The 144,179-nt window shown below is 35.5% G+C and overlaps 2 protein-coding genes across 13 annotated transcripts in view; both read right to left on the minus strand.

Moving 5' to 3' along the window:
* Positions 1–32,890: 32,890 nt before the first annotated feature.
* On the minus strand, positions 32,891–100,170 carry LOC107039837 (multidrug resistance protein homolog 49). Of its 11 annotated transcripts, XM_015259666.1 has the most exons (18): positions 99,822–100,170; positions 92,772–92,873; positions 90,712–90,830; positions 90,394–90,568; positions 90,214–90,315; positions 90,011–90,110; positions 53,310–53,446; positions 49,968–50,037; positions 49,655–49,736; positions 48,042–48,235; positions 46,473–46,721; positions 42,015–42,852; positions 40,566–40,769; positions 39,973–40,324; positions 39,080–39,307; positions 37,655–39,006; positions 35,696–35,842; positions 32,891–35,039 (listed from the first exon to the last, which is right to left on the minus strand). In XM_015259666.1, exons 7-18 carry the CDS (start codon positions 53,422–53,424, stop codon positions 34,836–34,838), a joined length of 4,035 nt encoding a protein of 1,344 aa, XP_015115152.1. In that variant the 5' UTR covers positions 53,425–53,446; positions 90,011–90,110; positions 90,214–90,315; positions 90,394–90,568; positions 90,712–90,830; positions 92,772–92,873; positions 99,822–100,170; the 3' UTR covers positions 32,891–34,835. The 11 variants fall into 11 exon arrangements, with proteins under 11 accessions (XP_015115152.1, XP_015115150.1, XP_015115151.1 ...); XM_015259664.1 differs by having other exon boundaries at positions 90,011–90,315; XM_015259665.1 differs by lacking the exon at positions 99,822–100,170 and adding an exon at positions 94,080–94,096 and having other exon boundaries at positions 90,011–90,315.
* Positions 100,171–128,833: 28,663 nt separating this feature from the next.
* The window catches only part of LOC107039836, a 42,883-nt gene continuing 27,537 nt past the window's right edge, over positions 128,834–144,179 (minus strand). For both annotated transcript variants that reach the window (XM_029126220.1, XM_015259663.1), the window contains 5 exons: positions 141,508–141,801; positions 138,421–139,581; positions 137,549–137,645; positions 135,983–136,129; positions 128,834–129,022 (listed from right to left, as the gene is read on the minus strand). In XM_029126220.1, coding sequence (XP_028982053.1) covers positions 128,900–129,022; positions 135,983–136,129; positions 137,549–137,645; positions 138,421–139,581; positions 141,508–141,801 — 1,822 coding nt within the window. In that variant the 3' untranslated portion in view covers positions 128,834–128,899. The remainder of the gene's footprint in view (positions 129,023–135,982; positions 136,130–137,548; positions 137,646–138,420; positions 139,582–141,507; positions 141,802–144,179) is intronic.

Consider the following 144,179-nt stretch of genomic DNA (forward strand, 5'->3'; position numbering starts at 1 on the left):
TCCTAGACCCCATTGTCCTCCTAGACAATGATGTCACAACTCTGCTTTTCAATTGAAAACAGATATCATCTTTAGAGACATTTGTCATGTTTAGAGGCTCTAGCACGTCATTTCTCGACCCGCTCTTTCATTTGAGCCCAAAAAAACATTCATATCTGGTCTGACATCGCTGCTACAAACTCGGGTCTACAACTCGGTCGATTCACTTCATGTCAAAACCATTCATTTGGACATTTTTGTTTAAATTTGATTATTGAATTTAATCATTTTACTCAAAACCTGCCACATTCATCTTTTTGTGTAAAAATTTTGGCTGCAATGTTCATATTTTCAAACGAAGCAGGGAGTTATTCACCTATTTTTCCAAAAATTTTGATTACTTTTTGATTATTTTACGCAGGTTCTGATGACACATGAATATGTGTGCATCGAGTGTGGCTCATTTGAATTGACCACAATTTTGGCATTTTTGTTGTTACAACGATTCAGACGCGGAATTTCTGATTCGATAACAATCTGAATTCGGTAATGGTCATGTCTTTTCTATAAAATCCCAAGTGTTTCAAAATAATTTGTTAATTTCCATTACATGTTCGAGGATGTTTATTAAAAACTATATTCAGTAATAATTGAATAGGTTCCGTAGTTTTCGGTAATATCATTACCACGATCCCCGCACGTTGATGAACATCATGATAATCATCTTCATAATCATCATGCAATATACATAGTAATTTTCCTGTGCAGATGTAAATCATACATTTAAAAACGAAAAACGGCCTCACGATCCTTTGTCGACATTATCATTCTTTCAATTCACCCTTTCACACTCCTCTCATGTAATGAAATATACCAAAATAGAAGGATCAAAGTATCCACCTCTGTGAAAATGAGAATGGATCAAAAACGCAACGTGAGAAGCTGAGAGACCCGCAAGGACGAAAAAACATTGGCGCGAAAAAACGGCAAGTGTGAATGGAAAAAAAATAATAAGAGAAATGGGTGGGAAGAGAGACGAACCCAGGATGAGTCCCTCTTGAATTCACTGGAGCTCAACTAATGCCGCTTTTACCTCAAATACTTGGTGGAGTTGGAATGACTTTTTTCGACGTTATTAAGCACAAAACCCTCATTCCTCGGATGGGATCAATACTGGGGAATGCAGGTAGACAATCATTAATTATTCGCTAAATATATCGTGGCATATTCCATTAATTATCGGGGGTCCAACCGGCTAGCTGATTCACGTGTACCTCCACCTCCAGCCTTATTTCACATGCAAAAACTGTATTAACGATGACCAGAGTGTTTAATTCGTCTCAAACTGTTCGAAATTATTTCAAGAGGATGTAATGTCTGATTAAATTCCGCAATTAAGTAATTTGTAATCCAATACAGAATGCGGCCAAAAGAACTTCACATGAATTTCATATGACATAAAACTGGTGATGGAAACCACCAGTCCTCCCACTGGGAGAATTTTCCTTCCTTTTATTTCCAAAGTTTTACTTTCAATTTAATCTTTTTCCTGCCACCACATACGGAGGAGCAGTCTCCCACTCCCTAGATAGTCATTTATGCGGTTTTCATCCAACTACCTTCATAAATAATTCATCCTACAAATACTTTAATTACGTTCAGACTGTGGACACTGGGTGAAGCTCCTAAATAATGTTGAACTATGCATGGGTAGTTTGTTGTGTCGTCTTGGGGTGTATGTATGTATTACCCCCCGGTGCTCTCTCAGATACTCCACGTCTTTCTTCGTTATCGTTTATACTCCCTCTGGTGTTGGGAGTTTGTTTTTTTGAGTTTTAGTGCTTTATCTTGAGCCCCGCTCTGCCCACTTATTCTCGCGAAATTCTCAACTTCTCGTGAGGTTTTGGAGCATATTTCATTAAATGTCATGTCCCACTTGACTTTCTGAGACTCAAGAACAGATATTTATCACTGATAAATAGGTTATCACGGAGGGGCACATGGGGAGAGAGGACGGGAAGTTTTGCGAGGAAATTTCGGGAAATACACTATTTGTGGGAATTTGCGTTACACTTCTTGGAAATTTTTTATCATATTATTTATTCAGAGAATTGGAAAATGTGTGGAAAAATTGATGGGTACTGTAAATTTCAGCTCGATCGTTCTATGAAAATGAATAGATATTAAGAAAATTCAGGTAGTATACTCGAATTTTTTATTAATTGAAAATGCTGCGTAAGAATTTTTTTATTTCGGTTGAAAATTCAAGTAATTTTGGGAATTCTTGTCGTGTTGGGGCTAAAAAATTGGGAATTTCTTTGAACTCTGAGTGAAATCTGAAATTTCGTCAATTTTTTTCCCTGCCGTAGCAAAAATTATAATATTCAGTAACTATTTTTTTTTATTTTTTGGTTCCATATGCATACCCTCTCGGGTTTTTACATTTTGTTCCCTTCCCTATCTGCGTTACCATGGGCCGACTTACTTTATCCCCAACTGCACCCCATTCGGGATTGGACTGTCAGGGAAACCATGGAAAACCTCAGGGATTGCACTGTGTCCATTGGTCACACTGACTCAATGGGCATAGTGGTTCTCTACATTCGTGCCTAGCGACGGTAGTCCCACGTGGTTAGGTGTGCCTAAGCGGACACCCATCCAAATACTGGGCACACTGAATGCTGCTTAGCTTGGATGACTGCCGGAGCCACATACTCCCCGCGTGACCACTACAGCCACTAACATTCAGTAACTATTTTTTTTCTTTTTAATATCGATTAATAAAACGCGAAAAAATTTAATAGAAAAACCTAACGAATTCGTTACAAAATTGTATTGGATTTCTATTGAACTTCTTATTATTTTTTGGCCGATTCTATTGAAATATTTACTGTAAAATATTCAACAAAAAAAGTCAATAGAAATCGATTTTTCTATATAATTTATTCTTTTCAGATATGTTCTGTAGAATTTGATCGACTCAAGTTTTTTCATTTTACGTTTCTTTTCTTCTCATGAAGAAAATCGTCCAAACAAAGCAAGAAAAATTGAATCGGCCAAAAACTAATAGAAATTTCAATAGAAATCTAATAGAATTTGCTAATGGATTCGTTAGGTTTATACTGCCGAAGAACAGAATTTTCTCGGTCGTTTTCTCTCCCCGCAGTCACATTCGAATAAAGGATTACAATGCGTTTGTAAATTCTAGAAAGTCTCGTGAATTCATGCAATAAAGTTGTCCGTTTCCTTGACACTGGTAATTGCCGAAGGGAGTGAATCTAACAATTCGCAGTGTGCATCAGCAACAACAGTGAATGAAAATTTAAAATAACTTCCGTTTGAAAAAATGAACAAAGACCAAAACGTCCGGAGAAATTTTCTCAACTCCCCTGCAGTACTCAACTGGCAACCCCACGGAGATGCATTCCCTGCATCCACTGTAATTTATTGTACGAGTAACAGCGGGTGAAATTAGTCCTCCTTTTACCACTGCACGAGTGCTATTTATCCGCCTATCACCACCCCTGGATTCTCACGCGGTGGCTTCTAATGTCTTAGGTTACGCTCAGAAAACCACACAAATGACTTCATTACATTCGCTGAATCCTTAATGCTGGACTTCTTGCTTGCTATTCTCGAGTAAAACCATTGCATTCCGCCTTAACAAATGTTACATTAAAATATTTGAAGTGGGAAAAGTGTGTTGAAAGCTATTTTCGTTACTTTGTTTCCGAATTCGACAGCGAGAAAATGACGAAAAAACCCGTATGGAATAAATATGTTCCCGGTGATGAAACGAATCGAGCGGGCAAAACGGACCGCAGGGCAAAACGGACCACTGACAGAAAATTCATAATTTTTGCTTTACTTCCGAATGGAGCAAATTCGAAGTCATTTGTGGTTTGAGGTGATTAGCAAATCTGATCAAATTACGGTTCAACGAGACTTGTCTGTAAAATCCCTGTGACGGCTACGATCCAAGAAACTCACTTTCAATTCAAAACATTCAGTGTTTCTGATTTGAAGGAAAGAAAAAAAAACAAAAATTACCAATTTTCTGTCAGTGGTCCATTTTGGACTAGCGGTCCGTTTTGCCCTACCCTCCCCTATATATGAGGAGGCAGGTATTACAAAAAATTCCGATAAAAAACGTTTCAGTGAAAACAGTTGTTTATAGAATTTTGTCTACAAAATTCTGCTGATTTTTTCTATAAAATAGTTCCTGTCGGATATTTTCAAAAGAATCTCAATATAAAGCTGCGGAATTCTTCGATAGAATTGACCAAAAACTAATAGAATTTTCAATAAACGCTCAATACAAATCCAATAAAATGTCCCATCTACGCATTGAGGACAGCGAGGAGAAGAAGAAGAGACAACGAGGAATGTAGGCAAAACGAGCAGCACCGATGTTACCGGTGATAGATCTTAAAACGACAATGAAGGGTGCTATCAAATAGGAATCATAGAAACCATAGGGGGAGAGAAGCGAGTTATTATGGACGTTCGAAACATGTAAATATTATAACTATCTTTATAATGCAAAGTAAAACTCTCTTATTTATCTCTACATGAAATTATAAACTTAGGGGAGGGTGGGGCAAAACGGCCCCCCTTCAATTGTCAATAACTTGTGAATGACATTGTGAAAATTCCCAGTTTCAACTTCATTTTGAAGATAATTTTTCATTCTCCAAAATGAGCTCTAACTCATCCCAATCGGATTATTGAATCGGAAAATATTGACGGTTGAAGGGGGGCCGTTTTGCCCCATCCTCCCCTATTTTAAAGAAGAAGATGGGAGGTGAAAAGGCTGGTGAAGATGTAAAACAAAAAACTTTTGCAATATCAAAGAAATAAATGAACTGAATAAAATTCCCCATCTAATTCTCTAGGTTTTTCTACGAAATGTTTTCGCGTGTGATATTCCACTCGAATGTTCTGAAATGTTTAACGCAATTTCACTGGCATTCATGTAATGTTAATGCAATTATTGAATACACTCTTCGAAAGCACATAGACTACTTCCCCAGTGTAAACCTCTCCCAAAAGGACATGCTCGATTTGTCACAGGGGAAAACCACTGCCCCATGGCGAGTACTTAGTTCACTCTGCTCATGAAACTGTAGAAGAGGCACAAGTAAAACGCATATATCCCGATTGTGGGTAATTGACCGCAATGAGCGTAGACCATTAAGCGAGAATCGCCTCGCGACCACACGCACGGTAGACTCTACCCGTATATGTGCACGTTTAGCGGATTTCTGACAGGGAGCTAATGGTTTCCAACTTTTGGTGCACGTTATCTGCTGGTATGACTAGTCCAGTGCTCTCTGAGATAAAAGTATGACTGGAATGTCATATTGAGTGATCGGGGTGGATTAATCGTCAGATATCATGGGGACTTTGTTCGAATGTCGAGGATAACATTCAGGTTGGAGCAATGTGAAGCTTGTTCAGCTTCTCGACTCTCATACGTTCGTATCTCTTTGAACACAGTACAGATATTCGTACAAATGAAATCAGAGAAGACTACTGAGGAAGACTTCTACAAATTCGCACAAATATTTTCTGCGCGGAGAGAAATATTCAATAAAAATGACGTATCTTTTCTGTAATTACGGAGCGAAATGTGGTTCTAGGAAATTTTACAGAACTGCCACGGAATTTTTCCAGAGTGTTCCGTAATTTTTATTTGAATCTCCTGTGAAAAATTACGATACCGTCACTTAAATTTTCTGAGATGATTCCGTAATCGGTCAGCAAATTGTGAGTTCCGTAATTTTTACTGAATATTTCTCTCCGCGTGATTGATGAATTTTTAGGTGCAATTCCCAGGGCTTTCTCTCTGTATACGGACGCGGTCTAGAAATTGCATTTTCGGACTTTTCGGACCATACTGGGTCGATATAACCCAAAAAAATCCAAAACTTGAATTTGAACGATTACAAAGCTCCCATTTGGAAGCAAAAGCACCTCTTGTTGGCCTAAAAAAATTCAATTTCGGTAAAAATGGCCTATCCACCGAAAAATGATGACCCTAGACCCATAATCCTATTATCACCCAAATCCTCAATTCTCCTCTCACTCGAAAACGTGAACGGAATGCTGACAATATAGCCTTGAATATCACCCATATCGGAAAATGCAATATCTCCTAAAATACCAGATCTACAAGGGTGAAAAGTGTGTAGGTAAGGTTTCATCTATTATTACCAACTGGACTCAGAGACCCCGAGCACAATAGTAAAACATATTGGCGTTCAATCCCATCGGAATAACCAAAGGGTCAGCAGAGGTGTTCACAAATTCCTACGTGCCAGTGCTATACACACTGAAGTCTTAGATTCTCAGGCGCCCCCCAGTGGTCCCAGCTCGTTGCATCATCTCATTCTTGGTTATATCTGATGCAGCAGGCGGGTGTGGGTTTGTGTATGACTATAGATGCCTTCAAAGGAATCACCAGGACGAGGAGGGCTTAACGGCGACGTCTCGTGGCCCAACCTCCCACCCTCTTACTGGACAATAGCTGATAAATAGCCAGAGTTAAGCCGGATCGTAGAATCCTCGAGCCTATATCCAATGTCTCCTAAAACCCTTCCAACTGAACTCATCCCGATTATCTTGAATTTACGACATACCGACGTCACGGATTTTCTCGACGCCCGGTAGAATCGCCTCATACATATCTCTCTGTCTTGATTTTTTGTCATGGTGAATGATTATGGTCATTGTTATGGTTTCACGCAAAAAGGGGATTAATTACGTGGGCTTTGTGGGTTGATTAATCATCTTGGTGGATGTAAATTGTGATAATATCCGTGAATATAATGATTACTGGATTCTTTACAGAGAGGTCAGCCTCAAGTCGTTGATATTTCTTAAAGTCCGCTATTTCATTTTAGCACGTGAAGAAAGTTGCGTGGAAAATTTTGCATTTGCTGCTGCGAAAACTTCTGAATTCAGTTCAATATCATGCTTCTTAAAATTAATAGTCAACTGTCGATTTGAATTTTTTTCCAACAGTGTAGTGCATTCTATTGTTGCATGCACCTTGCTGCCTTAATAGTAGCTACACTGTTAAAAATATCTTGAAATTTCAAGTACTGCGTCATTTGAAGGTTCGATGTTGCGAGTTTGAAAACAATTTCAAATGAAAGTGTTTTCAATGAAAGCTTAAATTTCCAAACTCATGGTGAAAATTGGCCATCATATAGTTCAATTTTCAACAGATTGAGAATATAGAAAATTTGTTGCCTGAATTTTCAATATTTTCAATGTTTTTCCACGTTGTTCAAAATTTTAATCTTTTTCACTTGAAATTTCAAGAGTAATTTTCTAACAGTGTGCAGATATGAGTGATGAATGATAATGTCGACTAGAAATTATCATTGGTCTTCAATGCATCAAACAAAATGGAATTTCCCCTCCCTCCCCCCATAAATTCATAAATAAAATAGTTAGAAATACCTCCAGCACTCCTACATGCCCTTTCGCCAAACAATCAAGTGGTCCAGCTCTAGCTCCACGAAAACGCCACCCCGCCATGTTTATGCTTTTTAATTTAGTACTGAATATTCATGTTTGCCTTGGAAATTCAAGCACGTTGAAGAATATTTATCTTTCTGCTACCCGAAAATTCGCAATTTCAATGAATTTTCTTTGAAATTTGAAATTTAACCATTTTCTTCCCGCTAAATCCAATTCATTATCATTTTTGTGAACATTATTAGTTTACTGTCCACGAAATTACAATTTTGCATCAACAATGTCGTGCTGAAGCGAATTCTATTATTGTCTCCAACAGCCAATAACCTTCCTTCATTGGTAACAACTATGGAGATGAATAGTAACGTTAACTGGGAATTATTCTTCGTCACCTGTACTTCAATCAAAACAAAACATCTTCCCCTCCCCATAAACTCATAAACAAAATACGTCGAAATACCTCTATCATTCTTACACACCCTTTCGCCAAACAATCACGAGGTCCAGCCCTATTTCCCCGGAAAAGCCCTGTTTATGCTCCAGAAATAATATTCCGCGGGTCCCCTACCGTTTCATTATAGCAACAGAGAATAGTCAGCAACTGTATACCATCCCTAGGTTGAATACCAACCCCCCGACTGCCAGCTTCTGGGTCAAGAGTGAACACAGTACCAAATCTCCAGAAATACAAATAATTCTCGAACCTCCTTCAATCGCTCATCCCACCCGAATTTATTAAAATAACTCGAGCCATTGGTACACACCACACATAATACATACACCGAAGATTTATACTACAGTATACCATAGACAGGATGCTAATCTACATCTCAGCTGGGGGTTTGTGCAGCTGCTTTACGATTCACAGACACGTCCCTATCCGCCTACGGTATTCAGGCTTTTGTCTATATCCCCAGCATTGTCTTGAAGGACCTCAGCCTGTTCCATGGCTCCGTGAATGCAGGCACTTACTATCTACCTGCCGAGTGATTCTCCAACTGTTCTCAGTATCATGATGATATTTTTGTCGGCAACATGAATTCATTGAAATACCTTAATTCGTTGTTTTATGGGAATAATCATCAGTGAATTGTGCGGTGGAATTGTTGAAGAAACACTGTTAGCGCCACTTCAAAGCCAAATGTTGAACGGTTCGTTCGTCTACGAATCCAAGCCACGTTCTCACTCAGGCCAGCCGCGTCGAACGGCTTTCTCGGTGCATTATTAATGCTCTGGTCGATAGTTTCACGGCATTCGCCTGCAGCTGACACGTACAAATGTTCTCTGCTATGTCATTAGTCCACGTATAGTACAGCCGGAGAAAGTATTGTCCGGTTACACGTATATATGGTGCACCACGGTTAATGCTTGAAAATGCAGAACGTCTTATGGAAGCAGTCGAATACGACTCCCATGAGGTGTTCTCGTTGGAGATTTCAGGGCTTTCAGTTTCTTGAATTCTCCCGGAGCATACGGAGTGTGAAAAATTCATTCCCCTGCGGTATCACGTGCAACATTCTATTCAAATATCATTAATTGAATGCATAAAATAGGGTGTTTCGTACACCGTGGTCGGTGAATTTTTGGAAAAATTGTGCATGGAAAATTTAATTAAGTTCGAAGCGATCGGCGATGGTGTGAATGGGGGGAACGAAGGGCTGAGCGCTTTATTCTGGATGAGACGATGCAAAAATAGAGGTGGTAACTGCTCACACTGATTAAACTCTTTTGCCTCTCCCTTCGTTTCATTTTCACGTTGTTACCCTTTACCATACTCAATTTATTTGCACACGTTGTGAAAAAAATTCCGGCGAGATTGGGCTATTGAGGGAAATCGGGTATCTTCGAAGTTTTTATTAACTCTGACGCAATTTGTTCGGTATCGAGGCGTGGGTGATGGCTTTGAGAAGCTGTGGGAGAGAGTTTTATTCAAATTCATCGTGATAATTGATGAATTATCACGATGAATCCGTCGGGACGGGGTATTAAAAGCGCTTTTTTATCAGCGATTTTGGGATTTCAGTTGATGTCATTGGTGAAAATGAATTCTATGAGTCTGAAATAGTCAATTCTACTACACGGAGAGGGAAGTTGCGCGGAAAAAAGATATCCGCGAATTGGGTAGATAATATTCCGCAATCAGGAATATCTGTATTCCGAAATACGGAATTTCAAATTGATTCTCAGTCGATAGTGGAATAAATGCATTCTGCGGATGATAGTGTATAGCAAATTGGTGACTCGAAGAGAAGAGGAAAAGAGAAACATGGAAAAAAATATACTTGAATTGAGTATATTTTATAGCAGAATCAACTATATGTATAAATCTGATTGAACAAGAAAATATACTTGATTCAACTATATTTTATACTCAAATGGAGGATGGGTGTTTCAATTCGAAGACGATTATTTCGTACACGGAGAGAAATATTCAATAAAAATTACGTGTCTTTTCCATAATTCCGGAGCGAAATATGGTTGTAGGAAATTTTACGGAACCGTCACGCCATTTTTACCCAAAATCACGGAATTTTTCCAGTGCGTTCCGTCATTTTTATCTGAATCGCCTGTGAAAAATTACGATACCGTCACTTAAGTTTTCCGATTCGATTCCGTAATCCGGTGAGCGATCTGAGAGTTCCGTAATTTTTACTGAACATATCTCTCCGTGTATCAGGCCGGGTTGTACCAAGAGCTCTCAAGTGTAATATAAGGGCTAGATACTAAGTATGAGAATATAAGGGTCAAAAGGGGCAGGTTAAAAAATGAGGATCGAAATATTAGAGTCAAAAACTGAAGGCCTGAATGTAAAGTTGAAGGAATGAGAATCAGAATATGAGGGTTAAAAAAAGAGGGTCAGAATATTAGAATAAAACAATTAGGGTCGGAATATAAAAGTAAAACAAGTGGGTGTCAGGCAATGCGGGTCATATAAGGGCTAAAAACGGTGATCAAGCATAATATATGATTTATATTTAGACTCTCATTGTCTGACACTCACTGTTTTTACTTTAATATTCTGATCCTAATGTTTTGACCCTAATATTCTGACCCTCATTTTTTAACCTCCCCTTTTTGACCCTTGTATTGTGATACTTAGTGTCTGACCCTTATATTACACTTAAGAGGGCTTGCTATGACCCGGCCTGATAAAACATAATCATTTTCAAATTGAAATACCCATCCCCCAATTGAGTAAAATAAGTGAATATTAAAAAAAAACAGAATTACAACACCTTGTGTTATTTATTATTTATAAATAATAAATATGTGAATAAAATATACTTGAATCAAGTATATTATACTTAACTCACTTCAGATATATTTTTTCCGTGTGTATAAAAATTACCCAGAAAAACGTGGCAAATTTTACTGGATGAAAGGTAATCATGGAACGAAATGTAAGAAATAAAAATTTATTACTTGATAACAATTTTAAAAAATGTATCAAAAATTCTAGCCAAAAATTGTTAACAGTGAAGAGCTACTGCATTTTGCACTGAAGTTCTGTCAAAAATTCCTAGACAGCGACAATTTCAGGGATAATTTTCAATATGAATTCGCCTGCCCCAATGATACTCCCTCAAGATCATGCAAGAGCCTACAGGACGGTTTATAAAAGTCTCGCGCGGGACTCCGGCTGTCATTCCCAACATTACCATTATCATTGTTATATTCCAACCACATTCTCCCGGTTCTCCAGCCACAGTGGGATTCTGCCACGCATCACAGGGATAACTTGCGTGTGCCAGTCTTCCGTTTACTTTCTTCTTCAATACAGGCTGCCTCAGTGTGGGGAAATAGCCCTCTTGAGGTGATAAACTTTTATGAATTACACGCCCTGAGTCTGTAAGCTCTATCTCTCCGAGCGAATAACTCTGACTGCAGTCAGACGTGTTCCAGAGGTCGTTCTTTTTTCCTCCTCCCCTTCTCTCTTTCATCTCATCGTCAAGAATAGAGAAAAGAAACGCTGTCAAGATACGTGACTTCATTCACTAGTTTTCTTTGCCCAGCACTTTTGAAAGGCTTCAAGGAAAATACAAGTGCAAAGGAAATCTAATCACACTTTTCAACCCCGCTTGACGGGGTTATTACAGAAATAGGTATGATACTGGGAATACGTGACTGCATTGTTGAATTTTCACCACGAGTGAGGGATTATAATTTTTAATTAACTTGACATTACGTAATTAATTGTGAAATCCCCCCACCCCCCCATCCTCGGGGCCACAAGCGGCTGAGTGAAATTGCGGAGGCTTTATTTGGTATATTGGATAGTAAACAGTATCGAGTTGCGCAGGCAATAGTATGACACCACAATGGGGACTAACTGGATCACTCAGGTGGGCCACCTACCGTAACGTCGAGTAGTTTGGGGATGAGGTACGATCACCTCGGGAAATCTCACGATTAGCTCGCACCGTACAACACACGGCGTAGCTACAGGGATATATCCTGCAGTCTACGTCCCCCGTGGACTACCCTATGATCTCGGGCCTCGGGAAGCCACTGAACGGTTTAGTACGAGCCAACTTCGTCTCAGATTGCATTGGGGAGGCTTAGGAAAGTTTTTTTGAGTGAAAATCTTCAATTTGGGAGCGACGGGAGGACCATAGGGTGGCGCAGGTCGGCATTTGTGGCTCGCTGGAGTTCCGGGACGTACGTGAAATATGATGAAGTTGGGAATTCATGGAGAAAAAAGTTTTGATGTGAGGGATATGGTACTGATTTTCAGGTATTTAGCCATTAGGGATTCGCTTCTGAAGTCCTGTGATTTTGGCACCTTTTTTCAGCCTCGTCGTCTCTAATTTCCAAGGTAATTTCATTTGTGATGTAAAATTTTTTTAAGCAGAATAAACCAACAGGTTTGGATGCTAAACTTAAAAAAAAGTAATTTCACTGATTTTCGACTCAACTCTAATTTTTAGATATCTACACTGTTAGAGAATTACTCTTGAAATTTCAAGTGAAAATGCTTGAAATTTATCACAACGATACAATTATATGAAATTTCTGTATATTTCTTCATTGACCAATCAGTTAATTTCGTGAATTTTCAAATAATTCTCGATTTTCAAGTCTATACGGTACTGAAAAACGTTGAAAATTTTGAAAATTCAGGCAACAACTTTTCTGAATTCCCAATCTATTGAAAATTGAATTGTATGTGATGTTCAATTTTCGCAATGAGTTTTGAAATTCAAGCTTTTATTGAAAAATCAATAATTGTTTAACATGAAAAACTCAACTTCCTTGAATTTTCAAGATAAATGAGAAATTTAGTGATCGCTTTCATTTGAAATCGAATTCAGCCGCACAACATTGAAAATTCAGATGATGCTGTAACTGGAATTTCAAGAAATTTCCAACAGTGTATCAACAAATTTCAGTGTAAAGAAAAAAAATGTTTTGCTGAATTGAATATTTTGGATGGCAATTTGAGCTACAATTTAAATTGGAAACTATTTCAGATGTATTGTGCATTGAATGCCAGTTAATTGTCATTATTTTCATTCCTCAATCTCAAGGGAGAATAAAAATATGAATTTCTGATGGGAAAGTGATATTCCAGTGACTTATTCTTTGTCGATAAATAAATCATTTACATTTGAATTCATATGCAGTAACAATTCCAGCGAACTTTAAAGGATTTTCGTCATTAAAAAATATGAATTCTCTGAAAAACTGAAGTAACTTCACTCTTGTACCTGGAGGGAATACAAAAATATCAAAATTTCATTGATTTTATCTTCAGGCCAACATCTTGAAAAAGTAAGAAAAGATTCCCAGCGATGCAGCATACTCAGATATTTCTTCCATGAATTTTTCAATTTTCTTTCATTAGTCTTACTTTTCATATGAAACATTTTAACATCGCTCCTCTAAAACTCGTACTGAGCTCAAATTTCAATTCCATCAAATTTCACTTGTTTCCCGACAGTGAACGAAGACAATATTTCATCACGCTTTCCATCAGAAAATATTTTCCATAGCTTTGGAACATTCTGCATAAATTTTACGGCCAACACAAGTATGAAAAAATCATATAGAAATTTTCTATACGGATTGCGTAGAGAATTTCTGTAGGATTTTCGTATATAATATTCGGATATTTATATACGGATATTTTTTATACAAATTATTTCTATACGATTTCTATAGGTTTAATCCTATACGATCACTGCCACCTGTATAGAAACATTTCGTATGGAGTTGCGACATTTCTCTACGTTTTTCTCTGGAGCGTTTAGACATCTTTCGTATGAAAACAGAAATTTATGTATATAAATAATTCGTGTAGAAAATATTCGTATGGAAATATCCGAATATTTTATACGGAAATCCTATAGTATTTCTATACGCAATCCGTATGGGAAAATTCTATACGATTTGTTCGTACGTGCATGTTCCCAAATTCGATAGAATAACGAACAATCTGTGCTTTTAACATTCCTAAGACGAATACTAAACATCCCATACAGATGTAATACCAATTTTCTTAATGCCCACTCACCCGTAAAGTGAATTCCCATGCCAACGGAAAAGTTACACGAACCGATGATAGAAACGATGAAAGCTAAGCAAGCCTTCCCAGGATGGGCTAGAGTGCACTTTCACGCAGTTACGTCGAAAGCAATACACGTTCAGTGAGAGAGTTTTTATTTTTATTTTTGTATTTTCCATTTTCCGAGACGGTATTTGAGGTGGATGGAAAGGAGGTCAGTGGGAGAAGAATGAAAAATATTCAACGATGAAGAGTGGAGAAATGACTCGAAGGAGGAGAGAACACGTACGTTGAAATGAGACGAAATCGCAGACATCCAGCGGCACTTCTCCCATTTATGAGAACATAAAGAACAGGCGTAAGTATGGTTGTGCTGAAAATATTTATGGCTTAGGATGCGTTCACTGTGTTTCTTCCAACCTTGCGTACTCCAATATCGATGTGTCCTCAATTTCTTCGATGCACTATGGCATGTAACTATGCAACTCGCATGCAGCCTATTTTCCGCCCCCTAGATAAACTACGGAAAAAATGAGATATCCCATTCTAACGTTTCAGTGGAATCTTACCCTTGCTGAAAGCCACATCACGATTCCGATGTTTGTTCGATAAAATGGGAATGCGGTTTATTGCCGTCCAAATCGTTCGAACGATATTATTCGGAATTGCGGGGTAAAGGATATGATTGTAAATCGCAGATCATGAAGAGGAGGATTTTGCTGATAGGAGGTACCGCAATTATCGTGCTTATTCATTATCTTGATTATTTATTTTGATATTTTGGAAGAAAAGAAAATTTCGGGCGGAAATTATCTCGCTTTGCTCTCGTTTTTCAGATTTTAAGGAAATGTTCTTTTAAGTTGAACGTTTGCCATTCGTATTTGGAACATTACTGAGGAATACAGTGGCAGTTGTTTTATTTTCGACAAAATATTTATTTTGTTAATGACGCAATTGACAATCTAAAACTGATCGAGATCAGAATTGAGGAGGTAATCAGTGAAATTAAAAATTCTCTTGCGAAAATTATTACTACTGTTTGTGGGATTTCAATTTCGAGGAATTTCATCGTCATAAATTAACAATTTAATGGGAAATTTAATGAAAGTATGAATTTTAGTGCATTTATTCCACAGAAATTGATTATAATCAAGAATATTCAAGTAAATACACTTTTGGATTCTTAATGAATTCAAAAGCGTGTGAAGGTTGGTATTGAACATTCATGTTTTATTGAAAATTCAAGTAAATTTTGGCATTTTCACAAATTCATCGTTATTTGGTACTAAGTACTAAATAATCAGAAAAGTAGTCACAAAAATTATGAATTTCCTTATTTTTTCCACCACATTGAGAGAAAAGTTGAATAAGAATTACCTTAAAAAGCGTGGAAAATTTTACAGTACGAAAGATAATCATTGAGCGAAATTTAATGCAACGCAAAAATACCTGTTTCTGGAGGATATTTTACCCTTCGTCCTGTAAAAAAACACATTTATCGATGCAATAATTATCTTCCTGTACAGTAAAATTTGCTACACCGGTAGGGTATTTTTTAACGCGTTCGGTAAAAAATAATTCTCCGCCACAGAAAAATTATACGCAATATTGAGCAATCATTCACATTCACTGGAATAATTTTTTATGGAATGCAGAATAAATTTTACAGTTTCGGCACATATTAACCTCACGTTTAATAATTTTTGGCCCAATAGAGAAAAATTCACTATTGCACGCATGAAAAAGTTTAATAGAAAACCGTAGCGAATTCGTTAGAAAATTCTAGTGAAAATCTCTAGAAATTCTATGGGGATTCTATTCAAATCCCAGGGAATTCTCGTTCAAATTCTATTTGTCTCTTGCGCGGATTCTATTAGATATTCGATAGGAAAAAGTCAATAGATTTCAATTTTTCTGTTTCAACCAAAATTCAATTAAAATTATTGGGCACGGATTTTCCAAGTGTTTTCCGGTATATTTTGTTTTCTCTTGCATTACAGGATCCGAGTGAAAATAAACTTTAAACTGAAAATTCATGCCCAAGTATTTTTATAGAAAAAATTCCAAGAGAATATTCCTATAGAAAAATCGAAATCTATTGGCTTTTTCCTACGAAATATCTCATAGAATCAGGGCAAAAAAAATAGAATTTTAGTGAGATGTCCCTAGAATTTAATTAGAATTCCAATAGAATTTCTAGAGAATTCCAATAGAATTTTCTAGTGAATTCATTAAGTTTTTCTATTGAATTTTCCCATACGTGTCTTTATAGGGTGAAAAAAGACTGCAAATCGAGTTCGCTCCACGATTACTTGACTTAGGTAATTGTTCTCCAGCTTTTTTCCCTATGTTTATATTCAGAAATAGAGAGTGGTGTGGAGTGGGGAGAGTCTTTACGCTGACGAAAAAGCGACCAAGGGGAAATGCGACTATAACGAGAGCGACAATAACGGCAGTCTACAACGTAATTGTGAGTAATCCAAAAATTTTCTATCACTCTGATCCGATTGACACTAATTGTTTCCATAGATTTGTGATCCTATTCCATTATCTGGATGCCTGAGCTTAGACACACAGTGAAGAGAGGTCGAGTAATGAGGAAAGCCCGTGGGGCGCGTGCGACGTACACTGGATATTCGAATGAGGCAGATTAATTGGGTAGACCAACGCGGAGGTTTATCCTGTGTATACGTGATTCTCTGCGTAGTGGGTAATTTATTTTGTGGACTTGATACATGTTGATCCCGCATGTAAATAATCCACTGGATTTCGTGACTCCAATGTTATTTCCTCCGAATAAAATCGTATGGGATTGAAAAGTATTTTTTCATTGAAAAACAAAGACGGATTTATGGTTTGCAGTATTTTACGAACAAACGTTTCGATACTAGTATGAAAACTACATTCACCAATTTTCCCAGGTTTTATTTTCCACACAGTGTATTCGAAACTTCGAAAACTCGTGCGTACAAAGCCTCTTCTAAGCCGCGTAAGCTGCAAAACTCATTATTTCAGGTTTTAACCCTCTTTCCTAAACATGGAAATTAGTCGTACTCGTGGATGTCAGAGTTGGGGTAATTTAACTAAAAGTTGGTGCATGGGAGTGATGAAAAGCTTCTTTCGAAAACAATGGCAGAGCTGATTAACATTTTTCCGTTTTCATAGAGAGCATTTACGGTGACAAAGACTTATTTGCATATATCCTATGTGTTTCGACTAATTATTGTAGGAAACGGATTAGAGAAAGAAGTTTGTAACATTTAATTGACAAATGCCTTCGTGATTCATTAAGATGTATTATCTTTTGCATTCACACTCGAAACTCGTTACCGAGTTTGTTGGGGTTTTTTGTCAAGTTATTGGACATGGATGGCAGCTCTAGAGTACGAATGCATCGTTTTCAACCCTTAATTGGAGTAAAATGGCAATAATTTGGATGGAAGGTACAATATTTTTTTAGAAATTAATGAACTCATGTATTTGTTTCAATAAAAATGATTGAATTATGTGATATGAACGATTTATTTTATCAAAATATAGGATTACGACGCGTTTATAAATTCCAGGAAAATACTTGAATCAAAACGACATGAAATGTTTTGATTTTTCTGAATTTTCACGGAATAATTTAATTCGAAGAAAATACTCCAATCAAGAATAGTTGATTTAATGCTTTCAATTCAGGAATCCATATTTCCGATTCAGGATGACGGGCTTTGTCTAAATACTGAGCTTATTTTTAACTAATCAAGTCTTTTCAGGAATCTATCATCGGTTATTGGTGAGATACTGTTAGAAATTTTTTTTAATTTCATGGAAAATATGATAGTAATTTTCGTGAGTGACTTTGGATCGGATTTTTGAGAAAAATGGTTATGAGAATTCAAGGAAATTCATGAGCTTTCAGTGGAAGTAAGGTGGAAATTGCATAAGTCCATTGAATTTTCAGTGAAACATGAATATTCGGAATCAAAATGAGATAAATTTTCCAGATGTTTCTGAATTCTCACGGACTAATTCAACTGAAAAATCAAGTATTATATTGATTCTAAGATCATTTGAACCGAAAATTAATGGAATATCAGATTTTTCAATGACCATATTGCCTGAAATTTCGGTGGATATTAAACACGATAAAATTTTCCAGGATTTGGTACGGAAAATTTAGATTTTTATCACTGTACTGAGAGAAAAAATTAGCTCTGCTGAAAAACTATCATGTTTTGGTAGAAACTTTCTTTTTTGTCTACAAATAAATTCATTCATCACAACAAAAAATCTCTTGATAGGAACATACAATTTTTCGGCAGAACTAATTTGCCGATAGATTCCCAAAAATTCATGATGATGTCCCTGGAAATTGATAACAATATGATTATTGATGAATTTTACTCTCTCAAGTGACGATAAATTTTTGAAAATCAGTGACATATTCCTACAAATCAAAACTTTTTTTTGCTGTGGACGTCCATTACCAAATACTTAAACATGCAGCTGAAAATTACTGCAGCTGAGGAGAATGCAGACCATTGCAATCCATCCCGCCATAGCGAGTATATTCATTAAAATAAACATTAACGCCGGAAGCAGAATACAATAAGAGCAAGTTGGGAGATAAAGCGGGCGAATGTCCGGTGAACCACGAAATGAAAAATTTTATCGACGCAGTGAGCCGTTAGCCAAAATCTGCGCTCGATATTACTTAATAACGACGAGGCATACCCTTGGAAAATTCAGCCAGCAGTCCAACTCGTTGAATCCTGTAGAGATTGGACGGTCAGCGGACATTCTCTCGCTTCTATTCGCATTTCACTCTATTTTACCCTTTTATAGCAATTATTGGAAAGAGTCTATCTGCGATTTCCATCCGTTTAATTGAGAGAAGTATAAAAATATTGTATTCCTCCGTGACTAACAACGATAAAGTTCTGGGATTTAACGATGTATCGTTTATTTGGGATCGTTTATATGCTCATTTGAAGTATAAATTTTTTTATTTGAGAATGACCTGGTTTGCCCATTATTTATTCATATGGGAGGTACACACAAAAAACCTAAACGTAAATTACGTTTAAGAAGTCGTCTTTTACGCTTGACGTTGAAGCGTAAATTACGCTTAAAATCGCCGTAAATTACGATTAAATAAACGTAATTCGCTACGGTTATCAGCGTAATTTTTCAATTGCGAAATCGTAAATTACGATGATTATAAATCGTAAATTACGATGATTATAAATCGTAATTTACGACAATTATAAACGTAAATTACCTTTTAATAAACGTAAAATTCGGTTTGTTTAGGGGTAATTTACGTTTTTATTTTTACCGTAGAATACGCTTTTTTAAAGCCTAAATTCCGATTTTCATATTGACGTTAAATGTAAATTACGTTTATCAAAACGTAATTTACGTTTGGGTTTTTCTGTGTGTGCTTTTATACATCTCTGGATTTTTCAACAGGTGACATTTCCACTAAAATTAGTTAAACAAGTCAGTAGAAATTGTGATTTAAAATAATTTATTTAGTGAAAATAATTAGTAAAAATGAATAAAATCAGATGCGTACATTCTCCAATTTATAATTAAGAATGTTTAGCCAAACCCCACATTATTCACCATATTTTTAATATTGTCTCATATACCAGGTTCATATTTGAGCGACACGTTAGTAATAATCTTAATCCTTCCATCGGGGCATCCTAGTGAGAAATTAATTACTGAAAATCACTTCTTGTAACATTACGCTTAGGGAAGAACCGTGGCCATGTGAACTTTGATCGAGAAGTTGCACTCAAGATATTGAAAAAAACCACAAGCCATTTACTTTAGACTATGGGGAATCTATCGCCGGTGAGAACAAGTAGGGGACCGGGCCATAGAGGCGTGATATCTTCGATTGATTTTCGAATTCCTCTAAAAAAAATTTGACCGCCATTACGAGTCGAGCAACGCGACAACACCAGATAACAGCTGATCGAGGGCGGCAAAGTCGGTGACGATAATTCAATGCTGCAAGCATATGGACACGTATAACACACACAAACATTCATCTCACTGTTACAACCCCACTACTAGCCGAAGCCTGCGATGTTGCCCGATCAAAATTCGACTGTTACCACTGCAGTCACAAGTCCTCCATTATCTGCGAACATTTTCTTTAATTATTGTTTTTGAGACCGCAAAAGTGCGCCATAACACTTCTAATTTGATAAGAAATATTATTTGCTACCTAAATGATTTATGTAGTCAAATTTATTTTTATTTTCAACTGATTTATCCACTTGATAGGTTAAACATCCTTAATTGGAATTTAATACTGATTATTTTTTCTTGCAGAGTCTCGTGCAATAGAATCGTTAAACTTGACGTTATTTTGGATTGAATATAAATTACTGCGCATGAGAAGAATGCAGACCGTTGTAATCCATTCCCCCATAATGAGTATATTCATTAAAATAAACATTAACGCCGGAAGCAGAATGGAATAAGAGCAAGTCGGGAGATAAAGCGGGCGAATGTCCAGTGAACCACGAAATGAAAAATTTTATCGACGCAGTGAGCCGTTAGCTAAAATCTGGGCGCGATATTACTTGATAAACGAGGAGGCATGCTTTCTTATTCTTAAATTTGACTGATATTCCGCACATTTCAGTGGAACGTGTCTTGTAACTCTGAATAAAGTGGACTGATCGGCCAAAATCAGAACGGAGGGAATAATCCTTCGAGTACCCCTCGACCTTAAGAATTCATCGGATATTTTACTCAAGTTCTCCTGCATATCAACGATCAGGATAAGTTTTCCAATGAAATCTCAAAAAGTTTTAATTGCAAAACTCATCCATCTCATTGCAACGCAACAAAACTTTCGAGAAATATCCGATAATTTGTAAGATCTTGGAGTTTTTCAGCCGTGTTTTATTGCGTTTGTATATTGCAATGAAGAGCTTTCTGCAGATGATTTTTTTGCCGAAATTTTGAGAGAAAAAATAACCCTTCATTTCTACAGTACTTTTGTAAATCCATTAAAATAACTTCACTATTAGACATTTTTGTCTGAAATTTTCGGTGCACTCCTTGGAAATTTTTATCAAGTGACAGTTCCACTGGAATTTCAGCGAATTTTGTTCTCAAGAAACCATAATTTGATGGGAAAAATTGAAATTGAAATTTAAAACTGAAATTGTAAATTGCAGTTCAATTATTTCATGAAAATACCCACAAAAATGGAATCCCATTCCATTCTCCTGAAACATCCTAGTGAACTATCCATGAAATTTAAATTCTTTCCAACAAGGCATTTACGAAAAATTGTATACAATAACCGAGTAAATTTATGAGAAAATTATATTGAATTTCTATTAAACTTATGTCTTAAAAACATCTAACGTTGACCAAATAGCACGCACGAAAAAATTTAATGGAAAAACCTAGCAAATTCGCTTGACAATTTTATTGAATTTCTATTAAATTTCCTCTTAGCTTTTGCCTGATTTTACTAAAATGTTTTATAGAAAATATTCTACCGAAAAAGTCAATAGAATTAGAATGTTTGTATACAACTTATTCTATTCCAATATTTTCTATGCAATTTCCTCAGCTCAAATTTCCCAAGTTGTTTTCATTCTAATTGCCCTTTCTTTTCATTAAGAAAATCATACAAAAAACTTGGAAAATTTGACCGACGAAATTCTATAGAAAATATCTCAATAAGTTGCGTAGAAAAATCAAATCCTACTAATTTTTTCTGTAGAATATTTTCTATTGAACATTTCAATAGAATTGGCCAAAAAATAATCGATAAGTTTTTCCATGATTTTTTAATACGTGAATAACCCGGGGATAATATGGAGATTGAATGGATAGGTCAGTAAATTATCTTGAATTTAATTTGAAGCAAGAACGTTACTCTGGATTCCAGAATGAATACTTCAATTGGAAAATAATTTCTTCTCGATGCGCTTGAGATCCTCCTCCGATAAATGAAAAATCCCAACAGGAGGAAATTACTCGAGGCGAGTTGCCAGCCATCTGCATGAAATCGACTAGCACCACGTCCACGTTGTCCATCCTGATGGGAACCTGATGGGCCAATTAAAAGGAGATTGGATCCTCAATTACCCAGCGAGACGGGCTATCGTTCCTGCCACACATTAGTCAATATTACGTTTAGTTGTGACGTGACACTAATCACGTTTTCCAGGGGTTCCATACTAAACAACAGCATCAGGGCTGAAGAAGAGGACATGGGGAGAAATCGCATGGGTCTCAAGCAACTCGCCACGTCAACTTCAACATTGTCTGACGAGATATGTTCCAGAGATATAAAAATCGTTGAAAAGTTTTTCGGAAAAACATGGAACAAACTTTTATCCTCCCCCGGGCATTTCATTCTTTTCCCTTCAAGTTTGGACGATTGGTTCACCCGTTCGAAAACACTGTCTCTACTTTATATATGTATGCCTGACGGCAACGGTTTGTACACGAGACCGCACTTTGACCGGCGAGGAAAAATATTTGAGTATATAACACTTGGAAATTTTTCACATTTCACTCCCCATTCCACTTTGGTTTTCAATAAGTTTGGAGATTTTTTTTATGATCTTTTTATTTTATGTGGGAGTGCATAGCTCTGGTGTTTAGAGTGGAAACAGACTTCCTGTCGAATCTATAAGATGTAAATTATAGTGGAAAAATATAGTTCAACACCCACTTTTGGGGATTAATTTTATGGTGAACGTCTTTATGCGAACGTGACAAATGAGATGGAGCAAGTGACGAGTTGTCTGTGTTAAATAGTGGAAATTTCCAACACGTGATATTTTTCCTAACATTTTGAGAAAATTTTCTTAATCTCAGTTTATTGATTCAGTGAATAGGTTCTTATATGTATATTAAATAATTATAATATAATATATCATATATATTAAATAATTTGAAAATCTAAAAAGATTTTCGAGTTGACTCAAATCGAAAGACACTTAATTCATCTGAAAATATATTTTCTAGATGATTGAAATCAGGTACACTATAAAAAATTTGCTTCTGAATTTTCCGTGCCAAATTCCGGAAATTTTCATCGTGTTCAAGTTCCACTGAAATTTCAGGAAATATTGTCATTGAAAAGTCAAATGTTCCATTTATTTTCTCTTCAAATGATCTGGACATCAATAAAATACTTGATTTTTCAGTTCACTTCAGTAGCGAAGCGGTAAACCGGGTTAAGTCGTTTTTTACTATTGGCTAGTTTTTGACGAATATCTCGGAATCTAAAAGGGATAGAAAGATTTTTGTCATGACCTTTTTTGTAGAGCCAATAGAGCGTTATAAAAAAAGTCATGAGAAAAATTTTGCTATCTCTCTTAGATTCCGAGATATTCAGCAAAAACTGGCTAATAGTCAAAATCGACTTAACTCGGTTTACCGCTTCACTACTGAATTGTTCTATGAAAATTCAGAAAAATCAGAAAAATTCAGGGAAAATTTGAAAATTCATGTCATTTTTTTTCTGAATATTCATATTCCACAGAGAATCCAATCAAGTTGTGAAATTTCCATCTCACTCCCACTGAAGACGCATGAATTTGCGTGAATTCTACTTAAAACTTGAAATTTGATAACCGTTTTTTCCTAAATTCAATTCAGTGTAACTCTCATGATATCTAATATAATATCTTCCGTGTACTCCGTATTTCAACAAATTTCTACCAGTGTAGAATACAGATATTGGAATCAAGTCTCTTCCAGAATTGAACCAAGCATTGTCAGACTTGAATAAAGCCGTGATAGTGCCGCAAGCAAATAGATTCGTCGGTCTGAACCAATCTGTCTGTTTCTACTTAACCCTCGAGTGGTCGCACCTCTCCACCAAACGTATCTGGTCGCGTGGTGAACGCTGCGCCGTTCCGTGCATTTTACCATTTTGAGAAAAAAAAAGTTCAAAAAATGATGTATTCATGATTAAATGAGTAACTTTGAACTTCCAACTAACAACTAATATCAGTATAAAACGAGAAAAGTGAAAACATTATTCAAAAACTGATTTCCATTCGGTGCGAAAATTTGACATTTAGAGGTTAAACACCGAGATTTTAACCGAGTCGAATTTTTAAGGAATTTTAATTTTTGATCGGTGCAAAGATGTACAGAACAAAAATTGTTTAAATGTTTGACATGGTGGAAAATAGGAATTCAATTTTTTTCAGATTTTTTTTCAACAACGTTTCAGCGTAAAAAATAAAATTCGAGACAGAACGGCGCTCGTGCCATGACGCGACCGATCGAGGGTTAAATCAAATCGGTAATCTTCACTTATAGTCCCCCAGCGTAAAACAAGCAGAATCTATTGCAACGAAACTCTAATTTTTCCAATAGCAATCCTGCATGATTTTCTTCAACTTTTTAATCTCAAATTTTTGTCTTGAATGATTACACGGAGAGAAATATTCAATAAAAATGACATATCTTTTCGGTAATTCCGCAGCGAAATGTGATTGTAGGAAAGTGTACGGAACTGTCACGGAATTTTTCCGGATCCGTAATTTTTATCTGAATCTCCTGTGAAAAAATACGATACCGTCACTTAAATTTTCTGAGTCAATTCCGTAAACGGTGAGCGAATTGTGAGTTCCGTAATTTGTACTGAACATTTCTCTCCGTGTAATCCTTAATTTATAAACATTAGAAATATTGCTCGTTAATTAATAATTAATTGTCGAACGCCGAAGATTTCAAAAGCAATCAAAACGCTGATGATCAAGAGTCAAGAGTGTGATCGAACGCTGGACCAATCACACACACCTCTCGTTGTAATCCATCTTCCTTCGATTTAATTCAAGAAACTTTTATTAATTTAACCCCGCGTTCCCTTCCACATCCTAGAATCAACCCAAGAACTACTTGACTCATGTTCTTTTTGGTGTTCATAAATGGAGCTCTTCAAACCCACTTATCCAAACAATCCCATTGATTATTAATTCTCCCACCACTTAAAAACACCCGACAAATGAGCCATCTTCTCACCCCCAATAACTTTCACTTCAAATTGATATATTAACCACCTGTTCACAGCTAAACGAATGGCTTGATTTACTCACCATTTTTCACACTCCCTGATTATCAGTTAATAATTCACAACCGATCGCCTCCAACTTTTACGGCATCACTCAATTGTGCATGCCAGTGTCTAACGATGTTGACCGAAAAAAAAAGTCATCACCCGGCAATGAGCAATTTCTGAGTGTTGCTGGGAGCACAACGGGATGACTGAACACGTTGGAAACAGACGCAAAAGAAAGAATCGCCGGAATATTGCCATTGAGCGTAATGAGGCATATTAGATTTTCCAGGTGATTAAATGGAATTGGAGTAATTAGTTCGAAGATATTGGGAGGAGACAATGGAGCATTGGAAAAGTGAAAAGTGCCGGGTGGAGAGGGAGGGGTTAAATTTTGTACTACAGCATCATTTGCGCAGCAAGTACGCGTGCAACCGGGTGAAATAATCATTTTAACTGGTAGAATGAATTCAAGTAAAATCGATGGGAACAAGGGATCGTTAGTGGCGTGTGTGTGTGTGTGTGTACGTACACAAGTAGAGTGGGACAGTCCTATTACGAACAATTGTGGAGAGGAAAATTTATAGATTCCAGGGGAGAAGGAAAGATGAACGAAAAATGGGAAAGAAAAGGGGGAACCGAGTGCCTCGTATTCCTGTGCATGAAACAGCGGAATCAGCAGAATGAAAGCGTAAATCGCATGGCAGGAAGTGCTGATTTATTTGTTTACCGACGTGGGGAAATCCCTCCACCAGAGTGGAAAGGGTGCGGTTAATATGAAGCGACCAAGTAAGACACTAGTTTTCCATAGTTTGTAGCAATTCACTTACTAGAGCTCGGAGGGGATTGGTTTGCGTGAGGTGAGTGCACAGAGGAATTGGAGGTGAGGTGGAGGAAAAGCTCAGGATTTTTTTTGGTAGAGATCGATGAAAAACTGGATGATTTTTAATACACTGTTGGAATTTTTTTGAAATTTCATGGAAGATATTATAGGAAATCTCATGAGAGTGACATTGAATCGGATTTTGGGAAAAAAGTAGTAGCAGTAGTAGCTTTCAGTTAGAGTGAGATGGAAATTTCACAACTTGATTGATCTTTCAGTAAAACATGAATATTCAGAAACAAAATGACATGAATTTTCAATTTTTCCCTGAATTTTTCTGATTTTTCTGAATTTTCACAGAATAATTGAATTGAAAAATCGAGTATTTTATCGATTTTCAGATCATTTGAACTGAAAATGAATGGAATATTTGATTTTTCAATGAGGAGATGTCCTGAAATTTCACTGGAACTTAAACACGATAAAAAGTTCCGGAATTCAACACGGAAAATTCAGACGAAAATTGTTAACAGTGTAGGAGTCAGAATTAGATCCCTTAGCAAATGTTTGAAAATTTTTAGGTGACATTTCTGGAGTACTTTCTGGAATTTTCTACTAAGTGAAAGTTTCTCTTAAATATCAAGAAAATTTTGTGATTGAAAAATCACAATTTTTAGTAAAGACTGGAAACTGTAGATTTCAGTTCCATTATTCAGTGGTAATTAATGAAAAGTAGGAAAATTAAGGAGAATATATTCTTGATTGAGGTGAGGATACTCTGTGAGAAACAAATACAAATTTCATAGATGGTTGACTTATAATTTTGAGGCGACTGACATTGAATTTGATTTGGGGGGAGGGGGAAAGTCATGAAATTTCAGATTTCACTGACAATTCAGTGAAATTTGGAATCTGGAACACAAAAATTTCCCAACTTTGGTTAATTTTCAAGGAAAACATAAATATTCAGTATCAAATTACGCTAATTTTTCAATTGATTGAAAATTGAAGAATACTTGGACCCGTATTTTCCTGATTCCTATTAATTTCCATGGCATAACTAATATAAAACTGATTATTTTTGGTAATCGGATCTGGCCTTCCCTGGGCCAATCAGAGTTCAGTATTCAATAACATGAAGTACTTCCCAATTAAAATTACAGCGGTTATTTCCCCCTAGCTTTTGATAATTTCCCTGTAGCTTTTGATAATTTCCCTCTAGCTCTGCAATTGTTTCTCTAACCAAATAACTGTCCAATATTATCCTGTGGAGTGAAAAAAAGTCATGAAGAAAGTCAAAATGAGTCAGTCTGGGAAGGATCCGATTACCAAAAATAATCCGTCAAATACCACTCGACGTCCAAAATTAATCGGACATTTCCCTCATGTTTTCCTGCGTATCAACAGTCGGGATAAGTTTTGCACAAAAATCTGCAAAAGTTCTCCCTCTCGTTGCTACGCAACAAAACAATCAGGAAATATCCGATAATTTTGGAGGTCTCGTGATATTACTACTGATAGTTTCCCTCTTTTAGTGGTAACATTCCCTGTCACAAAACAGAAATGTTAAGACCGCCAAAAAATGAAATTAACAAAATTTTCCCATTTGTCCTCACCACCTTGAATTCCCCGAGTAAATTCTCCTGATATATAACATCAAACTTTAGACGAAAATCTCCTCACCCTTAGGAAATGTATTCATGCTGAGATAACAATGCATTCGATATCCACTTGGTAAACTGAATTTTAATATCATCAATATAGTTGGGCAGATAATATGTCCGTTAGAATTTCTCAAAGGCTAAAGTTTTGAACCGCTGAGGTACGAAACAATGCCCAAGGGCTTGAAGTTTAACAATGGTGTACAGTTTGAGCACAATTCAAAACAAGACACGATGTTACCACACGTATAACGGTCATACCCTTGTCTCTCCGTGGCCAGTGTAACCTTTAACAAGTTTGATAATAGTTAATAACTCGGTGCGATATAATCGTCAGCCACCTACACTTCGGGTCCAGCCCCACCCACTGAAGTCTCACGGATTCATGATTTCGCCAGAAATTTTGGGGGTCTGTACGTGTAATACTTGTAGAAAGGGGTTTACGGACTCCTAGAGTCCGCACTCACTCGACGTAGATAGTATTTGAGAATATTACCCGGAGGGGCTTGGCGGTTACACGCGAAACACCATATTGAAATTGGAATTCCTGTGCTTACCCCATCTGGCTGAAAGTTTGCACAGGGGAAAGTGGTACAGCGTTAAAAAGAATGGCATTACGACTATATATGCGCCCATTCGATGGCTGGGAAAAGCGTTTCGAAAGTTTTCTTTCTCTCTTCTCCCCATTCTTGGCTTTCATAGCACAACATAAATTGTTATTTCAATGACAATAGGAATTTACATATCACGTATTCGTTGCAACTGATATATGATGTATTGTATTTCCGGAGTTGATGTATTTATCCGGTGAATTGATATATTTATACATAAATATTGGAATCTCGATTGGAATGCTGGGGGAATTCGGGGGAGATGGAAATGGGGGGCTGTGAAGCATTGGTGTTATCTCATGATTTTATGGGCAAAATGGTGACAATGAACTTTCAAGGATCACTGGGAATTGGAATACAATATAAGAAAGAATGATGTTTTCTATATGAATAAACTGTCACGTACGTACAGGGGCAATTTCGTGTATTCCTTGAGAGATTTTGCGAAATTTAAGCAATCGTTATTACTGTTTTTGTTATTGTTAATTTGTTATCGTTGGTTCAAATCGTTGATAGTTTTTCTAGAAATTTGTCACAAAAATAGTGGTTTTCAGAATTTTTACCAGTTTAATTTAGAATTCACGGTTTATTAAATATTAGACGCTGACTGTGGGACACTAGGTCTTCAAGGCATCTTAATTTAAGACATTAGACGCTGAAATAGGTCTTATCGATTAACTTTGCGATGACTGAAATTTCAGATGTCATAATGTAAGTAAAGTCAAATTTTGAACAGTCGAAACAGCATTATTTCAACATCAGAATGGTGCAAATATCTGACATTATTCTAAGGACAAATACTTCTCATCGGTAATTTCTTCTTCGTATACACGTATGAAAACATTCAATAGAAAACCTTAGCGAATTTGCTAGAAAATTCTATTGGAATTTTCCCGAAATTCTATGGGAATTCTATTGAAATTCTCGGGAATTCTCGGTAAAATTCTATTTTTTTTTACACTGATTCTATTGGATATTTGATAGGAAAAAGTCAATAGATTTCGATTTTTCCGCTATATTTTGCTGTGCATTAGAGGATTCAAGTGAGAAAAAACTAGGAAAATTCATGCCCAAGTATTCTTATAGAAAAAAAACCAAGAGAATATGCATATAGAAAAATCGAAATCTATCGACTTTTTCCTACGAAATATTTCACAGAATCAGCGTTAAAAACAAATAGAATTTTAACAAGAGTTCTCTAAAATTTTAATAAAATCCCAATAGAATATAGAGAATTCCAATAGAATTTTCTAGCGAATCCGCTAAGTCTTTCTATTGATTGTTTTCATACCGTGTACCCTTTCGGATTTTTACGATTTGTTCCCTTCCCACCTCATACCTCCCTGTACCGAATATTTAAAAAAATTATAATTCTTCGCAAAATGTAATTTGAAAGCGGCTGAATATCCATGATTTTTTTCGAATTTTTCTCACGCAATTTATTTGGTAAATTTGATGATTGCCAAATGGTTGAACCTATAGTGCGATCTGTGCCAAACTGTAAAAGATGTTTGAATATCCTTAATTTTGAACACTACTTTTTCTAGTTCGTTCCCCTGAAACTTGAAACAGTTTTTTTCTCCGTGCAAATGTCCATATCACCCAGTTGCCTATCCCACCCCGCCTTGCCCTGTACGTTCCACTCAACTTGGTGGAATACTCTTTATCTCCAATGTTTTTCAACTCACCTGGGTTTTTTCAGACCCCAAAAGAGCGAGCAGGATTACATGAAATTAACTTTCTGGAGGAAAAAAACCACGCTTTCTCTGTCGAGAGCCTGCGATATTCAAATTTTAATCTCCATATATGATTTCCGACTTTACATTGGCCTCGGCCGTATCAAATGCAAACTTTCAAATGCGGTATTTCCGTTTTTTTTCATCATCGTTTGTGTTTCCCATGAAAAGCGTTCGATTACCGAGGATCGTTTTGAACCGAATACAAAGGCATACATATGGAGGTGGTAAACCCCAGCATTTAACCAACTATATTCATTAATTCGTTTTTACGCAATCGTACGACAGAATATGATGGAAAAATCGCGCAGAATAGGTCGTAAAACGAGTGAGTGAATGGAGATTAGGTTGATAGGAGACATGGCTCAGCCCGAGCGTTAACGCATGCTGCACGTGGAATTCACGATGGCATTTTATGCTGATTTATATGCATCTCGGTTTCTCTGTCGGGGGAGCGGTCCATCTATCCAGCGATCACTGCTTGCGAACCTCAACATTGCCCTGGCATCTACAGTCATTCTAATGGAGCTTGCAAGTGGGAAAAACTTGGGCTATCGACGTTCATGCTGATCTAATGTTTTTAGAATTGTTAACGGAAGTTAATGGGGCAATCAAATTAATTAATCAGAAATTGGCCTAATTTAATTGATTAATCAGAAATTGTTATTTCGAAATAACTCTTATTTTATATTTTGTATTGAATTTAAATTAAAAAATATTGAGAAATTTTGTGTTAACATTCGGATTAAAACTCATTGATCATAACACATTGTTTTTCCTCCCTAAAATGAAGTGAATATCGCTCTCCTAAAAATGACTGCTATACTGTCCATAAAATCTCAGTTTTTTTAGCAGTTGTATTGAATTACAGAGTGTTAACAATAACAAATATTAACATTTAAAATTATCAAAGTACTTGGAAACAAAAATTTCAATATAAACATTCCATTTTATCGAGCTATCACTCTGAATATTTATCCAACTCTCAAAGAAGAGTTCCCACAGTGTCTTTAATATTTTTCCATTCGCAATACAAGTTGCTAAATCGTCGATTAGCCCTGAATCTTGGAAAATCCCAACCAAACGTCTTCCCCAGATTCTCCCCAAAGAGTTTTCCGATAATCACTCAACGCCCATCTGGATTCAAATGACCATCGCCAGCAGAACTTTGCAACATTGAATTTCCATAAAATCTCACTTAATACCAGTCCGCAAACATGAAAATCACTCTGCTTTGAATGTTCCAACATGATTGAATTCCCCGAGGGTAAATACGTCACCAGTATCTCGGGAAACATCGTTTGGCTGTCAAGAGCTGCAGAATATTTCTCTAGTGGTAGTCATCCTCAGCAACTCCAGAAAGTTGTCATGGATCAAGCTGATACGTGAAAAATAAAAGTTTTTTCACCCTTTCCAGCCACCAGCGAACCCGGTCTAAGTTTTGCAAGCGAAAGTTACGTTGAAAAAAGCGAGAGAACAAAAGTGGAAAAAACACCCTCCAGCATTACTGTCTGTCCTTATTCTCGCGGTAACTTCGGAAATGCTGTACTTCAGTTCTGAGTCAACTTAGTTTTCTCTCAGTCCTCAAAGGCGACAATGGGGCGACGATGACGTATCCGCTCATAACTTATCTCTATTCCCCCACTACCACTTTCTTTTGCATTTCGACAGTGCTTGTTGAGGCAAACTCCAGAGATCGCAGACCGCAAAACAAAATTGAAATTACCTCGACAACGAGTACGACTGCTCTGCGTAGTTTTACATTCTAATACTTGTGTACAGATGATGGCACCGCAAGCCGCGGAAAAGTTGAATAAGCGAAATTGACTCGGTGGAAAAAAAAATCTGATTTTTTTCGGTTAAGGGACAAAATATTGTGGACAAAAATACTACACTGTTGGAAATTTTTCGAAATTCCATGGAAAATATGGTAATAATACTCGGACGGAGAGAAATTAAAAAAAAAATTCTAGGGCCAGCGCGGGGAAAGAGGCGGAAGGTGACGGCCAGGAAAAAATTCCAGTGCCGGCACTTGAAATTTTATTGGGGAAAACGTGAATTTTTCCCCGTATTTCTGTGAAAATTTCACAGAGATCCCCAGAAATTTTACCAGAAATACCAAGAAAGTTTACCTTAACAGCACTAGAATTTTTCACAGCCGGTGGATTGTGATTTTTCCAGTACTCGTACTAGAATGTTTCTAGAAAATTTCTCTCCGTGCACGAGAGTGACACTGAGCCCGGTTTAGGGGAACAATGGTTATGAAATTTCAAGGAAATTCATGAGTTTTTAGTGTGAGGGAGACGGAAATTTTACAACTTGATTGAATTTTCAAAGGAACATCAATATTCAGTAAGAAAATGACATAACTTTCCAATTTTTCCCTGAATTTTTCTGATTTTTCAGAATCTTTACGAAATAATTGAACAGCAAAATCAAGTATTTCATCGATTTTCAGATCTTCCAAACAGAAAATCAATGGAATATTCGATTGTTCAATGACAAGATTTCCTGAAATTTCCGTGGAAATTGAACATGATGAAAATTTCCGGGATTTGACTCGAAAATGTAGCCGAAAATTTTTAACAGTGTATTATGGAACAAAATATTATCAAACCCTCATATTACCATATTCAGAGACGTGATATCGAAATCAAAACATGATCTGCACGATGAAAGAAAAATTCAATGACGAAATTCCTTGAAATTTCCGTGGAACTATAATATGATAGAAATTTTTAAGAAGGGTACCGGAAATTTCGGCGTATAATTTTCAACAGTGCATACGAATTTGTAAATTTCGAGCAAAATATTGTTGAATTGAATCGAAAAGTTCCAACTAAATAGTCTTCTTTGATTCAAATACTCCATTTCTCACGGTTGTTTCGTAAACCTAGTCCGTACTTATTATGAATGCATTCAACTATTGATAAAATAAACTTACCTGGAGCGCTCTGGCCAGTTTTACATACTAATCACAACAAACAGAAGAAAATTTAAACAAGCCAAATTCCATCAATAAAAAAACTCGTCATTTTCGCATTAAAACGATTTATTTTCTCATGCTCATAAGTTGGTACATGGCGGATTACAATGCTTCCAATATTTGCTCGTCTCTCTCATCAACATTGAACAAAAAAAACAAAAAAAGTAATACTCGTTCATGTATATAGTAACATCTAGTATCACTGAACTGCTAAGTTAGACCACGCGTCAATGTCTGCATATTTTATTTACATCTTTTAAGTAACAGTTATATACCTACCCGTTCAATGATCGATTGCCTAGCGATCATTTCTCAGGCTTGCTCTTTAAGACTGGTCAGTATCGTTTAATATACGTATATCTACACAGATGTATTGTCATCGGCCGAAAACAAACTGCCAAAAGACAGTTTCTACTCTTATTCTATGACAATTCCCAAAATGAGAAGCGTTTTCTAAAAAATTTTATTGGAAATTTGTAGATTGTTTCATAGAAATCAGTGAACTCTTCAAGGATTCCCAGCAGAATCCCAATAAAATTTCTCAACGAATGCATGAAGTCATTCTCTCTGTGTCAACGGATTATAACAGGCTTCTTCCTAGTTTAAAAAGTAGACAGGCCATCAACGATTCTTATTAAGTTCGCTGCCACCATTTTGTCTGCATGTTCATGCATCGTTTGAACTTCATACTTTCACGGTACAAGATATCAAAACTCGCTTGACACAATATAGGCACAGAAGTACTTTCTACCACATATTCAATAAAAAAATTCAACTATGAGTATATCTCCTTTGAATTCCCACAGATACGGAGGATAAAAAGATTGTCGCAATTTAAAGAATTCTAAAAAAATATAACTAGCAAAGACACTTCTCCAGTTTTTTTTTCTTGCGGTGGCTCCACATGCCTCGTTTAACGAGAGCTAACAAGAAAGATTTCGCCTCGCTGGGCGTTTTTTCCATTCCCCCCGCGGTCCTTTTTTACGTCAGCGAATAAGTAGATTACCCTACCGTGATGAGCGGCCGAGTATCTAATTATCGTTGTGCATGCAATAAGTGAAGAAAAAAAAATACGTTAAAGATTATTCCATCGATAATGACGGCAACATGTGCAATTTTTTCTCAGGAAGTTAGTCTAGTTTGCACTGAGCATTACTAAGACGAAAATACGTTACGAAATTGACGATAATTCAGGGACAAAAATAAGAATTATTGAAACAATATGGAATAGAATGATTACAACTCTACGAAAATAATGACACTTCATTAGTAGAAAATTTGAGACTAACTGTGTTATTTGTGTATACAATAATAAAACATCGAAATTTACTTCGACAGTCTGCGACTTCAGACCAACCCTATTTTCCCTCTCTGGAGACATCTATTCAATCTTAAAAATAAACAAATTATAACTAACCGCATGGTACGCCATTAGATAATGGAGGACAGCACATGAAGGAAAAACACTGAATAATTTACTTACAAAAAAATTCTATACGAAAATAAATTCTCTCAAGATCAATCTTTGTGCGCTTGATATTTCCAACGACAGAAAGTATCCGCACAACCTACCACTCCACCTAAATAAAAATACCTAGTTATGATAATAATTGAGTAACCCAAGTCTACATTGGGTCAGACAAACTATCAATCCACCCGAAAATTCATATTTCCCCTACTTTTACATTAAAAAAGATCATAAAATCCTGGCGAGTGTGCCAAGGCCCTGTTGATTGAGGATAAAGTTGAAAGAGATGAGAAAAAATTATTATGATTACACCTTCAGCTTCTCAAATTCCCGGGCGTCGGTGGGATTTTCGGCCATGAAACTACACGTATAACTTAAATGCGTGATCTCGAGAACCTTCAGAAGAATATTCTACCTCCATTTCCATAGCATTGTCCCTCCCACTATTTGATAATACGAAAAAATAAAAATGTTAAAACGAGAAGAACAAAAATAAAAATTCCGGGACTCCGATAATTTTGTCATTTATTCCATGGCTGCTTCCTGGAGAGCGTGAAGGTGAGCGTAGAGACCATCAGCTGCAATGAGGTCATCGTGTGTACCCATCTCAGCTACTGTACCCTTTTCAAAAACGCAAATCACGTCTGCGTTTCTTATGGTGGCAAGACGATGAGCTATAGTGATGCAAGTTCTACCCTCCATGGCCTTATCTAGCGCCGCTTGCACGACCTGTTTACAACAACAGAATAATTCACAATGAAAGGGGGGGAAAAAGCCCTTTTAAACTTCACATAATCCCCCAACTTGGTGTCCCAAATTGTTCTTTCACTTATAAATGATGATGGGCGTCATAATTTTCTGGAAAAAAACACATCAGTTTCGACACGCCGGAGGTTCTCCGTCAAAACTCGCGAGGGGAGTGACTGTGGATTTCCCCGAGGGTCTCCCACAAAAGGAAAAAAAATCCTTACGCATCATCTTTGTTAGACAGTAGACAATTGAGCTTTGAGGTCGAAAAAAAATCTAAACTCAGCGAGGGAAAAAATCCTCCGCGTATTCCCGAGGTTTTATCCTCCTGACATTTACTCTTTTATAAAATTTATCCCACCACCAAGTTTTGAACGCTCCGCTATTATAAACGCCGTTAATTGGTAGCTCCGTCCCATTGTACAGTGGGCGAGGGTTCACATTGAAAAATAGTCTTTTGTCTTGTGTCTCCGTAGGGTTTTACCCCATTCGCACAACGCGTATGGATGGAAAAAAAAATTGTGTGGGTGGCCTTTTATGTCAGTCACTCATCCTCCAACGTCATACGGATCTCGTGGTGTTTGGTTTTCCTTCTTTCTTGACTGTGATTTTTGAAATATAATATGAGAAATACTCACCTTTTCACTCTGAGTATCGAGAGCTGATGTTGCCTCATCGAGGAGAAGTATACGTGGATTTCTGACGAGAGCACGTGCTATTGCTATACGCTGCTTCTGACCACCTGACAATTGAGTGCCCTTACTGCCAAGTCTCGTATCATAACCCTGAGAGCATAGAAAAGAAAATACGGCTGATGATTGATCTGCACGAAATTCCGGTGCACGTAGTGAGAAAAAAAACATTTCTTTGCGGCAGACAAATGTACATTCTTAGGAAAAAATTGAAATTTCATGGACAGTTTAGCAATAGTTAACGAATGGAGTTAATAGTTGAAAAGTCTCGTTAACAAAAACTAAATTTTTCTATCGGTGTAGAGAGGAAAAAAATCATGAAATCTTGAGTTTCAACGAAAGTTCAATGGAATCCAGAATTTTGCATGAAAATTGATTGGTTTTAATGAAATAATTGAATTAAAATGTACAGTTTCCATTGATTTTTTATAATCGTGAAACTTCAATGATGAAATTCTCAGAAATTTCATTGGAATTGTCACTCCACCAAAAAGATTTTTTTTTTGATTTGTCATCTTTAAATTTTAAAGATCTCTATCCCCTGAGTTTAAGGTATTCTTGACATTAACTAAAACTATGCTAAACTAGATATTCAATCATTGAAATTTAGAGCCAAAATTTCTGAGATTTAGCCGTCTGTGACTGGAAATAAATCACTTGTTTATGGATTTTCCACACGGTAAATTCTAAAATTCCGCAGATTTCTAAAAACTAAAACTTTTTTTCTGTGTCGATTAAATTTTCCAACAAGTGTCTCCGAAATTCCGATAAAATGCAACAGAAAAGAAATTACAAGGCTTTTCAGAAACCGCATTTTGTCAGACGTTAAACATTTTTGCAAATTTGGAATGCTTTTCGTTGAATTAAATGAAAAGAATTTCAATCCCAAGAGTATGAATCTGTTTAGGGGAGGCTATCACTGAGAAGTAGCACTCCGATGTTGGGTATTTTATCGTAGGTAACTGTAGCAATGAGAACGGAGTGCTAAACCCCCACAATAAATTATTGTCTCAAACGTATTCCAATAAACTTTTCAGCTACTGCAGATATTTGTGGTTAACTTTATAAATCCCGGTAAAATTGATCAAAATTGCAGCGAATGAATCCACTTGAACTATTCGATCAACTAATTGGAAATTCAATGTAACATTCACGAAGTTCTCTATATCCCAGTGTGAAATTTCAATCAACCTTTAGTATGCTGTTTTCAATCTCATTTTATACCAGTTGAATCGGTCTAGCGTATATCCGATTGACAAAAAGACCAATTCAATGTTCCAAATTGAACTAAAATGACCCGGTGGCGGTGATGGATCTTCAATAGTGGAGGAGGGGAGAGGTTAAAGTTACACATTGAGCAGAAAATTACTCGGTAACGGACATGAAACTTCTACGTCTTTCTCAGGACATTCGTAATATCCAGAGAATCGATACGCCCCCGGATATTTTCGCTCGAACCTCAATATAAATTAGCAGGATCATCCGACAAAGTTCAAAATTTCTGTAATTAAAACATACGAGACAGTAAAGTCATGACCTTCCCTACATTCTGCTATCCTGAGGGGATGCTGCTTCTGACGAACATACAGTTGATGATTGATATGCACGAATATGCAATGCACATACTGAGAACAAAGTTGCTTTTCGCCAAAAACCCGCTAGTATTCGTTAAGAAAGTAACGAAAAGTAACAAAAATGGTAGTCAATTCACGCCTTTCGCTTCATCCTCCTCTTCTTAGAGGATGTGATAAATGGAATTTGTTTCTGTACGGATCACCTTTAAAACGGGATTAATTTAATCTCTAAACGAAGAAGACTATAACTCTCAAGAAAATGTGAAATTTCTTAATCTGCGGTTCATCTACCTTTACAGTTATTCATATAAACTGTTGAAGTTGTACTCACCAAAGGTAGAGAGCTGACAAAACTATGTATATTAGATTTCTTAGCGGCTTCGATGATCTCCTCCATCCCAACAATACGATTATTGTCACCATAAGCAATATTTTCAGCGATAGTACGATCAAACAATACAGGCTCTTGTCCTACAACACCGAGTTGTGCTCTCAATGCAGAAAGCGATACCGATGAAATGTCACGTCTATCCATAGTAACAGTACCCGACACTGGATCATAAAGTCGTTGAAGTAGCTGGATACACGTTGATTTACCACATCCACTCTGGCCAACCAATGCAACCATTTGGCCAGGTTTAACAATCAAATTGAGACCACGAAGAATCTGACTCTCAACGCGCGTTGGATAATGAAATTCAACTTTGGAAAACTGTATGAGTCCATCAGCCTTCCAATCCTTATCCCTATTATCCAATTCCGGTGGTGTCATGATTTCTGGCACTCGATCCAACAGACGAAATATCCTGCCAGCAGATATCTTAGCTGTATTGAAATTGGGCGCAAAGGCAAGTGCCTGACCAAGCATCCACGAGCCGAAGATTAGTGCTTCAGATACCGTGATCACGTCTTTATACGGTAAGCCCTCTCTAGCCACAAGATAGCCACCGTAATAGAGACTAAGAGCATACCCAAAATACGGTATAGTCTGACCGCAGGAGAAGACCAAACCCCGTAGACGGTTTCGTGTTCTGGTAGCCGCAGCAACCTTTGCCATCTCCACGCAATAACGATCTAGAAAGGCCCCCTCTTTACCCAAACTGGCAACAGTACGTATATTTGATATTGCCTCAATGGCTATCCTAGTGGCGCATTCCATTTTTTTCTTCTCCTCCATCCCCTGACCCCCCATTATTCTCGCTTCCATAAATACAGCACCCAGCACTAGGGGTATCGTGACAATGGATACAAGTGTCATCTTCCAGGTGAAGTACAGTGACAGACCAACGCCTAGAACTAGTGTCGACATTGCTTGAAGAATCGATCCAATTCTGCTGCCAGTTGCACCTTGAACAGCGGAAGCATCTGACGATAATCTAGCACACAGTGCACCCACACTATTTGTATCCTCATCGAACCAGCCCATCTCTTGTTTCAACATTGCCGCAAACGTTATACTCCTCAATCTCGTGGTCATCCTCACACCCGCAAGACCGAACATGTACATTTGGAGGAAAGTACCAACTCCCGTTATGATGCCAACCACAATGAAGAGAATTGAGAAGTTTACGGTTTCAGCGCGTATCTCATCGTCGTCCGGTAGACCTAATACCTCGTAGACTTTGCCGAATAATACCGCAAAGGCTGGGAACGAGGCGCCCACCACAGCAGCTGCTAGACAACCTGATGGAAATCGATTGAGATTACACATTGTCATTCTTTTGTTACTCGATTTCAATGGAGAGACTTTACTCACCGATCACATTGTATGGCCACTCGGGCTTGTTCAGGCCAAATATTCTCATAGTAGGTGCATCATACGGCTTTTCATGCTCCTCAAGTTCCTCTTCAGATGTTGTCGATCCACCGGCCAAGGAGAGACGATGTGAGTGCATCGAGAGGGTGGAAAACTGCTTCTTCAAGGGGGGCTTCGGCTTCGGTTTTGTCGCTGTCACGGTTTTTGCCGCGGACGCAGTGGCTTTCGCTGTCGGAAAAAGTATGGGGGGACTATTAGTTGAGAGGATACTTGAATAACGCGTCGATGTGAAAAGGAATAGGGTCAGAATGCCGGATTTGATCTGTTAGCTTTAGCCCAGAATGGTACGTTTAAGATACAATTCGTCTGAAGAACAGAAAGTTCGCAGCGCTAAACATTTCGTTGGTTCAATACTTATTACAATTTCGAATAATAAATATCTAAACAGTAAACAAGCAAAACTTTTGGCTGAAATTTCCCGCAAACTCTTTGGAAATTTTTATCACATTATAGTTTCATTAGAAATTTAAAGAAATTTGTCATTGATAATTCCACATTTTACGTAAAAATCAGGAAAATCAGCCTCAGGAAAATTCAGGTATCTATATTATTGATAGTGAATATAATTATAAACAGAAACCTAATGAGAAAGATTTACTTGCTTTTTGAAAGATAGAATTATAAATGTAGGAATTGACATGAAATAAAATGAATCTCAATGAAGGATCAAGTTAAAAAAAACTCCTGCACTGTGAAATGAGTTGAGGTATTCGTTCCATAAAATTGCAGGAACGAATAAAATTCAAAGGGAATCAGTGGACAACTCTAAATTAGATCGAAATCGATTCTACGACCAACACTTGGACAAAAACTATGAGACCCTCTGAAATTACCTCTGGCAGTAGCACTGGCATCAGCTGATACCAAAGCATGATAATGATTTCCCAGTGCGAGGAGTTCCTCGTGAGTTCCCATTTCGGCGACTTGTCCATCCTTTATGAAGACAATCCTGTCGGCATTGGTGATTGTTGAGAGACGATGGGTTACAATGACCGTTGTTCTGCCTTTGGACGCGGCGTCGAGGGCGCGTTGGACAGTTGCCTCGCTGTGGAGATCTAAAGCAGATGTTGCCTCGTCAAGCAAGAGAATCGCTGGTCGTCTGACTAAGGCACGTGCTATAGCTATCCTCTGCTTCTGTCCGCCTGATAGTTGAGAGCCTCGTTCACCCACTGGACTGTCATAACCCTGCGGTCAAAAAGGATCATTACGTTTGAATGATGAATTGTATTTTCATTCATAATTCATAGGTGTTATTTCTGCACGAGATGAGCGAAACAAATTCTGGAACGTGCGCTGAGTTTATTGAATTACCCGATCACACAGAACAATAATACACGATGATAATTATGCGTGAAATGCCGTTTGAGGTGGAAATTAAATTTTTACCACATTGAATTGCTCATGAAATGCGAAATACCAGTCTCACCTCGGGCAGTTTACTGATGAAGTCATGTGCATTCGCTTCCTTTGCTGCTTTGATCATCTCCTCTTCTGTAACGTTGTCGTTACCGTACCGTATATTTTCACGGATTGTTGTGTCAAATAGAACTGGCTCCTGACCCACGAGGCCAATGTGTGATCTCATCCATGCGACATTCAATTTAGGTATCTCAATGCCGTCCAAAAGTACCTGCAATTGATCATCGGTACTTGTTACCCCAGAAATGCAATTCTCAACCGTATCCTATTCTCTGTACGCTGAGAGAAAAAATAACATGTTCTCAAACAAGTCTTGTTCGAACCAAAACAAAAATAGCAAGCTGAAAATTACCAAGATGGGAATTCTTTTATTTGAACACACGAAAGTTTCAAACATGAATAATCGATCTGCATTCAGCCATGAAATGTTCTCCGGAGACGGATCATTCACACAAATTGATGCCTTTTTAGAATGGAAATGTCTTCAATAGACAGCCGACTAGTAATTTTCAGAATAGTGATATTTAATTCGATTTAAGAGGAAAGAAATAATGAAATTTTGGATTTGATTGCACATTCAATAAAATTTCAAGTTTTTGCATTGATGAAAGTCGAGAATTCCCCTGTTTACTTGGATGTCCAGAGAAAAGAAGAATGTTCACTACTAAATTAAGCCGGCTTGTCCATTAATTGATAATTCAATAAAATAATAAAATAATTTTAATTGTATATTACAATTTTACCTCTCTAGATTTTCCCGTAAAATTTTGAATTCTAAATGAACAAATCCTTTGAAATTCTACTGAAACTATGTGATAAAATTGTCAACAGTGTAAAGTGAAGTTCATCACAAAATATTTGATTCCAAAGTTACAGGATTGCTATTACATCGTCATTCATCATCAAAACTTTTGGAAATATTCCTTTTTCTTTCAGCGTAGAGTAACACATCATATCCCTGGAGAACTTTCAGGGATGACTGTATTTCGTTGCTGCACCATAAAAAAAAATCCGTGAATAACATATATATCTTGAAAACCGACAGTTGAACATGCGGTGGGGCAATGGCCATAAACACCCTCTGAATACTCAGTGAATAAAACTCTCTAAAATCCATTTATCCCAGTATATGACGATAGCCATAAAATATCGGTATAAAGATAGAGCCCGTTAAGGATAACGTAAGAAAAACTTGGTGCGCTGTATGAGACCGTTGCGAAATGTTCGAAAGAACGCAAGATTCTCAACGTGTCGCATCGATCTGGCCACATTCTTCCCATGAAATTGCTTACCAAGAAGAGCAATTCCACAAAGGGAGAAGTATCCACATTTCCGTTATACATTTTCCCGTTTCAGTCCATAAAACATAACTCTCAAACTCATCCACTTTTATCGTTTTAATTGAATTCACCCCGCACTCAATGGAATACCTTAATAGACTTGGGGAGTACTGTACCTGTCCCTGCAGGGGATCGTAAAGCCGCTGAATCAGCTGCAAACAGGTCGATTTACCGCAACCAGAGCCACCTACCAATGCCACAGTTTCACCATGTTTGATCTTCAAATTCAATCCCTGGAGAACTTTGACGTCCTTCCTAGCTGGATAGCGAAAGTGCACATCCTTAAATTCTATGTCCCCATTAACACTTTTCAACTTGAGACCCTCACTGCTGAGGCTATCGATCGTGGGTACACGATCTAAAACTTGAAATACCGCTGCTGCTGAACCACGTGCCACCGCAAATGCCTCAAGATGGGGTGATGTAAGCCCCATGTTTTGTGCACCAGCCAGAACTCCAAAGAAAACAATGACAAGAACTGCTGGTGTATACTCTTTATCCTCTTTGGGCTTGTCCTCGAGAATCAATTGCACTCCATACCAGAATGCGAGGGCATAGCTCATGTAGATGATAAACCACATGACACCACCACCAACACCCGACCACAATCCACGCTTGATTCCCGTACTCTCTGCTGGTTCCAGTTTCTTCGTGTATCTAGCAACTTCAACTTTTTCACCACCAAATGCCACAACTGTTCTTATTGCTCCGAGCACCTCTTCAGCTACACTTCCGGCCTGACCGTAAGCACTCAATTCACGGGCAGTCAGGGAACTCTGAACTTTAGCCACAATTGCAGTGGCAATAACGATAATTGGGGCACAACTCAAAACCACGAGAGTGAGTTTCCAACCGTAGATAAACGATATGATGATGGACGATATGAAGGATACCATGAGGTAAGTGAAAATTCCGAGTTTCTCGGCAATTCCCTCCTTCATTTTGTCTAAATCCCTGAAAGAGAAGAAAATGACTAATACGGGTGGAATTTTTAATTTCAAGTTAAACATTTGGAAATTTTCAATAACGATAAAGTTGCATGAAATTTATGTATATTTCTTTGTTCAGGAATTAGTTAATTTTTTGAATTGTCAAGGGATTCACAATTTGTAGCTCCATGTGACCCTGGAAAATATTGAAAATTGGGAAAATTCAAGGAAGGATTTTTCTGGATTCTCAATCTATTGAAAATTCAGGCTTTTATTGAGATATCAATGATCGCTTAACACAAGAACCCCAATTTTCTTCAATTTTCCGCAGAGACCTTATCTTGTTCAGTATGAAATCGATTTTTGATCAAATTCGGAATACAAACAAGTTTATTAAAATTTCGAAAAAACTATTCTCACGATGGGAAACTGATTTATAAACTATTTACAAAGAAGATGGATAATCTCTAGCGATTGAAAATTTTCCACCATTTCATAAATCTTCATCACTAATTAAACCAAGATTTTTTCAATGTCTCCTAACATTTCAAAATAAGCTTAAATGATGATCTTCAATTTTTAAATGATGAAATCATCGCTAAATACTCTAGGGCCTAAGGTCGAATGGGACTTTAACGGACCCTGGACGCCCTGACTAATAACCACAAATATTGAGAAGAATAAGAAAAATGATCAAAGTACAAAAATAATAAGAATAATCCAAATGAATCAATAGGAGATTAACTAAAATCATAAAAATAATGAAAATTATTCATGAAAAATTCACCAAACAACAAAAGTTCCCAACATTGTTTCCCCAAGTACTTGTTCTCGAGATAACCGTACCCCAAAACAAAAATGTAAATTTTGAATAATTGAGTTTATCACTTCGCTACTGAATTCAATATGCCATTTGGTTATCTCTCGGTTAGTTACCTCAGGATGCATTATTTATCCAAGCGAATTGATAAGATATCTCGACTTACTAAATGAACCAGTTCGATGATAAAGTATTGCCACTACCAAGTTTGACGCTAACTATCTCGCGCAAGAAGGTAAGGGACGTTGAATGGTTTGACGTGGGTATAACTGCATTCTCATTATCATTGTAACAAGTTTCTGCAGTTCGACAGTTGGGACAAGTTTGTTGAACAATGAGTGACATTAGTTCTGGACCATACGAGACTTTAATGTCTTTTAGGGATGGGACTATTAGTATGGCACCCAGACGATTGAAACAACCTATTGATAGTTTAATCGATATCCGATGTTTGCATGTGCTTTTTTGTTATCGGCCAGGGGGGATGACCCGTCATATTAAGGACAGAAGGTGGGGGAAAGAAGAGGACAAGGGGAGCTCAAGGTGGTACATGGGTTTGGAGGTTTCACATTCAACCACCTGTTGCCGGGGGTGCCCTTACACGATTGCATGAACATGTTAACCTTTGACATGGGCTTGGTGCTATCTTCATCCTCAGTTTTTAACCGCAGATGACAATTTCGATACGTCAGACGTAATGTTAGGGGCATTAACTCTTGCTACAGCTTGGAAAATGACTCATTCGTGTCAAATAAAACTCTTTATTTGCAATTTTTTTCATGTCTCAACGGAGACATGAAATAGCGCGAGTGCAAAACACCAACAGTTGATATAATATTCGTGGCCAGATCAAAAACCTCTGAAGAAAATTACTGCATTGGATAAATGCCACGGGCATAGCAATAACAGTCAAGAGACGACGCAGTGGGGTGGTGAGTAACCCCGATGTACCCTTAGAGTATTGAAGCCGATTTCCCAACATAATCACGAGGAACGGAAGAAAATATAGTTCACTTGAGTAGATTTTATACCAGAATCAGGTGGATGCATAAAATTGATTCAAGAATGAAATGCTCTTGATTCAAATATATTATTGTGGAATCAGTGAATATGTGATGTAAAGAAAGAACCTATTTAACTGGTATGAAGGAATGAAAAGGCGCTGCGTCGCCGGGTATTGAGAGTACACTGTTAAAAAAATTTCACTGAAGTTTCCAGGCTCTAGTTTTGAAATATGAAACAAGTGACGGTTTCATTGAAATTCCAGGGAATTTGACCATTAAAAATTCGTGGCTTTCGTGGAAAATTAATGGAAATTAGGAAAATTCAAGCAAAAATGTCCTTGAGTTTTAAATTTTTTGAAATTTCAGAGCAATTTCGTATTGAATTATCATGTTTACATTGAAAATTCATGGGAATTTCGAAATCTTCATGGTTCTTCCACTGAAAAATCAGGAATTTCCTTGAATTTTCAGGGGAACTTGAAGTTTCATCGACTTTTTTCCGTTAAATTGAATTCAGTGTCATTTTCTGTAAAATTCAGTTAAATTTTTTTAACAGTGTACTCTGATAGAATGATTTATTTATTCCAAACGAGATTTGTTAACTATTACCGAATGAACATTTAGTGAGAAGAAATAGACCCTGCACGGAGAGAAATATTCAGTAAAAAATTACAGAACAATTCACGTAATCTGCAATGGGGAAAAGTTTTCGGGCATTTTTTATAGGAATTGAAGAACAGAAATCTGAAACATTCAGTGAATTTTCAGGTTCATCACCGAACAAAGTACGAAATTGTCACGTAATTTTTCCCGAAGAAGTAAAATCTTACAGAAACTTCCCGACTTATTATGCCTTCAAAATCAAAAATTCTTGAACGTTCATTAATTTTTATGAAGCTGGTGAATTACTTCTACGTTTCGTTCCGTAAAATTTCTCAATCGTTGGGAAAAAATTACGGAACAACTTGTCCCCACAGCGGTGAGTCATCAGACGGGTGGTTAATTTTTACGGAACAAATCGTAGAATTTACGTGGCGATTCGTACAATTTCAGGTCCGACTCACACTTTTTATTGAATTTTACTTCGCTCGCGGATTACGTTTCGAAACGTAATTGTTAAGTTTTTTGTTGGTAATTTTTATTGAACTTTTCTCTTCGTCTAGCTTTCAAGCACATCCAGTTGTTCACAATAACTAATCCTGTCTATCAGTGTAAGAATTGATTATGGCCTAAATATTAGAGACAATAAGTTCTTGGGGAAATATTGCGTTGGAAAAAAAAGTTGTTTTAAGGGTGTGTTCCACTGAAGTGTGAAATGAAAAGTATTTATGTTGTGTGACAGTTTTATTACGGTCGTGTTGGGTTTGCGAGAGTTTCTTGCGTAACTGAGGGTTGCCCGTGTGACGAACACTGAGGTAATTCTTTGGAACAAAGGGTGCCTTGGTTAAGAATAAGTGCGAGTGAGAGAATATTTTTGAAATAGAGAAGAAAAAGAGTGTTTGCCCGAATGAGGCAATGAAGAGAGAGTCAGTTCTGTAGAGTATCTTAGCTCCCATAACGAGGTATTTTTTTAATTCGATTTCAACTCAAATATACGTTCATTCATTCCATTAAATAAATATCCTGCGGCCTCATGATTATGATCCTACATTATTCTCTCTTCTTCGAATTGAAAAACCCCTCTCCCAATTGAGTATAAAATATAAAATATTTTATTCTTGAATCAGGATTATGCTTATACTCGATTCTGGTATAAAATATAGTCAACTCAGGTATCTTTTTTTCTGTGAATGTATTCAAGAAAAAAATTGATCTACTTACTCTGTTATCCTGCTGGCAAAGTTGGTTGATGTATTCGTATCGTACCAAGACATATCCTGTCGCAACACAGCTTTCAAGAACATTCTGCGGACTCTGGCAATTTGTCTGAAGGCCGCTACGTTGAGGAAGTCCACTGTAAATATAGCGAAGAAGAATTGCAGTGTTGATAGGGCTGCACATGACACGCCAAATGCTACAGAGTCGTCGTACAAAGCATCCATTCGCTCCTCCTCTGTTGCATTAGGTCCTCTGTAATTCAGTTACATCAGTAATTGCTTTGGGATCGATCACGACGATAATTAGTTATGAAATTTTGAATTGTATAATTCGATCTACATTCGTAGATGGATATCTCTAGGAATCGTTATCACTCATCATTTCCACTGACAATTAAGCATTCTTAATTCATAGTGACGATAATTTGTTGTGGATTTTTGAATTGCATCGTTTTATTTACGTTCACAGATGGATAGCTCTCATAATTTCCGCTGATAATCATTCTTAATTCATTAGTATATTTATGATAATTCCCACGTCAATATTTTTTCCACAATGAGCATCGTATAGATAGAATATCGATTTTCACTGATATAAGTCACTATTCTGAGAGTTGACAAGAATGTGATAAATTTAATACAAGGCCGGTATTTCAGCACTTGCTATAAAACGTGAATGCCCGTCGCTATCCGTTGTCCGTTTCTACCAGACTTTACCCCATAAATAATAAGTGCAGATCTTTTATCAGTGCCATAGAATTTTTTTTGAAAAGTCCAGAAAAAGGAAGTGGGCCACAGAACAGAATAGACTTCTTTTTTCATCGAGTGATAGGTAAAGGATTTTTTAGAATATCACCGATGGATGAAGTCCATAGAAAACGAAACGTACTATTGGCGTGGGATTTTTTTTACATTGATTTATATCTGAATCCTTCTGACCCTCATCACTATTTCGCGAGGTAAAATCATATTTTCAGAAATCAATTAGTTGTTGAAATTCACCAACTCGAACTCGATTTTTCTATCTTATGAGAAAACGCTTCTTACGATGTTCTGAAAGAACTAATCGGTGATAGATTAATAAATTTCGAATACGGTGAATTGTTTTTTAATTTTGTACCACAGTTTCTGTAAACTTCAACTCTAAAAAATGGAAATTTCGTGAAAGCATTCCTTATTTGATTCAAAAAATTAATTGACAAATAATTTCGTATTTCATTCAAACAATTATTGTTGCCTGCACCAACAACACATGAGAACACATGAGAATAGAAAAAATTAATAACTTATGAAAATGCAATAAATTAAATTATTTAAATTTTTTCCGGAAATCCATAGGGACTAACTTTTGGGTCCAATTGTCTTCCCAATATAGAGACATTTAGATTACATATTGGTTGTAATTTTTTTTTAATTTTCAACAAAATTTATGGTCAGAAAAAAAAAACAAAAAAATTAGTTTCTTACAATCGACCATCGCCCAAGAGCTTTGAGTTAATTATTAGGTGTATTTTCTATACATTTATTAATTTTAGAGAAAATGATATTCATTTTAAAGAGAATAATAACGTACAAGACCGCTCCACCGCCAAACCAAGCCATGATGAGAGTAGGTGTGCTCGTTTGGTTCGCCGTATTTCTATCCACCAAGAGTGTAGTGAATTCACCATACTGTATCGTTGATATCGGAATACAGAGGCCTGTCAAGGTCCCCATGAACAGGCCCGCAAGTACGTACATCAACTCACTGAGTGTCGCAAATCGGAACTGTATAACATCGAAAACAGTTTGATTATAGTAATTACAGTGTGACATTTGCTATGGTATTTGCTAATGGCATTTGCTATGATATTCCAAGCTTCCGAACCAATTGATATGTTTGATGTCCATTCGATGAGTATCATGTATCGTGTTACCGCAAAAGGGAACCAATGCGTTATATTAGGGGCAACGTGACACGGGTCTATGAAATGACTGTGATTTATGCTTTGATAATTAAACCCATTTCGTGGGGTTTTCGCGGGCATGAAATATTGACACCATTCGGCAATGGTAATGAAATATTGATATTAAATTCCATTTTTCTCTGAATATCACATGTTGGGTTTTGATTTCAGCTGTTAACAGTTTTTGGCTGAAATTTCCGATAAACTTCACGGAAATTTTCATCAAGTGACAATTTCACCAAAATTTTAAGGAATTTCGTAAATAAAAATTTACTATTTTGTGAAAACCGAATAAAAACGTTGAATTTCAGTTCTATTATTCCACAGGAATTTACAGAAATCAGAGAAAATCAGGTGGAAATATCCTGAAATAATCAATAAATTGGAAATTCTCGATAATTTGGTAGTGAATGTTCATGTTCTAGTTGAAAATTTGAATAAGTTGCGAATTTTATTTAACTCCATTTAATTTCCAGTAAATTTTTAACTTCAATTTTTTTTAAGGGACAGTTCAAGGAATTCAGTTATTGATAACTCACAATTTGATGAAAAAATTTATAGGAACTGCAAATTTCGGTTCAATCATTTCATTCTATGAAAATTAATAAAGATGAAAAACATTTAGGTAAATATATTTTTAAAATTACATTTGAGATTTCAGCGTAAATAGGTACGGAATATTGATTTTCACAACTATTACTAACTTGATATTTCAATTAAAAAAGCAAAGAATTTTCGAAATTCTCGTCGAAATTTTACCCAAAATTGATTTAATCCCTAAAAAAATGAGGTTTCCGAAAGTTAAAAAAATTTACATCATTCATTTATAAACAACGAATATTTAAAAAAGTAATAATTCTGTGCAAAATGTAATTTTACTGAGGCTGAATATTCACGATTGTTCTCAAATTTTTCTCACGCAATTTAATTGATAAATTTGATCATTAAAATGGTTGAATCTATAGTCTGGTCTGTATCAAACTGTAAAAGATACTTGAATATCCTCAGTTGAAAATTCTAAACAGTTGAGGATCCTTGGTTTCTGCTCTTAGAAAAATTAAAAATTCCATTAAATTTCCGGTGAAACTGTAAACGTCATGACGTTCTCCCCCTAAGTCGAACTCACTATCCCCCTCGTGAAAATTCCCCCTCAACTTCCCATGGAATTTCAATTTTTTCCGCAAACCTGCCGGTAGAGTCATAAATCATCGTCACAATTAACTTATTTTTGAAAACTCACGAGTTTGTAATAAGGCACGGGTGGAAGAGATGGTGTCGGTGCTGGTTTTTCCTCCTCCTTTGTTTGCGGTGGGACAAACTCACTGTGGACAAAGAATAAATAACAATTAGTAGAGGCCTTGCATCTTCTCCCATACATCAAATAAAATGTCACTGATCACGCTTTTTTCAAATTATTATCGACAATCATATTCAAGTCGTTCTCTAAACGCCATTCCCCTCTTCTATCCATTATTTCCTCGTCATAATCGTTCATGCTAAATATATCTGATTGTTCTGTACTGTGTGTAATAATACTGTCAATCATTTCGTACATGGGTTCTTCATTATCCTTTAGCATGTAATCAGCTTCCCATTCAGCCTTCTCCTTGTCTTGCTGTGTGTCTGTAAATGAAATTACATTTGGTACCTTACGAACGTCACTCGCCAACAATAGTCATTATATCGTTTATGTCCTATTAAACGGATATTTAGTTATATTGTGCAATGGTTTCTGAGATAACTGGCTGTCTGACATCATCCAACCTCTGATAAGAATTCCGTATTCCCCCCTGGGTTGTAGATAGGTAATGGAGGGGAGGGTTTCTGAAGGGTCTATTTCAATTTGTTTAATGTAAAAGGAGGAGATGAATACAAAACTTTTTTAATTTTCTTAATTTATTCATGATTTAATGCAGATAAGGCAATGAATATTTTTTTATTTATGAACCTGGGTGAAAAGAAGAAAACGTTTTTCTGTACTGTTACTCACGATTCCTCGTCTGGGAATTGGTATTGTTTATTTCCCAAACTAGGAAACTTGAAAATCACTACAAAAAAATCTTGTCCCGGGCTGTTGCGATGGGGTTTTTTGTATTCGTGTGGCATTGGCGTCCGAGCCGAGGGCGAATCCCCCTCGCAATAGCCCGGAGAAATACTATTTACGCCTCGGCGGGCGTAAAGTTAAATTTTCCTCCCGCGAAGGGAGACAAAAATGCGGTTCTAACCACAGGAGATCCTATTCTAAAAAGAACATACGCCGTAAGCTGTAGCGTAACGCTCATTCCTCGAATTTCATTGGTCGAACATTCGGATCCGCCCGCACGTGTTCGACTTCGGTCGGCTTTCGGTTTTCGTGTCACGATTTGTCTTTAAACACGCGCGCTCAAGCGCGCGATCGGCCTCGTGAAATAAAGTAGTCTTACTCACGTGCGGAATTATCACCCGAGCCGGAGGCGAAGGCTTACCCTCGTACTTACCACGAAGGCGAGGGTGGTAAGCAGGGACTCGAGGGTAAGTTCGCAGGTCTGAATTTGAATCTCAATATTGGACCAATAGAAAACATTTAAAAAATCGGAAAAAAATGAAATTTTACTTTTGGAGGATTGGTGACATAATTCGGTAGTGAAGTGGTAAATGGAGATAAATGGATTTATCTTCCAGTTGAGTTTTTGGGAAATATTTCCGAATCTAAGGGAGATAGCGAAATTTTCGTAAATACATTTGTTGTAGCACTCAATCGGCTCCACAAAAAAGGTTATTACAAAAATTTTGCTATCTCCCTTAGATTTTGAGATATTGCTTGAGAACTGGTCAATAGTCAAAATTGACTTATCTGCGTTTACCACTTCGTTACTGAATTAAAAAATTACCACCCTCGCCTTCGTGGTAAGCACGAAGGTAAGCCCTCGCCTTCGGCTCGGGTAATAATTCCGCACGTGAGCACGACTCGTTTATTTTATCTCGCTAGGTTAGGAATATACTATTTTCATGAAATTCAACAACTAGTTGGTAATTCATTTTTTGCAACAGTTCGTACTTTGTTCCCTGGCGAGCGGCAGGAAAGTGCAGGAAAAAAATTTAAAATTGTTTTTTTACTGTGGGAACATATTATAGTAATTCTTAATATGAGAAATAGAATGCAGAATCCGCCACACTCGAGAATTTACTATTTAAGGATATCCAAGTGCTTTGACTATTTTTTCATCAGTGAAATGCTATTCGAACTTCAAAGCTTTCATTTGAGCTTCATTTGACCCTAAGTTTCCGAACATTTTACAAAGATTTTATCATTTAAACATCGCAGGTTTGAATTTGAATCTCAATATTGAACCGATAGGAAACATTTTAAAAATCTGAAAAAAATAGAAATTTTACTTTTGGAGGATTGATGACATAATAAAAAAAATGCAATCTGCAAAAATTATGAGCATTATCTATCAATAATTTATAAACAATTAATTTTCCACCCGAATAGTATTTTTCGTCACTGTGGCGAAGAAAATTTTTCTGGCGAATATGTGGTTATAGGACGAGTCGAAGGCGAGTTCTGCATGCATATTCCTGGATTACTGTATTCACGTCGTCATTTTTCATTTTATATTCTCTCCGTGTGATCATTTCAAAAAATCGAAATTCATTTTTTCGTATTGTAAGCAGCGAAAAACGAAACAACAACTGGAAATTTTCCACAAGAATTCGCAAAGAAAAACTAAAATTTCCTCTGAATTTTGTCATACATGACCTAAAGCAGAGTTGAACAGTTCTGCTTTAAATGTCGTCGAGCAGTTTGAAATACGTAAATTCAGTCTTTTCGACGGGGGATTAAAAGAACAACAGGACAGAAATGTGAGTGTCAAGAGGATTGGTGGAACGAACTCAGACTTTGTAAGCTGGCTAACTTCCACTTGTTCCCTGGACCCTTGACATCCCTCCATCGCCTCTCTTGCACTCGTTCTTCCCCGAGACCCTCGTACAAAACTCCGTGGAACACACTCTGACGATTCCCCAGACGAGAAAAGGGAATGATCCATTAACCAGAATAATTGCTGTTTCGAAACTTTGCCCCCCGACAAATCTACGATAGACGGACAATCTCGAGATGGAGAGGACAGAGGTGATGGTATTATAGATATTTTTCCAGGTTTCCCGTTAAATTCCGAATGTCAGAACTGTATCATCTTCATTAAAGAGAAAAGAAGTTTCTAGGTTTCAGAAGAAAGTCGCTGATTTTACGGAACTTACGGGTCTAAAGGGAATTGTTCCTACACTAATAAACTGTTTATTGAATTAAAGTGAAAAACTTTTTAATTGAGTAACAAAATCTGAATCATTTTAAATGATGAGAAATGGTCTTGAGATGAAAAAATTTGCGTTCGGGTTTGCTATTCATTTTCAGAGAAAAATGGAAAGGAAATGAACAGTTCTGTTTGATTTTTCCACGAGATTCTGAATTTTCAATGACAAGATTTCTTGAAATTTCCGTGGGATTGGAACACGATAAAAATTTCCAATATTTGACACGGAAAATTCAGACAAAAATTTTCAACAGTGCATTTAGGTATAAAATATACTTGAATCAAGTCTATTTTTTTCCGTGAAAGATCTTTTTGTCTCATTTTAAATAAACGACTCATTATAAGTGAAAACTACGTATTTCCGTACAAGGAGAAAAAAGTTTTTCATTAACAATTGGGGAAAGATTTCTAAAAATCAATCATCAGTTATGTTCCTGGAAAGCACGGACATGTTCCCGAAAATCAAAAAATGAATTTTCTCTGTGCATCCAGTGTATTCCTCGTTAGATTCTACTACCTCTTCTTCTCCGCAACTAGCCTAGTAATTTTCAAGCCTACAAATAACATTTCAATTGTCCATAACCAATTGATGATACTTACACCTCGAGAGGATTTTTCCTCGGTGATTGGAGTTTATTCTCGGGGGCTCCATTTGGATACCCTGAGGTACGGCCTCGCGAGGGCTCGTTGACCACTGATAAATCCGCTGCGTCATCGCGCATTCTCAGTTAACAACTCTGAAAGAAAAATAGAACCAATTAATTCGAGTCAATAATTAATGAAACATCTGAGGGTGAAAAATATTGTCAATCGTGAGCAATCCGCAGTGGTCAAGGAATTTCAATTCAAAGAACTAGTTTCATTGTCGGTCACGTTTTCCTGGCTACAGACGCCATGAAAGGAGAGAGTTTGCTATTGCGATGAAAGCTCCTCAAACAAGACTTCGTTAAGCCAGTGGAAGGTAAAGACAGGGTGCAAGCCTTCAATTTTTTCCCCTCTTTTTTGATAACCACTGATGGCACAGTTGGTATCGGGCTTCAGATATTTTTACTTCCGAATGGAAGAATAAACGTAGAAATGTATTTGACTGGAGAAAAAATAGTCAAAGAACTTTGATATCCTTAAACTCGGACTGAAAACAAATTGAAGTTTCGACAGAACGAAATAATACGCAAAATTTTGACGACATTTTAATTATTATAGTACTATGACATGAAAAAATGGAAGAAAAAAATACTGCAATAAGAATTACAAAGAAGAAAACCCATTCGGCAACAGATTGCTAATTTATTATCAACAATTACTACACTCATTTACAAAAAAACGCCGTTGTCCCCTTGTTGTTTTTTTCTCATCGCAAAAACATACCAGTGAACTCGATCCAACGGATCCTCAGTGAGGATTCCATACAAGAAAGTAACAATGGCGCGAGTTTCTAGAACTGTCGTTCAATTTTCCAACGTACAAGGGTGCTCTAAACTGCCAGTGGTATACTAACCCTTACGTACTTTTGCAACTCTCAAAACTCCATCAGAAACTGTTAAAACAAACTTTAACCGGACATTATCCATGCCACACGCTAATCCTGGGTGGTGTACCCAAGTAACACAGGGTTATATTCGGAAAAGAAGAATGCCCAGTTGCCGTAGGCGGACATCATGTGGTTTTCACACCACGTTTCACAATCTCACAGGTACATGGGCTTCGATGAATCCGCCGAATCGGCATGATTCATACCCGCTGGTCACCCCACGATTTTTCTATTCAATCGAGAGTTGGAGAGGTTTTTTTAGATTAAAATTCAATTCATTCGGCTTTTTTTCCTTCACAATCTTCGACACTTCGTCATTAAATATGAAACTTCATTTGTTAAAAGTTTTGGAGTAATAGAGAGGAGTCGACACGTAACTGTGCAGAGTCACGAATCCCCTGAGCAATCTGCACTCTCATTACATAACAATTTTTCCCTAAATTCAACGTATATGAGATAAAATCACACGGGGAGATTATTTTTAGTGGAATTCTGGGTCACATACGCAACGGCCAACGTCCAACGCTCCACAATTCGACGAGAATGTTTGTCGATAAGGTGGAAGTTTCCGAAAATTTCAGGAAAGTATTTAAGAGAAAAAAAACGATGAAACTGTACGGAGAGAAAAGTCGGGGAAAATTACCTAGAAGGTCGTGGCGAATTTTATTGTGCGATAAGTAATCGTGGAGCGAAATGTAATTCAATGAAGAAATACCTGGTAAATTTTACAATTTCGGGACAAGTTACCCTCGCGTTCAGTAAATTTTCCTGGGCCAACGGAGGAAAAGTCACTATTCGTCGCGCGCTTTTTCCCCGATATAGGACTTTATTCTCCTATTTCGATGTAACCGTTGGCTGGCGGATTGGCGAATAAAAACCTTGTTAAGAAAAAAAGCTGGCGGAGGGCACGGAGAGAAAAGTTGGATAAAAATTACACAGAAAATCGCGGCAAATTTAACTGTATGGAAGGCAGTGGTGGAGCGAAATGTGTTATCCTGTTCAATGAAAAAATACCTGTTTGTGGAGAATATTTTACGATTCGTTCGGTAAAAAAAACACATCTATGGATGCAAAAATTATCCCTCTGTACAGTAATGTTTCTTACACCCGCAGGGTATTTTTTATTTACACCCATCTGAAGGTCATGGGGCCGAATGGGAATGAAATTCTACCGACTGCGGTCGGTAAAAAATCATTCACCGTTACAGAAAAATTAATATATTATCATAATATTGAGCAATTATTCACGTTCACTGGAATAATTTTTGATTGAATGCAGAATAAATTTGATTCTCAGAAATTATCTTCATGTTCAGTAAATTTTCCCGGCCCAGCGGAAAAAAATTCACTATTTGTGAATTCACTTTTTCCTGAATATTAGAGCCTTATTCTCCTATTTCGATGTACCCGTTGGCTGGCGGATTGGTGAATAAAAACCTTGTTAATCAAGAAAAAAACAGGCAGAGGGCACGGAGAGAGAAGTTGGATAAAAATTACCTAGGAAATCGCGGGAAATTTTACTGTACGGACGGCAGGGGTGGAGCGAAATGTAGTGCTATGTCATGATTTCGCAGTAAATATTTGAAAATATTTAATCAAAGAAATACTGAAAAATTATGAGTAATATTTTCTCCTATTTTTAGCCTACCTTCCGGAAATCGCTAGGGATCGGAGTCGGGTGAATTGTTGAAATAATAAAAAAAAAATATTATTTAATAAAACCAAAATTTATTTAAATTGATTAAATCAAAATTCGATCAAATTAAGAAGTTTTGTCATCAAACGAACATAAAATCAATCAATTTTCCGTGAAATACAAATCAAATTAAAACATTTAATTTTTGTTTCCACATTCAGCGCAAGAATCATTTCATTTTATAATAAAATCAAATTTCCCAATGATAAAAAAAAATTAATAATAAAATTTAAGCAACTCATCGTGATTCTCCGTAGTTTTCCTCGACGTTGTCCAATTCCGTGGTTCCACAGTTATTATCCAACAAGTCTAAGTACCAATTTGATTTTTCTCACATTTCACGAATTTCAAGAAATATTCCACAAATTACTAGTGCATAATCAAAATAATTCTATTTCACTAATTATTAAATTTTTTCTCTTTTTTTTTATCCACATAATCCAAATTATTGAGTAGACTTTATTTGAAAAATAACTATAAAATGGCGGAACTGGAGACGCGAAGAAAACCGCGGAGGACTACCGGAACTATTCTATCGGGAACTCGCGAGGAACTGTCGGAACCAAAGGAACTGTCCCAACTAACTTTGCGGGTGCATCGATGCGTTTGTCAAACGTCCTGATTTTAATCTTAATTCGTGTGTGTATATTAATTTTTTATGTTTTTGTCAAAGGAGGGGGCATCACATGATGTCAATGCAGCAGGTACGCCTCGGTACGAACACCAGGCATTACCACCTAACGATCACGTCATCGTTATGTAAAATGATTTAACTTCTTTTTCTTTAATTTTCTAGTTAATTTCAAACTCAATAGTTTTCTCATAATTTTTTTCTTTTATTATAAATTTTTCCCTATTTTCCCACTATTATTCCATTTTCCTACGAGGCCTATTTCTTGACTATCATTCGAGTGATGTCACTCAACCTGACCACCCAAGTAAAGGTGACTTGAATTCGCGTTTACAAAGAAAAAATTATCATTGTCTTTCTCAAATTCCCTTCTTATATTCCGTATGAGTAATATCGATCGAAATTTATCCCCGTTTCAAATACGGAATTTCGGTCGATTTTACTCACTGTTCTATTACTTTTCTTTTTTTTACTTAAATTCTTTATTTACCATTATTTTCTATTTTAAATATTTAAATTCCATTATTTATTATGCAAAACACGATACGTCTCCTGACGTAACAGTAGTTCAATGAAAAAATACCTGTTTGTGGAGGATATTTTACGATTCGTTCGGTAATAAAAACACATCTATGGATGCAAAAATTATCCCGCTGTACAGTAAAATTTCTTACACCCGCAGGGTATTTTTTATTTACACCCATCTGAAGGTCATGGGGCCGAATAGGAATGAAATTTTACCGATTGCATTCGGTGGAACATCATTCTCCGTTACAGAAAAATTAACGTAATATTGAGCAATTATTCACGTTCACTGGAATACGTTTTGATAGAATGCAGAGTAAATTTGATAATTTCGGCACAAATTACCCTCATGTTCAGTAAATTCGTCGCGAGCTCTTTCCCCGATATAGGATTTTATTCTCCTATTTCGATGTAGCCGTTGGCTGACGGATTGACGAATAAAAATCTTGTTAAACAAGAAAAAAAGCTGGCGGAGTATATACGGAGAGAAAAGTTGGATAAAAATTACCTAGAAAATCGCGGCAAATTTTACTGTACGGAAGGCAGTAGTGGAGCGAAATGTAGTTCAATGAAAGAATACCTGTTTGTGGAGCATATTTTACGATGCGTTCGGTAAAAAAACACATCTATGGGTGCAAAAATTATTCCCCTGCACAGTAAAATTTCTCACACCGGTAGGGTATGTTTCCTTATGCCCATCTCAAGGGCGGGATATAAACAGGAATATAAATCCAAAACGGAAATTTAAACTATCCCAAAGTGTCCATTCGAGAGCAAAATGCAACGTGAAACCCCAAACGAGGAAATTTTAGTTCACCAACATCACCTCGGGTATTGTCCCTCTCTCTCTGTGATGCTGAATATTTTTCCCAATTACCCACCAGTCGATCTTTCTCCATACGAAATACCGTAATTATGTGGCCAACAATGCTCACTCACCCGTTTTGTGCTTTTGATGCACTTTATGGGATTCATTATCTACATAGATGCAAAATTTCCCATCAGCTGATTATGAATGCTACCGCTTCATTTACATAAATGAAGGTGGTTATTTATTATCAACTTTATTGATTATGAATACTATCACTTGATTTACATTAATAAATCTGACGATTTACGAATACTCACTAGATTTGAGATTATACGCGGAGATAAAAGTTGGAGAAAAATTACCGAACACAGCAAAAACGAATCTCTGAATTTTACACACCTTTTGTAGACATTTTTCAGATACTAAAAAACACCCGGAGAGAACTTTTCTAGAAAAATTCTAGTACGAGTACTGAAAAAAATTGCAATCCACTGGCTGTGAAAAATTCTAGTGCTGTTAAGGTAAAATTTCTTGGTATTTCTGGTAAAATTTCTGGGAATTTCTTTGCGCCTCTTTTCCCGTGCTAGCACTAGAATTTTTCTAAAAAATTTCTCCGTGGATCTGAATAAAATGAAAATTTGTTTGAGTTTCAAACATCAACTAAGATTTTTGGGCACCTGTTCGTCTGAAATTCAGACACATTTTCATTTTATTCAGACGTTTTTTAGTGTCTGAAAAATGTCTACAAAAGGTGTGTGCAATTTAGACATTCGTTTTTGTTATGAAGTCAAGTAGTTTACCATTTTGTATTCGTTAATCACAGTTACATAAACGCAATTTACGATTTCATATTCGTATTTCTTAACTATTAACGATTGAACATTTCCAACCAAATGCATTTGTCAATAATAACTAATCCTTTCCAGCAGTGCAAGAGGATAATTTTTGCATCCATAGAAGTGTTTCTTTTACCAAACAATGTTTTTTTGACTGAATTACATTTCGCTCCACACTGTTAGAAATTTTTTGAAAGTTCAATAATAGTTGCACTTGATTTCTCAATGTTGTGATTTTTTTTTATACAATGTTGTGAATTTGAATTCAATTGAAGATGAAATCGTTCATGAAATCACTCATTCAGGTTGGAAATTCAGAATAATTGGGTTTTCCATGTTAGATTATGACTGATATTTCAAGAACATCTAGAACTTTCAAATTCATTGCGGGAATCGAACATCACATTCAACAGAATTTTCAGTGAATTGAAAATTCAGGTAGAAATCACACTCAAATTCAGGAAGCGTTCCACATTTTTATATTAAAGAAAGGAATTTATATAGCGTCCCACATCTTTGTGACGTCATAGGAAATGATTGAATGTGATTTGGATGAGATAGGAGGCGAACCGGGATTATTCTCAATATGAATAACCAGAAAATTTGCACTGAAAAAATGGATATTCCAGACCGGGGCTGAATTTTCAGTGGATTGAGAATTCATGGAAATTGTTGCTTGAATTTTCAAATTAGTTAATTATTTTCATCATCATGTGGACTTGAAAATTGTAATTCTATTGAATACTCCAGAATTCAATTGATTTTTCAATAACAAAATACATGAAAATTTCGTGTGAACCAGTCATTATCAAAAATTTACCGAAGATTTTTTACTCGAAATGTCAGAAGTAATTTTCTAACAGTGCATGATTACCTTTCGTACAGTAAAATTTTCCACGATTTTCTACGTAATTTTTATCCAACGTTTCTCTCCGTGTATCGAAAAAAGTTCTCACAACAGGGGACACGTCTGGGAAAATTGAAGGAGCCATCATCAACAGTGTGAATATCAATATTTCCTCGTCGAGTCGTCTCTTATGATTGCAAAACACGTCCGATGATGCTTGCCAGGTTTATTTCGAGAGAAGGCCTTGTGATGAGGTTTGTGCTTTGATGTGCCACTTTTGGCGACACCCATACGGACATTCACATAGACACAGAGTCTGCTACAATTTTAATTACCCAACTTATAAAGGCGAGTGGAGTTAACATGAAAATCCAATGAAAATTTTAGCCGGATGATGTAGGTATAGACCATCTAATTATAAATATCCTGCGGTGTATGAATCAATCCGAAGTAGTGTTAGAGCGAATGAAATCGCAAAATGCGAAAATTTCTTCGGTCAAATCTTATTCTTTTTTCTGAATGACAAACACGGAGAAATAATTAACTACAGCACGGAGAAGAAAGGGCTTGTCAAAACGTAATCGTGAGGTGACATCTTTTTTTTTGGGAATTTTTATTTGAATTGCAGAGAATTCACGTTAAAACATAGCAAAATTGGGGAGAGAAAAGTGAGTTTTGCCTTTCAATAGTAGAATTTATACTGATTGGAACGTAATTTTTATGTGACACTCAAAATTCACAACATGATTTTTATGAAAGCGTTACCGGGCATCAGGCATCAGGCATCTTACACTGTTAGAAAGAATAACATTTCATAAACAGTTTCATCATAAATGTCAGAGGTGCAACATCGAATTCAAATTGAGGCGGAAAAAATGATGAAAGTTCAAATTTCACTGAAAATTCAGTTCAGCAGCGAAGTGGTAACAGGAGATGAGTCAATTTTGACTATTGACCAGTTCTCAATCAATATCTCGGAATGGAAGAGAGATAGCAAAATTTTTGTTATAAACTTTTTTGTGGAGCCGATTGAGTGCTACAACAAATGTAATTACGAAAATTTCGCGATTTCCTTCAGATTCGGAAATGTTCCTGAAAAACTCAACTGGGAGATAAGTCGATTTATCTCCGTTTACCACTTCACTACTGAGTTGAATTCGACTACTTTCAGCAACAAGAAGACATGAATTCTCCAACTTGGTTGAATTTTCAGTCAAGATATGAATATTTAGGATCAAATTGTGCAAAAGGTTCAATTAATTGAAGACTCAAGAAAATATTTTCTTGAATTTTCCCAATTTTTACCAATTTTCGGAGACTAATCGAACTCAAATTTACAGTTTCCATTAATTTTTTCATAAAATTGGGGATTTCCCATTACGATACCTCTTGGAATATGAGTGGAGCTGTTCCCTTCCAAGAATAAAATTCAAAAATTCACTGAAAATTCCGGAAATCCCAAATTGTTAAGCAACGAAGGACGAGAATTCCCCAACATATTTGAATTTTCGATCAAATCATAAACATCCACTACCAAATTCTTACAATTTTTCAACTAATGAAAAATTTTATAATATGTTTACTCGAATCTTGGTAATTTCTATTTATTTTCATGGAATAATTGAACGGAAATTAACAAGTCCCATTCATTTTCTTATAAAACTAAATATTCAATGATTAAATTCCAGGAAATTTCCCTGTAACTATCATTTAATATAAATTTCCAAGACGTGTACCAAAAATTTATAACAGTGATAAGTTTTAAACAGCAATTTTTCACGTGATTTCCACAGTACTTTTTCTAGAAGTTCCCTCTCCGTAAGCTAATCGACTTTTAAGAGACGATTCTTTCATTATCATTTTGTCTGTCTTAATTTCATATAACCCCGCAATTATGCTGGCATTATTCACGGAATGCTGCAAATCACGAGGCAGTAAATTACCAGATTCCATTGCTCATCGATTACCCTGGGAATTTAGGCAATAAACCTTCAAGAAATCTCACAGGCATAGTTGGATGAGAATTAACGTTCATCCAGATTTCTCATCAACCGCCTCCACTGATCGATTTTATCCCATTAATTCGGATACCATTGCCACCGGGTGGATGAGTAAATATAGAGACGCATGGGAAAAATATGTTTTAGTGTGCTCGAAATATTGCTCACATGTATTGCACATTTCGGGTTTCCATTGTTTGAAATTTTCAATTGAAATTCAAAATCAATACGAAAATCACAATGAAATCAAATGGAATTGCTAGAGTTATTCAGTATTTATTCCGAATTGTTCATTGCAAACAAAAGTCTTTTGTAGTAAAAAAAAACATTATTTCACCTGGACAAATAAGAATTTTATTGATCGGGGCTACTACAAGTATCTAGATTGTGATTTCTTTTTTAAGTTCATTCTGCACTGTACGTTTGGAGGAAAATGTATTTCTTAGAAAATTTATTGTTCATGAATGATCAATGGAAAAAGGTTCCAAACATGAAAAAATTTCAAGCTTTCACTTATGTCATGGCTTCTTGTCATAAGGTGGGCTTTCCATTTTTTCTCAGATTTTTAACATGTTCCCTAAACAGTTCCAAAGAGACAAGAAAATTTAGATCTTCAAAGTTTAGATAATTAAATAAATACAAAAGATTAAAAAGAGAATTTTGAATTCGATTTAAGGAGAAAAGTCAATGGAATTTCAAGTTTCTCTGAAAAATCAAGTAAAGTCCCAATTTTTTAGCGACAGAAAGATGGAAATTTCACAATTTACATGCATTTTCCAGGAATTTTGAAGGAATTCCTTCAAAATTCCGAGGAATCTGAAATTGAATGAGAGATTCTTCCGAATTTTCCCCACGTTTCATCAATTTTTCCGAAATAATTAAACTGAAATTTACAATTTCCACGGATTTGCCTATGAAATTATAATTTTCAATTACAAAATTCCTTAAAATTTCAGTGATTATTTTTGGTCATCGAATCTGGTCTTCCCTGGGCCAATCAGAGTTCAGTATTCAGTAACATGAAGTACTTCCCAATTAAAATTACAGCGGTTATTTCCCCCTAGCTTTTGATAATTTCCCTGTAGCTTTTGATAATTTCCCTCTAGCTCTGCAATTGTTTCTCTAACCAAATAACTGTCAAATATCCTGTGGAGTGAAAGAAAGTCATCAAGAAAGTCAAAATGAGTCGGTTTGGGAAGGATCCGATTAACAAAAATAATCCGTCGAATACCACTCGACCTCCAAAATTAACCGAACATTTCCCTCATGCTTTCCTGCGTATCAACGATCGGGATAAGTTTTGCACAAAAATCTCTCGCGCTCTGCGCTCGGGATTTTAATCTGCAAAACTTCTCCCTCTCGTTGCTACGCAACAAAACAATCGGGAGATATCCAATAATTTTGGAGGTCTCGTGGTATTACTACTGATAATTTGTAACAGTATAGAAATAGGGGAGGATGGGGCAAAACGGTCCCCCTTCAATTGTCAATATTTTCCGATTCAATAATCCGATTGGGATGAGTTAGAGCTCGTTTTGAAGAATGAAAAATTATCTTCAAAATGAAGTTGAAACTGGGAATTTTCACAATGTCATTCACAAGTTATTGACAATTGAAGGGGGGCCGTTTTGCCCCACCCTCCCCTAGATTCAGCTCCACGATGATTTGATTTTTTTTTTGTGATTTTTCTCTATTTTCCCCAATTTCAAACAGAAGACTTCTACACTTGACATGTGCAACTTTTACAACTCATATATATCTGCCGCATGCTAAAAAAAATCCTGAAGGATTATTTCAAAAAATCCTTCCACACTATCAAGACGGGTTCGAGAAAGTAATTTGTAGTAATCCGTCAACGAGACCTCCTCAAGGGAAAATAAAAAGAAGCTATAGAAACGTCTCAGGGATGAGATTAGAAGATTAGTGTTCGATTCAAGGAGCCAAGTAGATCTGTCCTCTTATCTCATTCTCCGTGACGCTGAGATGGAATTCAAGTCGGAGACAAGAAAACCGAGTTTGCATTCAGACTCAGAAACTGGTGACTTCATTTTCCATCCCCTTTTAAAAGTTACCCCGTTACCGTTTTGATTCGTATGAGCGCGGGGTCAGCGAGAAAGGCTTTCAAGGGAGGATGAAACGAGAATGAAAATAGTCACTGAAGCTAGCAAAGAGGAAGCCCGGGATTATCCGATTAGCGGGGGTCCAGTGACACTCACGGAGATTACCTCTCGAACGCCTTATCGAACGACTGAGGGGAAAAAAATTTATAGTAATGGAAACGAAAAAAAAAGAGAATTTTTTGGTTTAACTAGCTGTGAATGCGTACACTGTTGGGCAAAAAATGAAATTTTTTGGTCAGTTGACTGTAATTTTTATATTTTTATATTTTTTTATTTTTATGGGTTGCATTGAATTCGATTTAGAGGGAAAAAGTGAGGGAATGTCCGATTTCATGGAAAATTCAATGAAACTCCAAAATTTTGATAAACTGAAAGACGAAAATTCCTCGAATGAATTGTCTTGAATTTTCAATAAAAACATGAATATCTACTACTAAATAACGCAAAATGTTAAATTAATTAGAAATTCAAAAATATGTTTTCCCGGATTGTCCTGATTTCTATTAATTTTTATGGAATAATTGAACTGAAATTTACAGTTTCCATTGGTTTTTTCCGAAAATTTTCCGAAATTATTCGAAATTCCAGTGGAACTAGAATTTGGTGAGAATTACTCCGAAATGTATTAGAAATATCAACTGAAAATTTTTAACAATGTGTCAGCATAAAAAAATAAAGGTTGAAACATTTTTGACTGAAATTTCCTGTAGATTGTTTGAAAATTTTCATGAAATGACAGTTCTACTCATATTTCAAGCAATTTCCTCATCGAAAATTCATAATTTCATGAAAAAATAAATTCAAAGTGTAGATTTAAGTTCCATTATTCCATAAGAATGAATAGAAATCAGGAAAAATTTAGATAAATAAATTATTAAATTTTTTAATCTCAAAAATTGAGTACCAAAAACTAAGTTATTCCTCGCGATAAATGTTCTTCAAATAAAAAATTCGCTTTTTCAACCTGAGAACATTCAAATGAAATAAAATTCAGGATTAACTTATCACTAGTCCAGTCACAGCGTCAGGCGATATACTTCCAATAAAGAAGGACTTATGAATTATGGCGGAATAACACGATAAATTTCATAGATATTCGTAAATTAATGACGTTAGTAAATTACTGTTACAACGGGAAAAATTATAAACTCCCGAGCGATATTCTCGATTTAAGAATTCCAATGTTCTGAGTTTACGTATCAGAAAATTCTCAAAATAATTGAAAATGAAAATCACTTTCACTACAATTACGCTAGATTTAAGCAGAATTAGCAAAACTTTGTTACTCGATTTAAAAAATTTGATATAGCGTCACGAGTTTTTAAAAATCACGGGGCCGTCCGTTTCTTGAAAAATTTTCTCGAAAATTTCTCTACACTGTTAAAAAAAATTAGCTGAAATTTCCGGAAAACAAAATTTTAAAAAAGTTTTTTTAGCGGCAGAAAAACAGAAATTCCTTGATTTACGTGAATTTTCAAGTGAAAATGAATATTCACTACCAAATTCCCATCAATTTTTAGGGAAGGCCTTTAAAATTCTTGGAATTCCTTGATTTTTTAAGAAATTCCCTGAAAGTTCAGAGAAATCTGGAATTCAAGAAGACATTTCTGCAAATTTTCCAGACTTTTCATTAATTTTTCAGAAATAGTTAAATGGAAATTTACAGTTCCCTCGGATTTACCCATGAAATTGTGAACTTTCAATGTAAAAATTCCCTGAAATTTCAGTGAAACAGTGACTTGCTAAAAATATCCAAGTCTCTCACCGGAAATGTCAGTGAAAATTTTTCAACAGTGTGCGCTATTACGTTAACAATAAGATAAAAATGTGCTACATCATTAAATCGCAGAAACGAGGCTGATGTAATCTCCCTTATCACTGGAAATTAATCGAACAAGATATTGTCACTGGACTGGATGAATCAGGTAAAAAATGAGCAGATAATCTCCAATAATTCGATATTTTTATCTCTAACTATTGCAATTGCGTCGGCTGGAGCATTAGCTCCCCCAATTATTGATCCTTCATTTTCGGTAAACGTGGGAGCCACAATAAATTCCATTTTTCTTTCAATTTACCTTTATTGAATTACTGTTTCCAATCAATATCCCAGATGTATCTGATGAAGTAAGCGATGGATCTCGTCGCTTCGATGGACCCCTTCATAAGTGTCCCTCCGTGCAAACTTGAAAAATTTTTCACTGTCGCACACCTGTCACTGGCTTACTACTTTACTCAACCGTCTTGTGCACATAAAAATCACTGACAATCAAGTCCAAGTTCTTCGCACTTATTTCTGTTCGATTGGTCCAAGGGGTTGTGCAGAACCGAGTGAATACAACCAAATCACGTAAATCCTGGTTGATGATCATCAACACAACTCAGCGAGGAATACAGAACTCTCTAGAATTTTTCGGTGACAAAGTTTCGATCAATCGTTGTGTCAGTCATTATGAAATAGATCTGTCACACCAACGCGTCACGAATCACTGACGGCACTCGATTATCATCAGCTACCTTTTATACCTTCCCGGCCGCGACTTTAGTGTTGTTCGTGTAGGGAGATTTAGAACCAGTGCAGCAGGCTGTCTTACCCCCCAGTGACGCCAGTACTATCTACTTGAGTGTGTAATTATCGATGCAGGGGCTTATCAGATCTACTGGTCGTCTACCGAATTTATGTTATCAGGAAGTATTATTTTTGGTTTGTTTATCGAGATTAAGGGTGACTTACTGAGTATTCTGGAATCTAGTGAGAATCAATGGAAGTTTTTCATTCATGATTTGGTCTGGGGAGGGGGAGAGAATTTTATTGGGTGGATCGAACAATTGGGGATTTTTCAATGGATATATTTCTGAATGAACGAATGATTTTAGTTGTCGTATGGCGGAAATTAGGTTTTTTCGCTAAAGAATTGATGACATTGGGTGGAAATATGCGAACCTTCATATGAAAATCGAATTCTATTGACTTCTTCTATAGAATATTTTTCATTGAACATATTCAATAGAATTGACCAAAAACTAATAGAAAGTTTAAAAGAAATCCAAAAGGATTTTTTTCTATTAATTTTTTTCTTGTGTGCACACAAGAAAGTATTATTTTTGCTTTGTTTATCGAGATTAGAAGTGACTGAATGGAAGTTCTTCATTCATGACTTGGTCTGGGGAGGGGGAGAGAATTTTATTGGGTGGATAGAACAATTGGGGATTTTTCAATGGATATATTTCTGAATGAACGAATGATTTTAGTTGTCTTATGGCGGAAATTAGGTTTTTTCGCTAAAGAATTGATGGCATTGGGTGGAAATATGCGAACCTTCATATGAAAATCGAATTCTATTGACTTCTTCTATAGAATATTTTTCATTGAACATATTCAATAGAATCGACCTAAAACTAATAGAAAGTTTAATAGAAACCCAAAAGAATTTTTTTCTATTAAATTTTTTCTTGTGTGCACACAAGAAAGTATTATTTTTGCTTTGTTTATCGAGATTAGAAGTGACTGAATGGAAGTTTCTCATTCATGATTTGGTCTGGGGAGGGGGAGAGAATGTTATTGGGTGGATCGAACAACTAGAGATTCTCCAGTAGATATAATTCCGAATGAACGAACGATTTTAGCGATCCTATCACTAACATTGATTCAAAATATATAAAACGTTTACCATACACTATTGAAAATTTTTGGCTGATATTTCAGAGAATGTTGTCATTAAAAATACACAATTTGATGCAAGCATTGATGGAAACAGTAAGTTTCAGTCAATTAGGCCACGAAAATTAATAGAAATGAGGTGCATTCAGGTAAATAATATTCATAAATTTTCAAATAAATGAAATTTAAGCCTAACTTGGCACCCAATATTTACGTGATCATTTGATGATTGAAGATTCAAGAGAGCTAGGGAATTCTGCTCTCTCCTGCTGCTAAAAAAATTGAAATTCTATTGAATTTTCACTGAAATTTGGTATTTCATAACTTTTTTTCTCTCTAAACGGAATTGTACTTTCTTCACCTGATAAATTTCTACCAAGTTGTCCACGAAATTTCAATTCTTTCCTAACGGTGAAGTCGTTAAATTGTATTCGAATTTTTCCAGAATTTTTCTACATCTTCTCCAGATTTTTTTTTTCAATTACTAGAAAATATAAAGAATGCCAAAATAAGTTAAGTCTTCCAACATTGACATAATACATAATTATCGAAATATTGAAGCTAATTTCACTTTCAATCTTGTCCTCTTAAAAGACATACGTCAAAAAAGTAAAAATATTTTCGTAATATACTATAGTAGAACAAGAAAAATAGAGAGGTTTATTTAACCAGCTCATAATGCTTTCATTCAGCTTCAACCTCATTCTCATTAACGCTTTCATTCGCATCAGATGAATATTTTTTCGAGATAAACAAATTTTTCCTTGATTCAAGTAAATACTTTGCCAGTTATAAATGAAATCACTGTTTACCGCCGGAAACAACGAATTCATTAGCATTTAATAACCCCTCATTTCGATTAAATAAATCCAATTATAAGTCCATAATTTATTCCGCATTGGTAATTTATTAATTTGATACAATCAAAACATTTTGATTGAAAAAAATGCATTTTCCATTCATTTTCAAGTGAGTAGACAAATTTCCATTACAAAATTTGATTTGATGCAAATGCATCATTTCTCTGAATGTATAACGCGTTATTTTCTGCAATAATTTAGCAAAATAGATCTGTGACCGAAAACATCTCGCTAATCCATCCAAAAATGATGGAGAATAAATATTGCTTGTGAAACTTAAAAAACATAATCCAACCGATGTTCTAAATGCCTCGAATAAATTCCGGATCAATGTCATCATCTACTTTTTTCAGTAGAGAAATGCCTCAATGATTCTCCATAGCACAGCAATGCTGCAGCTGTGATTGCATTACGAGAGCAGGCACTACTACCGAGTGACATTATTTTTCACAACGTGCAAGTGGATGCGTACAAAGCATTCTAAAATTAGGGGTTAGACAATGTATACACGACGTCTCGGTGTACCATCCGCAGTGCCATTGCCCTTGAGAAAAAGCTTTCCAGGTCAAACGAGGTTTGACTCGGTATTGATACAATGACGGGAGTAAAAATTGGCTCTGACGATTTCAAATAATTGATTGGATTAAGTATAAAATTAATTCTGCCGAAAAAAATAAGGTCTCCAAAAGCTTAAACAATTTCAATTAATTATTTTTATCAACAACGAATGTTTAACAAAATAAATAATTCGGTGCAAAATGTAATTTGAATGACATTGAATATTCATGATTTTTTTTTACATTTTTCTCACGCAATTTAATTGATAAATTTGATGACTGGAAATGGTTGAATCTATAGTGTGATCTGTAGTAAACTGTAAAGGACACTTGGATATCATTAAGGTATATCCCAAGACCATCGGACGCAAAAGTTAGTCCCTGTGGATTTTCGGAAAAAATTCCAAATATCTCAATTTATTGCATCCTCATAAATTATTGAGATCTTCCATTCTCATGTGTTGTTGATACAAGCGACAATAACTACTTGAATCGAATAAGAAATTATTCGTTAATTAATTTATTGCATCAAATAAGGAATGCTCTCACGAATTTTCTATTTTTTAGAGTTGAATATCGTAGAAACTATGCAGTGCAAAATTTCGGAATTCATCAATATACCACGGATCCGTTTTTTAAGAACATTGTAACAACCGTTTTCTCATAAGACGGAAAAATCGAGTTCAGGGGACCCATAACGCTCGTTTGGCCCATGTCTCGCCTGTTAGAAGCCCCATTTCCTTATCTATTATCTCCTCAACTCTGTAGTACCGCTGGTCAAATTTTTTTTCAATAGTAGGGACTATTATAAACATTATTTATAGCAAAGATGGGGACTATCTTAAGAAAAACGTGTTTTCTAGGGACATGCCTTGGATTATACGCGAAACGTCGCGAATGGACAATAACCTAGTGCAGTTTATTATTTTCACGACATTCCCCATGAACTTATGCCTTGATGACAGCTACGAAGATGAATAATAATTCCAGCAACTACACTCTTAGAAATTTTTTAAAATTTCATGAAAGTTATTGTCTCATAGGAGTGACATTGAATCGGATTTAGGGAAAAAATGATTACGAAATTTCGAGTTTTCAGTGGGAGTGAGATGGAAATTTCACAACTTGATTGAATTTTCAGTGGAACATGAATATTCGGAAACAAAATGACATGAATTTTCAATTTTCCCCTGAATTTTCCCGATTTTTCTGAATTTTCACAGAACAATAGAACTGAAAAATGAAGTATTTTATTGATTTCCAGATCATTTGAACCGAAAATCAATGAAATATTTAATTTTTCAATGACAAGATTTCCTAAAATTTCTGTGGGACTTGAACACGATAAAAATTACCGGAATTTGGCACGGAAAATTCAGTCGAAAATTATCAAAAGTTTATTATTGTTCTTATTATATCGTAAAAATCACCGACTCCGAATCCTCGACCAACAAATTGCCCCCCGTGACAAGGTCATTCACCCCAAACCCCTTTATTACTTTTAATCCCCAGAGTCGACTTCCGGAACTTGTGTTTTAGGACTGAATGAAAAACAATTTTCAATGACACTATGGAGGGCTGCTGATCTGATATCATACACACACCAAAGAGCTTTGACGGCACTTCACTGACTGACGCCTCAGCGGCGACCCGACGTCCAGACAGTTACTTACGCAACGACAAAACGAACAAAGTCAACCCCCCGAGCTACGACACACCGCGTCAAAACGACGTCGACGTCGCCGGTATCCCGCAAGCTTCTAATGATACTGAACTGAGTCAATGGGCGAGAGAGGTGAGGCAGAGTGAATGATGACGAGGACTGCCAATAACCGGTGCAAACTGGGGTGGATCATATAATTGTTGAGGTAGTAGAATATATATATTATTCTGATGAATAAATAGATTTCCGGTTAAGGTGGAAACCTTCAACCTTGAAAACTCTGAAAAATTTCGTACCGAGCCCATTTTACCCCGTAGGACAGTCGAAACAGTCTTTTTTCGTGTCTTTAAAATGCTGCTCGCACCACAATTCTCATCCGATTCAAATCTTTCTCAAAATGTTTGCTAGATTCCATTGAATAAAACTAGATATTTTTTCGATTATCTCAATTTGATCATGGAAAAGGTCACTTTTCTCGGTTTACTGTTTTTTTTTTTTGAGTAGTTGAATCATTGAAAAACGTACGTTGAACGTACGTAATGTTGAACTACTCAGAATAATAGTTTTTATATCGTATGAAACAGTAGAAAAATGAGAAAACTGAAAAAAAAATGTTTTTTTCAATTACAAAATTAATTTCTGAGTAGCCGACATTTATTTCATTTTTTTTCAATGCATACGTTATTAAGGCAACTAAATCAAAGCTTTTTTAAATTTTCATTTTAAATGTAATTTTAACTGCATGATTTATTTAAATAAAATAACAGTTATAAGAATAAATAAATCGTTCATTTCATTTCCGTTGAATTTTCAGTGAAATTTAAAATTTCATACTTTTTTCGTCCCTCAATAGAATCGAATTTCGTTCTCCTGAACATTTCTACTCAACTGCCCATGAAATTCCAATTCCAACGGTGCATTTAACTATATTTTTTCCTATTCAGTTACAACACAAATTAATTCCAACACTAGTTCAATATTGCCACTTCTGTTGACTTACGTTTCTGCTATGAAAAATGAATGAACCCTCTTTGAAAAAATGAATACACCCCCACAAAAAAAATATAATGGACTGGTGGCACCAAGCTCTGTTGACCAAATAAATCGTCCGAATAAATGTATGTCGAGATCAAAGTTATCCCACTGTTATAGGGATTCGTGGTAGAGTGCTTTTATTCAGTCATTTGATTGTCAATATCGACTAAATACTGCGTAATTAGTAGTATTATTGGCAAATAGTGATGATACATCATTACACCACGTTTTTTCGTGAAATACCTTCGATGAACTTTCGATCAAAATTGATCCGCCGATTATTTTTATTTATTTCCATACCTAACTGAGAATTTTCTTAACATACGGGGCCCTTCTGTTGGCAAGTATAACGAGGGCTCGATATCTCTGAGATTTGATAACTTCTGATGGATGAAACATTATTGAACCCATATGAAATTAAAGCTGTACCATGCAAATTTCTTATTGTGTGGGTTCAATTTATTATGTATCATAGGATCGAAATCATATTATTTTGAAAAGAGTCATGTTTTCGCTCAGGTCCATATGACATGTGGATGCTGTACTTGAGAGGTTAATTAAGTTTGATGCAACACTGTTAAAAAGAAATGAAATTTCGTGGACAGTTGACTATCAATTCTCAGGACAGTGACACTGAATGCGATTTAGGGGAAAAAATCATGAAATTTTAGGTTTCGCTGAAAATTCTGTAAAATTCCAGACTTTTAAGGGGCATAAACACGCGAATTTCTTAATTTATTTGAACTTCCAATCTGATATGAATATTCAGTATTGAATTGTATTGAATTTCCAATGCAATTTGAAATTTTATGGGTTTTTCTCCCTAAATGGCATTCAGTGTCACTATCCTGAAAATTCAAGAATATATTCACCACAATTTTCTGGTTTTCTATTCATTTTCAGGGAAAAATGGAACCGAAATTTACAGTCGTTTTATTTTCCCACGAGATTCTGAATTTTCAATGACAAGATTTTCTGAAATTTCAGTAGAATTGAAACACGATACAAATTTCCCGAATATGGCACCGAAAATTCAGACAATTTAGACAATTCAGAAAATTTTTAACAGTGAATCCAGCCAATACAAACCCATTTTATAAATTTAACAATATATTTCCCAGAGTACACAGAGAAAATTATTTGGTTAATTTCAACAACCACACTGAGAGAAAAATCTGAAGTTCGATTTACAATAAGAAAATAGTTGAGGCATTTTGGTGAACGATACGATATTTTTTGTATCCGGCACATAACATTATAGTAACTTCACAAGCGTAATTTTTCAAAAGTGACCACGACAAATCTATTGTGAGGAGAACTATAAAATAGTTGCAATGACTACATTCCATTGTAGTAATTACTTCTCCGGCCATAGTTACCGTAACCCATGAAAAATTGTTGAGGACTTTTTGACTATAATTCGATGGTGATGGAATATAGTCAGAAGAATTATATTTTTCTCTCAGTGTAGTTGTTGTTATTGAAATTCACCAACTAGCTGTTGAAATTCAACAACTAGTTGGTGAACTTCACCAAATAATTTTCTCCGTATATAATTTTTCATCTGGGGAAGAAATCTGAGCTACACCAGACAAAAAATCGTGAACCGATTGATGTAACCTGAAGCGAATACCGAGAATATACTTTTATCCAATCGTATGACTCCTGACGTAAGAGCTTGCAATATCACGACAGAGGTGTACACTCAACCGCAATCTAAATTTACCATTTTATCCAACAAAATGATATAAATACCGAACACGTGGGCCAATCAGGGAAGCACGATCGGAATTCCGTATTCGGATGTAAAGCGATCGCATCGTGATGTGTTTATTTATCCTGACAATGCATACATCGTAATCATTAAATTATCTACTGAAGAATGTGAGAGTGGCACCCTATCTAAATGAGCGAAGGATCCACACTACTGAATGATTTTATTCGTCTGCCTGTGTGTTTACATATGTCAGACCTGATAACTTGTTTGCGTGTGTAAGGGGGTCCTGACGCGCAGGCTTGGCATGCAAAACCCTCCGCGTCTAGTCGTTCGTGTTGGTTCTTTCTAGTGTGATTCGGATGATAACTAAGTCTGATTCCTAAAAATCTCACTCCATTTTCGTGTCCCGGGAAACTTGCGAGGAACACGTCACCTGGCATTTGGGCCATTAAATTTCAATTTGGGGAAATGCATTATAATTTTATGGATAGTGATGTTCCCTCGGAGGTTTTTTATAAAAAATTCACAGAGAAATGAGCTCAGGTTGAAACGACCCTGATTGTTACCTATTTTCATACATAATTTATGAACAATCACAGTGTTAGGGAGAAATTGAAGTTTCAGAGGCGGTGGATTTAGGTGGAGACGCAAATACACTGTTCAAAAAATTTGACTGATTTTTCCGGAAAGACTTGTGATTTAAGGGGAACAAGTTAATGGAATTTCATGTTTTTCTGAACATTCAAATAAAGTCTCAATTTTTTTGTGGCAAGAAGGCGGGAATTCCACAATTTAGATGAATTTGAAGGTGAAAGTAAATATTTTCTGCCAGATGCTCTTGAATTTTCAGAGAATTCCTTTAAAATTCTGGCAATTCCAGGAATTTTTATGGAATTCCTTGAAAATTCAGAGGAATCTAGAATTCGAGGAGAGATTTTTATGAATTTTTATTACCTTTTTGCGAATAATTAAACTGAAATTTACAGTTCCCACGGATTTTTCCTTGACATTTCGAATTTTTTATGACAAAATTCCTTGAAAGTGAATATTCATTGCCGAATTCACTTGAATTTTTAGAGAATTCCTTTAAAATTCTGGCAATTCCAGGAATTTTTATGGAATTTCTTGAAAATTCAGAGGAATCTAGAATTCGAGGAGAGTTTTCTCTGAAATTTTATTGCATTTTCGCAAATAATTAAACAGAAATTTACAGTTTCCACGGATTTTTTATGAAATTACGAATTTCTTATGAGAAAATTCCTTGAGATTCCTTGACATTCCAGTAGAAAATTTTCAACAGTGTATCAGGAAAATTACTGTACTAACACCGCAATTTCTGCTGTGTGCTACAGGTTTTTCTTCTGATTTACCCTTAAAAAATTCTGTATATCGCTGCAAAATTTCCGGTACTGATACCTCAATTTTTGCGGGTCCCTCATAATGAATCCATTTCATCGTGCTCCACAGTAGTATTTCCTGTATTTGTTCCTCCGTATAGCGGAAAACAATCATAACATTTTTAATTTCCCTGATTATTCCTCCAATCTGAATGTCAATCAGTAGAAATGCAATATTTGACAATTGCGGTGGAGTGGGGGTCAAATTAGTTGGATAATATTTCGATTTCCATTTAGTCGCATGAATATTGCTTTGACTCGCAAGAGCCTCATATATTGCATTCCTATCGTTCGAAATTTATATGGAGGGAATAATCTGACGGAATGCCCCTTGCGGGTCATAAATGTTGAAAATTCACTGAAATTCCAAATTTTTAGCAGCTGAAAGATGATAATTTACCAACTTCTCCGAATTTTTAATGAAAACATGAATATTCAGCGTCAAGTCACGGGAATCCCGGAAAAATAGAGCATGGGAAATTTTTAAGTTTTGGGTTGTGTGGGTTATATTCTCGTCGCAGGATCACCATCAATATTAAATTCCTGTAATATTATGAGAATTTGACCCTTACATTAATGAAGGTTTAAAATATGTTGATCTAATTTTTCAAATAGTATAATGTTAATAATCTGATTTTTTCAAATAATAATGAATTAAATATAGTTTTATGCCAATAAAAAAAGCTGCCATAAGCGTGCAATCATCCATAAAAATTGGCTGTGATTATTAATAACACGACACACTGATAGAATGATTCATTTATTCCAAACGAGATTCGTTAACTATCAACGAATGATAGAGTTGAATATGACCAAATGAATATTCGTTAATAGTTAACGAATGGTTCACTTGAATGGCGAAAGTCAAGTCAAACAAGGCTCCTCAAATATACATTCGTTAACTATTAACGAATGAACATTTGGTGNAACCAAAATCCATTCGTTAACAATAACTAATCCGTTCTATCAGTGCACTGGAATCTAGAAAAATTCTAAAAAAAAATCATTCATTATTCAACAACTACAATATATCATTTTTTTCACCAATGAAACCCCTTAATGATTTTACTAAATAAAACAACAATGAGACAGTTTCTACATTAGGAGAATAGGCAATACTCAGGGTTTTGGTTTTTCACAATGCGAAAGGGGATGTCTACAAAGGATTCTAAAATTAGGGTTGAGAACGGTCATATGAGGGTTGGCTAGCTATTGATTCAAGAACAGCAGTGAGAATTGTCTGGATCTCTCAACTTGAAAATTGCATAGAATGTATTATTAGGCTAAAGGGTGAAGGATTCTGAGAATGTGTTATAATGTATTGATACTCCCCCAGAGACGCCAAACGAACAATTCACCAAGAAGAGCGAAAGAAGATAATTCGTTGAAATTTCGCTGGACCCGCAGTCTCGATGTTTCGTGGGATAAATAAATTGCAGCCCTCATCCTCATAACTCTAATTGTACTCTAATTTGAAACAGTATATTTCGATACGAGTGACACGGAATTTTGACAAGTGTGAAGTCGGCAGCCCTCGGCTTCGCCTCGAGCTGAAAATTCCCGGCTCACATGTGTCGAACAACATTTTTTGACAGTGATGTTACGTTCAGCGAGTGGCCGAACTGCGCCTTTTTCGTTTACAAGTAAATGAAAAGACTTTTCACAATAGTATATTTCGTTACGAGTGCGGAAAAGAGTTTTTTGGCTCGTGGGAGGTTTATAGCACGGGCCGAAGGCGAGTGATACAATCCCACGAGCCAAAAAACACTTTTCGTACGAGTATCGAACGATATTTTTCATCACAATGTGTGGAAAAGAGACGTTTTAAAAAGTTACTTTTCCGCACAGCATAATGAAATAGTATATTTCGTTACGAGTGCGGAAGAAAGTTTTTTGCCTTCGGCTCGTGCTATAAACCTACGACGAGCCAAAAAAAACTTTTCCCATGAGTATTGAACGATATTTTTCATCACAATGTGTGGAAAAAAGACGTTTCAAAAAGTTACTTTTCCGCATAGCGTGATGAAATAGTATATTTCGTTACGAGTTCGGAAAGGAGTTTTTTGCCTTCGGCTCGTGCTATAAACCTACCACGAGCCAAAAAAAACTTTCCCATGAGTATCGAACGATATTTTTCATCACAATGTGTGGAAAAGGGACGTTTTAAGCGTGCCTAAAAAGTTACTTTTTCGCACAGCGTGATGAAATAGTATATTTCGTAACGAGTGCAAAAGTGTTTTTTCACGAGTTACGAACAATATTTTTCATCACAATGTGGCAGAAATTGGACTTTTAGGCACGCGGAGCGTGCCGAAAAGTTCACTTTTCGTCACAGCGTGATGAAAATATATTTTAATGTTTCTCTGCACCTCACAGCGCTGCCCCGCCCGTACAGTTAGAGACGTGTTTTGAAAAATGATGCGATATTCGTAAGAATGTTTAGTAACCATGAGGTAATTAGCTCGTTCATCAAGTACATTGAGCCGAGTCATGCATTTCTAAGAATACCGCGGGAGGATCAATTCACCGGAAAAACAAACATACCAATGGGGTATAAACAGTGAACGAGAACGCAGCAGTTGCTGATAACGAAAAGCAAATAGTAGAAGATATTGCTTTAGTCATCTCTAGGGGGAGTCTGACGGATTTGTTTATTCTCGTTGCATAAATCAGCATTTCTGAGTTTTTTTCAATTTATTTCAATTAAGGATAGTTAAACAATTCCACATTTTTCTGTGTAAGGAGGAGATCCTGGAAAAATCTTCCATCTTGCAAAATGTAATTTAAGTGATGCGAATTATGAACGATTTTTTCCCAAATTCTTCTCGTAAGCAATGTAAAACTGCAGGGAACACTCGAATTAACTTGAGGATATCAAAGGACTTTCACCATTTTTTCCATCTGAGGGTTCTTTAGAACATTTATAGTTAGGTATTCATGAAATCATGGGGGAAGTCATCTCCGTAAATTTATTCTGAAAAAACTATTCATTAGATGTGAATAAAACCGGAAATGAAAATCAAATTTAAGTTTGAATAAAAGCTTTATTCAAACACCACATTCACTCAATTGAAATGAAATATTCGTCTGAGGGTACACTGTTAGAAAAAAAATGAAATTTCATGAACAGTTGAAGGCGATTTAGGGGAAAAAATCATGAAATTTCAGGTTTCACTGAAAGTTCAGTAAAATTCCAGAATATTGAGCAGCATGAAGACGAGAATTCCTTAATTTATTTGGATTTCCAATCCAATATGAATATCCAGTCCCAAACTTGTGGAGAGAATTTTCACACTTAAAATACTAGGACCGAATGATCATAACTCGGGACTGAGATGGCTTTGCTCGCGTACTTTAGCGTAAACATCCTCTCAGCAATCGATCCATTGGCGACGCAGATCTCGATGTAGTTTAAACGAATGAACCTGAGTTTGAGGTTCCCATAAGGAACGGGACCGTGGACAGTTCGCCATGGGCCGTGGGCGAGTGCACTCAACCGATTGAAACACAATTATACCATTGATCACTAAATTGTTTGCTTGACATCACATCTTTGTACTTACCAGAAGAATCTACAATATACGCACGAATGTCCATTATTTAAATTGTTAAATGGGGAGTCTTTTGAATGAGTCTTTACCGTATCAAAAAATATTTACTACAAATTACATTGAATTTTCAGTGAAATTTGAAATTTCATGATTTTTTCCCCCTAAATCGCATTCACTCTTACTCTCCTGAAAATTCAAGAATAAATTTACGCGAATTTTCTGGTTTTCTATTCATTTTCGGGGGAAATGGAGCTGAAATTTACAGTTCTCTTTGAATTTCCACGAAATTATGAATTTTCAATTACAAAATTCCTTGAATTCGTAGTGGCCATTAAATTGGATAAAAATTTTCAAAAAGTGTACCGGAAATTTCAGACAAAAATTATTACCAGTGTATAATGTAGCCCCTATAGAACCCTAGATTTCACCTGAATGTCCTTCACATTAATAAAAAAAAAATCTACCATAAATGTAGACAAAAAATTCAAAGTCCCGAACAGTTTCCATGAATATTAGTCCGATTGGCGCTGTTCCACCATATGGTGCAGCGATGGAATGAGAATGTTGGCGAATAGGAAGTGGTAAACAATGCATAATTATCACGGAACTATCGGCTTCAACTGTATCGTGCTCATTTTCCATTTTTCATGGATGAACAACCGAAAACATAACTGTAAACACTGAACACGAGCTTTTATTCCATTCCACTTCATGCTAAATTCTCTTCTGCTGTACATCGTTGATTTCTATCAGGTAATATATAAGTTGATACAATGTGTATCGAGTTGAGTGCACCACCTCCACACCTTTCCGGTCTCATGTACAAAAACTAAGTTATAATTAATGAATGAATAGGGCGGCTTGAGGTAGTAAGCTGTATTTTGGAACCCGGCCGAGACAACTCTGACGCTTTATAATTTGAAGCAAGTGTTCATTGCCTTTGTGGAATAACTAAGAGTTAATTACTTTATATATTGTAGCTTTTCATTCCACTTTGCGTACCCAAGCTCATTTTTTTTCCTCCCTTCAAAGTAATTCGAGGACTCTCATTGAAGAGCTGGGGTGTTCTTCAATTTAATAGAATTAACTCCTATTATGGCGTAGGAATGTGCCAAAATGAATTATATGGAGACAAAGTATTCTTTTTTAAAGAAAATGTGTAATTTCATGGACAGTTCATTAGGCATTTTCAGGAAAGTTACATTAATATCGATTTGAGGGAGAAATAAGTCGGGAATTGCTTTCGTCACAACGTAGTCAATTAATTTTGCCAATAAATTAACAATGTACTTCCGGAGAGAATTACTATGACGAGGTATTTTAAATTGAATTCAATGATTTATGGACTTCAATATTGTCCTAGTGGTAAAATTTTTTACCTTTCCCTGAATATTGATTTCAAAATAATTTTTTTCGATAACAGATCGAACTCGGTCAAAATGGCATTGGAAAGAATATTTTAAATCACAATTGGATTTATTTGAACAATTATTTTTTCAGTTACTTCAGTTATGAAACATGATCTAAAAATAGCATATTTAAACTCTTGAAGCCAAAATTAGTTATCCTGTCACAAAAAATTGGGAATTTTGGAATTGACGAATATAATGGATGAAATTTTAGATTACACTCAAAATTTAATAGAATTCCAAATTTTTGAGCTGCAAGAAGTGGAGAATTCCCCAAATTACTCAAATTTACAATTAAAACCTGAGTATTCAATTACATGAAAATTCAAGAATATATTCATCGAATTCGTTACATAAAATTTTGAATGTTCAATGACGAAATTCCTCGAAATTTCAACCAATAATTTGTAATCATCAAAAAATATCGTGAGACTTTATGTCTCCAGACAGACCGCCGAGTCCCCTAAAATTACTTATCTTCACGAAGAAAAAAGTTGGAGAAAAATTACCAAACAAGTCAATAATCGTGGAGCAACCTCGATTCCCATTACTTTTTCACCTTAAATAGGAGAAAAAGTGCGAGATTAGTAGTAAATTTTTTCGTCTCTTGGCCCGGAAAATTGACTAAAAATGACTAAAAAATTGACTAAACATGAATACGAATAAATTATAACATACGAATAAATTATAATATATAAATGCGCATAAATTATAAAACTAAGTGGGTAAATTTATTAAACGTGAACGTGAATAACTGCTCCAATTTGTCGTATAATGATTCTGTAACGGAGAATGATGGTTACCGAACCCGTTTGGTAAAAATCACTTCCGTCCATCCCCATGACCTTCAGACGAGTACAAAACAAACACTCCTCTGTCGATATTGGATATTTTACTGAACAGGAGGATAATTTTTGCATCCATATGTAAATTTTTTTACCGAGAAAATCATAAGATATTCACTAAAAACCAGTATTTTTTCACTGAATTACATTTCGCTCCACGATTACCATTCATATAGTAAAATTTGTCACGATTTTCGAGGTAATTTTTATCCAATCTTTCTCTCCGTGTTGAATTTCAAGAGACCCTGTATGCCGCCTGATCATAAAAATAATATCGATCACTGACTGTAAATTTTATCATCCCCATGCTCCCACGAAAAAACCAGCGTGCAAAATAATTTCCGTAAGAATATGAAAAATCGTTGTAAAAAACCTCACGTTATGACCACAACAGGTGTATCCTGTAGTCGAATAACGCGCACGTGTGTCCAAAACTTGAACAGCCCAATTCTTCACAGTTTTTATTAATCTCTTCCTCAAGTAAAACTTCAACAAAGCTGAGACTTTTTATAATTCTTTATAGAACGCGATACCTTAGTCACACCCGGCCACCCGGTAGTCCCTTGCAGCGTTGTAAGTGAAATTTCTACCAGTGCATATTTAAATCCCTCAAACATGATCACTCTTGCGATCAAAACCCAGTCTAGACCGGGGGATTTTTCCTACTCCACCAAAAATCGTCACGGAATTTCACGTTTTTCCCGTCATCCTTTAGTGCCCGTAGCTCTCTTAATTATTTTTCTGTCTCTAGTGGCGCGTCGCTTTTTACGTTTCATGAACTGCTATTCATCCAACGGGGTATTCCACACTCTCGTTTTTTATTCTGCTCTTTTTTGCCCTCTTTCGCGTAAACGAATGAGCGATTACAAACGAGATTTCATGGGCTTAATAGAAATATTTATATCAAGGACATCCAAGAGGGACAACCCGGGGTGTGAAATTCATTTTTCGAGCTTTTTTGTGGCGATTTCCACTTGAACTGGGATTTATGAAGTTTGGTAATGGATACTAACCCTAAACTGACAGAAAAAAAAATTTTATGAAAAGAATTTTATTTGAACCAACTATCATTTGGTTGTTAAGGGGAGACTATTATGAGTTTTAAAATTCGTGGGTTATTGGAGTGAGACTTTTCATACGTTGAAGATCGATTATATAGATCTCAAAACGAATAATTAGGGCAAAAAAACGTTTTTTCATTGTTCATTTGCCCGAAAACGCTTAAAATGCCAAAACAGTCCAGGGCCTCCAATTTTTGAGCTACGAAGAATTTTTTTTTTCAAAATTTTCGGAAAAATATGTGGAATAACAATTACGAACTAGTTTGCAAAATTCATGTCATTTTTTTTTTATTATTCATGTTCCACTGAAAATTCTATCTCGCTGTGAATTTTTCTTCTCCCTCCCACTGAAAACTCATGAATTTCCGTGCATTCCACTTAAAACTCGAAATTTCATAACCATTTTTTCATTACGCTGTGACGAAAAGTGAACTTTTCGGCACGCTCCGTGTGCCTAAAAGTCCAATTTCCGCCACATTGTGATGAAAAATATTGTTCGTAACTCGTGAAAAAATGTTTTTTAGCTCGTGGGATTATATCACTCGCCTTCGGCTCGTGATATAAACCTCCCACTCGCCAAAAAACACTTTTTCATCACGCTGTGACGAAAAGTGAAGTTTTCAGCACGCTCCGTGTGCCTAAAAGTCCAATTTCCGCCACATTGTGATGAAAAATATTGTTCGTAACTCGTGAAAAAATGTTTTTTAGCTCGTGGGATTATATCACTCGCCTTCGGCTCGTAATATAAACCTCCCACTCGCCAAAAAACACTTTTTTGCACTCGTTACGAAATATGCTATTTTGCACTCGTTACGGAATATACTATTTCCTTAAATCCGATTCAATGTCACACTCATGAGTTTTACCATAACATCTTCCACGAAATTTCAAAAAATTTCTAACAGAAATTCAACAACTTTCTCTCTCGATTTCAAATTGCAGTGCTGAAAACATTGAATCATAAACATTTTTTTTCTTTGGATAATGAGTTTATTCATGATTATCATTCATAATGAATGATGAGTATTTCACGTATGAAATGCTACAACGCCAGTTATCCGTATGATTGGTATTGATAAACGTGTCTACCGCAAAATTGACAATACCGAATAGGTCGCAGGATTAATCCACTTGGAAGCGTTAAATCGTTCGCGCATCCCAAATCCCATGAATGGTCATTAGGGTCACACGGGGACACAGAACACAAGCCCTTAGAAATGTCAGAACGGATCAGTGTGTATCACGCGGTGAATCATTGAATACATTGTAAAGCTGTTTGAAAGCATTCTAGATGTCACTTGTGCTGTCCAATGCATGTGATTTACCAACAATTAAGGTATGTGACCTCGTTTGCGTTAACATTACACGAATTTAGGAGTTACAGGGGTTAAAACACGTTAACGGTCAGGCTAATACGGCATTTATAATTAATTCTGATGCTGAGCGGAAGAATGATTCTGACAATATTTGCATAATCTGTTTCCATCCTGAATTATGAGGGACAAAAAACTGGGGAGTTCTTTTTTGATTTTATTTCTTTGGTGGGAATGCTGAATTATTCGTTGTAGATATGCGTGGAGAGAATATACAATGAAAAATCACTATGTGAACATAGTAATCCAGGACCACATCGGAAAATCTGCAAAATCTTATCTATTTTAACTGAATTTTAGCGATGGGAAATTTCGTTTTTACTATTTAATACAGGAATTTTTAATAAAAGGAACAGTATAAAATGCGCGCACGAAAAAATGGTATTTAAAAGGTATTTTTAGTATTGAATCAACGAAAATTACTCTAGTCGTCTGAATTTTTACTATGCGACATCGGAAGTTTTATTACGTTTTAAAATTTTGATTTATACTCGCGTGTCCAACTTTTATCGAAAGTTAATTAACTTTTTTTCTCTGAGCGGTGTTTGAAAAAAAACCTATCCCTTATTCTCCTGCTCCATGAATATTCGTGTAGAAAGAGGAGAAGGGGAAATTTTTTCTATCACGAAAGTACAAAATCATGTTTATGCTCGTAAATTTTACTACACTGTGAGAATTTTTTTGAAAATTAAGCAATACTTGCACTTGAATTCTCAATGTTGTGAATTTGAATCCAATTTAAGATCAAATTGTTCCGGAAATCTGATTCAGGTTGAACATTTCGGATAGTTAGGTTTTTCCATGGTAGTCTATCACTAATATTTCAATGACATCTAGAATTTTCAAATTCCTTGCGGAAATCGAACATAACACTTGCACTGAATTTTCAGTGATTTGAAAATTCAGGGAAATTATTGCTTGAATTTTCAAATTATTTAATAATTTTCATTATCATGTAGATCTTAAAAATCCATTGATTACTCCAGAATTCAACTGATTTTTCAAAAACAAAATACATAAACATTTCGTGTGAATGAGTGATTGCTAAAAATTTCAAGATTTTTACTTGAAATTTCAGGAGAGATTTTCTAACAGTGCAGTGACAAATGAAATTTTACCATCTGAGCCATCACTTTCTACCATACCGACTCGCAGTTTGTGCTGTGTTCCACAGTAATGTTTCTTATGGACTCCATCATATTCTAATTCCGTCACCATTATTTTTTCATCCGCCGCCTCGTAATTTTTTATTTGTCCTCAAAATTACTATGTTAAACAGTAAATTTTAATGTCTGGCAAATATGGTCCGGCGCCTAATTTCTCATATTAAAGCTTACTACACAGAGAGAAATGTTCTGTAAAAAATACGGAACTCACAATTCACTCAGCGATTACGGAATCGACTCAGAAAATTTAACTGACGGTATCGAAATTTTTCACAGGAGATTCAGATAAAAATTACGGAACGCTCTGGTAAAATTCAGTGACAGTTCCGTAAAATTTCCTACAACCACATTTCGCTCCGGAATTACAGACTAGCTATGTAATTTTTATTGAATATTTCTCTCCGTGTACGTTAATAGAATAGTAAAAAATAGTTTTATATTCTTTCCGTGCACAGAGGATCGTTATCATGTGGGACAGTCGGAATATTCCTAAAACTTTTGTTTCGACTGGCAATGAGGCATAATGAGATTAGCGAGCAAGCAGACGAGTGTTCATTGACGAGGGCCATTAGGAGAATTCCTACAATGTCATGAGTTTGAAGTGTTGTCTGAGCAATATTTGCAGATCGCTGGAGCTAATTGTGGATCGAGATGGAAAAATGGGAGATAAAATCACATCGTTTATCTATTCATCTATTTATGAGTGAATGGGTTGACTGATAAATTTTCGATGAATGATCAGATGCATCATGTTTTACATTTTATTGACATTTGATTATTAACTGTGGATCGATAGGAAACATTTTGCAAATCTGGAAAGTATGAGAAGTGCACTTCTTGAGGATTAATGGAGACTGTTAAAACTTTTCGTCTGAATTTTCTGTGTCAAAGCCCGGAAATTTTTATCACGTTTAATTTCCACTGGACTTTCGGGAAAGCTTCTCATTGAAGAATTACATATTCCATTGATTTTATATTCAAATGAGCTAAACCAATAAAATACTTGATTTTTCGGTTCAATTATTCCGTGAGAATTCGGAAAAGTCAGAGAAATTGAGGGGAACATTGAAAATTTATATCATTTTATTTCTGAATAGTCATGTTGCATTGACAATTTGAAAGAAATATTAGATAAAATTTGTGGAAGACTGAATTGTGTTTAAAATGAGATGATTGTATTTCACAAATCTTTTCTCTTTGGAATAGTTGGGCTTTTCTTCAATCAAAAATTATCGATAAATTGTAGAAGACAGTTCTTTTCCATTCAAATCCTATTGATTATGGAGTTTGAAGATGATAATGAGGTTTGAAAATTTATTATTTTTCAAACCCCCCCTCGCCGGGGGGCGTAGCCCCCCTGAACCCCTCTTGCGCCCCCCCTCCCTAAATGTTGTCACATTTTTTACTTTAGCCTCGACATAAAATAGTATAGGATATTCAGACATTAAGTGGCAGCCTATCGCCCTTATATCACAATGTACAATTTTTTTCTGCAGCGAAATTTCAATTTGGAATGTTTTATTCAAGGTCCCTCACAAAGGCTCCTCATAAATATCTCATGTACCCGCACGCCACAGATTGTTCCTAATGAATTCAATAGAATCATGACGCCCCTATTATAAACGAAATCGATAGTGATTGTATTGTACCACTGACAGTACTTGATTAAACTCTGTGCCATGCATTTGCACATGTCACGCTTGCAATTGATCGATCTCATTGACTCTGACACATCGTGATCTTGTCTTAAAATATACCGATGTAAATTGTTCACATTGAAAAGGCTATTTCAATCGTCCATTGAATGGATAAACTCGAATTCTCTGGATAAGACACATCTACATCACGAAAATCTCCTGAAACGACTTTTCTTGCTTAGACATCCGGGGGATATTTTTCACCAGTTTTCGCATGAATTTATCAATCCACCTCTTCTGGGCGTCTACCGGATCGAGATTAATCGTGCTAGTCGAAGTTGGTACGGTGTTACAAGTACATTTTCGGCACCCTGCACGTAATTAATGGAGCCCACAACTTCCGCCTGTTCTCTTACCCCACTACTTTGGTACACACAGATTCTTCGGTAATATTAATGTTGGAAAAAACCGCAAATTGAAAATTCTTCATCGTTGGGGAAAGTTACGGAGAGAATTTCGGATGGATGTATTCAAATATTGATACTGGGAAAATTAACAGGGTGAAAATTAGTTGAGTCTGTGAGAGAATGATAATACAGAATTCACTCAGTTTTTTCTAAATTTTTCCCATTTATATTTCAAAAAATGCAAATGGCACAATCTGGCGCTTTAGCTGGGAAATTCTAGTGACTTTGTGCTGGGATTTTATGAGAAATACATTGGAGTTCTGAACATTCTATCTATTCTTTGACAATTTCTAGTAAATTTGCTATTTAGCTCATTCTCTTTGCATATTGTTTATAAAAATTCGTGGGCATAACGTTTTCCAGATTTTTCACTCGAATTTTTTTGTTTTTTATCATAAAATCTACAGAAAAATTTGGAAAATGCAAACCCCAGAAGAAATTTCATTATTTTCAATAGTAATTGGCAAAAATAATTACAGAAAATTTTTTATATTTTTTCTACAACAGATTGTTTTTCGTAGTATTCTACGAAAAAAAAAATTTGTTCTATACTATAATATGGCCATTTTAATACAGTAATATGATAGTATAAAATAGCATTTTTCTTCCCATAATACAATTCTGCAGAAAAATCGTTAGAACGATTTCTTTAATGAGAAATACGACAGGCTTTCCACTGAATTTTTCCATACATAATATTATGAAATACGGCCTTAATAAAAATTATAAATGTGAAACGAGACATTAACAAGCCAATGATGCAATATTCCTATTGAAGAACTTATGTAATGATTTTATTTCATAGAAAAAATCATAAAATAGAAAAGCACAACAAAAAAATATTATAAATTTTATAAAACACTTGTTTCATATTCTCCATGCAATTGCCATTTTTCACAATAAAAGAGAAATCATTCCGCTCCCTAAATACACAAGCCAAATAATCATGAAGGAATAAATCGAGAATTGAAATCGAAACAGCTGCCGAAAGCAGAATTAATTCTAGAACTAAATGATTTGAAAAATGGATTTCATTCATATGATACTCGAACATCCGATGCAATTAATTTCCTCTAACCCATTCGATTGGAATGGCCCTAGGCAGCCTGACACATGAGTCAGCAAAATATGTGCGTCAGATATGCATGAGTTTTATATGCAACTGTCACAAGTATTCAATTGACCAGGTAACTGACAGACTGTTAATAAAGTCGCGTCCAACTTCTTGGAATGAAACTCAAGGCGGATTAGTGACACATGTAATTCCATCATTGTTTGGGGATATTACACAGGGGGGAAAAGTGGTAAAATAATTACGAAAAGGGAAAATGCGAAAGGACAGTAAATTTCATACGCTTGCGCTACAAAATTTACTGACAAATAGTTTCTATTGAAACGGTAAACATTATCTCGAATTTTTTGTATTTTGTGGATTAATTTTGTGAACTACAAGAGAACAAAATTCATTTTTGAACTGCATAAATAACAATTACATAATAGTAATGGGATAACATTTTTCATCGCTGATTTTAATTCTTTGCTATTTTTTTTATGTATTCTTTGAAAATGTGAGGATAGGAATTGAATTTATGGGTATTGGTTAATTATTCGAAAAAATATATCAATTTCTTCCTCTTTTCACTTTCTCCCATCAGAATTAGGCAATAGAAAGAAAATACATTGGTTTTTCTTCATTATTTAAAAAAAAAAAATGTTTTGAAATTTTCAAGATTGAAAAATCGATTTTTAAAATTTATTTCTGATTTTCCTTCCCTGCATGTTACGTATTTCCTGTTACTATAAACGGAATACGATCACAGAAATTAAAAATGTTAATCTCCCTTCATTTTTTAAGAAGGAGAAAACCATTTGAAAAATTTCGAAAACGTAGAAAAATAGATTCTTTCATTTTATTGATATTGATTGATGATGATCGATTTCTCTTTGCAATTTCCTTCTTCGGTTCTATTAAAATGATATCAAAGGGATGTAACATGTTGATATTCGTTCACATTTTCAGATCATTGGTACTAATTAATTTAAAGAAAAAAAAAGAAATGAAAAATTTAGGTGTGATTATCGAAAATTGTTTGTCGATCTGGATTCCCACGTGATTTATAGGGAATTCCTCTTCATTCGATGTTGTAACTTATGAATTGAGGAACAAAAATATATATAATAATAAGAATGAATAAAATTGAATTAATCTAATTGTGAAGACGGAAATGGAAAGAAAATGAAATAAAATAACATAGTATTAATTAATCTATCGCTAGTTTGTAATGAAAACTTGATAATTATTTTTTACGCTTTGGAAAGAGAGAAAAAACCCCTGCGGGAAATTGCGCTGCACGAAGAGATGTGGTTTTCACTCCCGCGACTCATTTTTTACCTGACAAAACGCAAAAAAAATCCTTCACTCAGTATTTTTTATTATTAAATTACATTTTGCTCGACAAATTTGGACCGTAAAATTAGCTGTCATCCTCTGAACAATTTTTCGTCAACTCCACTCGTTGCACATGACAATATCGTTGAAAATAAATTCCCCCAACTCCAGTGGTTCCATTCAATCTTTTTATTGTATCAGCAATCATTGAAATTCATGAACCTTGTAATATATACTGTAGTGTGAACCAGGCAACCCGACGAGTTTATGTACACAGTCGCGCGGGCGAGAAGCATCTGTCTGCGATTTATATATAGATATGTGTACATGTACACTATACATATGTATAGGTGAAACATGACACAAGCTACGTGGGGGCAACGGAAATTTCCACTCCCGCGTGGCCACACTTTAGTGATTTCACATCAATACCACTGGCTTAACGAATGGCCCAAATATCCGGCGACATTTTCTTTGTTTATTATTACGAGCATTCTTATCATTAAATAGCACAATTCAACTGTATCATTAAATCCCCTTTAATTCCATTCTAAATGAATGGAAAATCAATAACCTTGAATTAAACTACAGCATGTGAGGGAAAAACAGGGACAATGGTCGCATTCTTCATGCTGTACGATCTTTACATTTTATGGTGACAGAAATCTATGAAATCGCTCCATCCATGTGACTTTCAAAAGCGCAATACACTGTTAAAAATTTTCGTCTGTCTTTAATTTTCATTGAAATTTCAGAAAACATTTTCATTGGAAAATCAAATATTCCATTAATTTTCGGTTCAAATGATCTGAAAATCAATCAAATTCTGATTTTTCAGTTAAATTATTCCGTGAAAATTCAGAAAAATCAGGAAAATTCAGGGGACACAGAGAAAATTATTTGATGGATTCCACCAATTAGTTGTTCAAAACATGAATTACTAACTAGTTATTGAATTTTCATAACTAGTAGGTGACATTTAACAACTAATTAATTACTTGACTACGAAACTAGATGGTGAGAGCATGTATACATTTGGAAACAATCCCACAATTATCTATTTCAATTTACAATTATTCTTTGTTAAATTTGATCCATCAAATAAATCGACGAACGTTCATTAAAAATTTAACAAATGATTGTCGCATGAAATTCCAAATTCATATCATTTTCTATCTGAATACTCGTTCCATTGGAAATTCAATGAACTTTTGAAATTTCCATCTCACTCCCACTGAAAGCTCATGATTTTCTTTGAATTCTACCTAAAATATGAAATTTCATACCCATTTTTTCCCTAAATCTGATTCAATATCACTCTGGAGAATTACCATCATATTTTCCCTGAAATTTCAAAAAATTTCCAACAGTGTACATTTGTTACGACAAAGTAGTGATTAATTGACAATTGAACTTGTTTATCCCAGTGGAATGAAATGACGAAGAGATCTCATGGACTTCTGGGTACTTATACTAAGAAAAATGTATCAGAATAACCGATTAAATGATTACTCACCATTATGATGAAACACTGCCACGACGGCACACAAATTCGAGTGAAAATAATAGAAATAGTTTTGTTGTGTGGCTGAATCACCATCCAATCGTATCCAATACTTTAAATAATCCAATAACTATTTATCATCCACTGAATAATTGACTATGCACCTTTTATCTCTCACTAATCGCTGCTCACAAATACGTAGAAAATATATTTACAGTAATATATCACGATAATTCCTTTGGTTTTCCATTAACCTTATAAATCGATTTTTATATTCAATTCTCCAATAATCCAGTCTCATGTACCTAAAAAAGAACCTGTAAGGGATTTTGATGATTGTATAAAAGTTTTTTTCACTTCAATGCATCGGGATTTTAACGCTTTTTTATTCTGACCTTCTGTTATAATAAAGAGGGCATTTGGTAAATGAAAACATCAATCACGTTTCAATCACAATGGATCAATGGATGGGATCCATTAAGAGCTTTCTTCAACCTCTTTCAATGGATAGATCCGTCGCAGCTTTATTGAGCGTTCTTCTTAAAAATCCTTCTTTCATTGAACTATAAACTGGAAAATTATGATGGGTTGAAGGGTTCGAATGGAGATAATTAGCTAATGCATTTTTTCCTTGGGAATTTTTCCAGGTTGTTAATTCTGGGGAGGAGTCGGCTCGTTAGGGAGGTAAATACTGATGGCTTTTGCCTACTTACATGGTTCTTCCGAATATTTAAATTTTACGTAATGACTTTTCTCTTATATTAATCATTTTGTTGTTTGTGTTGCCGATAAACCGCCTCTGCTTCACCATATGACCTCCTGTCAATCTAGCCTGGATAATCGAAAATATAAATAAAGTGAGAGAGGAGTCAATGGGTGAAAGGGTAGATTCGAGAGGATTTATTGAAATTTGACGATATCCAATTTGTTTGGCCATTTTTACAGGAGATGTTGCGATAATTTTATGATTTACACTTTGATGAAAGAAATTTGATTCTCAATTTTAGATTGTTAGGAAACATTTGACAAATTGGATTTAAAAAATTGTGAAATTTTCTTGATGAAGAAATGAATTTTACGAAAGTTTGCACTATTTCTAATATTTGTTCACAAGAAGAGAATGTTTAAAAAAATGGATTCTTTCTAAAATGTAATTTGAAAAACATTGTCAATTGTTTTTTTTCAGATAATTATCAGGCTATTTAATTAAAAAAATTTGATGATTGAGAATCCTCATATTTATTCTGAACCTTGGACATTTTTAATTGCAAGTCACGGGCTAATTATTACAAAAGTGTAGATTCGGAAATTTAAAGATATCCAATTTGTCTCGCAACTTGTTTTTTTTTTATTCCAGCGGAATTGAACTTTAGATTACTGAACATTTTGCAATAATTTTATCATTTACACTTTGATGCATAAAAAATTAGTGGTCAATGAATTTTACGACAGTTTGAACAATTTCCAATATTTATCCACAAGAAGAGAATGTTTAAAAAATTGGATTCTTTCCAAAATGTAATTCGAAAAACATTGTCAATTGTTTATATATGTTTTCAGATAATTATCAGGCTGTTTGATTAAAAAATTTGATAATTGAGAATCCTCACATTTATTCTGAACCTTTACTTGGATATTTTTAATTGCCAGTCACGTGCTAATTATTATAAAAGTGTAGATTCGTGAAATTTGAAGATATCCAATTTGTCTCGCAATTTGTTTTTTTTTATTCCAGCGGAATTGAACTTTAGATTACTGAACATTTTGCAATAATTTTATCATTTACACTTTGATGCAAGAAATTTGATTGTCAATGTTAGATTATTAGGAAATATTTGACAAATTGATTTAAAAAATTGAGAAGCTTTCTTAGTACAAAAATTCTCAATTTTTATAGATTATGATCATAAGTCATAAGAAATTTATAATCAATTAATTTTTCTCCCTGGAATCATCTTTATGAAGAAATGAATTTTACGAAAGTTTAAACCATTTTCAATATTCATCATTTTCAACATTTATTTATCCACAAGAACAGAATATTAAAAAAAAGTAATTATTCCTAAAATATAATTTCAATAACACTGCTAATTGTCTGCGTATTGTTTCCGATAATTTTCAGGCTATTTAATTTAAAAAACTTCATGATTGAAAATCCCCATGCGAATTATAAACGATGTGATGTGCTGTGGAATCAATGGAAAAACTCGTAGATTCGTGAGGATTTATAAAAATTGAAAGATATCCAAAGTACATCACAGTTATTCTAATCAGTATCCACTATCATCACTAATTCCCGATGAATTCCCAAAAATCAGTTAAAAAAATGTTCCTGAAAACAAAAAAATTGTTTTCCCGTGATTCTAAACCCAAACATTCGCAAAATTTCCAAATTACCAGCCAAAGTTACTAAACCCCTTCCAATCCTTTTGATCCAATAAAATTTATTCTCGGTGTAATGGAGGGTATCATAGCCTAGTAAATTGTAAAGTGTTTGTAGGGTCAACAGCATCGGTCACGGCTGAGAATAAAAGACGGCGTTACAAATGTCACTCCTCACTCGTGGGTGTCCCTGGTGCTTATTGATCTTAATTTCCTTTTATCATGTCAAATGAATTGCGTGTAGCTGACAGGACACAAAATTAACACGCGTGCCAATGATCATGAGTTAAAATTGGAATAATTCACCGACTGAATAACCGCGTGCAAATTACAGCATTTCATTGCGCTTCTGTAGGTTGAAATATCCGTAAATATGTGAAATTGTACTTACACTCATCGGATACAGGCTGCTGGATTGCGTCTGCCGCTCTAAAATTTCGTTGGCCAGCTAGCCAACAATTACGGTAGCCATGCACAAATTAGGTCTCAAGATCTACAACCAAAATAATGAGAAAACTCCCATTATTATTCGATTAAATCATAGGAAAGTAAGTGTGAGTGGGGAGGGACAGATCTATTTATGTAATAGAGAAAAAAAAACCCAGAGGAGGTTCTCTTCATGCATCTTTCTACTACAACACCCACGCATTAGCTTTAGATAGAAAAATAGATCCCTTATTCATAGAGCTATTCTCCTATGAGTTTCAGGATTAAAATACCTTGGGTTGAGATGCTATTATCAACATCATTACGACATTACATGAATAAATCGAGAATTTATTCACATTCGAGGTGATGAATTACGCAGAGTCTATTCTGGTAAAATGTCAGATGTTTTTGACGAATAATATGACACATTTGACGTCTGATCTATCCGGGAGGAGAAATCAATCGGTTTCTGATGAAGAAAACTTATAAACCGACAGAAATTGAAAGGAGGAACTGCATATTTTGAAATTTCAAGTTTAAAATATTTTATGTTATTATTCCCTTCTTTGATAAATGAGGCGACTCGATTTTTTTCACTCAACAGATGTGCTTTCATGAAACTTAGTAAAAACTTGAAAAAACATTTTGGCCCCCCCACCGGGAATCGAAACCGAGTCGTCCGCATACCAACCCCGCGCTCTAACCACACAGCTATCGCCGTCGGTTAATATAGTATAATCTATTGCAGTATTTTTTGCATAGTATAAGTTTGCAAGATAGATAGATTCTGCGATTGAAAATGTTTCACCAATTTGTTCCAAAGAAACTGATTAAAATTTCCGAAAGGCCAACACACTCCCCAATCATTAAAATTCAGGAGCAATCTTCAACAGATGATTCACATCTCTGAGATTGAAAAATCTGTACAAAACGACCAAATGCCCCAAACAGAATTTCCCCAAACAGTCCTGATATTCAACAGTTTCAGAATGGAATTGTCACTAAAAACGCTCACTCCAGCCCATCCATCCCCGATAAATAAATTAAAAAATAACAACACGAAAATCAATACGTGACCCATTGATGAGCCACAGCGCTTGCACAAACCGCGGTAATATCACTAGGCCATTTTTCCAAACAAAAAAAACTTAAAAAAGAGGTTTGCACGAGCGTTGAACGTTGTACTACAAAATGCCCACAAACTTTTATTATTAATTAGAGAGCGGTTAACGAGTCAGCGATAACGGAAAGTTACTGAGCATTGACGTACAATGGGATTGGCCAAACGGCAGTCGATTAATTTGCAAAATCGATCGGTGCTTTCTCAGAACGAAGAGCACAAGTGAATGAGGAAAAATAAACCGCATTGTAGGAGTGTTATGTAGCCGTGCATTTTGTGCAGTGTTGCCGGTTCATTATCCGTTGAGTGGCATCCACTTGGATGGAATTTTTTTACTAATTTTAGTTAAGGGAAAACGGAACCCCTGCGTTTATATGAATCTTTAGAATTGTGTTTTCTCCTCCAATAATTATTTTTTATTCGCTAAACTACTTCATTGACTCAACAATGCGATAATCGAATGGATAAAGCAATTTCATAGATAGAAATTAATAATTGTGGGAGAAAACACAATTCTAAGATTTGATGTAGACAAAGGGGATCCGTCTCCCCTTAAGGATACCCAAATAGTTCGGACATTTTTTTCCAGAATTACCGAGGACTAGGAACGGAAATAAACAATGGCCACGCCCAGAAAAATGGTTTATTTGAAGTCAATAACTTTTGTTTCAATAAAATAAGTTCTCTTTCTGTTGGTTGCACTAAGCCCTGTTATCCAAATGAATCATCAGAATGAATTCATGTCTGATGTAAATTTATTCGGCAGTTAGAGAATTTTAGGAATTAGTCGTAGAGTGCTTTCATTCAGACACAGTGTAATCTCGATTAAAATTTTAGGAAATCTTAATAAAACATGAAATATTACATTGATTTTCTGTTCGAATGACCTGCAAATCAATAAACTACTTGATTTTTCAGTTCAGTTATTTCGTGAAAATTCAAAAAAATCAGGAAAATTCAGGGAAAATTGAAAAGTCATATCATTTCATGCCTAAATATTCGTGTTCCCTTGAAAATTCACTAAACTTGTGAAATTTCCGTCTCATTCACACGGAAAAATGATGAATTTCCTTGAATTTTTCCTAAAACTTGAAATTTTATGACCATTCCTCTAAACATTCCATCCTCAGTTAAATATCGGAATAAATAATAATAATCTGTCGATCAATTTTGATCAAAAGTTCATCGAAGGTATTTCACCAAAAAACGTGGTGTATCGATGTATCACCATTATGTGCCAATAATACCCCTAATTATGAAGTATTTAGTCAATATTCACCACCGAATGGCTAAATTAAAGCACTCTATGACGAATTCCCTGACAGGAAATGAGAAAGGCCCAGAGAATTCAGAATTTCGTGGAAAAATCAAAGAGAACTATAAATTTCCCGTTCTATTTTCCTCTGAAAATAAATAGAAAACCTGAAAATTTCGGTCAATATATTCTTGAATTCTCAGGACAGTGACACTGAATGCGATTTAGGAGGAAAAAAATCATAAAATTTCAGATTTTGAATATTCATATTAGATTGGAAATTCAAATAAATCAAGGAATTCTCGTCTTTATGCTGCTTAATTCTGAAATTTTACTGAAACCTCAGCGAAACCTAAAATTTCATGATTTTCTCCCCCTAAATTGCAATCAGTGTCATTGTCCTGAAAATTAATACCCAACTGTCCATGAGATTTCATTTTTTTCTAACAATGTACTTAAAATTCCATTGACTTTGTCCCTTAATTCGAATTCAAGGTCTTTTCTCGAAAAATTCAGCCAAATTTTTTTAAGACTGCAGCTTTGATTGGCTATCATTCGCCAGCAAAATTCAGGGTGACCACCACCTCATTGCATACAAAACTATCGGCAGTTATCCCCGGCAATTCATTGTGGAAATTTCCATCAATACCATTTTTATGTCCGTTCTCGAGCATTCTGAGGGGAAATTCCCGAGATCATTCTTTCTGAAACCGCACGGACGTGGCCAATTCGTATACAACAACTCTACACATCACCCCAGCACTTGGGGTGAACGGATAAATGGTAATGCATATATCTCGGGGGTTAGAAGACTGGGTGAGTGTAACTGAAGCGTAACTACCACTACCAGTCTTGAGGTTGATTGGAACTTGTGGAGGTAGAACCGAGAATATCGATTTTTTGTTTTATAACACCTGTAAACGATTCTGCGACGTCAGACAGCGAGACATTAGACGAAGTCTGCTGAATACATAAATGACTGACCTAGGTAGATGTACTATCTACTCTGTCGTGAAGTATTGCAGTGCAGTTTGTCTAGCGATTGCAGGAAATTCAAGTTTTATTTCTTTATCGATCGACTCAATTGGAAAATTTTAAATTGTATGGGGAAAAATTGAAATGTTGATAGAAATTATGAGTAGGAAAACATTCCACACTGTTGAAAAAATTTGATTGAATTTTCCGGGGAAAGACCTTGAATTCCATTGACTTTTTCCCTTTAGATCGAATTCAAGGTCTGAATTCGATTGCCTTTTCAGGGAGTTCCTTTAGAATTCTTGGAATTCCAGGAATTTTCACCGAAACATTAAACTGAAATCTACAGTTCCCACATATTTTTCCATGAAATTATGAATTTTCAATTACAAAATTCCTTGAAATATCAGTGGAAGTGTTATTTGTTAAAAATTTACTCCACCATTTCACTCCACGTGCCCCTAGGGATCTTTATAACAAATGAGAAGACGTGAACAACTGAAAAATCAGTGACAAAACACAAATAATTCCTTTTAAAAAATGAAGACAATATTTCCTCGTCACAAATTCGTCCTAAAATCCCTCAATTTTTCAATGTGTTCTTCGAAACAAAAACGCACGATGTTGACCCATAGCTCGCGACTGTTGGCTACAGGCAAATTAGTTTTTTTCCGAGTTATTAATACGATTGTCAACGCCCAGGCAAGTTCAAGGTCGGTAATACAACGGCCACAGGGTGTCGCCTCACTTCACGCGGTTTCCCTCTTTCCGCATCATAATTCAAACTCCAGTAATCGATGTATTGACTCATCAATTGAATAATCGAGTGAATGGAGAAACAGGGGAGGAGTATTTTTTAGTCTCCATGGGTGGGACGATTGATTGCAATTAATATTTATATCAAAATTACAGCTGAAATGAGGGAAACGAAAAAGTTGAGGAAAATAGAGTCGGGGCCCGCGGCAGTTTCGCCGGCCCTGTCCCACGTTTTTGATCCGAATGCCCCCCGGAATTGGCCATTGTTATTAATTAATTAATTAATTGATCCGTGAATACGAAAGGGGAAATGGAGGAATTTTGAATTTATAGTTTCACTGCGTTTCTATTATCCTGTGTAAACTCGGCAGTGGTTCAGACCACTCGGTGGTACTGCGGGCATAAGTGCAGCATAAATATAGACTGTTTCATAAGACTGCGTGAATGGGTTGTGTAGTGCGAGATGTCATAGCACCATGGTCATTTACCAAGAAGTTACATTAACTCGCGTCTGTTAGATATGATCAGGCGAGAACAATTAAGAGATGGATGAAAAATTATGAGAGTGTTGTTCTTGAAATTGTTGTGGATAAGTCATAGTCAAGAACAACATTCCCATAATTTTGCTTCTATTTCTTAAGTTTGCTTAACAAAAAAGTGGAAAAAAAATCGAGAATATGTTGATGACCTGAATTTTCTCAATTTTTACTGGATAATTGAAGTAAAATGATACGCTGTTAGAAATCTTTTGAAATTTCACGGAAAATATGGGAGTAATTCTTATGAGAGGGACATTGAATCTGATTTAGGGGAAAAATGATTATGAAATTTCAAATTTTAGGTAGGATTCAAGGTAATTCACGAGTTTTAGTCGGAGTGAGACGGAAATTTCATAACTTGATTGAAGTTCCAATGGAACATGATTATTTAGAAATAAAATGACATGAATTTTCAATTTTTCTCTGAATTTTCCCGATTTTCCCGAATTGTCACGGAATAATTGAACCGAAAAATCAAGTATTTTAGTGATTTTTAAATCATTCCAACAGAAAATCAATGGAATGTTTGATTTTTCAATGATAAGATTTCCTGAAATTTCAGTGGAAATTAAACAGGACAAAAATTTTCGAGATTTAATATGGAAAATTCAAACGAGAATTTTTAACAGCGTAATTTCCATTAATTTACTCATCAAATCATAAGAAAAATGAATGGAATCGAATTATTCCAGGCCGAATTTTCCTGAAAGTTCAGTGTAAATGAATTTACTACTTTAGTTTTAATGTAAAAAATGGAAAAAAATAGATTTCTTTTTTTTTCATTTATGGAATATTTAAAAGCGTCTTCACGCTGCAATCGTAGCTTTTTGAAAAACTTGATTCTATGCATTTTTTAAACTTTTTTCTCTGAAAAAAATTGTGAAATTTCATTTCACAGGAGAGAAAATAGCCAAAGTACTTGGATATCCGTGAAGTAAGTCTTTTTTCGATTTTTTGCATCATTTGTCTCATTATATTTTGAATAAATGGTTCGAAAAATCTGAAAAATTCCTCAATGATTATGCTGTAGTTGAATATTACTATTTTTTTCAATTTTTCACCTCAGCCATTTGTGAGAAAAAATTCCAAAAATTGAAAAACTAAAAATTTTGGAAAAACTCATTTAGTTACACTTATACATATTATATACGTGTAAACGAAAATTTGAATCAATCAGTTGAGAATTGTGTCATGTGGACACTTGAAGATTTTACTCCTCTAAAACCCCTCTCTGATCAATAAAAAAATCAAAACCTAATCTTTCATCATTATCTCATATTAAACCTGAAGTAGTAAAAGTAACAAGACGACAGACGCAGGCCCCAGCGTTTCCGAGCTTTCCGTATTCTCCATTCGCAAAAATTCTCTTGTGAGTGCATGAAAAAAAAACTATATAAATAGTCATTCGCAAAAATAGTAAATTCCTGACTCAAACTTAATTTTGTTTCTGCCATAAAAAAAATCCCTGCTTCAACGAAATGTTTTGCCTTAAACGCGCGATTACTCACTCCCGCGTAGTCCGCAACATTCCAATAATGATGCGGCAAATAATTAGGTCTGGTTCACCATCAATAATCAATGGCGTCAAATTGACACACTTTAGGCTTGAGGCCTTCGATCGCTTTTTATCGCAAATTCAACAAAAGTGACGCACTGCAGACACTCCAGTCGCAGAGTGTTATCAGTGTTGGTGGTATTGGTACCGTAACAAGTTCAACCCACCGTTGAACACTGGATCCCCGAGCGTGTCGCATGGTTGTCCCGGGTAACAATATAACAAAAAAAAGAACGGCCCCGTGGAAAAAAAAAACCCGCCAGTGAGCAGAAAAAAAATGAAAACTCCTTTTAATCCCACACAAACTGAAATTGAATCAGTCCTCATCTCGCATGATTTCACGTGCATTCGTGGTCACAGTTGAAAAATGTACAACACGACTGCTGCATACCGAAGGAGTTGGGAATCCCAGGCGTCAAGTTTAAATCACAAAAGTTACGGAACTTCATTCGCGACTCAAAATAAGAATCCCAGCGAAATACTAATGTACACCACAAATGATAACAGTGAAAACTCGTAACAAATCCCAGCCAAAGTCTACATCTCATTCCGCAATTGAAAGGCGAAAAATGGGAAAACTCGAGTCTCGATGAACTCCACCCACAGTCAGGACCCGAGTTATCCGACCAGAGAGGTCCGCGAATGTTCCAGAAATAACCGCAGATGCGTCACTAGATGATCCATATGCGCTAGAGCCTATTTTCAAATTCCAGCTAGAAACATATTTCTCCCAAATCGCCCTCATTCAGCATTTTATTTCCAATCTATTGCCGATGACGGGGAATAAAGTGAAAAAAAAAGTGAGCAGTTACCTCTTTTTTCCAATGGAGTGGCAGAACGATATTGATTATATTGTATGCTCTGCCGAATGAAACTGTCCTTTGCCGTCAGTAAAGAGAGAAATGAACGGCCGAGGGGCAGAGCGGAAAAACTCAAGGAAATCAGCGACTTCTTTATTTCTTTGCAATCTCCCCTTTGTGCCTAACCTCACCACAATAACAACGATAGCCTAGATATTTTACTCCAATTCTTTCTTCCAGTCCTTGTGGCTCGAAACAGAGTGAAAAGATGGGCCCTTGTGTTTACGGCCTGTAATACTTTGGATCACTGAGTTGACAATACCACCTGGGGCTTGTCGACGTCTCACCGACAGAAGGCCGATTTACACTGGTCCCCTTTTCTAACTGGAGGCTCTATGTATACCGGCGTGCAGAAGGCCTAACCGAGAGACACAGCCAATGTTAATGTGTATTGGTTATCGTGTGTGAAACGGAGCATTTTAGTCCAGGCACGCGATTCAAAATTACTTTCACTGTGTTGGTGTATTCGCTTGTGTACAAAGGCGCTGAGTGCCAGTGGGAGGGAGCTTTGAGATCTGACAATAAGAGTTCCTGCAGCAACTTGCAAGATGAATGGAAAGAATATTTCAAAAGTTTGGAATTTTTTGGGGTGAGGGACTCCTTTCTTCTGGGGGTGGATGTCTTCGGGGGTGGATGTGGGATTAATGCGGAATTGATGAAGTATCGGCTTGATTAATGAGTTTAATAAAGATTGAGGGAAGAGGGAGACTTTTCAGTTGGCTTTACTTGACGCTCATGACATGAAGTGTCAAGTGAAGTTTCCACATGAGCAGTTGAGAGTTATATAAAATCCGCGCATGGGATCATTGCGTAACGCTCGTTTAACTTTTTTCTCGCTTCGGCTAACGGGCAGTTTGCTAGTTCTGTTTAAAATTTTCTTCGGAATTTTATGGGCCGAATCCCGGAAATTTTTATCGTATTCGATTTCCGAGGAAATTTCAGGAAATGTTGGCATTGAGAAGCCAAATGGTTCGTTGATTTTTTGGGCGAAAGATCTGAAAATCAATAAAACACTTGATTTTTCAGAGAAAATTCATAAAAACCAGGAAAATGATTCACTCCCTTCTTAATCTGAAAAATATTACAAATGCATTAAAAATTGTTCGATAACAAAAACTATTATGAATAAAATCTATATGAAATTGGACAAAAGTTCCTTCAATAAAAAACTATTGAGGATTTAAATTACAATTGTAACCAAAATTTCACTCCAGCACTTAGATTTTGATTCTTCACTATCAAAATTAATGAAATAAAAATGAATAAAAATTTAGAGAAAATGGGAATTTTATGTCATTTTGTGTTTGAAAATTCAGTCAAGTTGCTGAAAACTCATGGTTTCCTTGTTTGGCTTCCAAGTTTCCCTTTCCATGGTTTTCCCCTTAATTTGATTCAATGTCACTTCCATGAGAATTACTATCATATTTTCCATGAAATTTCCAAAAAAATTCTAACAGTAATTGTTGGGGAAGATGTCGATTCTTGCCATGGTCTGGGCAGAGTGGAATGCCTATATATACAGACATTGGTAAAACAGTTTTGCTCTTGGCGGGTGGTGCGTGTATCGCGAAAGTTTGGGAGAAAAATCGATGGGAGTATTCGAACTTCAAGACGGGAGTTTTGGCAACCTCTGTACAGTCGAGCATTGAGCAATAGGTTCAAGGCTGGAGGGGATAGAGTGATTGGACATAGGCGTCATACTTATTACGGACGGCGTGATTTATTTCCCGGGGAAATATTTCGGAAAGGTTTCTGAGCGATTGCCCTGCAGAATTTTTCACAGCATTGTTCCTCCATTAAAAAATTCAAGCAAAGAAATTTTGCAAATTTAAGTTGAAGAAATTCTACAGAAATAATGGCAATGGAACGAAGTTAATACACCGAGAGAAATGGTTTGACTGTAACCAACTTTATTCAAACTCAAATGAATGGGTTTTTTGAGGAGAAAGGAATATTTCATTAAATGTTTCAACTTTTTCCATTTATTTCCTAAAATTCGTTTACATTACGGAGAAAATTAACTCTAATAATAAACTATATGTTCCGCGTGAGAATATTTGATGAAGGGGAACAAATTTACTTGAGGGAAATCATTAACTTGATAGAAGGAAATTTAACGTCTTGCACTAAAATTAAATTTTTATCGTGATTGTCAGAAATATCCCTAGAAGAATTCGAACTGTTAGCAGGAAAAAATATAATATTGTAACACAATCATTTGGTCTGGGAGAAATCCATAGATTTATATCATAGAAAGAACACATTGAAGAGGAAAGAATATTTTTTTCCAAAAAAAAATTTTCCCCTCGAAATTATTTAGTTTAGCGAATAACACGTATAATTTTTCGGCAGAACTAATTTTTTCTTTCAGTGCATCAATAATCATGCATATTTAACAAGCATTTAATCCGAATAAAGAATAATAAATATTTCAGTAGCGAAGTGGTAAAACGGTTTAAGTGGAATTATCTCCCAGTTAAGTTTTTGAAGAATATTTCCAAATCTAAGAGAGATAGCGACATTTTCATAATTATATTTATTGTAGCTCGCAATCGGCTCTACAAAAAAGGTTATGATAAAAATTCTGCTATCTTCCTTAGATTTCAAGATATTCATTGAAAACTGGCCAGTAGTCGAAATTGACTTGAACCGTTTTACCACTTCGCTATTGAATTAACAATTTTTTTATTTGTAAATAATTAACAATAACTACTCATTTAATTTAATTGAAATATTTTCTTGGTCCAAGTAGAGACTTTATGAATTAGAATTTATGTCTTTGTTTACTTGACGAGAAGAACGAATTCATTAACGTGTCATAATCCTTCATTTGGATCTAATGAATTGCTTATTCCATTCAAATTACTCCGCAGGAAGATCAAAATCTATTGATTTCTTTATACAATAGTTTCTATGGATCATTTCTTTTCTTAAACACGTGCGCAACCGCTGCAATTTCAGTGGAAAGACACTGGACTTTTCTACTGAATGCGCGGGGTTTTTCTACTGAATGCGTTGGGTTTTTCTACTTAACGCGTTCGGTTTCTCTACTGAATACGTTGGGTTTATCTACTGAAGTTTTTCGTACAGACAGTAACTCGATGATTTGATTAGTTCTATGTGGACGTTCGTAGATACGAATGATTGGATTAACTCGAGAACCAGTGTCGCTAATTACTTAACTACCGATAAAACCGCGCTACAAGATTGTTTTCAATTCGGGAGCGTACGACCACGTTCCTCGTCCCTAATCGCTATCACCTTCTGGGAGTGTTTTATAGTGATGAAAATGGTTTGAGGTGACTGTTCGACAGAAGTATGCGCTGCTCAATCAGTTTGATGTGCACTTAAGCTGAATAGTTATGTTTCTACTGACATTTTTAGTAAGTTCGGAAATTCTAGGGTTCACGCTGTTCAAAAATATTGAATTTTCAATGAAATACCAGATTTCATTATTTTTTTCAGCCTAAATCGAATTCAATCTCACTTTTATGAGAATTAGTAGTCAACTATCCATGGAATTTCGATATTTTTCTGACAATGTAAATATTTTAGTAGCGAAATGGTCAAACGGTTCAAGTCGATTTTGGCTGTTGGCCAGTTTTCAATGAATATCTTAAAATCTAAGGGAGTTGGCAAAATTTTTTCATAACCTTTTTAGTAGCACTCAATTTGCTCTACAAAAAAGGTTATTATAAAAATCTGGCTATCTCTCTTGAATTCGGAAATATTTCTGGAAAACTCAACTGAATACTAAATTGACTTGAAACGTTCGATCACTTCGCTACTGATTTCAGCACATGTTTTGCTGCACTGAGAACAATTACCTTCGACGAAGATGATTTCCTTGATACAAGATACAAAATAGTCTCTTGTCAATTTCTAGAAACACGAAATCTCCTGGTAAGTAATTTTGTGGTCACACTGAAAGAAAGAAGATTTTCGACAGGATGAAATTCTTTTGTCTCGAGAAAATTTTTAAGTGTTAGCATAAGTCTTCCCATAAATTCATGTAATCTACACAGTTTTATATATTTCCGATCTGATCACTCATCATCTCCAACTGAAGAATTCTGGTCAAATCGTTTATTTGCTTCTAATAGATGATTTCACGCACGAAAAAATTTAATAGAAAAGCCTATTGAATTCGTTAGAAAATCCTAATTAATTTTTATTAAACTTTCTATTAGTTTATGGCTGATTCTATCGACATGTTCAATAGAAAACATTCAATAAAAAAAGTCAACAGAATTCTATTTTTCTACATAACTTATTCTTTTCACATATTTTCTATAGAATTTGCTCGACTCAAATTTTCCAAGTTTTTTTCTATTCTATTTTTCTATTTTTCTTTTCTTCTCATCAAGAAAATCAAACGAAAAAACTTGGAAAATTTGAGACGAGGAAATTCTATAGAAAATATCTCAATAGAATAAGTTATATAGAAAAATTCAACTCTATTGACTTTTTCTAGTGAATATTTTCTATTGAACATTTCAATAGAATCGGCCAAAAACTAATAGAACAGTTCAATAGAAATTAAATAGAATTTTCTAACGAATTCGATAGGTTTTTCTATTAAATATTTTCATCCGTGTTACGTGATTCAAATAAAGTTTACTCAATTCAAATAAACCATTTTTCTGGGTGTGGGAGTGAGATGGAAATTTCATAACTTGATTGAATTTTCAGAATCCACAATAATGAATAATTTTTGCAGCAACAGTTTTCTCCAAATCTCCAAAATCGTGATGCATCCGTGAAAATAATGACATAAAGCTATGAATATTGAGACGTATGCATTCGCTGTCTTACCAGCCCCAGAAATTTTGTAGAGGGAGATTTTGCCGCAGATTCGAAAATATTTCACCATGAGAATAACGTTGTGAGGTACGACGGAGGGGGGCGGCGAAGGGGTGGCAGAACCGACTCGTGGGAATAAAATATGTACGCGCCCCGAGTCAGTTTCAATTTCCGATGGTTGTAATACTACGTTACCGGCTTTTCCCCAGTGGTAGCACTCACTCATACATACGTATACCTTTATACCTATTCATGTCACTACGATGCATTTATCTTGCTTTCGCCCTTTGTGAATTATTTCAGGGGCGATAATTTAGGCTTTAGCGTTTTCTCCAGATTTCAATGGCGATTACAAACAATCATTTTTCATATTTTTGGAGGGCGAGGAGAGAGATGTTCGAGCTTGCACAAATTGCATTTTGGATAAGATGCTAATTGTGGTCAGTAAACACTTGATTGTTTGCATATTCATCAACTCATTGTGGAATTTACAGAGTGGATTGGTTTTATGTACCTTGCAACAATTCACTGAATAAACTTCACACAGAAAAACGTAAACGTAAATTACGATCAAGAAGTCTGTAAATTACGGTTACATAAATGTAATTTATCGTTTTGTATTCGTAAATTTCAATTACATAAACGTAATTTGGGGTTTCGTATTCGCTAATTACGACGATGTCTTCTGTACTTTATATCTATTTATCCGTACACGCAGAGAAATTTTACAGAAAAATTCTAGTACGAGTACTGGAAAAAATTACAATCCACCGGCTGTGAAAAATTCTAGTGCTGTTAAGGTAAAATTTCTTGGTATTTCTGGTAAAATTTCTGGGGATTTCTATAAAATTTTCACAGAAATACGGGGAAAAATTCACGTTTTCTCCGATAAAATTTCTAGCGCCGGCACTGGAATTTTTTACTGGCCGTCACTTTGCGCCTCTTTTCGCGTGCTAACACTAGAATTTTTCTAAAAAATTTCTCTCCGTGTAATTAACAACAAATGAAAAAAAGTTTATCTAAGCGAAAAATAGGATGAGTTTTTTCGTAAATTACGTATCAAAAAATCGCAAAATACGGTTCTATTAAGATCGTAATTTACCATTTTTAAAACTCAAAATACATTTTTTTTGGTCGCAATTAAGTTTTTTATTTTGACCGAAAAATATATCATTCTGCAGCTTAAATTCCGATTTTCATAATAGAAAAATAATTAAACTGAAATGTTCAGTTCCCACGGATTTCTCTATGAAATTAAAAATTTGCATGACAAAATTTCTTGAAATTTCAGTGGAAATGTTACTTGTTACCAATTTTCATGACTCTTACCGGAAATCTCAGTCAAAATTTTCAAACAGTATAGAATCCACATAGACAACGTAGACATCTTCCTCACAACGATAAAATTTATTGCGGTGTAACAAATTTAACAGTGTAAGGAAAGCCATTTCCAATAGTTGCAGAGCATAAAATGTCTGAAGACGCAGAAATTTCCAAAAACGTTCGTCTCCATCATCTCGTCGTTCATGTTTCCATGCTTTTTTTATAGAAACACTCGATATTCTCTCCACGTAACGCTTTTCGAATATGGTTATTTCCATCGAGTTGCCAGCTACATATTTCGTCACGATAAAATTTAATATAGCCCAAAAAAGTGATGATAATCCCGGAGAAGGAAAAATTGTATGGAGTGAATTGTTCAACTGTACTTGAAAAACTCGGCATCTGTTAGTTTCGATTGATAATGGCCATTAGGCAAAAATATAGCGGAAAAGTTCAGTATGGAGGAGTATTTTTATTATAAAATCGTCAAATGATGTAGTCATTGAAGGAAGTGCTCTCGTACGTTCCTTTTTCATTCAAATTTGCGCATATCGCATGCATGGAGTACATTTTATACCAGAATGAAGTATATGCATCAACCTGCATCAAGAAGAAAATATACTTCATTCAAGCATATTATTCTTGACTCGAGTATAAAATGTACTTAATTCAAGTATATTTTGTATATAAACCTGCATCAAGAAGAAAATATACTTGATTCAAGCATATTATTCTTGACTCGAGTATAAAGTGCACGTAATTCAAGTATATTTTATACTCGAATGGGGGATGAGTATTTCAATTCGAGGCTGTTTTTTCGGATCAGGCTGGGTTGTACTAAACCCTCTCAAGTGTAATGTCAAGTGTCAGAATATAAAAGACAAAAAATGGTTTGTCTAAAAATTTAGGACTAAAAATTTCTAGAAAGAAATTTCTATACTACACTGTTAACACGTTTCGTCTGGATTCTCCGAGTCAAATCACGGAAATTATTATCATGTTTAATTTCCACTAAAATTTCAGGAAATTTTGTCATTGAAAAATCAAATATTCCATTGATTTTTTGGTCGAATGATTTGAAAATCAATGAAATACTTGATTTTTTAGTTCAATTATTTCGATTAAAATTAAATTCGATTAAAATTTTCAAAAAGTGTATCGGAAATTTCTGACAAAAATTTTTAACAGTGTGAGAAGGCTTGGTATAACCCGGCCTGATACGCAAAAATCATCCTCTATTTGAAGTACCCATCCCCCATTCGAGCATAAAATAAACTTGCATCAAGTATATTTTATTCTTAATTCAGATTTATGTATATACTTGATTCCGGAATACAATATACTCAATTCAAGTATTTTTTCTGTGGGGATGTGTAAATTGTGGAAGAATGTCGCGAACCAGAAACTGATACGAGAATAACTCGGTTCCATCCGCTTTAAGGGGTCGGTCCACCCAGGTCAATGCGAGTATTGAGTGAACTGGAGGTATGTTCCCCAGGACTTTCAACAATTAAAATATTCATTTTACCACGCCACACGGCAAAAATACATCGGTGACGAAAATTCATGCATTTTGCCGGTGAGAATACATTTTCTTCTCTGAGGGGAATTCTCTCTAACACTGCCGAAAATTTCAAACTGGAATTTTCGATAAAAGTTTGACAACGTTGAAAGGCTCCCCGAATTTTCGCGTTTCTACCGGGAATTTTATGAAATGGATCTCAATTTTCCGGAGGCATTGGACATTCATTCATGCTCAGTTGTTCCGGAAATTTTATGATAAAGTGAAAAACAATGTTGGATTCGTCGAGGTTATCAATAATTAATTCTCACATAAATGAGGCATTAAGAGGAGACTACTATGAGCTTTTAAAGTCATACATTGAAGATCCATTATACATGTCTAAAAACAAATAATATTTATAAACAAATTAATTATTGTAAATTGTTTATCATTCGTTTGCCCCGTACACGTTTGAAATGTTTAAAATGGCCCGGAGTCTACAATTTTTGAGTTACAGAGGTTTTTTTTTCCAAATTTGAAACAAATGTAAAATACCAATTGCGAGCTTTTGAAATTTGACTCATACATAGGTAATTGCTCTTTTTTCAATCGAAAAAATTGCACTATTCATGAAAAATAACCAGAAAAATATTTCTGAATGAGTCGAAAATATATTTTAAATATTTTGAGAATCATTTTCCTGGCTCTTTTACATAAATGGTGCAAAGTTTTGCATTAAAAAAAAAAAACAAAATTAGCTGTGTATTTTTTTTGCAAAAATTTTGAAAAATTGGAGGCCCTGAACTATTTCTACAGAAAAAAACTATTAAAGGAAAATTAAAAAAAAGAAAACTCATCCCGAGACAAAATGCTAATTGATTAGCAATAATTACTACACTCATTTATAAAAAAATGCCATTGTCCACTTGTTTTTATTATCAAATTATCAAAAAATTACCATCTGAAAACTATGTATATTGTACCAGTTACGCTGAGTAACCCCTTTGTACCCGTAAAGATGAACTAAAGTCATGAGTTGAATTTTTCAGCCACAAATATTCAATTTCCTTCCATAAATTCTCAGTCGTATACTCATTGATGAATGCTCTTATCAGTCAAAATCATCTTCATTTTCGGCCACATAATTCCCCGCGAAAGACAATGTTTTCATATTGACATCATTTTTCTTTGAAGACGGTAGCCGGAAGGCACAGCCAATTGTTAAAGTCAGAAGAAAAGAGAGCAGCTTCCAACTAGCTGCACACAAAACTAACAAGCACAAGAAGCGCAATCTGCGGTGAAAATATAGTTCAACTTGCTCCCTCAAATAAAATTGTCACGTGATGAGCTTAACAAGGTAAATGCTTTGGACGTTTTAATTGGACAATTGAATGGACTACGAAACGAACTCGTTTGCATAAAAAACTCGAAAAGACCAACTTGAGACGTGAAATTCCGACTGTACAATTTACAGTTGAGAAAGAGACGGAACTCTCACGAATTAACTGGGCTAGGAGCAAGCAACAATGAGAAGTGAAAAAGCTACGAACATCATCATTAGGGGTTTTAAAGTGAGCGAGAACAAAGTTCATGGAGACCGTAAGTCTTTCTTCAGGTGGAAGATGCGAGTTAACGATACCATTTACGAATTCAAGAAGAAAAATTATACTTTACTTCTAAATCTTCAATGATTGATTTTTCGCCGAACTTGCACAATTAAAAAAACGCAGAAAATTGATTCCACATGACGTTCTTGGAATTCGTTATGGTGTGTGGGACACTTTTCTTGATTTTTTTGCCCATAACAGCGACAGAATCTCCTCTGAAGCTATTCATCTTGACGCATTTTTGCAGAAACAAGTTTCTGACATTGAAATCATCTACCCTTTGCTTTTGAGCAGCAACTGCTCGAGGTTTTTTTTTGGTCCGGTGGCTGTCTAGAAAGCTATTAGCAACGGAAGGAAGAATTGAAATGATCTGTTTGGAAATGCCGGCGATCTTTCGAACGCGAAATCATCAATTTTCAGTTGCATTTTAGCAAAAACGAGCTTCTGACGTTGGAATGATCGACTTTTTGCTTTTGAGGCGTAACTATTCGACATTTTTGTAGTCCGGTGAGTTTCTAGGAAGCTAACACAATGGGAAGATGTTAGAAACTGTCCGTTTAGAAATGTCGGCAATCTTTCAAACTTGAAATCATCTATTTTTAACAGTATTTTTTATAAAAACGAGGTTCTGACGTTGGAATCGTCGACTTTTTGCATTCGAGCAGCAAGTGCTCGAGGTTTTTTTGGTCCGGTGAGTTTCTAGGAAGCTAACACAACGGGAAGAGGTTAAAAATTGTCCGTTTTGAAATGTCGGCAATCTTTCGAACTTGAAATCGTCTATTTTTAACCGTATTTTTTATAAAAACGAGGTTCTGACTTTGGAATCGTTGACTTTTTGCTTTTGAGCAGCAACTGCTCGAGGTTTTTTTGGCCCGGTGGGTGTCTAGAAAGCTATTAGCAAGGGGTGAAAGTATTGAAACGATCTGTTTGGAAATGCCGTCGATCTTTCGAACGCGAAATCATCAATTTTCAATTGCATTTTTTCAAAAAACGAGCTTCTGACGTTGGAATTATCGACTTTTTGCTTTGAGCAGCAACTATTCGACATTTTTTTGGTCTGGTGGGTCTCTAGGAAGCTATTAGCAGTGGGAGGAATATTTAAAATGATCTATTTAAAAATGTGGGCGATCTTTCGAGCCGAAAATCATCAATTTTCAGCTGCATTTTTGCACAATCGACCTTCTGATGATCGAATCATCGACTTTTTGCTTCTGAGCACTAACTGTTCGGTATGTGTTTGGTTCGGTGAGTCTCTAAGAAACTACTAACAAAGGGAGACAGATTCGAAATGAATGTGACTATCTAATGACCACATGAGTCAGATTTTGTTTTTATCGCCGTGTGGCGGAAAATCATTTCATATTTCATGAGTTTTCTCCCGAATCGAATTCAATGTTTCTCCCAAGGTAGCACTGTAGCATATACCCTCAATTATCACAGCATCATCTCCCCATTAATTCCACATCTCCCGCAATTTATTTAAAATTCTCCAGTTTTGTAATCCCTTCGAATCAAGTGTCCCCTCAATCTCCTTCACCGCGACGAGAAGAAACGAAGAGATACGACTTTGCCAATTTATCGCATGTTACATGCAATCGATATGCACTTCAACACTGCGGGATATGGTTGAAAATATCCTCGGAGGGACCAAGACCGTGAGATTCAATCGCCAGCCGTGAGGGAGGGATTTCTCGCGAAAAATATCGGGGGAAAAGCGATTTCGAGTCAGTCACGATCGACAGAGTTGCTGTATGACAACTTTCATCCTGATTTTCTCCCCATCTCCTGAATTCCACAATCAGGATTGCCGTTTACGAATTCATCCCGATGTCTCTGAGCCAATTTTATTGCAATAGCAATTGTCAAACGAGGTGAATGAAGAGGAGCATGCAGATTTCAGAGAGTAATTCCCCATGGGACAACAATGAGAGAAGCTTTCGTGCCAAAAAACCTTGGTGGAGGTACCAACATGAACAGTTGGTGAATGGAGAATTTTTTTAAAGAAAAATTCTCATTCAAGGCTCCTCCTTTGTTCATGCAGCATGATAAAACTCTCAGGGGAGGCCAAGTTGCATGAGAGTACAGAAGAGAAGATTAAATTTGGTTTGAGGAAGTAACACTCGGCAATAAGGTTTATGTAATGAAAAATAACATTGGTTACTATGAAGAACTAAGCACGACACCTGGGGTGATTCAACTAGATTGAACGGGCACTTTTAAGAGCAGGAGAAAACAGTTCGTCCAATTTAGGGGTGGGCAGTGTCCAGGTAGTGCGGAGCAAGGGTCATAAACTTATATTAGGAGCACAATTTATAACCCTTCCAATTGTAAGGGTTCTAGTGCAGTCATAGTTAGGGTAGCAAGTTGATAACCCTTCCAATTATGAGGGTCCTAGGGCAGTCATAGTGAGGCTGGCCGAGTGAGTGCGGTGGGGATACCTTCTTGGACAGTGTCGCAAGTGGCCAGAGGGGGAATTACGAATTCATCAGCAGAAGTACGAAATTTCACGAATTCCACTGCGATAACTAATCTCTGAATTTCAGACACTTTTTTAGACACTTTTCAAACACTTTTGGGACGATTTTGTAGACACTTTTGAGACATTAAAATGTGTCTGAATCAATGGAGATATTTCAAGTTCAGACACCAAGATTTCTGAAATTAAGATACAGACATTAGTTTCAGACACGACCGGTGTTTGAAATTTTAAGACATCAGTTAGATTTTCAGATACGTTGAAAGATTCAGACGTTTTTTGCCGTCTGCCATCTTAAATTCAGATGGTTGTCAGACATGAGAAATTTGGTAAAAATTAATGTTTGAATTGACTTTGCCGTCTGAATCAGGTGAGATATGTTAATAGTGAAATGTTTGAATCGCTCATAAATAACTGAATTTCAGACACAAAAAATGTCTACCATCATTTTCAGACAGAGACGGCGGTTGAAATTTTCAGACATTAGTCAGATTTTCAGACACTTTCGAAGATTCAGACGTTTTTTACCATCCGACATCTTAAATTCAGATAGCTCTCAGACACCTGGTTTTTGTAATGTCGTCAGCAGAGATACAAATGCAACATGATCGACATTTTTTATAATAGATCGCGTCATGCGAGGGGCTGGTCACTTAGGAAATCACTGGACCACTCGACTGGAAATGGAGGAAGAAATCACCAGAAATCAATGGAAATCACTGGAAATCAAGTGATTTCCATTTTCGGTAGTGATTTCTAAAGATTTCTGGAAATCATCGGAAATCAATAGAAATCATTAAAAAATCAGGTCATTTACGAAATCATTAGAAATTATCGATAAGTGTAAAGTCGAAGTTGATAGAAACCAATGAAAATCATTGGAAATCAAGTGATTTCGATTTTCGGTAGTGATTTCTAAAGATTTCTGGAAATCATCGGAAATCAATAGAAATCATAAAGAAATCAGGTGATTTACGAAATCATTAGAAATCATCGATAAGTGGAAAATCGAAATTGATTTTGCAGTTTTAATTCTACAATTTTTGTTATGATATTGGTGCGTTCGAAATCGCCCAATCACTAAATGTGACGCTATGAAGGTTTTGACATCTTTACGTATTGTAGCATCATGTAGAAAACTGCGATTATCGACAGATGTTCCACTCTGGTCCCGAAATCATGATTTCTTCAGTGATTTCTTGAAATCACGAAATCATTGGAATCTACGAGAAATCATAGAAATCACAAGAAATCGAAAGAAATCATGATTTCTCATGCTGACAGTGTAAATAACCCATTTCGCGGGTTCCAGCACTTGACATAAATAATATTTTTAAAAATTAAATATGGTCTAAATGTTAGGAAATTTTTCTCTCAGTGTACACACAGCAAATGGTATTTACCCTTTCTAATGAATTTATTTTTAATTATCCATGTACTTCGTTCAAGTTGGCAACTTTTTTTCAAGGAAGATTTCAGTTTTCCCGAAAATCTTATCATCTCCATACGTTTTCCGATGTTTCATTGTTGAATACGTTATTTTGTAAATTTTTTCAATCAAAATTGTGATCAATATTGTATTGGATTTCACACTTGACGCTAGTTGGTCGATTTTCTAATCCAAATGTTCAATTAATTGAAATTTCCAGAATTATCGAAAATTTCTGTAATTTATCATTTTCATGGGATAATTGACCTAAAATTCAAAATTTCCATTCATTTTTTCTTAAATCGTGAATTTTTAAATTGCGTCACTAAAACTGTCTTACAAAAAATTCCACCAAATGTACTGGAAATATCAGCCAAAAAATGTTCCACAGTGATGATAAAACTCTCGCGGGAGACCAAAATGCATAAAAGAATAAAAGAAAGAAGATTAAATTTGGATTCAAGGGAGTAACACTCAGCAATGAGGTTTATGTATGGAAAAATAGCATTGCTTACGATTAAAATCTAAACACAACACTTGGGACAATTCAACTAGATTGAACGAGCACTTTCAACATGAGAAGAAAATAGTCCGTCCAACCTGAATATGCACAAAGCATGGGCCAGGGCGAGAGAGAGAGAGAGAAAGCGAGAGTATAGTTCACCTTATGGAAAAAGCTTGAAAAATCTTGGCAGTCGAGCCAGTTCTACCACAGCTAAAATTGAGAAAGGTTGAAAGTTTTCAGAAACCCCTTGCGACGTTGAAAGCGTACTCTGTAGTAGTCCCAGTACCGTTCTAGTGGGTGTGCAAGGCAATAACTCGTTAACACGGCAAAATAAGAAGACCAAATTTTCACGTGGGTGAGAGCGAGGGGTGAGGGTGTAGACACGAGATTAATTGTCGGTTGGATTTAAAATTCTGTTTTGTTTCCCTAATTTCACGGGTTCTGTGAGTCGTTTATTTTTCCGTCATTAGGGGCGGGGTAATGCAGTAAAAATGTCACGCGAACTCGCTTTCATGCAGTGATGTTATGTCAGTAATTAATTGTGTTTTTTTTTCAACTATGATTCTGCGGTCGGTGGAAATTATTGAGGATGGCGCGGAATGAAGGAGACGAGCATTAATGGAAAAAATATCCAACCCCAGGCGAGTATGTGTGTGTCCAGAAATGGCTCAATTACTTCCAAATGGTTTGCTGCGGAGTATTATCGTTGTGGCGGTATTTTAGGATTACACAATAGTTTTTCCGTGCCAAACGATTCCGCCGTTTCCGATATATAATTGTCTGAAAACGTAATTTTTCGGAAACATCTCGAAATCTTTTCGGGGTTTTTGATCGTACGGAGAGTTCTGCGATGGGAATAAATACAGTGTTGTGGAGTGGTTAAGATATTTGTGAGTTTATCGTTTTTTGGAGAGTATGGACTACGGCAGAACATGTTTCGCGCTTATCAAGAACGATATGACCATATTGATTATTGACAATAAAAATAATAGGAGAAATATTATTAATGGAAAATTTTGATACGCAATGATGAGAAAAATAATGAATAATATAATTTGTCGGCTGACATTTCAAGGGTCTTCGTCTTTGAATATTCCAAATTTTATGGTGAATACAATAGAATCTGTAAATTTTAGTGCAATTATTTAAAGAAATTAATTAAAGTAGCTCTACCCTTACGGTAAATTCAAAGATTGTTAAAAACTGCAAAAAAATTGCAGAAAACTCGATTAGATTCGGAATTCAATTTTTTTTCTCAATTTAATTATCATTTTGGTTTTTCAAAGAAGAAATGTTTAAAAATCAGGATTTAACCCAGTGTCTTATGTGAAAATTAACATTTGCATTGTAATCAAAGATTAAAATCTGAATTTTTTTTCATTAGATGTGAAAAAATGAAGAATTATTTTGACACCTCTTAAAAAATAATCCACCACTTTGCAAACAAGTTTTATTATTTATTTATAAGAGGGAAATGTTTGAAAAAATATCAATATTTTGCGAAATTTAATTTAGATTATACTGAGTGGGTATGAATTTTTTCAAATTTTTTCCATGCAATTTAGTTGAAAAATTTAAAAACTGAACATATCCAAAAGTACAGCGTAGCTCGGCCGAAGGGTAGAGCTACTTTAAAGGAACATTCAAGTACATATACTCTTTAAAATACAACTGAGTAAAAATTTCAAATATTTTCGTCTTGAATATTTATATTCTGATTAAATAATCCAGTAATTTGGGGAACTTTTGATTTCCTGCTGCAGAAAAATTTGTAATGTCATCGAATTTGCGTGATTTTTTCATCATTAAATTGAATTATATGTCGCTCTCCTCGAAATTATTTCTTATTTTTTCTTAAAGTGTACTACGATGAGAACTTAGGGATATTTAAGTACTTTGGCTATTTTTTTCGTCGGTGAAATACTTTTATACGTTTGCAGTCGAACCTTTGGAAAATGAAAAGCATTCTTATTCCAAAATTTGCAAACAATCAATTTTCCACCGTAAAAGCAGTCGTTCGGAATCGTAACTAAAAAATAAGGTTTCCGAAAATTTCAACAATTTCTCTAATTGATTTATAAAATTCATGGAGAATATAGATAAGTGCGCTCCTGTTTATTCTTTCCAATAAAAATTCAATAGTTCAAAGATTTTAATCATTCTGATGATTACTGAAAAGAAAATTTAATAACAAATCATGTTTGAAAAGACGGAAAATTATTTGTTCCCACATTATTAAATTTGTGAAACTTTTGATTTTATGACAAATTCAAATTATTGAATCTGCATGAATTTTAGTTCGAGTATGATGGCTGTCTAATTTTATCTCAACAATTGCATTTTTGGCGAATATAATAATAAGTACATGTAATCATATTAGCTTCGAAAAAAATAAATTCTTCTCCTAAAAAAATAATTCCTTAGAGTAATTTTTTTCTCAGTTGAATTCTCTAAAGAAAATGTCGAACCAGTTCCAATTCCCCACTAGCAAACGACTCATTCCAGCTCACGCTAAAATTGGATCTGAATGAACAATGAAAATAAAATCTTAACGAGTCGAAAGCGTAATGTAAGGCGCAGTTCACCTCCATCATCTCCCTTATTCCCCATAAATTTCACAATGAGCATAAAACTCCAAGAATCCCCCGCCATAATTGAATAGTATTGTTCGAAATAAATGCAAATGTCCCCCCGTGTACTTCCAAAGTTGTGAAAATTCTCAAATTAAATATCTCCACCTCCAGGTGTTTATAATTAAAAAGTTTACAAGTGCGAGTGCTCCCTTAATCCAATCCATTCCCTCACGGCTCTTGAATTCTATTCTTACCCTGAAATTTGGCATCGCGGATAACCTTGAGTAAAAGTTTGTCGTCATTTGCCGACAATGAGAAGTGACCCGTTTTAAATTAATGCTTTGAACTCCCCAGAGTTTGCGATTTCCCGTTTCTTCCGCCCAATGATTCTACAGTTCAAAACTCGAAGGATTTTTCTTTGAAAATTGCGAAAAAACCTATTTACACAGAGAGAAATTTTTTAGAAAAATTCTAGTGCTAGCACGGGAAAAGAGGCGCAAAGTGACGGTCAGGAAAAAATTCCAGTGTCGGTACTAGAAATTTTATTGGGCAAAACGTGAATTTTTCCCCGTATTTCTGTGAAAATTTCACAGAAATCCCCAGAAATTTTACCAGAAATACCAAGAAATTTAACCTTAACAGCACTAGAATTTTTCACGGCCGGTGGATTGTGATTTTTTCCAGTATTCGTACTAGAATTCTTCTAGAAAATTTCTCTCCGCGAGTACGATAAAAATGATCGAAAAGTGTACCGGAAATTTCAGCCTAAAATTTTCAACATTGTGTCTCCGGAACTGAAAATTCGTCCCTGAAAATTCCAAATTTCATGGAAAAATCAATGAGAGCCATAAATTTCAGTTCAACTATTCTCTGAAATTTCACCAAAATATTTCAATTCATGTCCCCCTCCATTTCGAATTAATTACAAATTTAAATCATCAAAATGAGAGTTGTGTTAGAACTCCTAAAAATAACCCCCGCACCGAAATCATATGTTTGCAATACACTGTCGCCACTGGGGTGTTTCAACAGTGGTTACCTAATTCCATAATTAACGCGAGGATATTATATAGAATTTCATGTAGCACTCCCCTGCATAAATGTACAAACGTATTTCCCAACAGGGGCCGTGTTGGAACTCAACGGGAATTTCGGGTGGGTAATGGTAGAAGTAGTAGGGAAGGGGTGGTAAAGCCGAAGCAGTTTTGCCGTCCAAAAGCTCTGGAAACTCACAGCCATGGAAACCACCTAATCCCATCCGCGTAATAACTCGAGTTTAGTTTCCACGAGGAAAGCCGAGAATGCATACCACCATGGCATCCATGTATCTCACTTTTCCCGTGCCTTCCCATTCCCCCGAAGCCTTCCCCTCCCCGACCCTTCGGCCCTGCGTTATCCCGAAAATTCTTGGCAGTACCTTCTGAAATCGTATATAGGCCACCGACTATTATTACACGCGCTTCCATTTCAATTTCAGTATTAAGGTACTCCTGAGAAAACTTGAGCGCAACGAAGGAGCGAGGTGAAAATACCCGTTGGAAATTCACCCGAAAACTTTCGTGCTCACCGAGTGCTTCACCTGTCAGTGGCAGGAGCTGGTAAATGCTCCCCGGTCTTGAATGAACTTGGAATTTCCTCAAGCATGTGTACAGAGTCTTTGGTGAACAATTATGTATTTACTATAGGAGCGGGTCTAAAAATCTTCGTCAACAAACTGAGTTAAATCAACTTTGGAAAAGTAAACTATTGGTTAGATCAACTTTTGTTAAATTGAGATTTACTCTTAGAAATTTTTTGAAAATTAAGCAATAAACTGAGAAAAACAACGTTTCTTGAGAAGTACTTCGTTATTATATCAAGAAACTCGTGGCTTGGAAATTTTCCACAGTAAAATACCTTGCACTAAGAAAAAAATTATTGAAATTGGGAAGATTACGATTCCTTTGGCCCCGTTATTTGAGATACATTTTCCGTACCATTTTTCCTCAGGAATAGGGGAATAGTAATGAAAAAATTCCCTCTCAATTATTTTTTGGGGTATAAGCATTTCAATCCATATTTTTCACGATACAAACATTTCCATAAAGCTTCGTGTAGGTACTTGACATCAAAACTCAATTTTACTGGAGATTTTTTTGTTGGAGATGTTCTGGACTGATTTATTTTCTGCAAAAAATCGCAACAATAATCGCAAAAATTCAGTCAACAAAATTCAGGCAACAAAAGACTTTTCAGTCAAAAACTTCTTTTTTTTATGTGACCCTTGTTACTTTGTGACCTTAGTGACTCCTTTTTTGTGAGCCTTGTGACCTAACCTTAAGTTGGGAGAGCTCCTGATACATAATCGGAAGGTCTCGGGTTCAAATTTCAGTCTGGACTGTCGTATTTTTGCAGTACAGTTGTCTTGTCAACAAATATTGAGAATTATCGTGGTTCCCCTCATACCCACTCTAAAATTCTATCCAGGAATATCCAGTGACGCCACAAGATGTGGAACGCTATATAAACCTGTCTTCTGTGAAGAATCTCTATAATTCAGGAGAAATAATGCAGATGGAATTTTTTCATTACTTTTCCCGTAATCCTGGGGAAAATGGTGCGGAAAACATAAGTTAAATTGTGGCGCCAAAAGAATCGTAATTATGCCTTGAAATTCACCAACTGATTGATAATTAATTTTTTTCAACAACTAGTTGGTGAAATTCACCAAATAATTTTTTTCATGTAACATCGCTGTCAACAAATATTGTTCAATACGTCTGAGACGGAATTTTTTAACACGTTTGCAATTTTTCAGACCTCATTAAGATGAAATAGACCAATTCAACCCCACACTAACATAATTTATCTGTTCAAGCCCTGAAATTGACAGCCCCCATCATTTAAAATTATATCCCCAAAATAATATTGCAATTTCGATGTTCACGACCGTCAAATCATTAAAAAATTTATCCATCATGGATGGGTATTAAAAAAATTATCCCAACATACACGCGCTTTCAATGGTATGAGAATGTTCCACAGATCGTAAAAAAATAATTCTGCAATGAAATGTGAAGTCCATGAAGTTTGCCAATTAATTCTGAATTTTTGATTGTTTCGTTTTTCATTTTCCACTTCTCGAATGCAACACAGGTGGATAAAGAGCAATTTTATCGAGGGCACAGGCATCATATTCCCAGATATTATTGATCAGTTATATATTTGACCCCTCGATAGCTAGGATATTATATTTTGGTATGCGATGGTATCAAAAATTTATGTGTATTAAACCGGACATTCGTTCGTTCGGCGTGTAACGCCGCTATTTTCCCTCATTTTCGCAGCACAACGTGTTTATTATTTTTCCCACGAAAATATAAAATGCAATTATTTTCGTCACATGATATTATTTTCACCCCACCTGGAAAATTTGTAATGAAAATTTATTTGCAAATCTGTTTCGCTGATTTAAATTTCAAAAACATCAGTCTGGCGAAAAAAAACACGTGCGAGAGAAAAACGAAACGAAGAGAGTTGAAAAAAAATACATCTCACGAACGGATTAAACTATTGGATTTCGTTTAGCGCCGACTTTCTCGCCTGCGAATCCGTTCATTTGAAGCTATCTAAGGATTCGACGAAATAAAAAAGATCACCAGAAGTACTAGAGTTTAATCGTTTTTCATGCGCTCTTCGTGCATAATCTTTACATTCTTCTGTCTTCGATTTCTCATCACGAGTTAATTTAATTACTTGTTTCCGCTTCTCTTTGATTTTCCTATCACGTCGGTGGCATTTGCATGAGGCTGTATATCACTGATTTTGAGGGAAGATGACAATCATTCCGAGAATTGTAGGAATTGAAAGTTTCATGAAAAAAAATAATTCTACGGTGTTAAAAAAAATCACAATTTTATTGACAATTTTTTTTTAATTTAAAGACATATTTTATGTTTCTCAATTCGTTACACGTATTACCGTTGGTCTCCTTTTTTTATATCTTTGATCCACATTCTTTAAAGCACACTCGGAAAAATGATTGTTTTGAATCAAATAAAAATCTTTATTTGAAATTTTTTTACTTATTTCAAGAATATTGTTCCTACAAATGGATAAACTTGCTTACTCGTTTAAAAAAACGGATTTAATTATATTAAACAAATAATTTATTTCCCTCAAATAAATGATTTTTTTCAATTGAATGAACAATTTATTCATTTGAAATAAGTAGTTTTTAGAAAGATCGTATGAACCTAATTCTGGAAAGGTGATATCTGGATGACTTGAATAGAATCATTCTGATCCAATTTTTCATTACAATTAATAATAATGATATTAATAATTATTAATAATTATTGCATGTTTCCCGTTCAATCATTTTCGAGTTTTTTACCATCCCAAAACGATAATAAATTATTACCATTCAATAATGAAATTTTCCTAATATAAGAAAACTGTTCATTTAGCATAAATGAAGAATTTATTTGGATCAAATAATGATTTATTAATAGCAAAAAAACATTTTTTTAATATAACCAAAACGTTGACTAAAAATGTTTATTAAAAAAAACTTTATTTTATTTAAAAGAATCATTGTCTTGAGAGAAGAATTATTTTTTTTAGGAGCGTATTTCTCTTATGTAGACCAGTCATTCCCAGTTGATCCAAGTCCATCTCTAAATATTACAATTATGTTGAATTATGGAATGATTATGCTACATATGACGTTGAATAAACTCCATTGACAATTATTAACATTTAGAATGATTGCAACTTATTTTACGTAAGAAAATCTCAAATCTCAAATGTGAAAAAATTGAAAAATAATGGAGGGTGTTCATAAATACTGCAACAATGTCGGTTAAATAATCTAGCCGAATGCCCCTCGAACTTCCAAATTCGACAAAAATATCCTGAACTTTCTGCGAGAATTGTTGTTTTTATCATCAGACTCGAAATACTATAGTGTAATATTCCTAAAATTATGCAGTCGAATTGTCTGAAGGCTCGACTACTATTCCATCAGTTGTCGGAAATACGCGCTCTTTCCTCGTCTCTTGAAGTTATCCCATCATATGTGACGAATCCCTCGTTTCCCACGTGATTCGAAGGGTCTGCACTCGCCCGTACCCTTTCCACTGACGCTAAACGAAATTGCAGTGTACTTCGGTTGCACCCAAATTCCCTTGGGAAATTTGCAAGGTCGAAGTTATCCAACTTGTGGGTCGAAAAATTATGAACTCATGAACTTAATTTTCACTTGCATTATCATCAATTATGAATATTTCCTAATTAGCTCGACGAAGTCTCGAGACTGAGAAATGTTCAGAGAGGAAGATAATTGCTATAAGGAGTAGTATATCAGCATTGTCGTAATACTCCAGCAGAGCAATTAGTAAAATTGAGACTGTCATATTCAGTAACTACGATTATCTTTTACGAATGGAGCAAGAATGCACTGATGGAAAATTCAAACACAGATTTCATGTAGAATCTCTTGAAAAGTTCAACAATTACTTGATTAGGTTTCTGGTATATTTTCAACGAAATTTCATAGAAATTTAAGTTTTACTTCGTCGTAGGAATGACAATCAAGGCAACAATTATATTTAATTTGTGAATATAAAATTCAAACAACAATTATATTTAATTTTTAATTCATCTAAAATCTATAGTAGATTCTGTAAAATTGCTTTCTGAAACTTCCAGTACTTTTTTTGAAGATGTTTTCGTTAGATTACAGTTCTAGTTAAGTTCCATAGAATTTTGTCATTGAAAATTCTCAATTTTACGAAAAAGTCAGTGGGAATTATAAATTTCATTCAATTATTCCATACAAATGATGGAAATCAGGAAAATTGATGTGAACAGATGTTTAAATTCCCAAGTAATTGAAAATTCGGCGTAATTTGGTACTGAATATTCATATTTTTAGAGACAATTTAGGTAAATTGAAAAATACCGCCGTTTCTGCTGCTCAAAAAGCTGGAAGTCCTTTGAATTTTTACTGAAATGTTGAAATTTAATGGCTGTTTATCATTGAAAATTCACAATTTCATGCAAAAGTCAATGGAAACTGTAAATTTCATTCAATTATTCCATAAAAATGATGGAAATCAGGAAAATTGATGTGAACAGATGTTTAAATTCCCAAGTAATTAAAAGTTCGGCGTAATTTTGGTACTGAACATTCATATTTTCATGTAAAATTTATGTAAATTAAAAAATACTCCCGTTTCTGGGAATTCCTTGGAATTTTTAGTGAAACTTGAAATTCAGTGGCTTTTTGCAATAGAAAAAAACACAGTTGGAATATCTTTAAATTATTATTGCAACTTGAAATTTAATGGCTTTTTGTTTCCAATGGTAATGCCTTCCCCGCAACAGGTGCCTTTGATAATCTTCCAATTTTGCTTAGAACTGTGTGCAGAATGTCATGAAACCTGAAGATACGATGTTTTTAGAAAATGTCTGGAAACATCCTTATAAATCTTCGCAGAAAGCGAAGTAAACCTGAAAATCAAAAATTTTCTATCATAATTGATATTGCTTGGGGGAATTTCTGGATGAAATTTCAGCTGTATTGGTCAAATGGTTTTTGAGATACAGCTATTCCTCAAAAAGATCTTTTTCCCAATATCTCAAAAATTGCGCGATTGAATTCAATTTCTTTGACGCCAAAATATTCCTCGCAATAATATCCATCAAATTGGTGTAATAATGAGAAAAGCAACAAATAAGTGATACCAACAATGATATTCGATCTCAAATAATTTAAAACAGAGTTAAATTGAATGAAAATAAGAATTTAGAAGAAATCTTACATAATTAACATTATCTAATTATGAAGGAGTGGAGGAGGCCTACATAGGTGCAAAACAAAGAAAACGTTTGTATCACCAAAGAGATGAATAAATAAAAATAAAAATAATATCCATCAAATAAAGGAACAATACCCTCACATAACTGCGGCAATTTGCATCTCCCCAAATCCAATTAAATGTACCAAACCATCCCTGAATTTTAAATTGTAATCTAACAGTAAATGTATTTTAAATTTAACTCCACCAGACCATTTTAAAAATCGTGGTTGTCAATCCATTTCCAAACAATTTCCAACCTTGTACACGTGGAATGGCGCCTGAGATTCGGATTACTCTCCACGGGAAATGTCTTTTAATGTTCGGATTACTCTCTTGGAGATCCATTTCAACCGATTGTCGAGCTCTACATGTATCCACCTGACGATAACCATTAGATAAAGCTACAGACAGGGAAAAAAACTAGACAGGGCAATAAACGTCGTGTAAATGCGCTATTAACAAACATTTGAGCCTTAATACCGGAAGGGAACTACCGCCGGAAGTGGTAGGTGTTAACGACTCCTCGGTGTACAATGAGCAAAACATAGCTGGGTTTTTGCAACAATGAAACAAGCGATTCTCCTCCATAACACAACTCTTTTCTATTTTCTTCGGAGTGTGTTGACGTGATATGCACGAGAGGTGTTCACGAATCCTTGCTATAAATATGGATTTATGTCAGAGCACAGGACTATTCCACGAAAATCAAAAGTTAATATTGTTCTCAATACACATTCCAAGTTGACTATTTCGATCGAAATGGTCTTTATTCATTCGTCCTTCTGGAATTGAAATAAAGTAGACATTTGATATTTCATTCCACCGGAATGAAAAATGAAGTGCCATTCACTATTTTGTCGCACTATTTCTCTATTCACATGTACATGAAATGGAATTTGCTGAGTGAAGAAGGATATCATCGTAAATATTAGTTGAGAATAACGAAGCTGAAACTAGCCAGATTCGACAGCAGAAGACATTTGTCTTAGGCGAATCTAGGGGCATACAAATGTTTTTAAGTAATGTACAAACTTTTCCGCACTTAAAAAACATTACAAACAAACAAATATTTGTACAAATTTTTGTACACATGTTTTTAAGTAATGTACAATGAGTAAAATATTACTGGGTTTTTGCAACAATGAAACAAGCGATTCTCCTCCATAACACAACTCTTTTCTATTTTCTTCGGAGTGTGTTGACGTGATATGTACGAGAGGTGTTCACGAATCCTTGCTATAAATATGGATTCATATCAGAGCACAGGACTATTCCACGAAAATCAAAAGGTAATATTGTTCTCAATAGATATTCCAAGTTGACTATTTCGATCGAAATGGTCTTTATTCATTCGCCCTTCTGGAATTGAAATAAAGTAGACATTTGATATTTCATTCCACCGGAATGAAAAATGAAGTGCCATTCACTATTTTGTTGCACTATTTCTCTATTCACATGTACATGAAATTGAATTTGTTTATCTGAGTGAAGAAGGATATCATCGTAAATATTAGTTGAGAATAACGAAGCTGCAACTAGCCAAAGATTCGACAGCAGAAGACATTTGTCTTAGGCGAATCTAGGGGCATACAAATGTTTTTAAGTAATGTATAAACTTGTTCGCACTTAAAAAACATTTGTACATATGATTATTTGACTCCCCTACACTTAAATATCCCCTAAAATGAATTTTCCGCTGAAGAATATTCTGCTAGTTTCAGCTTCATTTGGAAAAAAAATTTGGAATTTTTTCATGTTTTAACAAAATTTATTGCAAGAAAAATACACAAAAAAAATTATTTTCTTACAATAGGCCATCGCCCGATGGATTTCAGCCAATAGTTGGTAATATTTTCTAATCCTAGTCCTCATCATCTTCATTGAGGTCTGGCGGAGACATAATCCCAATGAATGACATAAAATCCGAAATAAACAATAAAATCCTAAATAAATCAAATCCAATTTTAAATGAAATGTAAAGTGAAATAATTTCGGAAAAATGTCGATAGATTTTTCCAAATCATTTCATGTTTTATACTTAAAAAATTATTCACATATCATTTCATTTTCTATATTTCATCAGTGGAAATTAGAAACTACACTTTACATACATTTTTGACCTAAATTCTCAGTAAACTTCTTGGCAATTTTCATCACATTAACAGTTCTTCGGAAATTTCAAGGAATTTCGACACCCTCGATAGCACTTTCTCAACAGTTTTGCACAGTCTCTCTCGAAGAGTCTCTCAAAAGTATGGCTAATGGCGCTGAGCCATACTCGTAATTCAAATAGTATTTTGTCATAAATTTTTCTAGAAAATAATCCGCTAGCACCATAAACAGTCACAATTTTTACACTTAAAAAAAATATTGTTTAGCACCAGAAGAATTCTTGTGCAGCACCAGAAAAATAGTCATGCTACACCAAAAAAATTATTGTGTAGCACCGGAAAAATTATTTGGGGGAACAATTTTTCCAATAATCATCCCAAGTGTGCGGATTGTGACTCGTTTACGATGCCATGTGCACATGGATTTTTCTAGAAAAATTTACTCTCTACATATACGCGTTTACGACCTCTCACCGTCTACCCGTCTTGCTCCCACGAGAATAAAAATTAGGAGATAATTGAGTCTTCCGTTCGACACGCCTTCAATCTTGTTTCGAACTAACACAATTTTCTTTACTAGAAGTACGTTTATTCATTTTTTATGTTGGATGTTTTCGCCACGGAATATGCTCCTATTTCTGTTAGTCGTATCACGGTTGTGAGGATTTTACGGCGTGAGGACATGAGAAGTAAAGAGAAAAATTCAATTTGGTCTGGCTATGGTCGCCCTGATCTACTGATTTTTTCAGAAATACCCGAGGAACATTGAAGCGGCAAGTGAAGTCGAGTTCACGAGATTTAAGGGTTGATTTCAGTAATTTCGAAAGAAATGAAATCGATGACTGCGGCTGACTTCGAATGATTTCACAGATTCGAAATCAGGGATTTTAGAGGCAATGAAATAATTGAAATCGCGATGAATAAAGTTCCTTGCATTCTCTGACAAAACGTTCATTAATTTTAACTGACTTCGACATGATTTCAAGACTTCAGTGTATTTTCGGAAATGATTTCAGAGAGTTGAAATCAGGTGATTTCAGGGATTTCGATGATTTCAACGTGATTTCGAATTGATTTCATCTCAGAGACATTCACTCATTCTAATTTGTGAGAATATAATCGATCCATTAAAAATAACGACTTTGTGGATTCACCAATAAACTAAAAAAAATTCTTCTCCCGCATTATTCATAACCAAAGATCGAAAATTTGTGGCCACATTGAAAAAACTATTTTTAAAAATACGTTTGGGATTTTTTAAAGTTGATTTTTCGATTAAAAAAAATTAGAATCCCTCATTTTCAGCGGTGGGAGACAAATTCAACTCACAAAATCAAATTCCCGAGGAAAAATCACCCGGAGAATAGAATTAAAGTATTTTTTTCTCGAAAACTAAAAAAGTTTTTTCCCGGGGTGAACCTTCCCTTAATTGAACGATTGGACAGACTAAAAAACTTCATCCTCAATTTAGCACTCAACTGATTCATAATTCAGTGAGCTATCCCAGTAAATCAGAGACACGTTCTTAAAAATCGATGACGTCTCCTAAAATCAAAACTTTTTCGTTTCTCCGTCTTTTCCGATCCATAAAATTTCCAGAATTCAAGCGGTAAAATTCATTTTTGCTCCGCATTTTCCCCTGTTTTTACATGAAAATACAAAAGGCACATCGCCTCACTTCCACGTTTTACCACGTAATGTTTTCACGAAGTTTCCTCCGCGTTTAAATCGGAAATTATGGAATTATAAGAAAAAAAAATTGCGCAGCGGAGGCGATCCAGTGCGAAGCAATGTTACTGAATTTACTCTCATGTACAACAAATGAATTTTGTTCCCTGTCCCATCTTCAATTTTCCGCTCGTAGAAATTCTCCTTATTCGTGTAATGGATGGCGGCAAGTTTTTACACAGCGCGTGAAACGAGTCCTTGAAGCGAAGAAAATTGAACTTGGGAAGACACACGGTGCTATCCACCCACCAATAATAAAAGTTTATCTTCCCTGCGGACTCTGGCAGTAGATGGTACGATCATTTGACCCACAGGGGACACCCAGCGAGCAACAAAGTGTCTCCAAGATGGTACAATTGTTTCCCATAAATCTCTGGACACGATCATCGAATTCTTTCTCACGAGTTGACAAAATCCTCAACTTATAATTGATGATCGGCTCAAATTTCCATGCACTCGCGTTCAGGTGTAACTGCACGAATGTATCGAGACATCTTGTGGAATTGTTATTTTCCCTTAATCAACGAGAATTATTCAAACCGAATAGACTCTGGAGGGATAAATTGAATTTGGTTACACTCAACCCGTACTCCACAGCTAGTGAATTGGGTGTGGCTCCAACAAAGGATACAAAAGAATACCGCAATGGGGGGGTTATAAAAATACGAAGGAGTTGAAAACAAAGAGACGGGAAGTGATATTATAACTTAGATACCACAACGGTTGTTTGTTGTTTGATAATAGGAGCATGGGAGTTACAAAATGTATTTCTTTTCTATTATGCATGCTGCCTGTTGTCGCGGGAGGATTGTTGGTATATGGAGGGACAAGTTGACAAAAAATGATTCGGAAAATCGCGGAACATTCAATCAAAAATTATTTCTGGAGGGCTCACGATTGCTTTTTTGTGCTCCACACGCAATGTTAAATATTTTTCACTGAAATTTCCGGTAAGTCTCTTGAAAATTTCTCACAACTAATATTTCCAGTGAAATTTCAGGGAATTTTGTCACTGAAAATTCATAATTTCATGGAAAAATCTGTGGGGAAATTAATGAAAAATCAGGAAAATTCAGAGAAATCTCTCCGTCAGGTTCCGATTCCTCCGAATTTGCGGGAAGTTCCTTTAAAGATTCCTGGAATTCTAGGCGTTTCAAAAGAATTCCCTGAAAATTCAAGGAAAATCGGCAGTAAATATTCATTTTCACTGGAAAATGCATGTAAATTTCGAAATTTTTGGCTTTCTCTATAATTTCATGAAACAATCCGTGGAAACTGTAAAATTCAGTTCAATTATTCCGGGAGAACTTATGACAAATCTGGGAAATTCAGAGAAATCTCCCCTTGAATTCAAGATTCCTCTGAATTTTCCTGAGATTCCTTCATAAATTCTTAAAATTCCAAGAATTTTAAAGGAATTCCCTGAAATTTTAAGGGAATTTGGCAGTGAATATTCATTTTTCAATTAAAAATTCACATCAATTGGGGAATTTTCGTATTCCTGTCGCTAAAAAATGGGACTTCACTTGATTTTTCAGAGAAACTTGAAATTTCATTGACTTGTTCTCCTTAAATCGAATTCAATGTCGTTTTCCGGAAAATTTAGCCAAATTCATCTGGAAAAATTCTATTGGACCTGTATTTTAAAGCCTGTGAGTTTTTCGATGATTTTATTGGCAAATTCGACAGCTTTTCTGCGTTTTTTTTTTCAAATAGGAATTTTTTTTCAATAGAAAATATCTCATAGAAAAAAATCAGTAAATTTTGAACTTTCTATACCACTTATTTAATACCCGATCGTCTCGACTTCGTAATGAGATATAAAAAGTCGAATTGATATATTCCAATACTTCACTAATGAATCCACCACTCCCCTTCCCTCCCCCCGCCCCATAACAATCGATGACTACACGAATATAGGTCGTCATTTTATTACAACTGCATCCCTTCATTCAACAATGTTTTCAACCATTTCAACCCAACCCATCGTAAAAAATACTCCTCCATTCTTTAGAAATGGAAAGCGCTCCGCTGCAGCAGCAGAAGACAATAAAAAAAGATTACGAAGTCGTGACATGATTTATTCCATTTCGTTTGCCATTCTCCAGAATATATATTTTTTTTCATCAAAATGTATCCATGTGAATGCCATCCACGCTATGCTGCGAGTTGAGATTTATCCTTCTTCTCGAATTGGACCGCAAATCTGAGCAATCGTCTTCACTCCCAGTAGAAAAGTTCACCAGTACCTGGAGAGGAATAAAAACATCAGTTGGAGTGTCGCTAGATTGTGTTATAGGTAGAAAAATACGGAATAGTGTATTTCATCACTTGTGCGTAAAGTAAAATCGATGATTATTCACTGTGTTTTTCCCATTAAATCACCAGATTTGTTTTTAATATGAATCAATATTTTCTTCATGTAAATCCAGATTTTTAAATTTAGAAATATTCATTTCAATTAGAAATAGAATTATTATTTTTTATTCGAAGAAAACGAATTCATCAATATATATCATTTATTTGGAGCTCAATTTAGAAAAATTCCAAATAAAGAGTTTTACTTGATTATATGAATTATATGAGAAGAAAGGCTAGTGTAGATGCAAAACAAATAAATCTGTTCTAACATCAACAAAAATAAATTGAATTGCGATGCCTATAAAAATTATTATTCAAAGGATAAAACTTAGTGTGCCCCAGGCAAAAGATATGCCATCTTAATAATTCTTGTAATTATGAGAATTCTCCTAACGGAGAATAAAATTTGTGTTAATGCTTCAAATTTCATTTTTCAATATTCAATATTTTATAAATTTCAGGATGAGAATGAGGAAAAAATGAGTCATGATGCACTTTTATAAAACGGCAGTATAATTTTCACCAAACTTTTCTCTCTCTGGAAAATACACTGACGTTGGGTTAGTTATTTCGATGGTGATAATGAAATTTGGTATGAGTTATTCCAGAGGAGGTGCTGCATCTCAACGATTTCCGTTAGTCCTTAATAAAAGACGCTGCTATAAAAGTAGTTTGGGTAGTTTATTAGCCAAAGTTCACACGGCGATTTTTCTTTTCGGGGATGAGAGAAAACTCGATGAAATCTCAGTGCTTTTAAACTTGAAACTGTACACTTGAAGTTCCAGGGGAGAAAAAAAACGGCCGACTTCTGATGATGAATTTTGTTATTCGAACATAAATTTTTGATACATTCCCTCCCATAAATTTCACCAAAGTTATGAATCAAGAATGCACAATCCATCGTACTGAATTTTTTTGATGAAAATCTTATTGAAGCGCGAGGAAAAGTTCTCCCTATCTATCCTTTTACTTGTTTAGGTGGCAGTCTGGGTGCTGTGCTTTGAGTGACAGAGTGAAAGAGCAGAAGGGAAAACTGTCGAAACTCTTCCCAAACTGTGAGCAGAGCACTCATCACTTACAGTCACTCCCTTGTTATCGTTTGAACAGTCTGAGTGGGGTGAAGAAGAGGTATTTACGAAATTCCGTGAACTTCTTTGAAACGCGGGAAACAGCATTTTTCCAGTTCTCCAGATCGAATGACAGGATTTAATGGTCAAATCCATTAGGGATGAAAGTGATATGCGAGAGCAAATGGCTCCGCGCTGTTATCGATGCATTGGAGCAGGCAATAATGTCGAAATTAAATTGAGAATGTTTTATCCCGTCGCGTAGATCATGAAGTGTGTTCGGATAGAATCGTAAAAGGAAGGGAATAGCACTGGGAAAGTTGTTGTGCAGATTTCGTTGAATTCAAGACGGAGGTGTGAGTCGATAAAATTGAGAATGCGTTGTGGGAACTGATCAAGAATGGCCATCAATGGTAAATTTCATCAATATTAATGAAAAGGATTTGCGACTTAGGTTGGTAAAGGTTTAAATGTGGGCGTCCACATGAAAAGGGCCCACTTTGACGGTATTGGAGTTATATATGTTCCGATAATCTTGATCAGATTTCTCACATTTTGAGCCCAAAATCAACCCGATAGAATGAAAACTGACGTCAGTATAGACGATCAAAAAAACAATTTAACATTGGTTTAAATGGGTGATGTGGAGAGAAAAACGTGAATATCTCGGAAACTAGATGCGACAAAGTGGGCCCTTTTCACGTGGACGTACACAAATATATATATCAAAGGTTAAAAATAGTTTAATATTGATAATGTAAATTTTCTGATTAATGATGAATTAAATATTTGATATGGAATTTTTAATTTTCCATTCAGTAAATAATTCTAATTTCTGAAGGGGATTATCGATTGACCGAATAATCAGCAATCTTACTACCTAAATTATTGGTTAATAAAATATTTAAAAATTTAAGAGCAATATTAACTAAATGACGGGGTCTAAATTTAGCAGTAATTATGATTTATGGATATGACTATCCCTGGAGCTGATCAATTTCGCTTTCATTATCCCTAGATTGGTCACCCTATGAGGGAAACACCGCCGCGCGTCGTTTTTCTTTAATTACAATTGACCGGCTAACCGGAAAAATAAAATAAAAAATTGGTCAATTGAAGTGTCGAAAAAATTATAATAGTTTTTAGAACAACATAGTTCCCAAAATTCCTAAAGAAAAGAAATTATTTCAGACAGATGAATTCAGTAGCGAAATGGTAAAACGGTGCAAGTCAATTTTGACTATTGACTAGTTTTCAATGAATATCTCGGAGTCTAAGCGAGGTAGCAGAATTTTTGTTATAAAATTTTTTTTGAGCCAATTGAGAGCTACAACAAATCTAGTTACAAAAATTTCGCTATCTCCCTTAGATTCGAAAATATTCCTCAAAAATTCAACTGGGAGATAAGTCGACTTAAACCGTTTTACGACTTATGCTACTGAATAATTTTTTCCCATTTTAAATGAAGTTGCCCATGACGCGATGTTGCTGGAAACTCGCTAAACGCACCAGAACAGGGTAGAGTGAACTCGGCAACGCTAAAGCCTAAATAACAGGAAGGGGAATCCCCGCGGCTGTAACCAATGTCGCACTGTCGCGTCTGGTGACCATACTAGGGTTATGTATTAAATGTCATGCGCACTGCTAGAAAATTCCTCCTGAAATTTGAAGTAAAATATCTTGAAATTTTTAACCATCACTTATTCACACGAAATTTTGATGTATACTGTTAAAAATTTTTGTCTGAATTTTCCGTACCAAATTCCGGAAATTTTTGTCTCGTTCAAGTTCCACGGAAATTTCAGGAAATCTTGTCATTGAAAAATCAAATATTCCATTGATATTCTGTTCAAATGATCTGGAAATCGACAAAACACTTGACTTTTCAGTTCAATTATTCTGTGGAAATTCAGAAAAATCAGGAAAATTCAAGGAAAAATTGAAAATTCATATAATTTTGTTTCTGAATATTCATGTTCCGCTGAAAATTCAATCAAGTTGTAAAATTTCCATCTCACTCCCACTGAAAACTCATAAATTTCCGTGAATTCTATTTAAAACTTCAAATTTCATAACCACGGTTATCCCAAAATTCGATTTAACTTTACTCTCATGAGATTTACTGTAATGTCTTCCATGAAATTTCAAAAATGTCTAACAGTGTAGTGCTCTAATGTACCATTCTCCCCCCAAAAAAAGGAGGATTGTCTCTCTGAAGTGTTCCCTATAGATTTGGATGAATGGCTTTATGATCATAAAGTTAGTTTTTGAAACAGTGAAGTCGTCGGTACAAGGAGGTCTGTATGGAAGGCCATAAAGCGTTCTCTAGGTATATCACGACAATAAAAATCGTATCTCAAGAATTGCCTACACTTCTTTAACACTTAATATGAATTATTCGCGGGATAAATACATCTCCAAGGTATACATTGTTTTTATCATCAAGAGTGCACGATAAAATGCTACCGTGAAATCAAAAGTTCGGGCCATTAACTGTAACACTCCGAGGAAAATCCTTTTATGACATTTAGCAACTTTTATACTCATTTTTAAGCCGATTATGGTAACTTCCTCCCCACTGTGAGTAAATATTGGCCGGAAAAAGTTGAATTATTTTTCCTGTAAAACTTGATAAGCAGAGAATGGAAAGTCGCAGAAAAAAAAAATTAAAAAATCGTGTAAAATACACTGCGAGAAAATATGATCTAATATCACTACTGATTTCTTCAGCGAAATATCAAAGGCGTCGGCGCAACCGGCTCTTAATATAAGAAAATTCTTCATTTACTATTAAAGAAAAATTTGTTTGGATCAAATAAAGATTTATTAATAATGAAATAACTTATTTTTTTAATATTGCAAAAATCTCAAATAAAGAAAAAATGTTCAATTCAAGGCCCGGGTGTACTATCTTTCGAATGTTACCTGGATTTTTTTCATCTTTCGTAATCCAAAATTGTCAATTGAGTGGTACATCATGTAGAAATTCCCAAAAATTATGATAGAATGATTAAAAAAATAGAAAAAATTTTGAACTTTTTCAAAGAGCGTTTTTAATTGAGATTCAGAATGAGTTGAAAAAAGTGGGAATTACAAATATCTGATTCGCCGTGGCAAATTATCTATTAGCTGTTATTTTCCATGGTGGATAACAAAATACCAACTCCCCATGGGAAGTGACAGCTAGGTATCTCAATTTTCAAAACAGTGGTATGTAGTCATCTGCCATTATTATGTGATAAAAGTGTGATTAAAAAATTCTCCAAAATATTACAACTTTTTTCAAAGAGCCTTTTCCGTAATAAATGTCTCTGTGCAGTGTGGAAAACGATTTACGAAATCAGTCTTCCCCCTGCATGATATTGGGTGACAGGCCGCCATTTGTCACCGTAAATCAGATACATTTTTCAATTTCTTGTTATTCCACTTATTCTGAATATAAATTAAAAATGCTTTTTGAAAAGATTAAGAATTTTTTCTACTTTTTTTTCATTATTCAGTCATAACTTTTCAAAACTGCTGCATGATGCAGAACTTGATTGACAATTTCAGATGACGAAAGATGAAAAGAAAACATCGAGATAACATTCGAAAGATAGTACACCTGGGCCTTAAATAAAAAAATTTATTTCGTAGTATTTAAATAAACTCACTCATTTGATTTGAATAAATCATTTTTCGGGCTGCCTATATTCACCAGAAAAATATTTTTCATCACGCTGTGACGAAAAGTGAACTTTTCGGCACGCTCCGCGTGCCTAAAAATCCAATTTCCGCCACATTGTGATGAAAAATATTGTTCGTAACTCGTGAAAAAATGTTTTTTAGCACTCGTTACGAAATATACTAATTCGACACAGTGACGAAACATACAATTCCATATTCATTACAATTCTGTGGATTTGCGCGAGTTTCAAATTCAGAAAGCATGCTTGAGGTTTCTAAGAAGAAAATCATAACTGCTATTCCCGTGGGAGCAGCTTAAGGACCCATGTTATTGAACCCATTTACGTGAAAAGCGTACTAGATCTTACTGTGCTTGCTTGAAAGGGTGGGAGTGCAGCAATACTAGCGTTGAACTCGGCAAAGTGGGGTGGAACGAGATTCACGTTAATGGGCTAAATGGGAAAAAAGTTCCTGTTTATAGGCACCCGATGCTCCTGAGATAGGGCGTCCGGATTGAGCACACCATTTTTTTATATTCATTTGCAGCCCAACTGGAGGACGTCGAAATTCATCGAGACTGTTATTAACGCTAATGAGTGAGAGATACTAACGAGTTGGAAAAAAATGTCTGGAGTAATTGTAAGCATATGCGATATATTTACAGCTCGTTAAAATGCTAGAGATCGGGAAAAGTGTATTGATTGGATTCTTCACATAAAGAAAATGCATGCACTTGGACTTATATGGGACTAAAATGCGTTAAAATATACTTTTTAATTTTTTCCCCAGTTCCTGCTCGTATTTGGAATAAAATTATTGTACTGAAATGGAAAAATTTAGAGTATCTCATGCAGAAATTACAATGATAAATTCCATCATCATCAAAGTGTCACATTTGAGAAGAAGACCCTAATAATATGACGATTTTACACATAAGTTTATCAACTCGGAGATGAACGCGAAAAAAGATTATCAGGATTTCTCGTTTACAAATCCCATTGTTTAACATTTGATTTTTATCCAATTTTTTTCGTCACCCAACTAGGATATCATTCGTTTATCAAATATTTTTAAATAGGATCAACAAATTTAGTTTCTATCCACTCATAGGGAGTATTGAGGGTAATGGTTAGGCATTGTTGCAATTACACTTGAAATCTCTATTTAAAAAAACCTATATTTTACTAATTTAAAACATCTTCAGTTACATCGTTACTCTGTGGACTCACTATTCCAACAGAATAAAGATGTAGCTGAAGATGTTATTAATCTGTATTGTATGTGGTGAGTAAGGACTAAAGAAGTTATGATCGGATGAATGCCGCGTGAAGATGTAAAGCAACTTCGCTCATTTATGGGATTTTCATTAATCGGATGTTAATTCGAATATACCATTAAAATATCCATTAAAATAAATATCCTGTCTCCTCATGATTACGATCGAAGACAATTCAATTTTTTCACTTTCGCCGAAAGTAATTCTTTTTGACGAAAATTACATGACTATTCGTAGGTTCTATCATTCAATAAAAAAACACTTCTATCCATCTATCTTCTGTAAAGACTATTAACAATTAATGAAGCCTCGATTGTTTCCCACAAGATCACGTAATAACATATTTTCCTTCATAATTTTTTCTCAGGATCACCGAACTTTCCAATAAATTTCTTATTTTTCCGTGCATCGAGCCCTTCTACCCTTACAAAATAAAGAGAAGAATAATAGTTGATATTTCATCAAAGTGCTATCGAATTACCCAGCTTCTCAGTGAGATCCTGTCTCACAAAGGGAATCTCCTTTTCCCCCTTTTATGCAGAAAAGTGGTTACGAAGATGGGACGCGAAAAAGGTAACTATGGACATTAGTCGGGTATATTAGCACTGTGAGTGCTGGACACGGTATGGCTGGAGTCACCGAGGGTTGCTCGCCTGTTCAGGTATGTCCCCTTAGTTCGCAACCCAAGATGGCCTCCATTAATATTCTTTAAACCCGGCATTGTGAGTAACGTCACGGTAATACGTCTACACCCAGCGAGTTAAGTGGTAAAAGCCACAGTATGGTGTTGAATTTCCCATGCAAACTATAAATATGAATGTATCGTAAAATCATCGTACCTGGTCCAAGGAGCTCTGGGTGAGTGTGTAGTCTGTTGCTTTCAAGTCACAAGCAAGGCATTTCAACTTTGTGAAAATTTCACTGAGCAACAGCTCTTCGTTCTGCGGTATCAGTAATCGCGCTGCTTTGGCCTGTCTTGAGAATACCTGAGGATTACATGGCAAAATGATACGCGTAAATGTTAACACGAGCCAATTCAGGACAAACAAAACATAATACAAAAATATTCAACACACACATTCAACACAAACTGAAAATTAGTTTTGAAATTTTACGTGAAAAAGCTTGAAATTTTTCACAATGACAAAGTTACATGAAATTTCTGCATACTTATTCATCGATGAATCAGTTAATCTTTTGAATATTCAAGTAATTCTCGATTTTCAGATCCAAACGGCACTGAAAAATCTCGAAAATTTTGAAAATTCAGGCAATAAATTCAGGCTTTTCTAAATTCTCAATCTATTGAAAATTGAGTTGTATCTGATATTCAATTTTCACGATGAGTTTGGAAATTCAAGCTTTCATTGAAAAATCAATGATTATTTAACACGAAAAACCCAATTTTCTTGAATTTTCAAGATGGATGAGAAATTTAGTGAACGCTTCCATTCGAAATTGAATTCAACCACACGGCATTCGAAATTCAGATGACATTGTGATTTAAATTTCAATAGATTTCTAACAGTGCAGTCTTCGAAATCACTAAATATTTACCTTTGGCATGAGAATTCATTTAATGAAAAATCAAAAAACAAGAACAACAATACAGTGAATTGCATCAATAAATGAGAACATATAAATCAGTAAAACGGCAAATTCAATAAATTGATATCAAATTGCAATTGAACTAATCACAACAAAATAATATCATACTACAGAACACTTCACAGTCTTCACAGTCTTTGAAATCAACTCCCAATACTCATAATCACAAAAAATATTATCTTTATTGAATTGTATTAACCCTCGATCACTCTCGCTCGGCCGCCAGCCTTCATCCATCACACGGTTATCGCAGCGCCGCTGGGTTACACCGCGCGCGCTGTTGCCATGTTGGCGCTTATACACAGCACACATGAAGCAAGCGACAGTGAATGTAGCAACACTGTCGATTGCGGCAGCGCAGCGCCGTTTTTCTGTCAATTCCATGTTTCTTTGTTTTCTTTAGCTAAACAAATTTACCGAGAAAAAGAACAGATGTAGCCAATGCTTAATAAAAAAATTTACCTAGGAACTCTAATTTTTTATAATTTTTAAGTGGATTTTTAAGTCTCTAGAAACACGTTAAAATATAAAAAACCGAAAACCCGCGGCGCCGCGCTCATTGTGCGAGTGATCGAGGCCTAAATCTGCATTAAATTTCAATTACCCCGAGGATCCAGAAATACTCGAATACTCTGATTCATCCTGTTACTAATTCCTCAATTGACACAAAACTTCAAATACACACACAAACCTACACCCGTGTTAAATTATTACACGTTAAAATGTCAAGTGTTGAAAACGCCTGTGTTAAATCCGTGTGTTGAAATTTACGTACGCAATTTTGCCCGGTAACCTACCTGAGCCATCGGAAAATACCGATATATCACATCCTCCAATTCATTGACAACAATTGATCGTGGAAATCTCAAAAAAGCTACGTAACCCTCGCCGTACCTGTAATAATGAAAATTTAACATAATCAGAGGGACGGGATTTACGGATAAATCATGAATGACACTCCCTCATAAATCTTTACCCCAGTCGATTTTGGGTACACGTACCTCGTACGAAACGAACGGATTCAGGATACGGCGAACAAAAAAAGGAAAAATAAAAAAGGCAGGGCGGGTAAGCGAGTTTAAATATTTATGACGTCATACGTTATTCTGTTAGTGAGTCTGCGCAAGTGTGCATTAAGTACCCCCCGAGTATGGTCGAAGAGGCGATGCAGTTGAGATAGAATGAAGGAAAACCCGTGGAGATATTATATTCCAGGCGTGTAATGTATCCCAATTAAAACGAATAAGTGACAAAGTGGTCCTTCGTTTGTGTCTCCTCCGCTTTTCCCGTCGGTTAATGCGTTTCAATCTTGCCGTAGCATTTTGTTATCAAAGGAATCTTCACTTAATCCCTCTCAAGCTAATGGCTTATTCTTCATTAAGGTCATTTTCCCGTCCATTCACTCTTCCCTTCCCCCTCCCGTCCCCCATTGAAAGTTATTATTAACTGATTAGTAATCAGAATAAACGAACCAATTATTTCGCTGAACAACATCGATAAATGCGGGAAAAATGCTTTAATTGATCCCGTTATGCATTTTAATTGGAGTTTTGTTTGTCAGGGCGGAAGTGGGCTTGTATTTACATGGGGGCGTGCACTCGTGTTCATATGAATAGCAAGACGAGAACACAATGGGCAAAAAGACCAGCCAACAGGCCTCTATGCATACTTGTGTTTAAGATGCTGAGGGCTTCCGATACATCGTAGTCCGGCGCGTGCTAGAATTCCAACTCGACTGCACAATTTTTCACACTCAGCCACACTATGAGACGTCATAACAACGCAGGCCTCGGTCTGAGTAACTTGGTGAATAGCACGTGCCACAAGCTCCTTGGATGCTGGATCCATACCGCTGGTCGGTTCGTCCATAAGAACAACCGAAACAGGAGTCATAACACTAATTGCTGCGCACAATTTCCGCTTATTGCCACCACTTAAACTGGAGACTCGTTGATGGGAGTACTTTAATAGGTCGAATCTTCTGAGTATGGAGACAACGGCTCTGGTTACATCAGTTAATCCGCAGATTTGTCCGTGAATAGTTAAGCACTGATGAGGAGTGAGGAATCCATCGAGAGAATCAGTCTGAGAGCAATAGCCAATTTCACCATTGCAGAGTGGCTTCAAGCCCACTTGGTGGCCCTTGAGTATAATCTTACCCGATGTCGGTGTTATCTCTGTTGTTAACATCTTGAAGGTTGTACTCTTACCAGCGCCATTAATGCCCAACAAACCGAAACAAGTGCCAGCTTGTACACCAAAGCTCAGGTTTTTAACGGCTATATTTTTGCCGTAAACACTGCGATATTCCTTTCTCAGTCTGACCGTTTTAACTATGTCTCTGTCAGCACTGTTCTCCACGCGTATTCTCTCCATTGAAACGTCTTCGTCCTCATCGGTGATTTTTTCAACCACTGGACTTTCCTTTTTGCGGAAGGGGTGGAGACGGCACTCTATCACTATGTTGACCAGGTAGAATACAACACCAACTGTGAATAGGTATACGTAATGCTGTCCTATGAGCGACCAGCCGAGCGGAGACTTGTACGTATCCATGTTGAATCTCTCGAGTAGTTCAGCTGTGATGTCATTTGTTGACATCTGCACGAGGGCATCACCTAGTGCGTATTGTGGGAAAAATAACATCAAATTATGGAGTAGTTCGCGTGTGTCTTTTGCTGCTTGACTTTTTCCGACTATGTCAATCACCAGGATGGTTGCCAGACAGATTACTCCGACAAATGTGTTGAGGCAGAAGAGAACCATGTTGGACAGGCTGGCGTCATCGAAGGTTTTTTCCATACAATGGCTGAACGGAATTGATGCCCAACTGAAAAATTGGATAAAAATACACTCGTGCAGAAATGTTTTCCCTTATATTTCATTATTTGAAAAATTGATGTGTTGCGCCAATTCGCTTTCGAATAATTTTTCATGGCTCGAGTGAAATTCGAATTTTCAATTAAAACAAACATCACTGGATATCAATTTCACCTATAGATGCTGAGATATTTCAATAAAATGACTGGTGCATGAAATATCGGAGCATTGAGGGGATAATATATTACTATTGATACCGGTATTTTTTTTAATCAATAAAAACAAGTGAGTTGGGTAATCACATTTAGTTTCGATATTTCGGGAGTCTCGTAAATACTACGCTGGGGATTTCATCGATTTGTTCTGCTGGGAAAGAGCTTCACTCGGTGGGTGTGAATGTGGGTTGATGCGCAGAGAAAAAGTTTATTGTTTGAAGAACATTTTTTCCGGTGTTTGGGAAGTAAAGTTTATAGACTGCATTTCGCAGAATGAGACGATCATATCTCATTTATGAAAATTAAGCGGATGAACTAATCTCCATGTAAACATTCAAGAATGGATCAATTCAAAGAAAACTTGATGCATTCTTGGGGAACTATATTTGATTTTTATAATTTTGTACTGAAAATTATATAATTTTCCAGTGCAATTTTTCAATAGATCTTTGGTAGGAGGAAGTCAAGGGTTGTTATTATTCCCTACAAATTATGGTGTTACAGTGAAGAAGAAAATACAGCAGTATCTCAAAAATTCCTTGTAATGATATCTATCAAATTAAGTCACAATATTAAATGTCAGAATTCAAAAAAATAAAAAAACACGATTTCGATCCCTAAAAGTCTACAAAGTGAATAAAAATGATCCGATCACCTTGAAATCGTTACACAATGTCCAAAATACTAGAATGAAGAAAGCTACAAACGGAAATTTTAATAGGATGATTTTTAGATTTGAAATCACCCGGAAATCGGAAAAATCATGAAATGCGAAAAAAATTGAAGTACACTGTTAGAAATTTCTTGAATTTTCAGTCACTGTGTCATCTGAATTTTCAATATTGTGAGGTTGAATTCAATTTCAAATGAAAGTGTTCACTACATTTCTCGTTCATCTTGAAAATTCAATAAAATTGGGTTTTTCATATTAAACAATCATTGATTTTTCAATGAAAGCTTGAATTTCCAAACTCATCGTGAAAACTTAACATTACGTACAATTCAATTTTCAACAGATTGAGAATTAAGAAAAGTTGTTGCCCGGATTTTCAAAATTTTCAAGGTTTTCCGGTACCGTATGGATTTGGAAATCGAGAATTACTTGAATATTCAAGAAATTAACTGATTCGTCAATGGATAAATATCCAGAAATTTCATGTAACTTTGTCGTTGTTAAAAATTTCAAGCTTTTTCACATAAAATGTCAAGAGTAATGTTCTAACAGTGTAGTCAACTTACTTTGATTCGATTAGTTTTTCCCAATTTTCAGGTGAATTCTACCTAAATCTTGAAATTTCATAACCTGTTTTTCCCTAAATGCGATTCAATGTCACTCTCTTGCAATTTACTATATCTTCCTCGAAATTTAAAAAATTTCTAACAGTGTATAATGATCGTTTGGCTGAGAAGTGAGGAGTTTTTAATGATGAACGGAAACGGTTGGCATAATTGTAAAGTAATCTATTAACTTACGTCTGTCAAATACCTTAAAAAAGCGAAATATAATTTTTAATATAAATGGGGACAAAAGAGTGCAATTCCTATGAAATTCAAACAGGTATTCAATAAATGTTCCAGTGAACGTGCGATGTTTTCATCTAGATATTTCACATTCAATATGAATTTTCCATACATAAATTGAGGTGAAATCATATGAATGAGAGCGTAAGGGTGATTTTTTTCCCAACACCGGTAATTGATGCATAATGATGTTGACTTACGAAAAAAGCACCAGAAGAAGAACAATCCCTTGCAGATTGTCTCTCGCAACGTAAGCCGGTAATCCAAAAATTTCGAAAACAATGACAGCGAGTGCAATTGACCAAAGGAAAACAAGAAGATCCCAGACAAATGCAGTTGTCCAATAGGTAACAGGATGGACTCCTGCGAGATACAGAATACGTTTCTCCTCGGACAATCTTTCTCTCACAAGTTCCTTCGCACCTTGCGCAGCAACCAGACTGAAGGCAATCAACAGCACCAGAGCAATTCCAACATCCGCCACGTGCTGGAGCCTGCAAATAATCCCAGTTTATACATCAGCAATGAGGGATACCTCAACTGTAAATTGAAGTTCCTCTGATCATTCATCTAACGGAGTAATTGATACTGTTTTGGGTGAGCTCTTCCACCGGCTTTCCATATTTCATTGTACTTTTCTTTTCTTTGACTGTGAGTCGTTCAAACCCCCCCGACTCCCACGAGAAAAAGCGAACAGACTCAACTTGGAAAAGCAATTACAAAGTCCCATGAACCCTGGCAAGTCCGAAGGCAAACAGAAGTTTAACGAGTCGTGGACGAGAAACGCGAGTGTCTGCCTCTTGAGACCTCTACTATCCGCGGAGGAAAGGGAAAACGGAATAATTTTTGTAGTGAACGAGACTCCAGTGGGTCATTAACATTTTCTATTAGAAAAAGTTGATGTGGTTGGAGTCGATATGGAGACTGGGAATCAATTATTTTTATCTTTGTGGGATTTACCGTGTGCAGTGGGGTACAATGTCATTTTGATTCGTATCTGAGGGCGTTTGGGTGGGAATATTAAATTCGTAAAAGGCTTTCATTTTAGAGAATGTTGACATCGAATTTTTTAATTCACAGAAATCCAAATATTAAATGAAGATATTTTCTTCTCTGTAAAAAAGGGATTTGTTTACGTTGACAATTTTTATTGGATCCTAGGATATTCACTCGTCCTCTGGTACGCGGATTGATTTCCACAAAAATTTGGGGAGAAGAAAGTGGAATAATTCGCGGAGTAGACGAGACTGCGGTGCGTGATTAACATTTTTTATTAGAAAAAGTGAATGTGGTTGGAGTCGATATAGAGACTGGAAATCAATTATTTTTAATCTCCCATGTCCTTCGCAAAAGGTATTTTTTATTGAACTACAATTTCGCTCTCCGATTACCTTTCATATAGTGAAATTAGTCGCGATTTTCTAGTACTTTTATTCAACTTCCCTCTCCGTATAAGCATTTTCTGAGTGGAAAATTAATTTTTTTCCCACGAAAGTACAAATATTGAATGAAAACATGTATCTATTCCCAGGGATGTCTTATTTACATTTATATTTGTTCAAAAAATTGAGTCCTCTAAACATGCGCCTTCATTAAAATTTTTATTTGAGGCCAGTGTATTTACTAATTTTCCGCCACACAAATTGTCCCCCGGGAAAAATTTGAGTTGAGCCCAATGCAAGAGTTGGAAACACTGTTTGCTGTCTACATCACTGCGACTTTACACAACGTAACCCCCGAAGTTTTGAATTTTTTGCTCTCGAAAAGTTGTAACAACGTGCCCAACATACATGCACGTCTTTACATGAGAGGTACAAAGCGCTCTATGTAAGCCCATTGAGTCCGCCCAGGGATAAAATGCAATGTCAATAATTCAAGAGGTGGTCCCATTGAGTAGAGGATTACGGAGAGGATTATATTAATCGATTGGCTGGCTCCGAAGGGGAGGTTGAAAAATGTGTCATCAATTTCTGCGCACGAGATTGACTTCTTCTCGACCAGTTTGTAAGTAGCATAAGCACAATTTCGCATTGAAGATTAAGGATTATGAATATCTCCCGCTACACCGAGGAAACAAAAACTTTCGTTAAGAGATTTTGTATTTGTCGCGAAGACGAGGATAAATTGTATATGAAAAAAGCATAATAAATTGGCAATATGATCATGTATCATTCACTGTTTATTTCATTTTATTAAATTCAATACGATTCTCTTTTTCTAAATTTTGTCAGATTTTCAACTTGGTTGAATGTTATCAGCATCATTATTCTTATTATCCCTTGTCTTCTGTACAACCGATTGTCTTTTTTACAGTTCTATCTCTCCCTTCAGCCCTTCGATAAAATGTTCATAGATAAATTTTATTTACACATACTTGAATGAATTTGAAACATCACATTTGAAGAAACCATCAGAAAGCTCACTTTCAGGGAAATTCATGAAAAATTCAAAATTTTCAACAATCATCATAAAAATCAAATCAACCAATACAGCTATCATAATAATCTTTTAACTTCGACTTAATGGCATAAAACCAAACATTTTACGCTGTGATTCAATTCATTTGGAGCATGATATTGAAAGATATCCCCGGAATTCTGATTTTCAAAAAATACATAATTTTTGAAAATTTTCAAATAAATCAAAATAACGAGTATTGCTATCGCCTTCATCTTCGAGCTCGACCAAAGGAACATCCAAACAATTTTTTCAAGCCATCATTCAATCAATTCGGAACATTTTTTTTAGTTATCTTGGGACAACCGATTTTCGAAAAAATTCAAAAATTGAAAAAACTAATGGATGAATTAAATTTTAATTAATGGCGAGCGATAGAGCTCAACAATATCTGCATCTGAAAAAAAAAGATTCA

This window comes from Diachasma alloeum, unplaced genomic scaffold (genome assembly GCF_001412515.2).
Source record: "Diachasma alloeum isolate Michigan unplaced genomic scaffold, Dall2.0 Dall_scaffold_00308, whole genome shotgun sequence".
NCBI lineage: Eukaryota > Metazoa > Arthropoda > Insecta > Hymenoptera > Braconidae > Diachasma > Diachasma alloeum.

Excerpts from the sequence above, each read along its gene's own strand:
- LOC107039837 (XM_015259666.1), bottom strand. The coding sequence starts at position 53,424 with ATGACGCAGCGGATTTATCAGTGGTCAACGAGCCCTCGCGAGGCCGTA. Across the intron at positions 46,722-48,041 it reads TTTGGCGGTGGAGCGGTCTT|AGGACCTAATGCAACAGAGG; the intron begins GTACGTTATTAT and ends ACTGAATTACAG. Across the intron at positions 35,843-37,654 it reads TTGTCAGCTCTCTACCTTTG|GGTTATGATACGAGACTTGG; the intron begins GTGAGTACAACT and ends CTATGCTCTCAG.